This window comes from Thermobia domestica, chromosome 8 (assembly GCF_964235325.1).
Source record: "Thermobia domestica chromosome 8, izTheDome1.hap1.1, whole genome shotgun sequence".
Taxonomy (NCBI): domain Eukaryota; kingdom Metazoa; phylum Arthropoda; class Insecta; order Zygentoma; family Lepismatidae; genus Thermobia; species Thermobia domestica.
The window spans coordinates 86980885-87093324 of NC_137461.1; the positions used below are offsets into that span (position 1 = coordinate 86980885).

Below are 112440 nucleotides of genomic sequence, written 5' to 3' on the forward strand. Positions count from 1 at the left end.
AAAACAATAGGTTAATTACATGCTTCTCACAGCTGATAATCCATAATACCGTATTCATTGTTTCACGATTAAAAAAAAAAAAAGCTTCGCCCTCAGCTTCTACTCTTCTTTCACCTTGATAATGTTGCACTAGATGAGGAAGCTATTTTATATGAGCAAAGATTTCTGATTCAGGATGTAACCACAGCTAGGGCTGTTCCGATAATTGAGTAATCGATAACAATTCGATAAAATTTCAAAACCGTTTCATCGATAAAGAATTTTAATTTTATCGAATTATCGAACTTTCGAGACTCTCGAAATGATCGAGACTCCCGAAATGTTCCGGACTCTCGAAGTCTTCGAGGCACTCGAAATGTAAGAAACATTAGACAACTTCGAGACACTCGAAGTGTTCGAAAATCTCGAATTGTTTGAAAGCAGCAAATACAGAAATATATCAATATGATCGCATTTGTCGAGTCGCTTGAATATTTAGAAAGGTTCGCGATTATCGGTGTGTTCGAAAGAAACGATGTATTCGAGGTTATCATAGTTTTATATAATATGTATTACATATATGCAGAGTGTTAATTTTAAAACTTCTCTCCTTAGCAATGTAGTGAAGGAAAAGTCCCCCCCCCCCAGATCTGTACAAGGTTTCAGCAGTCTGTCCGAAGAGAGAAAGAGGAAAGGAAAACATACATCGCCCGAATGGAATTGGAATCCAAGACAGCATTAGTCTACTAATAGTCACTTTGCCCATTGCGCCAATAACGGGGGCAGGCAGAAAAATAATTTTACCTATGATTTCGACAAATACAACTTTGCAATAATTTATCAGATGAAAAAAGTTGTTTGACTAGTTAGGCTGCCCGAACTGTTCATCACTACTTTTGATAATACCCGAAACTTCGATAATACTCGAAATGTCGATAATACCCGAAACCTCGATAATACTCGAAATGTTGATAATACACGAAACTTCGATAATACTCGAAATGTCGATAATACCCGAAACTTCGATAATACTCGGAATGTCGATAATACCCGAAACTTCGATAATTTCAAATACTCGAACGGTTTCGAGTAACCGATGACAACTCGATAAATTTTCATTCCCGAAGTTCGATAGGTCTTCAGCCTTATCGAACACCCCTAACCACAGCATGCCTTTCATAAGACAATTAAGTTCTGTAAGTCTATGCCCAATTCAAGCAAAGTTTTATGGACAATCCGTATTATGTCTGTGTCTGTGATAAATCGTCTCGAGATTTTCACAGTATGATTGTGTCGACTGTGTTGATGAAACTGATTTTGGGATTTCCCACAGAACAAAAAAAAATCGAGTTCTATGCGAGTCGACTTTCATAACTTCAGTGTGTCCCAACTCTACAAAGTTGTGAGGTCATTATTGGCGCCATTAAATATAGTGAATTTTTTACAAATGCTTTTGTAGGCCATGACCACAATTTGGTTTCTCTTCTTTAAACTTATTGTAGATTTGAGTAAACACGCTCCTAGTCATACTTTTCTTTCGATATCGTCTTTGTCAGTTCTTAGTAGTTCAAGACGGTCAGTAATGCTCACGTCAGATGCTCTTCCAATATCCCATTACCTGCTTTGTAAAACATCAGATGCTGTCTTTAATTTCTCTGAAGATAATGTTATTCACAGTTGGAACAAGAAACAAATATTTTAATATCTTAATGTCAAGCAACCCTTTCGGCCCTTGTAATCGGATTTTTCTGTAAAGAGTAGATGTTAATTTGTTTCTATGACCACATACGCTACAATTGACAAATCCATCTTGTTTCATTTAAATCTTATTCACTGATCACTGGGAATAATTTACATATTAATCATAATTATTAAACTTTCGCAGCTGGTACAAAATTTTCACATACCATTTCTGTGATACTTTGTGCACGGGTGAAAGAAATTCAACATTGCAAAGTCTTATCTTGAATACTGCGAACTAGCATAATGTTGCTCAGCCGCATAACAATTTCAAATGTAGGAGGGGTAAGCCTTTTTTTTTGCCCGCAATTTCCACTAATGGTTACAGTATGACTGTGATGTATTATTTTTTACATGAGTGTGTGAAAATAGTCGTATTCTTGAAAAAAAAACTATATATCTGAAAAGTAAAAATATTACAGATTTAAGTGATGTAAAGACAGTTTTTTAATATGCCAGACTAGCAGCGTTCACCCCGCTTCGCTGCGGTCACCCCGGAACGCAATAAACTTTGTTACTTAGATAATTTTTACTTTTTCGCTTTCAAGTGATATGATAAAAACCATAGAAGATTGCACTAATGTTAACATTATATCGCCTGTCATTTATGTTAACCCGCCCCGCTTCGCTGCGGTCACCCCAACCCGCCCCGCTTCGCTGCGGTCATCCCGGAACGCAATAAACTTTGTTACTTAGATAATTTTTACTTTTTCGCTTTCAAGTGATTTATAGCGCCTGTCAGTTATGTTAACCCGCCGAGTCACAGGGTCATGCGGGTTGCATATAAATACGTTTATTTTTATACCTATGATGAACTAATAACAAAGGATTTGTACGTATGGACACCTGAATGGTCAATTATCTCAAGACACTGGTAATTGAAAATTAAAGTGATATGATAAAAACCATCTAGGGTCCACATCCTAACAACCCCCCAAAAATGAAAGAAATCGGTTCAGCCGTATTAGCGTGATGAGCGCACAAAGGATTTTTTGTACGTATTGACACCTGATTGGTCAATTATCTCAAGACACTGGTAATTGAAAATTAAAGTGATATGATAAAAACCATCTAGGGTCCAAATCCTAACAACCCCCCAAAAATGAAAGAAATCGGTTCAGCCGTATTAGCGTGATGAGCGGACAAAGGATTTTGTGCGTTCTCTTTTATATATATAGATGTATTTAACACAGAATTGTACATTAGCAAAACTAGTAGGCCCTATTTGAAATGCCACAAGTAACAACACTTAACTTCTTATACCTTCAGCATCAAAGCCACATTCTCATTCTTCAGAACTCATAAGCTGAAAATATCTCACATCCACTAAAGTTTTCTGTAGATGTTTCACAGATTCCCATACACGCACTCTTTTCTTAATCGTATTTTTATACCACATTAATCTTCAAGTAGTGATGCATAGACGGCACTGCACCGTGTACCCGTATTCGTATACCTGACATCTGACTTTAATATATTTAATAAAAACGGAATATTATAGTTTAGAATCGACAATCAGATGTGATTCCTCAGTTCACTTCAACACAGAAACTGTACATTTCCATTTTTCTAAAGGCAGTTGCATGCTAAAAGTTGTTTGTGAAACCTCTACACAGTTTCTTCACATTCGATGGGTCAAGCTTGTCTGGTAATGCATTAAAAATTGAAAAATGACTTCATCTTGCCAGGATCTTTGTGAATCTTAGGTACATTGTGAGACGCCTCAACATTGAGAAACGTCTCTCGGTAGTTGATACGTCGACTGGATGACAAGGTAGAAGCAAAGGACTTTCAGCACTTCAGGAAACAGCTCTGCTGTGTCTTTATTACAAGTTTCTTGAAGTTCTCAACCAGGACTTAAGGTTTTTTTAAAGTAGGAATGATAACATTTGTCTTATCGGTGAGTGTAGTCAGCCCGAGTGGACACGGTATTCTCTTAGAAAGTCGCTAATGTTTTCAGAGAAGTTACTTTCCAGAATTGAATCCTGTATTATACAATACTGATGGAATCTAGACTCAATTTCACGAATGATACTGTGCAAACATTCGTAAGAGGATGCATGTGTTTTATCTTCTATGGTCTTCAGTTTGTAGTTCCTGTGGGTGTCTGCGAGTGTTCCGTTCTTTCCGGGGTGTTTCCTGCGTAGTAGCTGAGAAGATGTAAGTCCAAATCTTGCACTTTAGTTTCCATATGCTCTGAAATTCTTCCTGGAACAATATATGGTTGGTGCTTTGTTTTCGTGAATGTAACAAAGAGAACGCATACACGAACAGAGGTTGAAACACCTTGTGAAAGTGATTGTACAGCGCTATATATGTCATGGAGTACTGCCTCTCGAACTGTTGCCTTCTGTACCATGTCTTGTTCAGAAACAATTGGTGACAATATTGCTGTTTCTACTGCTACTACTCGTAGGTGTTGATGCTTCAATATTTGTGTGTTGGGTGGAAAAGGTTCTACTTCTAGCATAGCGATCACAGTGGAGTCTTTCAATGATGGGTAATTGGTCTGTACTGTAACTACCAAAATCTGCCGTCTTTTACCATCAGGCTTATCACATTTTACCATCAGGTTTATCACGTTAATTCGAGAACTGCCAGAGCTACGGGACTGAAATTTGGTACACTGATTTACGTGTATGAGAAAATAGGACACCCGTTTGAAATAGGAACGGGGTTTGTTACCATCAGGCTTAGCAACTCGAGAACAAGGGCGGCTGACTTTTCAGAATTATTGGGGGGCGATCTCAGAAACCATTGAAAGGTTTAATCCACTGCATAAATCAAACACTTTCAATTGAAATTTTTAATCAGCTAATACATGCGTGGACTGTTGTGACACACAACTATTATAGTGTGTTCTCCAGGCTTTGCTATGTACACACATCGGGTTTGATCTTTCCGTGAAAGCATGCAGGAGTGTGCGGAACGTCACGCTCCTTTTATCCGTTTCGTATTGAGATGCTCAATAGTATGGTGGTTAGATGTGTAAGTGAATTGACTCCCGTCCGGGACACGCACTTGTCCGGCGTACGCCCAGCGTTATAGGGCAAATACAAAAAAGAAATGTAACACCACATAGTCATAAGCTCTTAAATACAGCGGTAGTATTCCTGTCAACTGTTTGTAATTGTTCCGGCAGTTGCTAACAAATGGCGTTGGGTAGGCTCTGGTTGACCTAAGGTTGGTGTATTTTAATATTTTTTGTTTTTTATTGTTTTGAAGATTAATTTACCTACATCGAGTAGCTAACACAAGTTTTATTTAATTATTTACATAAGTGTTAACACAAATCATAGTCAAATAATTGTACATGTTTTACTTTGAAGTAATGAGCGACGCCTATTAATCTCTGCCAGTAAGCACAACAAGCAGGAGCAAATTCCTTTTCTGTCACTCAACTGTGTCCGCCGTGCTATAGTAAAACTTCATTTGATCATTACAATTTCCCTCTTTCGCAATAAGGATTTTCTAATAATCTTTTGTTAGGTATTTTAGCCATCTAAACTTTAGTGCAAAAGTGATGTTTTGTAGCTATATTTGTAAAGAAACTTGCATGGTTTTACCGTGTTTGATTGCTATTCTGATATTGGATTTTACGGAAGTGTCTCCATGGGGACAAAATTCTTGTTCTTCCTGAAGATAACTGATTTTGCATCTATCGAAAAGACGAAGAAATCCCCAAAATTATTGCAGTTTAAGGTTATTCTCTCCTCCTCCCAAACCATGCCCTCTGGTCCCAGCCATGGTTCAGTTTGCTAACGTACAATACTTGTTCCTTCCTTCATCTTGCTATTTATTTTTCTTAAAGAATTTCAAGAGCGAAGTACCCAGCCTCTCATCTTCACGAAGCCACTATTGTTTCCACTTTCATCCCCCTCCAGAAAACAACTTCTTTCTCTTCGCCGTATCATACATACTAATGCTTCGGAAATCGTACTGCACACAATAACCAATATACACAGACAGAACCTCCCGTATGTTTTATACTTAAACAATAGGCACCTGTTCTGAAAGGAAAACTGTCGGGTTGTTCCTAGTGATAGACAACAATAAACTAAACCCAAGCTGTAATCAAATTGTTTCTATTTTAAGGCAGATATGGACGATTAAAAAAGGGAAAAGAAAGAAGCAAAAGGGGAAAAATGGAGAGTTAAAGGGATAGAAAAATAGAAAGAAGAAACGTAAACCGGCTTTGAAAGAAAGAAAAAATGCGAGTTAAGTAAACGTGGCAATGTTGAGGTCCTTATCTTTACGCCAACTTACTTTTTACACATGACCATTCTGGCCGATTTTCAGCTTAATCTTCCCCCTAGTGTTGCGGGTCATGTCCAATTTTTGGCAACTGAACAAAAACAACAACATCAGGCAACAATAGCTTTTCGCATTTCCTGTTAACTATTGACAAAAGTTGCATTCCTTTTCCAACGGCTATCAATGTTTCTTTACGTTCCGCTTTGTTGTGACAGTGTGATAAGGAGTCTTAAACCTTTGAAAAACAACGAAGTTAGTGAGAGCAATTTGTTACGTTTTTTGTAGCACCGTTATTTATTAATGAATTTGAAGAATCTATTGATACATATCACGAATAACGATATATCAACCTTATTCGTTTCTTCACACACAGACATGAGAGCGACACTTGTAACTGCAATATTCCCCTGTACTTTACCTGCACTGTTCAGTGGCTTCTGAGATCGTCCCCCATTAACTCTGAAAAGTCGGCCGACCTTGTTCTCGAGTTGCTGAGTCTGATGGTAACAAACCCCGTTCCTGTTTCAAATGGGTGTCATGTTTTCTTATATACATAAATCAGTACCAAATTTCAGTTTCATATCTTGTTTCCTGTCAGCAATCCATTGCTTCACCCAATGTCCTTTTTCTTTGCAATAATTACAATTATCACTCTTCTTTGACGTATTTTGCTTGAACTTCTGTTTCTTTTCCTGTTTTTGTGCTATTGCCACTAGTGCTTCTTGAAGGAGCTTACTGTTGCTTTCACTTTTTGTAAAGTTTCTTTGAAATATGCGTAGCTGACTTGTGAGTTTATCAAACGTTCTCTTATCCTTGCTTAACAACATCCAGCTAGACTGAAATGTTTCGAAGCTACTAGGCAAGATATGTAAAATTTTACAAATTAATAAGAGGTTTGGTAATGGATTTTGGCCTTACACTTTTAGTCCATTGTTTAATTCATTCCACAAACTTTTTAACTGGGCAATGCGAATGGAAACATCTTCACCTAATGTCCACTTGAATGCGAAGAAATCAATACAGCTCATCCTTGAATGTCGCTTCAAATTGTTGTTTTAACGCCTCCCAGGCACCGTACGCAGTTTCTTTATATCTATGATGTTCTGATAGTGAATCTAACAGCACTTACAATCATAGATTTGGCGTAACTGTTAGCTTTACGATATCTGTCACATTGTTCCTTGTATACTTTGATTTCTGATTGTTGCATTTTCACGCAGTGGTTCTGGCTTTACTAATTTACCAACAATAACAACCACTGCACCTTCGTGATAATCTAACAAACCATGAAATTTACTTTTGCAAATTGTCCAGTCCGTTTCACCAGTCGAGGTGTTATATGCTTCGCGAAATCCATTTTGCTTTTACAACTTTACGCACTTATATCAATTCTCATTGTTCGTGTTTCTTACAGGGAACTAATATCCAGAGTTGTAAACGCTCACTTTTGAAACGAGTTTAGCTCAGCTCAAACTCAAGCTTTTTATAAATGTGAAAAGTGAGTTAACTCACACTCAAACTCAAGTAAAAAGCGAGAGCGGGCTCACTCTTACACGTTTTTTGAGCTACGCTCAACATAAGGAAAACACGCTATCATGATTTAATAACTAAAAATATTTACTATGGTGCAGATTAAGAATTTTCCGAATTACATTTGGAAATATTAGGGTAAAATATATTACTTTACCCAGATAGAATAAGGTCTAAGCAATTCATTTATACAACTAGCAAATTTGTAATTACAGTAATAAGGTAGAAAATGACCTCCATATATGTCTCCGAAAGAGAAACACTTCACACATCTTATGTACGCTGACACCAGGGATGTAATGGAGGGTATACGGCGTATACCCACCTCTAATTTTTGGAAACTATCGTATAGCCATTTAAAATTTAGGAAGTACGCGGGCATACGCTACATTCGAACCATAGGATACTCAATTCATTACAAACAAACAACTGCTTTTCATTTACTGTATTTCAAAACAAAACATCTCACTAAACAGCTAGTTGTTAGGCTGTAGTCGCGAATGATGTCTAAATTCTTCCAAAATGCTTGAGTTTTTGAGGTGTTGGAATCGAGTTTCCCTTCTATAATGGAAAACAGCATTCTGAACCTGCAGTGGTATTTCCTCAAGATGTCCTGTTCCTACCTTCCGAAAGCTGATCTCTGGTACTATAATAAAATAAAGCCAAGCTGTTTCCAAATGTTTTTCTTGGAAACTCTTAGAAACTCTTTTGTTTCTAAAGATCGGTGGGTGAGAGTTGAGGTGAGGAGTATGGCCTACATTCATGTGATGACATTGAAATTTTTCTGTTTTGGCATAGGAGTGACCACAGTTTTCACGCCCTCATTAATCCAAATTCAATGTCTGCGAATGGGATACAATTTCCGAGGCAATATGGGATGGAACCAGTTTTTTTTCTAATCGCCGAAAGAGATTCTGAAAACTGTGGACTTTACTTTAGTTCAAAAATTAAGAGCAAATTAAATGAATACATTTGCGCCAAGAAATCGTTGACCTCCACAAAAATAAAACATGTGACCTATCATCGGTTTAGTTTGAAGCATCCACCGTCGTTCCCAATATCATCAACTACATCTGCGAAACTTGGATTAGTACTGTTCATTTATAGCCGGAATCGACATCAAAGAATGTGACAATTTATTTCTATAAATATTCAGCAACTAGTACTGAAGTAGTAGTTTTACCGCAACCTACTGGGCAAAAAGGAGGTGGTAAAAATAAACATTTTCTTTGTTGTTTCTGTTTCATTCAGATAAAAATATTTGAAGAAAATTTGTTAACAGGAGGGGGTAGAAATCAGAAGCCAGGAAAGATTTGTAGCGTATGAGCATGTCATAGCAATCTTTGATCATTTCAGTACAACCGTCACTTCGAAAATACTCTCTTAGTAGTGTTTAAACTGCCTTAGTGGATTGACGAATTAAGAGTTGCTTTGCTATTTGCAAGATGTCCAAGAAGGCACTAGAAAATTGATTAAAAAGGAATCGGTAATGCCCTTGTAAATTCCGTTGATGAAAATGTAAAAGCTAAGACATCGAGAAATAACAAAGAAAAATCCAAACATCATAATTTGCCAGTTACTACTTCAGAGAAAGACTTAAACATATTTATTTATTTATTTATTTCATATAACGTACATACGAAGCCGACACATACGGATCTTTACCTCATCGCAACCAGCTTCCATCACAAGTCAGAACGTCTTAGTGCTAAACGCCTTGATCTACACAGCAGTCTCCGTAAACGGCTAGGAAAGTTTACAAGAGGAATTCAATCATCTTCGTTCGATGCTACAAGAGAATGGCTACAGTCTTACATGTGATGTATCAACATAGCCATAAAAGGGCCGTTACATCCCAACACAAAGTGATGAAAAAAGTATAGAGTGAGGATTATTTCTCTACTACCGTATTACTGCACCTCTGGCAAATGTAGCAGAATACTTGCCTTGTCAGACATAGTATAAGAGCTGTTCATAAACTTCCAGCCAACATCAGATCATTACTCAAATCAATGAAAGACGACCTTCACTTGCGCACTCTTGATATACGGGCAGATCATATTTAGGACAAACTGGATGTAAAATAGAAAACCGATGCAAAGAACACAGAATTGATTTTACAAACACCACCATAGTAGTCGAGTGCAGCAATCTTTGGGACAAAATAATAAAGAAAGCTATAGCTATCTCACGTAAAAGAAACATTCTCAATAGAGAAAATAGGTTTCAACACAGCCCTATCTGGTCGGCTCTTTTCAGGAAGAAGAAAAGACATTTAACGAAGCCATTTCTCGTAGCCACAACAATAGCTAATCAGGAGTCAGTATCCCTTAGCCAACCAGAAGCCAGCATTTCCTTCAGCCAATCACAAGCTCCGCCCCCAAGTAGTCACCATATATACATGCCCACATGCAATTCACGAATTAAGAGAGGCAAGCATAGTCCGCGCGAAACTTGAACAGTGCACAGGACCAAAATTAGTTTTTGGAACAGGCTGTAAACGGATAGTTCGCGCTAAGTACAGTGTCAATTACCAACGTCCGATTAGGCTACTAATAACCATTGTTAATTTCCAAAGATCTGTTAGGTCATGTGGCTAAGACCACAGGCTTTTCAGTCTGTATTATGACCAGACTTAGACTCGTACAAAGGATCGTTTTGTTCTTCTAAGAACAGTACTTATCCGGCTCTTTTTAGAGCCAAGAACTAACGTATTTCTTCCCTCATCGACAGTGTTGATGTTTGACAAACCAAAAGGAGGAGTTGAAACTATTTGCACTCCTGTCCTTCTTGAGTGACCGAGCACAGAGTAGGCATTCATGTATGTACGAAAGGATCTGGGGGACGCCTAGGACAAAGCAGTGCAATAGACCGACAACATTCGGAAGAAAGAAATGATAGAATTAGGAAACTCAGTCAGACAAGACATCGAGGAGGCACAACTCAAAGAAACCACACACACAACCAAAACTTCTAAACCTAGGATGCCGGAAGCAGACAAAATTCAATATGGAGAAAGCAGCAAAGACTCTCACAAACACGAACAAAAAGTCTACTCAATCGCCATATTTAATACAGATCCACAAAAAAATAACTAGACTATTGGCCCTGAAAAGGGAAATCAATACCATAATTCTAAGACCAAAGACCTTTTGTTTGACTTAAGCGGTGCATTTGATACCGTGTTGCGTGATGGATTAATTCACAAGCTGGCCAACCTCAATCTACCGACAGATATCATCAGGTGGATTTATTTCTTCTTACTGCAAGCCAAGCTGACAAATTAGACACATCCAGAAGAATCTCCAATAACACAAATAACGTGTTTTTCAGTTAAATACCAGAGCCGAGCTTCACGTTCTCCAGCGGATGGGCATGTAATGAATCAACTAACGAAAAATCATCATAGATTACTTCTAGTGAATCTCCTTCCCTCACACACTAACATAAATTTACATATACCATAAAAACAACTGTCCCCTCACACAACACCATAACAACACATTTAAATACACTGGAAAAAGTAGCCATTAAGGCTATAAGTCCTCTTTTCCCTTCAGGGGAAGAAACCCGACATTACTTGACTTTGGTCTCATCATAATGCATTACAGAACAACATCCTAACATGGGTGAGTAGCACTCTCACAATACTGCACAAATACGAACCACAGAATCTAATAAATATCCTAAGAACAACAACGGAGGACGTCTTCAATGAAAGAATCAATATTATGCTGTTGATATTATATCAATATCAACAAAAATGTTTCAGCCAAGTTAAATAGCAGGATATACAATACAGTAATAGTAGCAAACTTAACATCCCCACTCTTTAAACTTCAGGATATACAACAACTACAAAGCACAGAAAGTTTCTGGATCAGAATGACCAGAGAAGATACAAAAATGGAGGAAGCGTATCGTATATGCAACATTATATAACTAGAAGATTTCATAAGATACCTTAACAGAACGTTCGCAAACAGATTAGTGGAATCAAATTTCTACAAGGAGAATTTCGATGAAGCAAAAATCACATAGCTCGGGAACAATAACCAACCTAGCAAAACATTAAAATAGTAATAATAATAAGTTTTTCAATTGAATTCCATGTTGTGGGCTTTGCCTATTCTTCACGTGTATAGGCGTTCAATCTGGATGAACTTAAAGAATATCATTCAGAAGTACCTAAGATGATTAATCCTGCTTCCAGTATAAAATCCTATCTGCACAAAATATACCTTAACTTCCATAGCATTCTGTTCACAATAAACACATCAACAGAAAATATACACAATGGACAAAGCAGCAGTTTAAAGGCTACACGTGCCTCCCCCGTTTGGATGGAAAACAGACTTCACTTAACTTGGCACAACTCCGGTCTCTTCACCACAATCCTTGTAGATGAATGGAATGATTGCATTGAAAACGTCGGATGTCAATACATTCAGCTGGCTGATAGCCCGAGAAGACACGCCTAAGTTTATAAAGGTTGTTATGCCATTTCCGGCTTGATGACGAAGATGTCAGAGGAATAACTTCCTTCATTCAAGGCATTGGAAAAGAGACTACTTGGGGTCTAAGAGTTAGATACCATTTCGACATTTGCCTGGTGCGAATGAAGAAAAACCTCTCTTAGGATGACTGATCTGCAAAGATTTTTCCACAACTTCTTGACCGATTTATTATTATTGGAATTTACGTCTGTGTGAACGGTCCCAGTTTCACAGAATTTTACAAATTAAGTCAAGGTCTCAGATAATTGTGGGTTGAATAAGGCGAAGTTTAATGAAATCTTGCGTAATTTCGTGAACATTTTGAATGTGGCATTTTTCGAAAATACAGATAAGGTTTCCTCTGAAATTCACCATATTGCTTCTTCTAACACTATTAGTCTTTGCACCATTAATGCTCAAAGTTCAATTTTCAGCACTTTCCCGCGCGCATAGCTCGAAAAGGACGCCGCTTCCGACTTCGGTTTTGCATGTTTTCCTGTCTACTTTCAACCCCGAAGCGCTGAAATAGTAATTATGAAACACCTAATATATATATATATATATATATATATATATATATATATATATATATATATATATATATATATATATATATATATAATATACAGGGGCGGATCCAGGATATGATCAAGGGAGGGACTAAACCATATTTTGCCGTTTTATCCAGTGTAAAGCAGGATTGAAGCCCATTCTATCCAGTGTATACCCGAGCGTCAAGGGGGGCTGTAGCCTCTATAGCCCCCTTGGATCCGCCACTGTATATATATTGGACAAAAAAATCTAAAACGTTTGCAAAAGTGTAAAAATCAAACCTAGTATGTTGTGGGGCCTCCTTTTGCGTCCAAAACAGTTTGGATCCGACGTGGAATGGACGTATACAACTCCAGAATCGTGGCGTGTGGAATTTTGTACCACTGTTCCTCCAAAACATGCTCTAGTTCCTTAAGGGATGCTGGTGGAGGGTAATGAGACCAAAGACGCCTTTCTGACTCAGACAACAATGGCTCAATGATGTTCAGATCTGGTGATTATGGGACCCAGGGGATGTGTGATAGCTCCTGGTCATGCTCCTCAAACCATGATTTCACCGTTTTTGCAGCGTGACAGGGTGCCAAATCATCTTGGTAGATGCCATCACCACCAGGGAACAATATTTGGGCCATGGGTAGAACCTGGTCCTCCAAAATGGTCTTATACGCGTTAGCATTCATCATTCCATGTAGGGCTATGATGGGACCTGCAGAAAACCACAATATCACTGTCCATTAGGGCGTGTCATTTTTTAGGGTGAAATATACTTTTTGCAATTTTTCATGATGAGGGGTCTTAAAAGTATGTTTTTAGGTATGAGAAATTCAAATCCGTAATTAGTTTTGTGATTAAAGAAATTCTAGCTAGGTAAATCAAGATTTGAATATAACACAAGAGCAGTTTTCGGAATTTCTTACTGAAATACTTTCGAAAATGCCATGCAATGCTATAAAATAAATTATTTTTCCGTTTGAAGCATTGCATTAATCATCAAACATATTAATAAAGCTAGAGGTACAATAAGAAAGAGTATATATCCAATACTTTGAGAAAACACTTAATAAAATTTCTGCATACATAAACATACATATTTTTTTCTACTGAAATACTGTATTTAGACTTTATATTATTGCATTGCAGTTATTAAGAACAGAAAGCATTATTTTGATTACGTACTATTATACTTTATAATTGTTTTAGTAAAAAATATGTAACATTCCCCATGTTTGAAGTGTGTAGCTTCTGTTACAAATCATGAGAAACACATTTTTCATTGATTTTAAAAATACCTTACTCAACCACATTGACAAACTACTAATTTTCATTATAATAAATTATTTTGTTAACTGCTGCACCATACAGTTCATACACTTCTTATTATTATAGTATTACTGTTTACATGCTACATTTGTGTTACATTTTGTGATAAAGCTGTCCTTGTTTTACTACAAATGTATTCAAGAAACAGCATACAAGTAAGCATTACTATTAACTCACAAGTTATTCACAAAACAATTTTCATTATGTCCTGTTTTGATTCATTTTCGGACTTGCGTCTTGAACTATCATTTACCCCTCACGTTTCTCATGCGTATAGGCTTTTGCTGCTGCCTCTGTGACTTGTTTCATACACCTTTCTATAGATTGAGCGTGATTTGGCCGATGAAAGTACCAATCGGAACGTTTGAAAGTTTGCATATCAAGGGAGGTTCATAAACACCTTTAGACCAGTCGATCATCTCTAGCACGAACGAGGCATTGGGGTCGATAGCAGGTGTTTTTCTCGGACGTACAGAGAGATTTCCTTGTACTGCCTCACTTCTCTTGTTAAGTATCTTTTGAAATACAGCATCCACAACAATTTTCTTCTGCATATTAAGTCACTGCAGTTGAAACAAGATGTGGCGTGGCACTTTTTCCCAGCAATGCTTGACTTTGATGTTGAACCAGCAGGGCAATAGACACTAACAATGTATTTCACTATCCGCCTAAGATTTATGAGATATTTGACGTTAAGTATATGTTTAAAAACCCACAAACGACGCAGTCTATTTGCTGTAGTCTACCATCTTGAATGACTGACTGGACAAATTTCAAAAAGCGCCAGATCCCATGGAGGTTTTCCAGTGAAATGATCTGTGTAATCTGATATTCGTATGCTTGATCTGTAGATAAATCTGTTACGATATTTTCACTCAGCGCAATAAGAAGGTCTTCAATTGGGAGTTTTTGCTATGAAGCATCGATTTCAAGTCCAGTAACTGCGTCTAGCATACCTCCAATAGTACCTTTCCACTGATTGCTAGACAAAATTGGGCCATCCAGAGTTGTGATTAAGTGTCGTAAAGGTAACCCTCTGGTGTGAAGAGCACATACTAACCAATTTAGCTTACGACCGAGTTTGACTTCTACCCAATGGATAGTACGACCTTTCCAACCAGTGTTGATGTTGATAGAATCACCTCCAATTGCTTGTAAGATTTTATAAATGTACTTCTAAAATCTTCAAGATTATCAGCAAAAATTTCAGCTTGCTTTTTATTGTCACAATATTTCTGAGGAGTGAAATGATAAAGATAGCGTCCACCTGGCTCGCTGTACACAGAATAGTGTTGTTCTCATATAATTCCAGGGAACTGGTGATTTGAATTTTCTGCTACCAACATAACGTTCGTCATATGTTCACAGCCGTCAAAGAAGATGCAGTTGATTATACCTTGCTGACAGAACTCATCAAATCTTGGTCCACGAACTTCATTATTTTTTTCTTGTGCTCTCTTCACTTTATTGTGATCAATCACAAGCCTATGGTCGTTGTCGGGCATCAAGCCAACATCCATAAGGTCATCAGTAGATATGGGAGCTGTGGCACGTAAACCGACACCATACCAAATGCTCTGCATGACAACATAGCTTAACGAGGGGAAGTTCAGTGGGTAACAATTCTCTGCCGGTTCCAATCAAATTAATTCTATGTGTAAATGTATTACGTTTGTTTTTTGTCTTAGAATTCATTGTAAAGAAACATCAAGAAACCACGATGTTAATGTAAAAACTAGTTGAAAACGTTTACACACTCAAATTTGAAGCTCTTAATCTTATACCCTTGGAGTTATTAAATAATAAATGTGAATAATTTAGCACCCGTTTAAAATTGAAAATGTATCTAATTTGATGATTGTAGAATATACATTTGACATAATACTGTAAGTGAAATTCAGCAATGTGCAAATAGATAAAACTAACAAGCATGTATTTTTGCTCAATAAATGAAATACAACGCTGGCGCCATCTATGAACAACAAAATTAAATTTATAAAAAAAAGATCGAAAATGACAAAACTTTGGACTAATATTTACCTAGCAAAACAACATTATATCGAATTTGTAAATATATGCTTCGAAATACAATGTAAGGTCTCAACTTTTTAGCACCCCTCATTTTAGGATTTTGAAAATTGAAAAAATCGACACGCCCTAGTCCATACTGTAACAGAACCACCCTCATGCTTTACAGTTGGGAGCAGACAGTCTCTATCATAGGCCTGCGACGGTGTTCTCCATACGTAAACACGACCGGTTGTTGGGAACAAGGTGAAGGTCGATTCATCGGACCACATTACGTGTTTCCACTGCTCATGAGTCTACACCTTGTGGTTCTTGCACCTTTGGATACGCCTCTTCGGATTTACTGCTGTGACCAGGGGTTTGGCGATAGCGGCCCTGTCATGAATTTTCATTTTATGAAGTTCTCGTCTCATTGTTTTCGATGAAACCGGGTTCTGTAGGCCGGAATTGAGTTCAGACGTAATTTTCATTGCAGTGATCTTCTTTTTATCTGCTACAATCCGTTTTAATGCCCTCCGGTCCCTGTCTGACAGGATTGTCTTTCGACCACTGTTGTGCTTTGCAGACGTCGTTTGCCCATGAGTTGTGTATGTCCTCGTGACATTGGACACAGTACCTTTCGATAACCCCACAATCTTCGCAACTGTTGCCACTGAAGTTTCAACCAGACAGGCACCAACGATCATGCCTCCTTGGAAGTCTGTCAAGTCGCCCATTTTACCGCACCACTTTCACACCACGGCACTCACAGGTGAACTGGTTACTGCTGATGGAAGAGGAAGGTCCACATAACACATTAAAAACAAACAAACAAAAAAAAAGATCGGCAACCTCAACACGTGTTGTACAGTGGAGGGCCAAACTTACGTGTCCTGTATGGAGTGTTTTTAGATGTTTTGTCCCTCCCTTGTATATAATATGTGTGTGTGAGAGCGTGTGTAACACGGAATGGAGCTGGAGCGTATACCCAATTAAAAAATTAGCATTACATCACTGGCTGACACTTAATAAACACTTGTCTGAAGTTTTGTAAATGTGTGTGACTTCGAATAGTGCCCGCACCGGCACATTCATTTCTTTTACATTATGCCATTCGCTTGCTTTTGTCCCCTCAGCCCTTGCACCTACATGTGTCTTATGAAGCAAATATCCTTGCCCAGCATGTTTAACGAAATGACAGTTAACAGAATAAATGTATGTAAAACATCAAGAGATTTGTTTGGCCTAAAATAAATACTATTATGCAGCCATGTGTTGTATGCTGGGCAGTTCTTAACCTGTACGAAATGATGTATTATACATCTCCGTTTGTATTATACAAGGTTTCAACTTGATTTTGACCTTGAACCCAGCCGTGGGTTATTATCTATTATTATGAGGTAGCCTTATTAAGCTAAAATCCTCTATTACTCTTTGGTTGTTATAAGTTGAAATAGATAATTATACATTATTAAATGATGATTTTTATTATGTCCAGTAAAAATCCCTAGAAAAAAAATAGTTGAATTGCTAGGTCTTAATTTGACGTCTCTAAATGGTTACCTTAATATTTATGCTATTACTTTTGCTGCTGATTTTTTAAAATAATTTTCATATATGGATTTACGGATTCGTCTGAGAAAAATATTTGATTCTATGTATTTTTGAAGATTATGTCTCTGATGCTTGGTTTCATGAGCGCTTTCGATAAATACTTTATCGTATTTTTTTATAATTGAATTTCGTTTACTTCTAAGACAGGGTGTCCACATTCTGAAAAACCAGTGAAAGTCAATAAAAGGTCAGGGAAATAAAAATGTGTCAGGGAAATGGCAGATTGGTGAGGGAAAGTCAGGGAAAAATCGATTTAGGTCCATTGTTGAATTATTGAATTTATGAAATAATGGTAATTTCTTTACTGTTACTGGATTACTGGATGCAAAATGTGGTGTTCCCAATGCTGATATTGAGGGAGACAGTGTTGTCTGAAATAATTGTTGAAACTAATTTTCTGCGAGAAACACATAGATCTATCTGCGCCCTGGCATATTTACTCAAAAGAGTAGACGCTCTTCTAGAATAATTGCATGGTGCCAAGAGGATATCTGGACAAGTGGCTGAGAACGCGAAGAAACAGTAACTCCAGCTCACAGTGAAAGCTGAGATTGAAGGATTTAAGGAACACTTGAATGATTTCATAGCCAAGGACGGAGATGGTATTGGACTCGATGATTTATTTATTTATTTATTTTACTTACTCTTAGGAACTGAGAAGAACTTTGTTGATTTATGATCTGTTATGAAGGTGTGTTTTATCGTCTCACGGAAACGCATTTGTTGAAAGTGTTTTTATTCAATAAACAACAGGGTTTGAAAAAGCCCAACCCACCTGGGACCATATGGGTTTTTACGGGTAGTTTCTGGTTTAATTGTTTTTTTTTTTCGAAATATTTCAATGTCTTTGGGGTAAAAGTGTTAAAATGTGATTTATATTTCAAGATTGTCATTGTCACAACTTGCAACAATTTTCTACTCGCTGCTGTTTTGAAAAAACTGGCCGCCATGTTGAAATTTTACATTCGATCGCTGAGAAAATCTATAGAGCAAATTTAGCATATCTCGTGCTTCCACCGTACTGACAATTGCGCTTCGTAGCGTGGATATTCGCTGGTTTGAAAAAATGGCCGCCATTTTGATATTTTACATTGGTATGCCGCCAAAATCTATACAAGAACTTTACAGTGTCTCATGCATGTACTCTGAAAATTTTAACTTAAAAGGACGAAACTTGTACCATGTAGTGTGTGTGGTAGAGACAGACAAACGAGTTTAATTGATTTTGTGTTTAACGTCCTTTCAGCAGCGAGGCTATATGAGACAGGACCTACTGATTAACGTGGAATCCGAACCACATGAGCTCCCTCCGGGAAGCAAATCCGGGTCCCACGCTGAAGACGCGTACACTAACCGCATAGCCATGAAGAAGCTCGGCAGACAAACGAACAAATGTAGATCAAGTCATCCAGAAGCCTGACTGACCTTCGCCAAATATAAATACCAAAAGGGGTCTATTAATTTAAAACAAAGATACAATTCATATTGTATGAAATACCGGTAAATAAATGTTTTAAAATGTCTTATATGAAATTAACATCTTCCAGCGTAAATAAACCTGCCATATTTTCTCCATGAGAATACGGGACACCGCAGATCCCCCCCTCAATTTTCCAACACAATGCAATGAACTGCAGTCTGATTATGAACAAAACTATAATAGGCCGCGGTGGCTCAGTGGTAGAGCGTTCACCTCTAGTGCATGGGGTTCTTAGTTCGATCCCAGCTCGCGCCAAGTGAGCTGTGGTGGACAAACACCTTATGCGTGGGTTTTCTCGGGATTCTCACGTTTCCTCCCACTTTCTTCATTCCGTCATTTCATTCATTTCTCATCATCACCGTCACCTTGAGCATAGCAGGCATAACCGTGAGACTAAAACTAAAAGATTTCATTTTATTTAATTTTTTTTCAATAATATAATAGGCGAAAATTCACTAAGCAGCAGCTGCTTTTCACTGTTCGTACCCTGCAATTAATTGTACAGACCGAAGATGCCTAAAAACTTAAGATGTGCTATAAAAATGCTTTACAGGAAAACAATATGCAAATTATTTAAATCAGTAGTACAATCTACCTTCCATATTCTTCGCGCGTTTAGCAATATTTATTTACATGGCTGTATTTGCCAAAATTGCGTTCGTCAGTTTAATCTGATGAAAAGCTTATTTTTCTCCTTGTGTCGTGTGTAATTGTCAGGACCAGATTTACATTTTTCTAAGACCTGGACCAAAGCACAATTCTGTGCCCCTAGTCTCTGAAAAAGATTATAATTCTTGTTAACATATTTAATGTTTTGCTGGAGAAAAGGTCAGTCATCTTCCTTGTGTTTGTAAATGTAGAAACACTCAATGCCATTATTATTATTATTATTATTATTATTATTATTATTATTATTATTATTATTATTATTATTATTATTATTATTATTATTATTATTATGTTTTATTTTGTTCCGGAGAGTATCCGAGTTTCCATCAAGTGCAATGGAAAAAGTAGCATTGCAAATTTCGCTCGCTATCAAGTCGAACAGGGTGGTGTAATAACTTCCTCGAAACTGTTACATGCAACAGCGTACTGTTCATTCACTAATTACAGTATTCCCAGCCAATGTCAATTTTTTGTTTTTCACTTTTCGAATAAGCTGATATTGATAGCAGAAATGAAACGGAGTTAAAATACGGGACTTTTCCCTCTCCCGACTAAATTTACGGGGACGCGGGACACTCGGGCCCAAAAACGGGACTGTCCCGTTTTATACGGGACGTATGGCAGGCTTAAGCGTAAAATAAATACTTTTATTGTTGAAGTATTCATTTCCGATCCTTCAGCGTTTAATTCGGGAACTTCCCGAGCACTTCTTTCACGGCGTGTACATCAAAATTTCCACTAGTACGGAAATTTGAACTCTGCACTTGAAATAGTAAGCGTTACATAGTCTTCGGAACCCCGAGCAATTAAGCTTCTTAAATTTGACAAGAATTTTTACGCTGTTGCTGGTGTTGCTTCTACAGAATGCTTATGTGAAGAGTAGCAACAAATGACTGAACTAAACTGTTATTGTTGGAAAACCAAATTTTAGTTGAAGAAACTTCTGTTTTACATCAAAGGTAAGAAATAATACTAATAGTTTTACTAATGTATTTACATATGTACTATTAGTACCGGCACCTATGACCTTAAACCCATCAAACGTATGAGTGATAATGCCCCTCGGTATCGCCAAGTCGACGATCACACTATTCACGGAAAATATTTTCTAAAGTACAAAACAGCGGCGGATCTGTTTAAGGGGCACCCGGTCACGTGCCCTGCCATTCATGATCTAAATAAAACTGCAATTATTAAATCAGTACTAATACATTAACAGAAGCTTTTTTCTTTTTTTTTTTTTTTTTTTTTTTTGTAATGTTTGTGTCTGTTCTGCCCCAACCGTGTTTGCGAGTGAAGGAGGCTGTAGTTATGCGCTCTAGTAGGATAGACGAAACTTGGCAACACAGCGACGGTTGTTTTTTGGCTGCGGACTTAAAATCTCTATGCTTTCACAGTATGCCAATCATCAGAGGTGGCAGGGGATGTTATGGCTATGTCCATTGAAAATGGGCACAGTAATGTTGAGACCTGTCGCATGAAGCGCCGTGCTCTGTCTTATGGAACATACAGCGGTAAGAAGGTCGCGACAAGGAAACTCTGTACAGAGGGGAACGGAAGGAGGGGGAAGGGGGAAGGAGGGTCAAGCAATTTTCAGAATTTGGGGATGGAAAAGGTTTATGCTTGGCCTTTCAGGGTATAGCGAATGACATATTAAGAGTTGCCACCATGGCGCAGTTAATTTACAATACATTGACCTTCTAAAATTTATACGCATAAGTTAGCAATAAGCATCTACAATCGTATTTTCAAATAGGAGCTACACTTTACGTATAAAATGTTTCCCAGAAAAGTAATAAAGAAATCACACATAATTAAAGTAATGGACATATAGTAGTTGAAACAAATTGTTGTTGAAAACAAACAAATAATTTGTCACACAATATCAATCAGGGGCGTTTTTACACATGGGCCAACATGGGTCATGGCCTGGGACGGCGTGTTTTCTGAGACCATTTTTTTAAATACCAACTTTCGAAATTTCAGGTATTTATTTATTATGCATAGTTATGGCGATATGACACGGGATTATTGCATTTGTAAATATCAAAAAGAAGAAGAAGAAGAATCTACTTGGCAAGAAGTAAGTAATTAACAATCCAGTTATTAATTTACATCAATTATTCCCCTCTCGTATTGTTGATACCTTATTCTTTTATCGTAATTTTAAAACCTTTCCATTGTTGACAAGGGCGCCCATATTGTGGTTTCCAAGGGGGACAAGTATACGCGATTTCAAATATGGGTTGGGGCCGCGGTGGCTCAGTGGTAGAGCGTTCACCTCTGGTGCTTGGGGTCCCGGGGTCGATCCCAGCACCCCGCCAGGTGAACTTTGTGGCGGACCGTGTGCGTGGGTTTTCTCGGGGTTCTCCCGTTTCCTCCCACTTTCTTTATTCCACCATTTCATTCATTTCTCATAATCACCGTCTCCTTTAGCCTAACCGGCATAACCGTGGGTCGTAAAACTCAAAGATTTCATTTCATTTTTCAAATATGGGTTCAAATTTTGCTGTAACTAATGTAAAAATTCTATTGGGTTTTCGATATTCCGAAATACAATTTCCTCTAGGGGCGATCGCCCCACCTTGCCCCCCCTGCTGGGCGCCCTTGATTGTTGATAAACTTCCAGAATTACCTACAGTTTTCAAACATATCAACCGCGCCGCCAACGCAAGAAATTTGAATGTTTCAATGTTGTATTATTATTCTTGAACTTGTCTGATCTCACCAACTTGGTTTCATAATCAGCAACTGTCTCAGAATTTCTATAAGGTATTTAATTTATTGTTATTGACGGGGCGTCATTTTTATAATGACTCGAAGGCGGCAGAAATGTTAAATACGTCACTGAATATCACGCTACTGATCTTCAACGATGACAGGATTCAAGAGAATGGTCACTCTGTTTCCTGTTAGAAATTTAGTAGTCGTTCACTGTTGCAATATTTTTTCTTCCCCCGCCCCCCATCTTAGCAATTGTTCATAACATGGCAACCCTTTAACCTGCCTTGAAATGTGTTCGCGATGGCTTGCACCCAACCGAATGAAACTGCTACCCCCTTAACAATGAAATAACAGCGCGGAAACTGGTGAGCGGGCCTTTTTTTTTTTAACTATGGTCTTATTAGCGCTTATTCCGGCCTAGTCAGTGTCAGTGTAGTGTGCTTATTTTGTGTAGTGTCATTATTCATGTGAGATGAATCAGGTAAGATATTTACGAACTAAAAACCTGGATTATCAAGATCGTCTTTTAGCAAAAGAATAAGGCCCACCAAGACCAGAGCTATCCATAAACCAAGTATTCAAAGATGAAAATAGACGTTTCAGTAAAAGCAAGCGTGTATGAAAATTATATATATATATATATATATATATATATATATATATATATATATATATATATATATATATAATATGACGCCCTAGTGTGTAGGTATTTTGGATGTGCCCCACCACTTTTAAATTCCACGAGCCGCCACTGGTACAAAATTGCTTATTTTACTTCAAATAGGCTATAAGCATAATCCATACATTAATTTGTTCTATAACTATCGCAAGCTAAGGTAACTTTTTATTTTTTAATTCATTTAATGTATTCAGAACTTTATAAAGGTCTTATGTTGAATGTTGTATACCTTAACGTGAAAGCCTCTAATTCGCCCAAGGAAAGTCTAAAATCTGATAAAAATCACTTACAATGTGATCACCTTAGTTGTACCAATAATATACTAATAAATAGGTTAAAAACCCAGGTGGGTTTTAAAGTGTTTTTTTTTAGGTGGGTCCAACCCGAAAAAAAATTTTTTTTTCGGGCTGGGCCCACTTGGTCAAACCCTAATAAACAATAATATCATTGTTGAGAACTTACAATAAGAATCTCTGGTGGTTCAACGGATCATATATGATTCTGTGATGAAAATGGTTGGATCGTCAAGATTAACAATTACAAGAGATATGATAAATTCAGTGAGAAGTTCAAGGAGACAATATAAGGTGTGTTTGAAAAAGAAAAGAGAAATGAATGCTGGAGAGTAGAAGAGGAAAGAGAAACGGAAGATTCAGTAACAACTAAAGGAGCTAGAGGAAGAAGAGAAGAAAGTTAAACTACGGAGACGACAAGAAGTATATTCAGATCAATGAGAAGAAAAGTATGCGAAAAAGGATAAAAACAAGTTGTTATATAGGTTGCATTTAACAAGTCAACCGGCAAAGGTATGTCTCATAATGTTTTCCTTTGTGATTAATAAAATCATGTATGAATTGTTTATTACTATATGCAATATTATAATGCTGTATAATTGGTATTATAATGTATAATTTTTTTCATACTTTTAGTACTCTGTATACTGCACACTTTCGTTTGTAACTTTACATTTTGTGTAATATGTAATCAATATCGGCTTAATGCATATATTTGTAAATTTACATTCTTTTGGATTGAAGAAAATTTAAAAAAAAAAATAGAAACAGAAGCGGAGAGAGAACAAGGCCAGCTATGGGAAAGGTGAAAGCTAGGGTTTCTTTCTTTTTTCTTATTTTTAAATTATTCAATGGTCAGGCAAATCTGGAACTTTCGTCATGGAAAGTCAGGGATTTTTTTTTCGGCAAATTCCCGAACCCTGTAAGCCCCTGTAAGAATTATATTATTGATTGAAGTAAATAAAATTTCAAGTACCACACTAATTGATTTAAAAATGAGTCAAACCAAGGGAAGTTGCTTGGTATCAATGAGGGTTGTTTCACCATTTTTACTGTTTTTTTTTATACTATTACCATTTATATTGGCAGGACAAAACTGTTTTTAAAATTTTTAATCTCAGCCAATTTGTGTGTCGGTCATTTTTGTTGAGCACTGTGTGCCAATAAGTGACTTTGCAAATATTAGGATGAAATTGTATATCTTAGAACTGGGCTATTGAAAAACGACGCAACAAACATAATTTTCTTCAGCACTTTCTCTTTTTTTTTTTATCTCTTAACATGAAAGACCGTAATAGCTGAAAATTTCTCCCTAAGTTTAGTATCGAAATTTAATAAATCCTACTTTTTAGAGCTGAGTTTGTAATGAAGGAGTAAATTATCAAAGTAGATTTATTATAACTTAATGTGATACTATATTTACTATAGCTAGAGTAATAACACTGATACAATTTTTCATGCAATTGTTATCATTAAAAAAAATAAAAAATAAAATTCTGTAATTTTTGCAATGTGTGATACATGATGACTGGTAGGTCATCGAATAAACAGGTGTATAGATAAGAGAAAACTATAGTTGAAACTTTAAGTTTGATATTTGATTACGAGCGAAGTTGTGAATTTCCATAAATTGCACGGAAAACGCATGAGTATGCTACCCTCAAGCATTTATGTCTGAACAAAATTCTTAACCAACCTGAATCATAGAACACATTGTTTTAATTTATTATTTTTATTTTAATGTTGAATTACTTACAACTTAAAATAAGCTTACAACATTCAAATGAGAAAAAAAAGGTAATTTTGAAAATTAAATCAAATTGATTACTAATAACTAATTAAAAATAAAATGCAGTATTAAAATAGTAAGAAATTAATATAGCATTGGAAGACATGAAATTGTTTATTATAATTGAATTAAGAATAAGTACAGTAGGTATGACCATGTTTTTCCACGCTCATTATTTTCTTTTCGGTTAGAATTGGCAGCCAATGTAAGAAAATAAGAAAATTGAAACCACAAAATATATTTTGGACTACAAACTGAGTGCCTTTTTTCCTCTCCTCTTTCCATGGGAAGAATGTCTGCGATGAAGTAGGAAGGACAATAAAGTAAGTAAAAACCAGTTTGTAAAGAACAAAAAAAAAAAAAATCAAATCTTCAGCGTAGAGCTGTTCGATTTCTGCTAATAAAACACTAAATTGTTATCTATTTTCCCGTCGCACAAGAATAAATTGTTACTTATATCATATCGACTTTAAAACCTGCGAAAATACAATCTACTGCTTTTAAAAACATAACATAATGATATGATTACACATTAAGTGTTAATTTATACAAATTGTTGGTTAGAATTTCACGAACCTTATGCAGTGTGTTGAGTTAAAAGAACTACAAGCAAAGGGCTTTGTAAAACGACCAGCAAGCAAATACATTAAAAATCAGGAAACAAAAAGTAAAAGGTTTTGTTTAACCTACCACACTAAACTTGCTCGCTCCAATTTCTTAAACTAAACCAAGTTATGCTGCAGTAATTACTTAGACGTCCGAAGAAAAATCACCCCAAAAATAAACTACCACTTCTAGATTTTTTTGAGTTATTACTTATGCCTTCATAAGGATTTGAAACGAAGTATTTGTAAACTATCAACAACATTGAATAAGTTATATTTTAGGAAATGTCTTTAAAAAAAATAAAATAAAATAAATTCCCAAGAGTAAACTACCAATTGTGAATATTTTCATGACAAGTGATTTATGCATTTTTATAGGGTTATAATGAAATTATATATATATATATATATATATATATATATATATATATATATATATATATATATATATATATATATATATATATATATGTATGTATATATATGTATGTATATATATTTTAAATATGAACAAAATTTCCTGATTCGTTTTGAAAAAATTCGTCGGAAAATTTCTATTCTCAAGAGTATTCCTTGTGACTTTTTTTAAAAAGAAAATAGTTATGCCATATTGTCAGGTTAGTAAAATAGCACACAAAGAGCATGTGTGTCATCGTTAGGACAAGATAACAATGTCCTAATTAACACACTATTTTGTTACATATACAATATACAAATAGGTCTATATAACAACTTCTTTTAGCAAAATAAAATCTCTTAATCGTTATCGGAAACTAATGCCACTGTTTAGAGGTATAAAATTTACTGTTTCTTTTTTCTCGAAAACTACACATTAGAATTTACCCTCAAACATGTTATCGTATTCAGTCGGTGTGGTATATCGACTGTATAATGCTTTATATGTGGGCAATACTTTAGTTCAACAGAAATTAAACTTTCAGATTTCATGATAATATTGGGCTCGATCTCATTAACCATATTGTGCTGTGCCGTCATCTTCCTAATATCATAATGAATATGATAATGAGAGTATGTTTTAGTATCAGATTCGCTTCAATAAGTGGAATGGTTTTTGGTACAGCATCAATTTTTAGTTTACAAATAAATTGGTTTTTCTTCATTTTCTCGGAAACTACCTATGCATATTATTTTATTCAGTTCAATAGAATATATCGATTAATATATACAGTGGTGTATTTACGATTTTGTTTCGGGGTGGGCGTTGCTAACTTTATTCCTGGAAATGTGAAAATTCCGCACGATATTTCACTTACTTTAGTATATCATAGTATAAAATTTTGGGGGCCTTAAGCCCTCTTAAATACGCCACTGGATATTAAATCACGCAATTGGACGTGTCGTTTTGATCGAATTCTAATAATATAGAATTTATAAAATATGAACAAAATTGCCTCAGTCATTTCTGGGGAACTTGTCTTGGAAAAACTCAGCCCGAAATAAGCTACTACGTGTGCATTTTTAAAGGACAAACGAGTTAGCCGTAGTGACACATTCTTAGTGAAATATTTATTTATAATGAATAAAAGTCACCTGAATCGTTTTGAGAAAATCGTCTGGAAAACTCATCCCAAGATTAAACTACCGCTTATGGATTTTTGAGAACAAATATGTTGTCAGATTATTAATTTTAATTTATATTTATTTATCAGATATGAACAAAATAGCCTTAATCGTTCTTGAGAAAATCGACCGAAAATAACACCACAAAAAGTAACTACCATTTTTTATTTTTTTATTTTCTTCAGAAAAATGGCTTATACTGCAGCATAGGGTTGTTAATGAAGTTTGAAAAAAAAAACTATTGTGTTTTTCAGATGTAAAGCATCACGGGCAGTAGCCAATGCTGTGCGATATTCCGCGCGGTGTTGCCGGATTTCGGACTCCCCTTTCCCTTCTCGCTCTTCCTCTAGTTGAGATTATTACACATACATTGGCAACATTATTCACAATGTAAATATACTATTTCAGCAAACTCAAAGATTTTGGCTGTGTATCCTAGAAGTATATATAGCAACATACCTGAATAACATACCTATTAACTTATTCCAGTGGAACTGCTAAACGTTCGTCTTCAACACTACTTCCACTATCGTCTATGTCAATTAATATTTCGCCATTGTCTGAATCTGACTCTTGTAAATTTTTTATTATGAGTTCCAAAAGTTGTAAACACAAAAAATAATTCTTCGAGCTTCACTTCGTAGCTTTTTTTCTTTTTTTTTTTTTTAAAAAAAAAAGAAAATTCCGCACTTGTACTGGGTTTCCTTAAAGATATTGTCAACTATAATTTTGGAAAACAAATGAACTACCACGAAAGAAAGCAACCCAGACACTGATGAATTCTGTTTATGCTAGAAGAGAAGATGCGTTCCTACACACACAATCAGCTCCTTTGCTTCCATGTCTGTTCCTATAATAACATACTCTTGTACTTGATGTAGGTCTCACAACAATCCATCTGATTCGTAAGCAACACGATATGGTCGAGTTTGTTTTGGGTTACAATAATTTATGACACCACTCAGACGCCTGGTGCTTTTGCATCCCTGCTAGAGGAGTAAACAAGGAGTACGTAATTGGCCACACATACGTAAGGTATTGAAACGAAGAAAAAAATCATACTGCGTTTCTTATGTCGAATAAGGAAGAATCTTCCATGAAGGCAATTTCAAAACAATATTACGAATGTCCCATACCTTCTGTTCTTCCACATGAGCTCCCGCCGGGAATCGAATATATATATATATATATATATATATATATATATATATATATGGATCAAATTGCAGAGGCTTGTTATTTAATTCGATCGCTTACTATTCTCAAGGGTGTAGAAACGGGGGAAAAGAGGGCCTTGACTTTCCAAACTATTTCCAGCCCCGAAATGAGGTTCATCTGGTATATGTTTAGCAAACTTATTTAATAGTTAATGCAAATTAGGAACGTTTATAATAAAATACGATTTTTAAAAAAAAGAAAAAAGAAAACATCATCAATACAGTTTCTGTACCTAATTACAAGGACGCTGATTTCTCTGTAAATTGGGGGGGGGGGGTGCATTCAGATGCAGAAAGCATATATGATGATTTTAAGACAAATTGCATTCAAATTATGCCTAATATTGCACATTTACAAATAAAATGAGGGGCCCTGGCTCCCTCAGTCCCCCCAGGATCGGCGCCCTTGCCTAATTAAAACAACTAACATTAATTATATGCTTTATATTCTCATTTTCCTAACTGGATGCTCACTGTGATCTCACTACTATATTATTGCATAATAATATCTGAGTTGATATTTTTTCGAGTTTTTTTCCCTTTAGTATTTTAACCTACATAAACACAAAGTCGGATAAACAGACTGCTAGAAACAGCATTTGTTTTCTTATGAATAGCTTATTGATTTATCTCTTACAATCCGGTTTTCAACTTCAGTACTGTCAAGATCCGTCTTTTGTTAAGGTAGCATCGAGAAAACATAATATGTGTATAGTATACATGGTGTGTTAAAATGCTTTCATATTCTGAAAGAGGTCATTTGTTCTGTTTTTAATGTGTGAAAAGCTTTCCTCCCCCTGAAAGTAATGTTCCCCTAGAACAACCTGTTGGTTACACCCCTGATTATCCTTTAATAAAAGTTGAGTTCCATTTCCAAATCAAGAAAAATCCACTGGAAATTAGACGGGACTCAACGCTCGTTTTACTAATTGTTTTATATGGAAATCTTTCAAAGCGTGTATCATGACAACCAGTTGTCATAAAAAGATGTAGTTTTCACGTATGTGTTAGTAATTCTTTTCTCTACTTCGTAAAGTGAGCAGTTAATGTGCTAATACAATATTTCTAATAAGCGCCTCTGCTATTGTCAAGATTCGCAGTAGCGCGAGAAGTCAGCGTGCAGAACTGCTTGCCGCGAATTGTCAACACCGTTCAAAGCCAATTGGACGCCGCGTGAAGCCAACTCAAGGCCATGCCGCTTATCATCTGAAATCCAGTTTAACTCTATGGCCTATGGAGCCCGGAGGTTCAATGCCGTGCTCACAAAAGCTCTCCACTGACTTCTATCCTTAGCCAGTTGGATCCAGTTTCTATTTTGTATTTCTATCTCTGCGAGATCCATCTTAATATTGTCCTCCCATCTGCTCCTAGGTCTTCCTAATGGTCGTTTTCCGATTGATCTTCCAGGCATGACTTTGAAAGCGTTTCTACTTTTTTCCATTCAAGCTACATGACCTGCCCACCTAAGCCTCCTAGACTTGACTCTAACAATATTGAGTAAACCGTATAAATTATGTAGTTCCTCGTTATGAAGTTTCTGCCATTCCCGTTAATCTTTAGTCCGAATATTCGTCTCTGGATCTTCTCAAATACTTTCAGTCTATGTTCTTCGCTCAGAGTAAGCCACCATGTTTCGCAACTATACAGAACAACAGGCATGATTATCGTTTTATATATTTTTAGCTTCAAATTCCTCGACATAATTCGCTACGACAAGAGATTTTGAACCAAATAGTAACACGAATTCGCTGCTTTTAGTCGACATTTAATTTCTTCGTGAATATGATTTTCATCTGTTAATATTGATCCGAAATATTTGGAAGTATCCACTTTATCAAAAGTATTATTTAATATTTTAACGCATCCATAATATTCCGTATTACGATCCCGACGCGCTTCCATGTATTTAGTTTTCTCTGCAATTACTTCTAAACCCATGTCCCTGCAAGCGCTTAATAAGATCTCTGCATTTCTTTCTATTGTTCTCCTATCATCCCCTATTAAATTTACATCATCAGCATATGCCGTAACTTGGTAAATACTGTTCAACTCTAGGCCCTGGTTGCTATCTTTGATTTTCCTTATGGCGTATTCCAGCACAAAGTTAAATAATAATGGCGACAATGCATCTCCTTGTTTCAGGCCATTTTCGACGTGAAAGCTCGTGGACAAAAATTCTCCTACACGGACTTTACTTTGGGATTCATTTAAACATATCTTCATTTATCTAATTAGCTGTCTCGGTATTCCAAGTTCTGTAAGAACGTTGTATAATATTTCTCTCCTAACCGAGTCGTACGCCTTTCTAAAATCAATAAATAGTTGATGTACCGGGGTATTGTATTCCCACTTTTTTAGAGTATTTGGCGAATGGTAAATATTTGGTCGATAGTTGATCGATTTCTTCTAAATCTGCACTGATAATCTCCTATATCATCATCTGCGTATGGGGTCAATTTTGCTAATAGAATATTTGAAAGGATTTTATAGGTTGTTGACAGAAGAGAAATGCCTCGATAATTATTACAGTCAGTTTTGTCGCCTTGTGAGTAGGAACAATGATTCTTTCCACTCTTGTGGCAATTCTTCCTTGTTCCAGATAAGGAGGATGAGTTTGTGTATCTTGTTCCACCATTTTTCGCCTCCAGCCAAAATTAACTCAGCCGGAATTTCATCTACACCCGGAGATTTGTGTTTCTTTAATTTCTTTATAGCGGTTTCTACTTCTATTCGGTTGGGTTCTGGAATACACGATTCTGCGGTGTGTATCTCCTTTTCTTCACGAACATTAGTTTTTGGCTGGGTGTTCAGCAAATCATCAAAGAAATCTTTCCATCTATTTAAGATGCTATCTTTATGAGTAAGAACTGTTCCGTCGGCTTTCTTTAATATATAAGCACGAGGTTGATAGACTTTCTTAAATTCGCTGATCTCCTTATATGTGTCCCGAATATTTTTATTTTTACTATTATCTTCGAGTTCCTTAATTTTAGCTTTCAAAAATTCGCGTTTCTTTGATCTAAAAGTTTTGGAAGTTTCCCGCCTGATATCTGCAAAATTTTGTGTAGTTTTTTCATTCGGATTTTGTAGCCAGCGTAATTTTGTCTGTTTTCTCTTCTCTGCTAGTTTAATGCATTCCTGGTCGAACCATAGTTTGTTCCTACGTATTTCCGCGTGTCCCAATTTTTCTTTTGCTGAAATTTTAATGATATCTCTAATTTCAATCCAGGTATCCTCAACACTAGTGCACTCCGAATCTTCTAAAGCCGAGAATTTATTCGAAACTTCAATCTGGTATTTCTCTCTTACCTGGCTCTCTTCTAATTTCTTTAAATCGAATCTCTCCGTTTTCGGACAATGAATATTACCTTTATTCAACAATAATATTTCTCGTATATTATCGCTACTACCAGGTGGTGATCAGTGTCACAATCAGCCCCTCTAAACGACCGGACATCAATTATGCTAGACTGCCTTCCTCTATCTACTAAAACGTGATTAATTTGATTTTCTGTTTTTCCGTTTGGTGATGTCCAAGTGTATTTATGAATGTCACGATGTGGAAATGTTATACTCTTCACGATTAGGTTTTTGGAAAGTTCACGAGTCTAACACCGTTGTCATTACTCTCCTTATGCAGACTTTCGTTCCAAATAATCGGTTTGAAAATATCCTCTCGTCCTACCTTCGCATTGAAATCCCCTAATAGAATTTTCATATGGTATCGCGGGAGTTGGTCAAATATCCGTTCCACTTCTTCGTAAAAACTGTCTTTTATATCGTCATCCTTATTTTCAGTTGGAGCATTACATTTAAAACAATAATAACACACCACCGTCCCTTAAGAGTAATAAAAGAAAGTCTGTCTAACAAATTCAACCCATTTAATTGCTGGTAATATTCGTTTGTGAGCGAAAAACCCTGTTCCTAACTGGTGATTTTTATTTCCTTCTCCGTAAAAGAACTTAAAATTTCCGGAATTCACAGATCCATTTCCTTCCCACCTAACTTTCTGAACTCCTACTAGGTCCATCCTGTATTTCTCTAACTCATTCGTTACGGATTTTAACGCGCCTGCCCTATAAAGACTTCTAATATTCCATTTCCAAATCTCATGTCCATTTTCTTTTGCTGAGGTCGTGCCAAGTTATCAGTCCTTGTCCGAGGCTGTTGTGAATGTTTCTGAACAAGTGCCCTTTTTTACAGGATGAGTTTGTTAGCCTTACCCAAACCTCCAAGCTGGAGGACCACTCCTTGTCGTCTGTCCGCGACTGCTTATTCAGTATATTCGCAGCTAACCTCTATATCTAGAGGCCTTCTCCTCGATCCGCAACCTGAGGACGCGTCATGCCGTGGTGACAGGAACCCACGTTACACGGGTTAATGAAGTATTTGTGTATGAAATATAAACAAAATAGTTAGAGCGGTTTTTAAGAAAATGACATTTCTTTTTACAGTCTTCAGTAAACTACCATTATTTAGGGATGTAGGAAGAAAATTCGAAAGATCCTCCTCGGAAATCTTATAAAAGCATAGGTTTTTAATTTGGTGCTGATACATTGAACAATTTGGCCTTTGTACCTGTATCGGAATGAACAAATAGACATTTTAAAAGCAATTTATCGGTAGGAACGTACGCAGGAATTTATTTAGGGAGGGGTCTAAAGCGTTTCGGGGGAGTCAAATACAATTTGAGGCTGAATTATATGAAAATTTCTAAAATTGCCCCTAAAAGTAGACTACATTTACAAAAAATCGGGATTTCGAGGGGAGGACCCCCAGGACCCACCCTCTGCGTACGCCCCTGTTTATCGGCATGTAGAGGTCATAAAACGTGTAAGTCCGATGAAGTCTCGAATTCGTTTTTTCCACGATCGCCATATTTATTTTTCTCCTATCGTTCATCGAAAGTAGAAAACGGAAACCTGACTAATGAAGAATTTATTTCTTACAATAATAATAATCCCTACTGTTGTCTGGCCCTACTACTTACCTTTCGTTATTACATAAGGCATTTAAGAAATAATTGTTTTTTAAAATACCGAGATAAATTTTTCGATACGGTGGTGATTTTTGCTGCAAAATTTGTAGGTTACAACAATCTTTATTTCTCTTGATTTCTTTAAAAGTTAAATAACTACCAATTATAAGTAAGCCGTGCAGTTAGCATTGATATTCGTGTTGGGCATTGGCTGTAGAGACCCATATCTAACAGTATACGGTAAACTGTGTGCTCAGACACATTCGTGCTTTGCCTATTGTTAATTGTGACAGAATGTGTGTCCTATCCTGTTTTACTAACCTCGACAGTCTATGACGTCAATATCTTTAATGAGGTTTGTCTTCTCCGAGAATCACAAACAGGCAATTAATGTGAAGAAAAAATTAAAGAAGATGCCTCCTTCCCCCCTCAAAGCAGGAATTCTGAAAAACTCTGGGATACATGTTCTTTTATTTCTAATAAAAAGTTTATATACCAAGTGTCATTTTACTAAGTTAAAAGGATCGTGAGAAAATCAATTTTCCGGATAAAATTTGACTCTCTACTCCTTTAGGATATGCATTTTAATCAAAGTACATAACATGATTTAAAAAAACAGTTCGAGGTATAGCTGATAACTATATCTAAAGAAATTCGCTTTAAACGGTTCGGACATTTTCTCGTGGTGCTATCACAAACAAGACCTTTGTCATTTTTGGATGGCATTTAGTATCTCCCCCAACTCGTTTCATGGTTCCAGAACCGAGTACCTTGTTTTTGTCTAAATTGTGATAAAGGTAGAAGTACAAGGGCCCTGGGAGCTTCTAACTCCCTTCGTTAGCTGTCCCTAGCTCAGCTATATTTTGTAAAGTAAGTAACACACTGTAAATCTTACATGTGCAAGATTGGGGGAGATACTAAATATCAGCCTCATTTTTATATAATAGCTATAGTAATTTTTTATTGCTAAAGGGGAGGGGTTAAACCCCGAGAAACCTCCTTGTGTAATAGGAAAATCCATCTGCACTTCGAAGATGGTCTATATGTGGACCAAAGGTTGCGCGACTTGTATCAGAGTTCCAAGAAATGATTAATCATTCATCGTCCAGTTCTCATCTTTACCACGATAAAAATTTTGCTGTTCAGCAGCATTTCATGGAAGACATGTAAGAGGTTCTAAATACGTTTCAGGACCTGGGGAACCCTTACAACGATGAATCAGAAGATTTAACATTGTCACGAAGCAAATCGTCCATGACCAAGCAAAGAAGACTGTTATCCAAATTGAAGATGTTGCTCTAGCTTACTTTCAACAGTATATGAATAATAGAATAAAGGAGTCAGTTCTAAAGCCCTTTGAAAAAGCTCAAACTCTCTTTAATGAGCACACCACCAACAAAGCCATCAAAACTGAAGAGTACTTTATCTTCAATACGCTATGACGCGAAATTCTTTTCACGCCTGTACGTAGGGGGCGAAGTTCGAGGCGGTGATTTGGAAGAGTTCTTTCGACATGAAAACCATGCACGGCCCTCTTCTCTTGGAGAGTATGGTCAACTTTGTTACACAGAGAAGAACGTCATAATAGGATGTGTACAGCAACTTGTTTCAGGCCTGATGAAATAAATATAGTATTACTTGATGGAGCTGTCATTGTTCATTTCATACGATCAAAGGATGGAATGTAAAACTTTCAAGATTATGCGGATAGAGATGTAATTCCATATGTCAAGGCACATTTTCGTACAGCTGGTAGGGTAAATATTATTTGGGACAGCTACCGAATGGATTTAAGACAACGAAAGGGTATTGGCATTTGCACAAGAGTTATGTCAAGTATTCCTTTACCTAGAAAGTGGGACGAGTTTGTACGGTCGTCTCACAACAATGAAAAGTTATTCTCTTTTCTCAGTTCATGTAGCAAGTATATCACATGACAATGGAACAGTAATAACAACAGTGGGAGATAGTGTTGTTAGCAACGCAGATATCTCCGTTGCATCTCTCTGTCCATGTAATCATGAAGAGGCTTATACTAGACTCATACTGCATGCCCATTCTGCTTTTCAGTGTGGACTATCCAAAATTATTATAAAAACTGGACATTCTCTTGGGGTAGTGTTGAACTTTGCTTTTGCAGCACGACATCCGGCAGTACAAATTTGGGTTGAGCTGGGAATGGGAAAAAGTCACCGAATCATCTCAGTGCGTGATGTGAGTGCTGCTTTACAGTATGAGCATTAACAATATTCCATTCCAGAACAAAATGTGATACTGTTTCTAGATTTGGCGCTCGAAGGAAGAAATCAGCCTGAAAAGCATGTCTAAGATACCGAGATGTGACAGCAGCCTTCCTTTGTCTATCACGTGCTGAAGTGAGCATATCCAGCGTTTTGTGATAGTTACGTATGACAGTGCGTCTTCAGATACAGATGTAGATGTCGCCGGATGTCGTCTCATCACTCAGAAAATGAAAATTCTGGAGAATATTCCACCGACAAAGAATACTACAGCATGTTAAAAAAAAAGCTGCTTATCAATCAGAACATATTTAGGGACAAGCGTTTGTTAAAATGCAGGATTTACCCTCACCAGTAAATTGGGGATGGATGAAAGGAGAAAGTGGATGGGAAACTAAATGGATAATTTTGCCTGAAATATCAGAAGCTTAAATACAAAATTATTTTGTCGATGCTAAAATAAGAAATGTCCCAATTACTGTAAGCGCGTGTTATATGAAATTCAGTACACCGCATTATGTAAATGTGAAGGAAGTTGTGAAAATGAAGATTTAATTTAACAGTAACTTTGCTAACAAACACAACATTTATCAACAGTGCTCACTGAAACAAAGTAAGCTCATTTTCTTGATATGCGATATTTTAAAAAATATCCATTACAGTACAGAACAATAACAAAAGGCACTATATTATTCTATCATTATTTTTTCTTTGTAATACACATTCTAGCATCATGATCTTTTTTCTCAGTTGCTTATTTTTCAAGTAGGTTTCTAATTTTCTGACAATATCTCGAGAACCACTAATCATACAGGAATAAAATATACACCTCTTGTTTTCTTATATAATGAAAGTCATCACGCTAAAACCAGAAGTCAAAAAGGTATTGCTGAATTTGTATCTTCTTTCATGTTTATTTCTCATATTGTTTCAAAGTTTTCCGACAATATCTCGGTAAGTAATAATCGAGGAACAACAAAATGCACATCCTTGTAATCATCAGAATATTCTGTACATTTTTATTATAGAAGCCATTATGCTAAAACCAAAAAGAAGAGAGCTACTATCGGTTTTCTAAACGTATATGCATGACATAGGGCGACCATTTTAAGATGGCCACCAGAGGTCGTTATTGGGCATATATTTTTGGCTCCCTGTCATATTAGTACTTAGTTTTATGTAAGCTACATTTCCACCTAATGTCATGCTTTCTTAACTAAAAGCACAATTCTTGCATTTATTTACCGAAATCTGCTGTACTATGAGGTGCATGTGCACGGCACAAATTCTCGAGGGAAAACATCATTATCTCAACAATGTTCAAATGGCACTTAGATCTTAATTTACTTCAGGTCTTCAGTTACTTCTTCTATTGCGATCGGTGTCTCCTTTTGATATTAACATTATGAATAACCACTTGATTAGGTCAGGTTTTATTACTGTTATTTTGTATCATTAATTGATTTTCATAATTCTGTACAATTAGAAGTAAATGGTTTAAGTTAACACATTGCGATGAAATTAATATTTGTTGTAACCTGAAAGGTAATAACATTCTTATAGATACGTACTATTATTCGGGATTCCAGCTAAAAAGGATTTAGAATTTTAAATCATTATATGCTGAGACTGTCTAATTTTGAGTCGAAACGTCTATTTCTGACTTGCGCGTCAAAATTTGCTAGCATACAATCATTTTCAAAGTTAGAGATTTCAGCAACTTGGAAATCTGCCTAGCCATGTAATTTATTTTTTATAGCTTTGTATCACGCAGAACAAGGTGGCAACAAAATATGTGGAATTACTATTTTAAGAAAGTGTTATTTAGGCATACCAAGGTTATTTAGTCGCATTCTTGAAATTTTTCCAAGAAAATAGTACCCGGTATATCATCTGATCTGCTACTAAATCTGGTCATGGATCGTACCTCAATAAATTTAAAATGAATCTTGGAATACCTTGCTCTACTATGTTTTATATGAGTTGGATATCCTTTTGTACATGAAGACGAGAACTCGTATTTCGTACAAATGTTCTTTCATCTTCCTCACTTTCAGAGTTAGAAATTGATTTCTCAGTCTGTCACTTGCCAAATCATGTGTTCAATCCGAGCATCCACTCGTTTTGTCACTTGTTGAATTATTTATTCAATCCTGGCTAGGTATGCACACGAGACGAGTCGAGACAGGATTTTGCTGACAAAATTCGAGTCGAGACACGACTCTTCCAATAGAGAAATATGCATTTTTCGAGTCGAGACATCACTTTTACAGCACATTTTCGAGATGAGACAGCCACAAATCTTGTTTCGTGCGCATCCCTAATACTGGCATTCACTCGTTCTATCACTTGATGAATTATTTGTTCAATCTGGGCATCATTTTATTCTTTTACCTGCTGAATCAAATGTTCAATCCTGGTACCCACTCGTTCTGTCATTTGATTAGTTACTTGTTCAATTCGGTTATCATTTTATTCTAATTTTTGTGTCATCGAATTAAATTGTTGTTCTAGGGATCGAATCATATCAGCCACACTAGACATTGAATTCGTTGAAGACGTGCTGTTTTGTTCTGCTCTATCACTAGAATTATTTATCACTAGAGGTTTGGCTGTATCACTAGAGGTTTGGCACCATAAAATGTGTAATATCATTTATATTACTAACTTCAATGATTCTGGATAGTTAGTTACATATATGCCCTAAGTTCGTCAAAATAGGATTATTGACCTGCTTAAGACGTAATTTACTTGTTGAATGTTCAGTGATAACTCACAGAATAAAATAGATTTAAACTTATATATTTTCGCATATTTTTCAACATTGACCTTATATTTTCACAAAGTTTCTTCTTTATTCATAATGGCGTCCTTTCGTATTATATCTTACGTGCATTAAAAAAATATATATGTCTGGTTACAAAACTTAACATCGTAAATGTGCAGATCTGACCATAAAAAGAAAATATCTTCGGTACCGGACCATTGCCCATAACAACATTTTTAACAGATTATATCGTTACAAGGCAAAAGCCATGGTGATAGTGATAATATGAAGTGCGAATGTGAAATAAAAGCAATGTTGTCAATGGCAGAAGTAGCCTTTAGGAGGAAGAAAAAAATATTTTGTGGGGCCTTGAACAAAGAGCTGAGAAAAAGACTTATAAAATGTTCGTCTGGATGTTGTACTGTATGGAGCAGAAACATGGACGTTACACAAATGTGATGAAAAACGACACAAAGCTTTCGAAATGCTGATGGGAGACAAATGAAAACACGAAATAAAATTTTTCAGTTTAACGTTCCATGTTTATGCCTGTTAGGCTGAGGGAGAGTATGGTAGAGCAAGTGAATGATGATGGATTAATTAGTGGAATGAGAACGTGAAAGGAAACGGAAGTACCCCGAGTAAACCCACGGACACGCCTCTGTTTACCACAAACTAACTTGGCCGGGGATCGAACCAGGGACCTCATGCACGAGATGTAAGCGCTCTACCACTGAGCGATCGTGCATCCGTGGAGAAGATTGGATTAGATTAGCTTGGTCGAGTGAGAAACGAATGAGAGGATGTTAAAAAATGGTGGAAGAGAAAAGAACAGTTCTAGATATTATTTATCATATTGACTGCCACCATATCTGTTGACCGTTATCACCTATCCTCCTGAGACCCAAGTAGTTATGGTAGGGAAAAAAATGTGGAACTCATATCACCTTTCATTCATTAGTGCCTCAAAACAATAATCAGTCGCCATTTTTCCGCTCCGTCGTCGGCAAAACACAAAGGTGGGACGTACTGCATGCAATACATTGGGCTTATAGTATCATGTGTTGCATGCAATACAAATACTATATTTAATAATAAAAATGCCTGTTTATTTTTTTAAAAAATCTATATTTCTCCGTATTTTTGATTTCAAAAAATAGATTACAATTCATTTTAGGATTTTGTAAAAAGCCACTCTTTTTTTAACATTTCTATTATAAATTATAAACGGAACAATTGTTTCCTTAGATAAATGTTGAAAAGTAAAATTCTCAAGATATCTTCTTTTGAATGTCATTAAAATTTATACCTGTATTTTTTAAAAAATTGCAATAGCTATATTTTTTAACGTCGTTAATACTGGTAATTCTTGAACGTTAAGTTTATATTTTAAATACAACAATATATTCCGTATACAAATGTTGCAAATAAAAGTTGTACAAATATTTTATATTGAAATTGAAAAGTTTGATATACACACACTATAGTCCTAAAATTGATGAATGCGTTAACATTGATGACTATTCCTGGACATATTGTTCTTCAGCTAAGAACTTTTCAACGGCGATAGTACTCCCGAAACAATCTCTGTCTGCCGAAGTACATAAGAAGACACTGCAGGTTGTGCATCGGAATCGCGAGTTATAAGGGCAACCAACGTTTCTACATCATGGAATAGCTTTACCTCTTTCGAATTTGACAGCTTCGGGCATATGCAACACATTTCTTGTTATGATTTCTGGGCTTGGAGAGGAAGTGTTTATTATTATTATTATTATTATTATTATTATTATTATTATTATTATTATTATTATTATTATTATTATTATTTTCGCTGGGGTCTCTTCTTCATGGCTGCTGTCCAGCATATTTTTGTCTTCAGAGCAACGGATTAGCTTTCTGCCCAAGTATCATTTGACATACAACAACTGAACATTCTTTGCTTGAAAGTTTAATACTTCTGCCGTGTCCTTATATTGGATCCAAACATTAGAGCATATTAAGTCCCCCATGTGAAGTATTGTTCTGATCGTCCATTTTTTAGTACGAGCCTTGGAAGGGAAAAAGCTGATCATTCTGTCACCTAGATCAACTCCTCACATGTTAATATTGTATTTACGAACTACATTTGGCTTTTATTTCCTCTTTCGTGAAATTTGGGGACTTTCCATAATCCAAAACGCATCTCTGGTTTGTACAGAAAGCAATGGTTTCATACAATGAATCTGGAAAGTATTCCTCATACATTTGAATGTGTCTTTCAAATCACATATATTGTCACATACATTTTGAATGTGTCTTTTAAGTCACATATATTGTCAATCTCCGATGATGGATACGTTGGGCTCTGTGGAAGATTTGGAGTAAACCTGAAAATGAAAAGAAAAAATTTCGGTTAAATGAATTAATGTTACTATACATAACGTATTTAAAAATTGAGATGGTTTAGCAAAAATATACTCATGAGTCAAAAGGTTCTTTACCAGCACGGGTATTTCAGGTAGGGTTTCAGAAATCTGGAACAGTGTATCCAAGTTTTGGGAAATGTTCTTTTAGCCGTCTGAAGTTGTTACTGAATGTGTATTAAATTATACCCAAATAATAATTTTAAAAAAATATTGTTTACTCTTTCTTTTGGATCACTCGTAAATCAGTTTGATGAATTATTAAACACTATATCCTGTAGTTATTGCAAATACTACGAGAGATACTATTTGTAGAAAGTATATTCATAGCAAATGAAAACCCTTTCCGCAATCTCATCTTCTGCGAAACACTTGGCTGAATTGCGTCTAAGAAAATTAACAAAGCACTCTGGTATAATTATTGCCAATATTCCTGTGAAACTGTAGAGTCTCCGAATTTAAGATATCTTATCGGAAATATTAGTTATTTTTCAAGAATGTCTAGAGCTATATTTTCCCCTAGAAAGTACAGCCAAAAGATTATTTATTACCTTGTGTTGGCACTCCACTTCGATGTAGCTACCGGAACCGAAAAGACAGCTATTGCCTCTGAACGTTCCTCTGTGTCAGAAAATCGTGATTCGTCAGAAGAGTCATCTAAATTTGGATCGTATTCATCGTCGCTTCCGCTGCTTAAGCCAATATCTGAATCGTCTAATTCATCGTAAAGCACACTGAGTATTTCGTCAGCAGAAAGAGGCCGTCGTGCGCAGCGGCAAGGATGCCCTGTAAAACAAAACACAGTATAAGTTCAACAATGATATGAAATCAATGAATGTACAGTGAATATTTTAAGAACAAAAAAGCAACATGTAGTATGACTCCAGGAGAATGATATTTCTTTATATAAATGAGATTTTTTAAACAAATAAGTTAGTATAATCGAAAACTTACAATTATCAAAGTACTTCTCGCATTAAAATTAGTATGCAATACAACGTGGAGAAGTCCGAAAGTAATGCAGACAATACAAACATGCATACGATACAAGTGCGAGAAGTCCCAAAGTAATGCAGGCAACACATACATACTGGCAGTACAAGTGTGCGAAGTCCTAACGTATTGCAGGTAGTACATTGTAATTTGGCAAACAATAACTAAAATTTGAAAACAACAATAGCAGAATAAATTCTCTAACAATAAACTATATACTTTTAAGAGTTTATATACATAAAATAAAGAGATTTGGAAAAAATGTGAAATAATAATTTGTAATTTACCTGATGAAGTTATTGCTTCGTTCCTATCCATCGCGACGTCACATTTCATACAAGCGGGAAAAAGCAGGAAGTTCGTCATTTACACAAACAACAGTTGCGAGATATAAAACGGCATCTGGTGGCATGCTGCAACAAAAATTAACAAATTCTACGAAACGAATGAGTTGTGGTATCGCTTTATATAAAATGATGTTTCTGTATTGCATGCAGTACGCCGGGTTCCAGGAGGCTATGCGCCACGGGCAACAGTCCGCCATTTAATATTTTGTTTTCCCCCTTGCTTTAGCCCCTTAAATGTATAATTTTCTTCGCGTATAATTTTATATATACACGGCATGGACATTAAATTTTGACTTCTATGTCATATGTAATTGCATACACACCTATAGGACGAACGCGACAAAAATGCAATTTATTGTTTGTGCATAGAAAACCATACACATGGTGGTGCACGAGAAAGCCGTGTGTATGAAATTACATACACATGGCAGTCAATGTGTTAAAAGAGGAAGGAAACTGCTTGGGACATTGGCTAAAGAAGGCGCTGTATCATGAGGGACACCCTATAGAATATGGTGGTAGGAAAGAGAGGGAGGGGCAAAGGAAACTACAATTGATGAACGGTATCAAAACAGAAAAGTCGTGCGTGAAGATGAAAAGGTTTGCTGAAGACCGGGAGACATAGAAGCTTCTCAGCTGTAGCAAGTAACCTGCCAATAATCGCAGAATACTGATTATTATTATATTATTGATGTTTCAACAATATTTAAGAACTAGTACAAAAACTAACATTGCTGTTACGCGTGGATTCCTGAGAAACTTACCATGATGGAATTCTATTTATTAAAGTAAGTTGTAGTTCAGCATATTAGAAGCGTAATGAAATTATCTATTAATTGTCTGTATCACACTTATTTTATTGTAATATTTTTCAACAATATCTTTCGCCCTAAAAAACAATGAACTGTTTTATCCTTAATCTGATTAAGGTAAACGTGGGGGCTCTCTAGTAATGTAGGTCCTCAAGTTAAAATTCTCCTCAGGAATGCTCAAAAATTCCCTTTTTAAGATAAAAATTTCCCTAACACATACACACACATAGACGGGTTGGACAAAAAACTCTAAAACGTTTGCAAAAGTGTGAAAATCATACCTAGTATGGTGTGGGGCCTCCTTTTGTGTCTAAAACAGCTTGTATCCGACGTAGAAGGATGTATACAGCTCCAGAATCGTGGCGTGTGGAATTTTGTACCACTGTTCCTCCAAAACATGCTCTAGTTCCTTAAGGGATACTGGTGAAGGGTAATGAGACCGAACATGCTTTTCTAACTCACACCACAATGGCTCAATAACGTTCAGATCTGGTGATTGTGGGACCCAGGGGAGGTGTGATAGCTCCTGGTCATGCTCCTCAAACCATGATTTCACCGTTTTTGTAGCGTGACAGGGTGCCAAATCATCTTGATATATGCCATCACCATCAGGGAACAATATTTGGACCATGGGTAAAACCTGGTCCCCCAAAATGGCCTCATACGCCTTAGCATTCATCATTCCATGCAGGGCTATGATGGGACCTGTGGAAAACCACATATCACTGCCCATACTGTAACAGAACCACCCCCATGCTTTACAGTTGGGAGCAGACAGTCTGTATCACAGGCCTGCGACGGTGTTCATACGTAAACACGATCGGTTGTTGGAAACAAGGTGAAGGTCGACTCATCGGACATTACGTGTATCCACTGCTCATGAATCCACGCCTTGTGGTCCTTGCACCTCTGGATACGCCTCTTCGCATTTACTGCTGTGACCAGGGGTTTGGCGATAGCGGCCCTGCCATGAATTTTCATTTTATGAAGTTCCCGTCGCATTGTTTTCGATGAAACCGGGTTCTGTAGACCGAAATTGAGTTCAGACGTAACTTTCATTGCAGTGGTCTTCTTTTTTAGCTGCGACAATGTTTTAACGCCCTCCGGTCCCTATCTGACAGGATTGTCTTTCGACCACTGTTGTGCTTTGCAGACGTCGTTTGCCCATGAATTGTGTATGCTCTCGTGACATTTGATATAGTGCCTTTCGATACCCTCACGATGTTCGCCACTGATGCCACTGAAGCTCCAACCAGACAGGCACCAACGATCATGCCTCTTTGGAAGTCTGTCATGTCGCCCATTTTACCGCACCACTTTCACACCACGACACTGACAGATGAACGGATTACTGCTGACGTAAGAGGAAGGTCCACATGACACATTGAAAACAAAAAACGATCGGCAACCGCAACACGCGTTGTACAGTGGAGGGCCAAACTTACTTGTCCTGTATGAAATGTCTTTAGTATATATATATATATATATATATATATATATATATATATATATATATATATATATATATATGGTGTTTCAAAAATTGTCAATAGGTATAGAGAGTATTCCCTACAGGGTGTAATTCTCACATATGCTCTCAATATATTTTTCAGATATACCCTAATTTCAAGAAGGGTCCAAAGTAGGCAGGAGGTAAACCTTGACAACAATGGACATCCAATGCTTCGGAGGGAAGGGGGAAGTGTTAGAAACTCGCAGCTCCATGTTTGTGTTCGGAATAACGTGTGATGATATGTATTTCGTCACGGCATATTTCACGTTTTCTTTACTTAAAAGCGTGAAAGAAAACATCGCACCATGCGTTTTCCCGAGTACGAGAGACCGTGATGTTGATGATCCTTAACACTTCCGACATCGCGCCAAAGGATTCCGTGTGCACTGCTATCAAGACTTATCGTTTGCCGGCTTTGGACCAATTAGAAAGTTAGAGCATATCTCAAAATTCGGTTGATGGCATGTCTGGGAATTTCACCCTGCAGGGAATAATGTGTACACCCAGTGGCGTAGCACACTTTTGTGGCCCCCCCTCCCCGCAAAGTATAGAGAAGGAACTTTAGTTGTAAAGCCGATAGAAGTAAGGTTGAAGTTCTACTTCTTTAAATCTTTATTCATCTCAAGACTTCGGGGCCCCCTATACCTCGCCCCCCCCCGCACTGCGGGGGTTGCGGAGGCAGCTGCTACGCCACTGTGTACACCCATTGAACATCAATTAAATATGCATTTTTGGATTGCGTTTGTGTGACTTCCATTACGTTGAGAAGGGCAACCATTCATAGTCTCTCGAATTCGAAATAGGATCTCTTGAAATTTTTCTTTTTCGCGATTTTGGACAGTCCTAGCTCTGAAACTATGCACTTTTCGCCATAGGTCCATATGAACTTTTTCTCTTATTTTGATATGAAGAATCACTTCATAAAGTTTGTCGGTATAGTCCATTAACACCCTATTGCAATGGATTATTATGCTGTGTTCATATCTCCACAACATACATTTGTGCTTTTGATGCTCTGTTCTTACTTCAATGTTATGTTGTAGAATGACATCCTTAAGTCAGGCCGCGGAAGACTTATGGAGAAAAAAAAGTTTGTCACTTTATGTCTGAGATTCTGAAAAGATTGCCACCGTCTTCTGCCATACCACCGCAGTGCTTAGTTGAAAAGCTAAATTTCCCTACATTTTATTTCATGTTCGAAAAACCTTCCTTTTTCCCTCCTTAGAAAATTATTTACTAAATCTCCCTACGCCGCGGCAAATTTCCCTCAAACTAGCATCACTGCTTAATACTACTATTACTACTTTCATGATTGTAAAATCAAGATAGATTTGGTTAGACTGAGTAAGCGTAATACTCTACTATTTAAAACTATTTAAATAACAATATTTAAAAAATCTATGCAAAATGCATATTTAAAGAAGAATGAAATAATAGATACGGATCACTGTACTAAACTTCTCTCTTTCCATTTATTAAATTATGAGGGGAGGGGTGAAAAGTTCTCGGCCTGACAATGAAAGACTGCGAATTTCAGTTCAAAAATGATTTTATTTTTTGGACATAATCTCCCTTAACTTCAATACACTTGGTCCAGCGTTTCTCCAACATCAGTATTCCTTCCCGGAAGTGAGAGTCCGGAAGGTTGTGAAAATAGTCATCGACGACCCTCTCAATTTCTTCATTCGATGTGAAGCGCTTCCCAGAAAGAAATGTCTTCAAGTTTGGGAACAGATAGAAGTCCTATGGTGCCAAATCAGGAGAATATAGGGACTGGCCGAGCAAATCGTACCCAAAATCCTGCAGTTTTCCCATCGCCAACGCACCCTTGTGCGCAGGTGCGTTGTCCTGGTGAAAGATGATTTTCTTCTTCTTCAAGCCAGGCCTCTCCTCGCGAATTTTGGCATCCAGCTGGTCAAGAAGGTTGGAGTAATATTCGCCTGTAATTGTTCTCCCTTTTGCAAGGTAACCAATTAACAGGACACCTTTCGCACCCCAAAACACTATCTTCGACGCTGAACCACCGGCTTCCACCCATTGCTTGGACTGCTGTTTCATTTCTGGCATGTAGTGGTAAACCCATGTCTCATCCATTGTCACAAATCGACGCACAAAATCGGTCCAAAGATTGCTGCGAAAATAGTTTTCGCATTTGCTTTTGATCGGCAGTCAGCAAATGCGGCATCTATCTTGCGCAGAGCTTTCGCATCCCTAGTTCTTTGTGCAAGATATTTCGCACCAGTTCCTCCGATATCCCCACACTCTCAGCTATCTCACTCACCTTCACTCGCCTGTCGTCCAACACGATATCATGCACTTTTTCGATTGTTTCCGGTGTGGTTGCAGTTTTCGACCTTCCTTCACGTGGGTCATCTTCGAGGGATGTGCGACCACGTTTAAATTCAGCTGCCCATTTTTTAACGGTTGACATGGAAGGAGCAGAGTCCCCGTAAACTTTTGTTAACTTCGGATGAATTTTCGTAGGGGTTAATCCACCCAAAACGAAAAATTTTATTATCGCACGATATTCAAGTTTATCCATTTTCACAACACGCAAGACGTCTAATTGCAACAATGCCTGCACACAAACTACTTGAGAGAACAAGTTGACAGTTGTTATACGAACAACTGAAAAGCGCCCCCAGGCAAGAACAGTAAAATTTTGCTGATTGGCGTGCCATCTCTGGGTCAGGCCGAGAACTTTTCACCTCGCCCTTAAATCGAGTTATATTGCAATTATTACTGAAACATTTATTTGTGAAATAGCAAAATTATAAAAGGCGTTTCCAGAAAACTTACTCTCTAATATTACAATATTGTATGGTTTTTAAATTAAAATGACATGAGCCATATTGTAAGATTGTTATTATGTTTATTTATAAAATAGCAAAATTGCCTTTTCTGTAGAAAGTTGTCGGAAAAGCACCCCAAAAATAAACTAATTCTTGTCGATATTTTCAGAAGAAACGACTCTCACTACATTACAAGGTTATTTATGAAATATGAACAAAGTCGGCTGAGAAGTTTTTGAGGAAACCGTCTGAAAACGACATTTAGATTTACATTTCTGAGTTTAGCAGCGAGGCTATATGAGACATGGACCTAAAGCTTAAGGTGGGATGCGAACTGCATGAAGTCCCGCCTGGATTTAAACCCTTTCTCTCACGCTAAAGATACCTATGAAGGTTACTAAACCTTTGGCGTTGAAGTCCCGGGTTAGTCCCGATTCTCGATAAGAGCTCATGTGACAAAAGTTACCTAAAAAATAAACTATCTGTTTGTGGATATCTTCAGAAGAAACTGCTTACACCAGATTATTGGGACTAACAAAATCGTGACGATTTTCTAAATCGTCAGATATTTTTTTTAGAAAATCGTTCGAAAAAATTTCACTCTCAAAGATTTTTCAAATCCTTTAGGACTTTTTTTTGTCGTTGTTTGTGAAAAAACTCATTAGAAAAAACACCCAGAAGTAAAATAACAGTTGTTGACTTGTTTGGAAGGAGAACTGACCTATACCATATGTCTGCTAATGAAATATCCTAACTACCGGTATATAACTATAAAATTACATGAACTGACAAAAAATAAAGGGGTACTTCCGATTGACATGGAAAGTTGAAATTTGGCGCAATTGTAGTTTCCCGGTACTAACCCACAGGAATTTTCAAAATTAAATATTTTTACGGGTCTAAAGGAGATATGGAGAAATTCTCCTTGTTATTTAATTTTTTTAACCTATAATCTCATATTTTAGGTACTTGGAATTAGAATAAAAACTTGAAATTCGGTATGCTTGTACGTTTTCGTTAGTGTTCCAACTTTGGAGTGTTTTTATGGGGAACTAAAAAATCTTTCCCCCTACATCTTTTACACTACAAAATTATTGGGCACTTCCTGTAGGGCTACAATGATTAAATTTGACATGATTGTAGCTTTTCAGGACTAACCAACAGGAAAATTGCCGAAAGTGAATATTTTAAAGTTTTATGGGGTCTAAAGGGGCAATGAAGAAATTCCCCATGTTATTTAAGTGGGCCATTTTGTGAACCTATAACCTCATATTTTAGGTACTTGGAATTGGAATAAAATCTTGAAATACGGTATGCTTATACGATTTTGCTAGCGTTAACTATGTGAATCGCCAAAAATAAAAATTTCCATCTGTAGAGTGGTTTTATGGGGAATTAAAAAAATGTTTCCTATGTTATTTATATGGGGCATTTTCTACACCCCAGAATGTTTAGACACTTCCGGTAGAATTAGAATGATGAAATTATGCATGATTGTAGCCTTCCTGGGCTAACCCACATGAAAATTGCCAAAAGTTAATATTTTTAGTTTTTAAGGGGTCCATAGAGAAGATTAAGAAATTCCCATTTATCGTTATTTAATGAACGTTTTCTTGGGATGTAAAATCTTCTCTTTTACATAGTTGAGAAAGGAAAAGAAACTTAAAATTCGGTAGAATTGTGGGTTTAAGAGGTGCGAGGCCGTAGGCCCAGTAAACGCGGGGGTCAAGGGACAAAGCTCCCAGCTGGGTCAAATTCAGGAAATGTAATTAAAAAGCAAATGCTCGAAATTCACTCTTGAAGCAAAGGCTGATACGTAAGAGATGCGACACCGTAGGCCGAGCGAACGCGCGGATCTGGGGGGCGAAGCACCAGCTACCCAAAGGCTAATTTGTTATAAAATTGAACGAAATTAATTCAGCCGCATTTTAGACAATCATAAAAACTACCCTTTTGGATACTTTCTTATGTATTAAGGGTTGTTAGTGGTATATTGATTTATGAAATATCAACAAAATTGTTACAACTCTTCTAGAGAAAATAAAATTTTGATTTCTAGCATCCAGGAAACTACCCCTATTTTTAGGGGTTGGGAGGGAAATTCGAAAAGCGTGCTTGTACAAGCTCTAGAAATGTATCTTAGAAAATCCTTAAGTTTAAAATTCGGTCTCGATACGTTGAACAGTATGGCATTCAGGCGAGTGTATATACATGAGGGAAAACAAATGAACGGGTGAACAGACATACATATCTATATAGAACACTTTTTCGGCCATCAAACATGCAGATTCGTTGGTACCTCGAACTCGATTATTTCATGAATCCCATACTTTCTTCTAATCTACCGACACTAGAATGTAAAAATACTGGGAAATAAATTAGCATATAAAAGAATAGGATCGGATGTTCGGTGTATATACTCCGCTGAAATTGATTTTGTACAAAGTAAGGGAAGCACAGTATTCAACAACTTTATAGAAATTATGCACTCTTAGTTATATCAACCTGCATAACTTCAGTACCCTAGCGTAAATTTTTTTGATAAAGTAACCAATTTCTTCCAAAATTTTGCAAATTTGGGACTGGTATTCGACATTAGCATCGATTAAATCTGAAACTCAATTATACCCATTTTCCTAGTCTCTAGCAATTAAACAAAAAAGAAGAAGAAAAGAAGAATGGTATTTTGAAAAATTATATCTTCCCTGCTACTTATCATTGACTTCTCAATTTCTTCTTTCTTGCTAGCTCCTAGATGTCTACTCAAATACACAAAGAAGATCCCAACTTCAGTCAGAATTCGCGGGTTTTGCAACTTGTTTTGTATCCTTCCTTTTTCTAAATCCATATAGCCTGTGTTTAGCGCCATTCCGCTTAATACAATTACCGTCATTTGATTCATTACATTGTATTTACAGTGTCATTGAGGAATTACCAACAAACTTATCTATAATTAAAATTTTCCTAAAAAAATCAATGTATCTCTATCTGTTCATCATTCATTCCTAGCTGTTATCTAAATTTCTTTATCTCGTATTTTCTTTAAAGGAATTAAATAAAATTTATGAAGCCTGGCCAACCTAGCTCCTGCCTGGTTGCGGGCCTGATCCCAGTACTTCCACCTTAATGTTCATCATTTCCTTTACTTCCCCCTAATAAAGAAGTTATAGTTCAGATCGTCTAAAAAAGAAATTGAACAGAACATGGCCTTTACTTTTAGAGCTTGCCACAAATTCTTTTTCAACTCGTTCAAGGCATAGCGAGAAACCGTACGTGATTATAGTGTTTTATTTGTAATTGCAATTAAGTACCTAAGCCAGATTTGTTGTTTACATGTTATCGTGAAATGACAGTGACTAGTATTTCTTAAACTTTCTTATCACCAATTCACGTGAAGATAGCATAGTAACTAAACTGATTTAAAAAGTACACATGGCTAAAGATGGCATTGCGCCAACAACTGCGTTCCTCCACACACTCTCATTCTTGACGTCACTCACTTCATCTTTTCTCCTTTCGTTGTGAAGACTTGATGAGAACAAAGTGAAAGCAATGGCAGCGACATGCTATCAGCATATAGTAGTTGGTGCTGGTGTGGAAGGTTCCTGGACCGCTTACAATCTTGCTAGACGTGGGCGTCGTGTTTTACTTTTAGAACAGGTAACTATTCATCTATAATTGGAATTCATGTAAAGGCGCTATACAAGTAGCACCGGTGCGGCAATAGCCGACATTTGACATGCCACAGACGACGCAATGTATACCATGCGGATGTCACAGATGTTGCTGTGTGTGGCCAGGGGCGGATCCAGGACCAACTTCTGGGGGGGCGGTGAGTTATCATACTGCTACTTAGAACTACTTTTAACAGTTTCAAACTCTGGGAGAGTTTTATTTTTATATATAAAATAAAAAAAAGTTTCCTCTTCCTTGGGGGCAATCGTCCCGATCGCCCCCCCCCCCCTGGATCCGCCACTGTGTGTGACATTTGGCTTGTTGGCAAGGGGACAAAGAGCATGTGGCATGCTACACGTGTTGCTGTGTTTAGTATGCTCTTTTGTGAGACTTTTGGCAAACTAAAGAACTTAATTCCACTAAGGCAACATTTTTGTGGCTAAGTCCAAGGAGCTATTGACGAATAAAATGTACCAAGATATATGCCTCGTTCCTAGTTTACAAATTACCACTAAACAATAAAAATAAAAAGGGACACTGTGGCTCAGTGATATAGCGTTTACCTCTGATGTTTGGGGTCCCTGGTTCGGTTCCAGCCAAGAAGTTTGTGGTGGACTACAATTTGTTCGTGGGTTTTCTCGGAGTACTCCCGTTTCCACCCACATTCTGACTCCACCAATTACTCCATCATCATTTACTTGCCTTAATCATCCGTTTCCCTTTAACCACGGGACGTCAAACTGAAAGACGGGACGGGAAATTGACAAATTTGAAGCTTGACACGTGTTTTTCTCCTCTCCCAAAGTCTTAGGGTTCATGTGGTAGATATGGTCCTTCATGTGAACCCTAAAATTAAATCTAAGGTTTTAAGATCAGTTGAACACAGGAGCCAGCACATCTACAAAGACTTGGATCATCGAATGTGATTACTCTTCTTCAAAATATTTGCGCAAAAGTTTGAAAATGGTGGTTGTGTGATGGAAAAGTGCACCATCTGGCATAAACCAATGATTTTTGAACGCAAGCCTGCATAACTCTTGAATAAAATAACTGAACTCGGTCTCAAGCACTTGTTGTAGCTCGTCTTGGCATATTTGCTCTCAATAACATTACCTCACAATCCAACCGTGGACAGGACACACAACATACTTACACGTTTCGAGTGAAAATTTGATTTTTCTGATCCCATATCTACCAGTTCTCCCAGTATACAAAAAACGCTCAGCCAAAAATATGCCTTGTCCGAACACCAGATGTCACACGATTTTCCTAAATAGCTTGGTGAGCATTGTCCGCACAAATTGTAGTCATTGTGCCAGTATTCCTCTGTTAGTAGCTGTAAAGTGTGACTTTGTAGAAAAACAAATAAAAATCTGTGTTCAAAATGTGCGCAGTGCTGCATGCAATTCCTAACGCCTAAGATGCAAATCTCGTGGGCTTCTTGCAAAAGCTTCACGGACTTCATTGAATTTTTATTAGCATCAACATGTGGACACACTTTCTTCCTGTGAACAAGTGTAAAAGAGAGAGGGAACGCTGGTGAACACCGTTACACCACTTCCAAAAAATATTTACGGCGTCTTCCACTTCCTAAAAAAATTACAATGGGCAAAGATATGCAAGGGGCGTGATGTCATGCGTCCCCTACTTTTTCAGATCCACTTTTATCCCCGCCTGTAGGTAATGATCTTGAATGGAAACTGTCGTTCTCAATTTGTTCACAGATTTATTATTATTATTATTATTATTATTATTATTATTACTACTATTGTGTTAGGAGTAGAATAGAGGCTAGATAGACGGCCGAGTCAGCGAAATTTGATCTTGTTTTCCTAGAAATCGATATCATTTCCTGGAATTGGGAGGCAAGTTTCGACAAACCTTTAGTTGTTATGTTCATAGCCTTTTATGGCTACCACAGAAGCTCGTGGGAAAATGTTTGTTTGTTAGAACCCGCTGTTGCTATACTCATAGTCTTGGATGCTCATACTCTTGGACGGCTATCGGATCTTGATGAGAGTCCTATCAGTTAACACGATCGAAGCTTCCCAATTGATTGATTATCACGATCGAAGCTTCCCAATTCATTGATTGATTTTCGTCTTTTCGTTATGTATTGAATAGCTATTTTGCATAGCATAGGGTAGCTATTTTAGACCTTTATCCCCCAATCCTTTGATATTCAGTGATCGAAGCACTCCAATTTGATTGGTCTTCGTCTTTCCCCGACCCGTTCCTCCTGGGAAACCGAAGAGCATACTTAATGTCTTAAAATATTCAATGCTTTCTCATCGAGAATCGAACCTGAACCATAAATATGCTTTCATTTGATAGCTCTCTCATTGGAATCGAACGCAAGACCAGACTTTACGATTTAGAGTTGATTATTATTATTATTTGGGAGTGAAAGTGAAACAGATAACTAACCTTGATTGTAGCTTCGCTAACTTACGATATAGACTCTGTACACAAAAATCCACTTTGGTAGGGAGGTGCGATCGAATTTGGTACTTCATGATTTTAAAGTTGAACTAGTCCTTGTATGAAAAAAAAAAATTCATGTATATAGCACTTAGTTTCACGACAGAAAGGAACGAATTAACTTAATGTCTAAAAATATTCAATGCTTTCTCACCGAGAATCGAACCTGGATTCTATTATTATTATTATTATTATTATTATTATTATTATTATTATTATTATTATTATTATTATTATTATTATTATTATGGAGGTGAAAGTGAAACAGATAACTAACCTTGATTGTAGCTTCGCTAACTGACGATATAAATGTTGTGTACACAAAAATCCACTTTGGTAGGGAACTGGGATCGAATTTTGTACTTCATGATTTTAAAGTAGACTAGTCGTTGCATGAAAAAAAAATTCACATTTATAGAACTTCGTTTCACGACAGAAAGGAACGAATTCACTTAATATCTTAAAATATTCAATGCTCAAAAATCCACTTCGGTAGGGAGCTGGGATCGAATTTGGTACTTCATGATTTTAGAGTTGAACTAGCTCTTGTATGAAAAAAGAGAATTTCACTTTGTTTCACGATAGAAAGGAACGAATTAACTTAAAGTCTAAAAATATTCAATGCTTTCTCACCGAGAGTCGAACCTGAACCCTAAATACGCTTTTATTTTGAAAGTTCTCGCACCGGAATCGAACGCAAGACCAGTACTTCACGATTTAGAGTTGAATTAATCCTTGCACGATGTTAAACTGATTAACTAATGTTAAACTGATTTGAACGTACCTCTAAATTGAGTTTTCGTATTTGCTACGGAATAAGAACATCATATTGTGTTAAGTGATAGTTTTCGCAATCATTGAGACATCATGTCCGTAAGAGAGAGAGGAAGAGAGAGAGAGATGAAATATTTTAGTTTAACGTTCCACCTAACAGAATTTCTTCGTATTTCCACTCTTCAGTGAAAATAAACGTTGCCATTTTCTTTTAGCATAACATGTTTGCAGGTACATTAGTGACAACACTACGAGTCTCGGATGTTTCTGTTTCATTTCGAATTTGAAAAAATGTACTTGTCGATTTGCGACTTATCTCTTTTCGTACCGAAAAGTTTCTCGATTCGTTGGCAAATGAATCTAAAAGTAATATTTTTTTCTTCACGAAGTATGAGAATTGTCTGAAACAAAGAGAGATGTGTTTATGCCCTTATTATTATTATACTGATCACCTAACATTACCATCATCATCATCATCAGCCTTGGAGAAACATGAATCTAGCAAATTCCGAACTCGTTATCTTTCTTTTTTAGAGTAATTAACTGAAGGTGTGATGATTGACAAATCTGAGAGGCACGGATCGCCATTAAGTTCCAGTACTTGCTTTGTACAGGATGCATACCAAGAAGCTTCAGCATTTGAAAAACGAAGTACTGGTTGTAAATCCTTTACCACTGAGCCACCACACTCCTCAAATCTAAAATGTAATAGGTTTGTACATCATGTAAAGACCCCTCGGAGAAATAAAGATACGTCCCACAAATATGCCCTTTCTCGGTAAAAGGACATATGATTAAGACAAATGAATGACGAAAAAATAATAGTTGATGACAATGACAATGTGAATAAACGTTATATCACTGAGTAATCATGCATCCTGAAATCCATTGAATTTGTGAGTAGAAGAACAATACACGTACTAAAAAGAAAAGATACATGTTCTTCTAACCTGACATAATTGCTTTAGAAAAATAACAAACATAAAAATAAAAAATACAGGAATGAACAAAGTAGCAGTAAACAGGAGAACTAATGCTCACAGTTTTTTTTGTTTACCACAATTACCTATTAACATGAACTCGGATTGAGGAAGGAACCACAAGCACCAGAAGTAATCACTCTACCCATGCCCTTATCCATAGGGATGACGAGCGCGTGTAAAATTTTCACGGTAGGCTTGCAAATGAACTAAAATATGATTGAATAGGGTCTCTCCTAAATTCTACTCCCCCTCTCCCTACATGTTGGGACTGGTTGTTGCCAATCTACCATTGGGACTCAACCATTGATCCATCATGACCGTTAAAAAATTAAATTGTGATTACTCATCACTCTTTTACAAAAAGTTACGAATATTGTCAGCGAACTTTCCATTGTGATAATACCAAGGAGACAGTAGACAGTATGGCTAATGAGGTAATGCTTAAAATTACTAATATTTGACGAACATGGGCCCATGATTAGCAACCAAAATTGGCATGTCCGTGCTCCCTTTTAGAAAATTTTGTCCCAAATGGACCTGATTCAAAATGTTAATGGGTTAGATTAGATAGTATTTGCAAAGATGTGATGTACACAAGAGTAACATGTAATCGTTTCTTAGAAAATTAATTACTTTCAAAACGAAAGTCTAACATTAAAAATGAATCGAATGACTCCATTAAAAGATTTAAATCTATTGTACACAGGACACGGGAATCAAACGCAAGACCTGTACTTCACGACCGTTGAGTTGAATTTATCCTTGCATGAAAAAAAAAAGAATTTCACGTATATAGCACTTCGTTTCACGACAGAATGGAACGAATTAATTTAATGTCTTGAAATATTTAATGCTCTTTCACAAGAATCGAACCAGAACCCTAAATATGCTTTTATTTTGAAAGTTTTCTCACCGGGATCGAACGCGAGACCAGTACTTCACGATTTAGAGTTGAATTAATCCTCGCATGAAAAAAAAATATTTCAGGTATATAGCACTCCGTTTTCACGAAAGAAAGGATCGAATTAACTTCATGCCTGAAAATATTTAATGCTTTCTCACCAAGAATCGAACCCGAACCCCCAAGGGTCGCGGTTCTTCTTAAGTGTATGGGACATATATAAACATTTTCAACTGCCTTGCACATCAGCGGAACCGATCTCCCCAGGCCTGTAGTTTTTTCTTCATTTAGTTATAAAGGTAGTTGAAAGAACAAATTATAAAATGTATTTATTCATAGCTCAGTTCGTATGAGTTCATTTTGTAACATTAAAACACACACACACAAACATACACACACACACACACACACAGACACATACATACATATATGTGAATGTCTGTTTGCTAGTATCTCTTTCTCTCTCTGTTTGTTAGCACATTGAATACCGTCTTAAAAGTGTTTAGTTTCAAGAGCAACAGATAAGATAACATTTTCAAATGTTTTCATGATTCGTTTTGCAACTAGGCAACAGACAGTCCTCCTAAACGAATGATAACAACTGCCTTGAGAAACGTTAGTAAACATCGGACGTTAAAAGATAGAGTACTTTTAATTGTGTGTTAAATAATATTATGTGTCATAAAATTTTATAACATCATGTCTACCTGTCTGTATGTAGTATGTACTTGGGAGAGCCCTGGAACATCGAGACACTTTACCTTTAAGTAATGGTAATAGAATAAAAAAAATGTGGAACAAGAGAAAAAAGAAATGAAATCTTTGAGTTTTACGTCCCACGTTTATGCCTACGAGGATAATGGAGGAAGGGAGCCGAAAAGCCATCAAACAAAATGGGTTTTACGTCCCACGATTATGCCTACTATGCTAATGGATGGAAGGTGATGATGAGAAATGAGTGAAAGGATGAAGTGAAGAAAGTGGGGGGAAATGGAAGAAATCCGAAGGAATACGGTGTTTGTTCACCACAAAGTTCACTTGTCGGGAGCAGAACTTGAACACGGGGCCTCATGCATCACAGGTAAATGCTCTACCACTGAACCTCCGAGGACTCCCCCCATAGGTCAAAACACAGCACTCATGCAATGATTTTATCCAACATTAAGTTCACTTTTCGGGGGTCAGGATTTGAACACGGGGGACCCTCATGCATCAGAGATGAACGCTCTACCACTGAACCACCGAGGCCCCTAGGTCAAAGCACAACACTCATGCAATGATTTTATCCAACATAAAGTTCACTTTTTGGGGGCCATGATTTGAACACGGGGACCTCATGCATCATAGGTGAACGTTCTATCATTGAGCATCCGTGGCTCCCCTGGAACGAAAGATTAAACTATATTACTCATGCAATGATTGTTTGACACCCTCATGAACATTCGTCCCTATACGTGTGAAATATAAATGTAAATATATTTAAGTATATATCTTTCTGTCTGTCTATCTGTATGTCTGTATGTATGTGGTCTTGGGGGGATCAGAGAAGTGAACCGAAAAGATAAAAAATAATAAAAAATGTCCGAAATCAGTAAATATCATTTAAGGGGTTGAAGTAAAGGCCCTCGCAGGAGTGCCCAAGTAACATTTTCGTTGTCAACCGTTGTCTATTTGTAGACATCGATGGCAAAGCCACTATCAAAATGTCAACGGCAAATTCGATAATCCAACAACCATCGATGCCAACAAACGAAAACAAAACAGTGGTTCAACGTTGCACACTGTTGTCTAATGGTTGATTGGCCCACTGTACACAATCTACTGTTGACCCAACGTTGCAATTTAAAATGTTTGATATCTTCCCATACCATACCCAACTTGATAAGGGATCCAACATAAACGTCACAATGGAACATAAGGGTTTTTCATTTGATACTTCGTTAATAAAATAAAAAGTTTGTTTATGGTCTTTCTTCGTTCTCTTTGAGCTTCAAGTTTTTCTATGACTTCATTAAAATCTGAAATGCTACTCGTCAAGTTTTTCTGAATAGAAAGCATCGCTACTGCAAACATTTTCCGCTTTATTGTTTTAAGGTACAGAAACGCCTCTCTCTTCCGATGCGTGACAGGTAAAATTAGCAATTTGAAATGCCTGTAACTTTTGTGAATCCCAAAGTAAAATCCGGGTAGGAAAATTTTTGTCCACGAGCTTTCACGTCGAAAATGGCCTGAATGACCAATAATCTCAACAATATATATATATATATATATATATATATATATATATATATATATATATATTGAAGTTGTATGAAAGCTCAGTTTCGTAGAACTCATCTTCTTCTGTCTTCTTCTCTTCCTCATTATGTATCTCCTATTATTTGGGAGAACGTTAGATTTAGCAACTCTTCTTCTTCTTGGAGACATATTGCCAGAATGAAGAAACACAGTTTAAAACTACCAAGAGGACACTTCTAGTCACCATCCTTCGTAGAAAGGCCAAGTGGTTTGGACACCTTCACACAGCCATAGAAGGAAAGATGGAAGTGAAGCGAGGAATAGGAAGAAGAAGAACACAGCTGATCGTTGATTTGAAAGATAGGAAAAATATTAGGAGTTAAAAGAGGAAGTTGAAGATCGACAAAAGTGGAAGAAACATTTCCAGTCCCAAATCTAAAATTTAAAAAAAATCCTCATTAGTCCCAGGGCAGAAAGGCAGAATAATAATAATAATAATAATAATAATAATAATAATAATAATAATAATAATAATAATAATAGAGAGATGATGCTCACATAAATAATTTTAGAACATTGGTCAGATAATGTTTTTAACGTGAATCTCGCTACGGACTTGTTCTTTTCACAATGATACGAACTACCGAACATGGAAATAATGTACGATTCATTTTTTAGTTTTTAGTTACTCCTATTGTTTTTAGTTACTCCTATTTTTTAGTTTGTAAAATTCTGGTAAATCCTCTTCATGGAATTTTTGTTTCGAGTTATATCGGGCTGAATTTATGTTAATTCCATGTGGAAACGAGTTCCTCATTCCTTAATGTCAGTTCAGAAAGAAGCAGAATACAGGGAGAGCTAATCTTTGATATCGCGGAATCTTTCTTTGAATTCATTTTTCAAATGCTGAAGCTTCTTGGTATGCATCCTGTACAAAGCAAGTGCCTTGTACTTGTTCCATACTTAACACAAATTGGTAAATGTATCAAGCCTTCGTTTTGTAACAGTTTCTCCCAGAGCTGCAACTTGTGTTCTAACGTTTTTATTTACGCAACGTTTGCAGTAATTATGCTTTTTTTAAAAGTTTCAAATTAAAATGTGTCAAATATTTCGTAATATCACCTACCATGAAAGAAACATATTCTAATCACAAAGAATCTGTCAGTAAGTTTGTGCTTTGTTCTTTGATTTGAAGAAAATTGCTAATTTCATCTTTCACGTTCCAGGAACTTTTCAGACCCGTGGAGCACAGGATACCCAGCACACTTCTCTGCGATAGGGAAACCTAGAATATTTATGCAAAATTTTCCAAGAAAACAGCAAATTGTCGGTGGTTTAAGCCATATGAAGTTGATTTAAGAACATTGTCTATGTGAACTATCTTTGAACGTATCACAGAGTGACCCAAAGTAGGTATACATACCTACATTGATCAAGTATGACATTTTAATTTATTAAGATAATGAATTTATATGCTTCGGGCTATTCCGAGTTTAGGCATAAGTGAAAAGGAATTAAGAGCAAATAATGAAGAAACTAAGTCAATATACTGTATGTATGGATTGCAATAAGTAAATGAAAATTCCATGAGCTGATCAGTACGGGGCTGTATACCTACTTTAGGACCACTATATATACGAGTACTTCTTTGTTGTTTTCTGGAGGTGAACCGTTGGGTCGCAAACAAATGATTCAAGGGCCAAAGGCAGTTCGCAAGTTTGAAATACTTGTTCTACAGTTACGGTCTAATTCTGTTACCGGAAAAATGGCAGGTCATTTGTATTTGAAGTTTCATTGCGTTATTTTCAAATTACAAGTGTAGTCATCTTTAATAGTGTAATTCAAATTGTGGACCTGTTGTCAACAAGTGCAGAGCTATGTAAAAATGCATCATGTATTATATCACAGAATACTACATTTCTAGATCTATCCACTTTCTCAGATTTGTTCAAAAAACGTAACACAAGACTATTGTAATTCGTCATCTGAATTACCTTTTCTTGTTTGTCTTAAAAAGCAATACATCTTCGCGGATAATCATTTAGCGCCCATACAGCCAGTTGAGAAAATTCTTTAGTTGAGAAAATTTATTTTCCTATTACAGTACCGACTTGACAAGTTATCAAATTATAACTATTCCAAAGATAACGTGAAAAACAGATTAATTCATTTGTTCACGAATTAATGCGAAAAGGGAAATTTGTCAACTGTAGAATACTTTCTTTTTCGTGTGTACAGGAAGATTATATGACTATACGTAATAATGATGCTACTGTATCTCCAACAAATATAGATCAAAACTTATTGGCCATTACGTGATGCAACCTTTTTTCACTAGTGTAATTGAAAATTGCGGACCTGATGTCGACATGTGCAGAGTTATATAAAAATGCATCATGTATTATATCGCAGAATATTACATTGCTACTCCTTCTGTATATAGGATAGGTTAGTGTTTCTTTCTTTAGATATATGATATCTATTGTTGTTCAGCATTACGTCTGAACATCAAGTTAACACTTCTCACTTTTGTTGATGAACGTCTTGGTTTAATATTTATCTTCACACGGTATGTAGTTCATTCATTTAAACAAAAGTAAACTTGCGATGTTTAAAGATGATGATAATGAACGTGTACAATAGATTTAAATCTTTTAATGGAGTCATTCGATTCATTTTTAATGTTAGACTTTCGTTTTGAAAGTAATTAATTTTCTAAGAAACGATTACATGTTACTCTTGTGCACATCATATCTTTGCAAATACTATCTAATGTAACCCATTAACATTTTGAATCAGGTCCAGTTGGGACAAAATTTCTAAAAGGGAGCACGGACATGCCAATTTTGGTTGCTAATCATGGGCCCATGTTCATCAAATATTAGTAATTTTAAGCATTACCTCATTAGCCATACTGTCTACTGTCTCCTTGGTATTATCACAATGGAAAGTTCGCTGACAGTATTCGTAACTTTTTGTAAAAGAGTGATGAGTAATCACAATTTAATTTTTTAACGGTCATGATGGATCAATGGTTGAGTCCCAATGGTAGATTGGCAACAACCAGTCCCAACATGTAGGGAGAGGGGGAGTAGAATTTAGGAGAGACCCAATTCAATCATATTTTAGTTCATTTGCAAGCCTACCGTGAAAATTTTAGGGGCGCTCGTCAGCCCTATAAATAAGGGCATGGGTAGAGTGATTACTCCTGGTGCTTGTGGTTCCTGCCTCAATCCGAGTTCATGTTAATAGGTAATTGTGGTAAACAAAAAAAACTGTGAGCATTAGTTCTCCTGTTTACTTCTACTTTGTTCATTCCTGTATTTTTTATTTTTATTTTTTTTATTTTTCTAAAGCAATTATGTCAGGTTAGAAGAATATGTATCTTTTCTTTTTAGTACGTGTATTGTTCTTCTACTCACAAATTCAATGGATTTCAGGATGCATGATGACTCAGTGATATAACGTTTATTCACAATGTCATTTTATCAACTATTATTTTTTCGTCATTCATTTGTCTTAATTATATGTCCTTTTACCGAGAAAGGGCATATTTGTGGGACGTATCTTTATTTCTCCGAGGGGTCTTTACATGATGTACAAACCTATTACATTTTAGGTTTGAGGAGTGTGGTGACTCAGTGGTAAAGGATTTACAACCAGTACTTCGTTTTTCAAATGCTGAAGCTTCTTGGTATGCATCCTGTACAAAGCAAGTGCTGGAACTTAATGGCGATCCGTGTCTCAGATTTGTCAATCATCACACCTTCAGTTAATTACTCTAAAAAAGAAAGATAACGAGTTCGGAATTTGCTAGATTCATGTTTCTCCAAGGCTGATGATGATGATGATGGTAATGTTAGGTGATCAGTATAATGATAATAAGGGCATAAACACATCTCTCTTTGTTTCAGACAATTCTCATAGTTCGTGAAGAAAAAAATATTACTTTTAGATTCATTTGCCAACGAATCGAGAAACTTTTCGGTACGAAAAGAGATAAGTCGCAAATCGACAAGTACATTTTTTCAAATTCGAAATGAAACAGAAACATCCGATACTCGTAGTGTTGTCACTAATGTTCCTGCAAACATGTTATGCTAAAAGAAAATGGCAACGTTGATTTTCACTGAAGAGTGGAAATACGAAGAAATTCTGTTAGGTGGAACGTTAAACTAAAAATATTTCATCTCTCTCTCTCTTCCCATCTCTCTCTCTCTCTCTCTCTTACAAAGGACCTGATGTCTCAATGATTGCGAAAACTCACTTAACACAATATGATGTTCTTATTCCGTAGTAAATACGAAAACTCAATTTAGAGGTACGTTCAAATCAGTTTAACGTACCACGACTATGTCTATTATGCTGAGGGAGACGGGTGATTAAGACAAATGAATGAATGAATACTTAGTAGAATGAGAATGAATGAGTAGACCATGAAAACTCACGGACACGATGTTCGGAGGTCGAACTAGGGACTGCATGTACATTGCCCCAGTGCACGACAATTAGTAATAAAAATTATAAGCTTACTTGATCGGAGATCGAACTAGGGACCACATGCACTGGATTACGGAACAATGATCTACTACACTAAGTATTCATCTGAAAGAATAAGTCGTTGCTTTATCACTGAGCCACACACAAACTTTCACATATTTCTTACGTTCGAAACGTAAGAAAATATTTCAGTTTAACTCAACGGTCGTGAAGTACAGGTCTTGCGTTTGATTCCCGTGTCCTGGTTCGATCCTCGATGAGAAAGCATTACATATTTTAAGGCATTAAGTTAATTCGATCCTTTCTGTCGTGAAAACGAAGTGCTATATACGTAAAAATCTTTTTTTTTCATGCAAGGATTAATTCAACACTAAATCGTGAAGTACTGGTCTTGTGTTCGATTCCGGTGAGAGAACTTTCAAAGTAAAAGCGTATTTAGGGTTCAGGTTCGACTCGGTGAGAAAGCATTATATATTTTTAGACATTAAGTTAATTCGTTCCTTTCTGTCGTGAAACGAAGTGAAATTCTTTTTTTTCATACAAGAACTAGTTCAACTCTAAAATCATGAAGTACCAAATTCGATCCCAGCTCCCTCCCAAAGTGGATTTTCGAGCATTGAATATTTTAAGACGTTAAGTTAATTCGTTCCATTGTGTCGTGAAACGAAGTGCTATAAATGTGAAAATCTTTTTTTTTTCATGCAAGGACTAGTTCTACTCTAAAATCATGAAGTACAAAATTCGATCCCAGTTCCCTACCAAAGTGGATTTTTGTGTACAGAACATTTATATCGTCAGTTAACGAAGCTACAATCAATGTTAGTTATCTGTTTCACTTCCCCCTCTAAAATAATAATAATAATAATAATAATAATAATAATAGAATCCAGGTTCGATTCTCGGTGAGAAAGCATTGAATATTTTTACAGCATAAGTTAATTCGTTCCTTTCTATCGTGAAACGAAATTCTATAAATGTGAAAATCTTTTTTTTCATGCAAGGACTAGTTCTACTTTAAAATCATGAAGTACAAAATTCGATCCCAGTTCCCTACCAAAGTGGATTTTTGTGTACAGAACATTTATATCGTCAGTTAGCGAAGCTACAATCAAGGTTAGTTATCTGTTTCACTTTCACCTCAATAATAATAATAATAATAATAATAATAATAATAATAGAATCCAGGTTCGATTCTCGGTGAGAAAGCATTGAATATTTTTAGACATTAAGTTAATTCGTTAGGTGGAACGTTAAACTAAAAATATTTCATCTCTCTCTCTCTTCCCATCTCTCTCTCTCTCTCTCTCTTACAAAGGACCTGATGTCTCAATGATTGCGAAAACTCACTTAACACAATATGATGTTCTTATTCCGTAGTAAATACGAAAACTCAATTTAGAGGTACGTTCAAATCAGTTTAACGTACCACGACTATGTCTATTATGCTGAGGGAGACCCGTTTCCCAGGAGGAACGGGTCGGGGAAAGACGAAGACCAATCAAATTGGAGTGCTTCGATCACTGAATATCAAAGGATTGGGGGATAAAGGTCTAAAATAGCTACCCTATGCTATGCAAAATAGCTATTCAATACACAACGAAAAGACAAAAATCAATCAATCAATTGGAAAGCTTCGATCGTGATAACTGAAAGGACTCTGATGAAGATCCGATAGCCGTCCAAGAGTATGAGCATCCAAGGGGGGCTAAATCGCTTTTGCTCTTCGACTTCCCAGAAGGAACGGGGCAGGGAAAGATCAATGCTATACAAAATTAGCTATTCAATACATAACGAAAAGACAAAAATCAATCAATCAATTGGGAAGCTTCGATCGTGATAACTAATAGGACTCTGATGAAGATCCGATAGCCGTCCAAGATTATGAGCATCCAAGACTATGAGCATAGCAACACCCGGTTCCCACAACAAACATAACGCAAAGGCGAAAATCAATCAATCAATTGGGAAGCTTCGATCGTGATAATCAATCAATTGGGAAGCTTCGATCGTGATAACTGATAGGACTCTCATCAAGATCCGATAGCCGTCCAAGATTATGAGCATCCAAGACTATGAGCATAGCAACACCCGGTTCCCACAACAAACATAACGAAAAGACGAAAATCAATCAATCAATTGGGAAGCTTCGATCGTGATAACTGATAAGGACTCTGATGAAGATCCGATAGCCGTCCAAGAGTATGAGCATCCAAGACTATGAGCATAGCAACAGCGGGTTCTAACAAACAAACATTTTCCCACGAGCTTCTGTGGTAGCCGTAAAAGGCTATGAACATAACAACTAAAGGTTTGTCTAAACTTGCCTCCCAATTCCAGGAAATGATATCGATTTCTAGGAAAACAAGATCAAATTTCGCTGACTCGGCCGTCTATCCAGCCTCAATTCTACTTTAGGACCAACTTTGACTCTAAATGAAGTTCTTTCAAAGGAAATATGTAATAATGAAAAATTTAAATCTACATTCCACCCTTCAGAGTGAAATTTTTCAAAACTCTATCTTATTTATAGTTTAAGAATAATTTTTTTATACAATTTACTGTTGAAAAGAAATGCTATGTGTTACAGTTAGCAGTGAAATTATGAAGTAGCATTTATGTCGAAACTTAATTTTATAAATTCTTGAAATCCATTTTTTTCAGTTTCCACTACCTCATACTAGGGGAAGCTCACATGGACAGAGCCGTATCATCCGATATGCTTACCCAGAAGAGTGCCACGCCTTGCTTATGGAATATGCTTACCAAGAATGGAAACAATTGGAAAAAGACACTGGTGTCAACCTTCTTGTGTAAGTATTCGCCATAATGAGCTACAATACAACCTGCTGGTTTTCTGAAAATTGTATATTGTCAACAATTCTTTGGAAATAAATTGGCAGATAACCCTAGTTTACTCAATGGAAGTCCGTGATTTGTAACTGAGAAATTTTGAGTTAAAAAATAACTGACATTCGTCTTCATAAAAACATGTTTCGTGTATCGTTTAATTCTACTAAAAGTCAAATACTTTCCTGTCAAAAGGACCAGCTGTGTTTGGTGTGTAGTCTAAATATTAGTAATAATAATAATTTACAGGCTATTTATAGTACAGAAGAGTAAATCCAGCTCGTCTTTATATTTATTATTATTAACAAGGGACCATTCCGATTTGGTGAATTCAATTGCTGAAAATGATTCCTAGCACTGGATTTAGCACCAGAACTAACGGAAAAAAAGAGCGTGTTTAGTGGCAGACCATGTGCAAGGTGGAGATAAATGAGGGTAATGTGCAAAGATAGAACTTACAAGGGAGAGTCACGAAGTTGCTCCGCTGAGATCCGAACGAGACAATTGTGTTTGCATTTGATATATATTAACTAGACGAATACCAAAGTTATATGTGCCACCGAGCGGGATTTCGTGAGTTACAACATATTTAGTAATATAAAAACTACAAAAAATTACCTGGCACAATAGTTTGAATTTGGTCATTTATTCGGAAACGGCTGGATAAATAGAAAGCTCGGCGAACACATTACATCATTTTCAAGGACACCGTTTTTGAGATTAAAAAAAAAAGTTTGCCCCAAGGTCTACTGCAGGGTCCCAAACGAGCTCCAACTCAAAATTTTCAAATGGCAAGGGGGTTAAGTAGCACATCATTTGAAAGCTGTTATAAAATGAAAGACAATGGAACAAATCTCAACTCTCTACGACAACCTGTGCAAAATGGTGGCGGCTCAAAATATAAACAGAAACTTAATTGAAAAGTCCATGGTCACCCCTATAAATCGGAAACGATGAGACAAATGTGAAAAGAGGAAAGGAAGTGAGATATTATTTTCAAAGGACAACGTTGAAACGTCTTGTCCCAGGGCCCCCACAAGTGTTGTCCAACTAAAAAGTTTCAAATGGCAAGAGGGGTTAAGTAGTACATCTTTTGAAAGCTGTTGTTAAATGAAAGAAGACGGAGCAAGACGTGTCTCGACTTTCCACGACAATCCTGTGCAAAATGGCGGCGGGTCAAAATGTAAACTAAAGCTTAATTGAAAATCTATGGCCACCTTGAATCCAAGATGGCCGCTTAAAACATGTATCAAAAGGATAGGCATACTAAACTCTTGAAGCTAAGAAAACCAAATTTGGCATGAATTTCACCAAAATGAAATTCAGTGGGTGACGAAAAGATGCGAAATGTTAAAAAAAAAAAAACGCGACATCTTGAGTTCAAAATGCCGCAGTATGTATCGAACGCATGTCCAGCTCAAACACTGGTGTTGCAAAAGCAAAATGTGGTATTTAGGTTTATGGTTAGTAGCAGATATCCACAAAATATCAAAGAGTGTCATCTGTAATCCAATATTACTGCCAACGTGAAAAGTGAGTATGGTATTTCTTGGAATATTGTGACAAACCAACGAAGTTTGCGCAGCTTGATGCACTGAAATGATTTACACGTGGTTTGGTACTGCTCGCTAATCTTGTAAATGAATGTTTTGTGTATATTTGATATTGCTTAAAATATTGCGATCAAACCAACGAATGGCATACAAATCTAACCATCACGAATACATTACAATAGAGTCCCCAACCTGACTGGTGAAGCAAGGCCTTTATGTATGAACTATATATGACAAACTTTAAAAAATACCGAAAGTATTCAACTTTAATTTCGCAGTAGGAAGTCAGAGTTGTGTTCATCGCATACTCGTATATAATATCGAGAGAACCGTGACGAACGTGCATTAGGAACAAAACGGAATGAAACGGAACAAAACGGAATTAATGAATGAATGTCATAATGTGTTGTTACGGAATGAAATAATAGTTGAAGCAAATAGAAATTCAATTGTTCTTTAATCTTCCTATTGTTTCTAAATGCATAATAGAGAAAAGTAGAGATTTAGATTTGTATTGGTATGAATGACATAGTTTTTAAGCAGCCATTTTGGATTCAAGGTGGCCATAAATTTTCAATTAAGCTTTTGTTTACATTTTGACCCGCCGCCATTTTGCATAGGGTTGTCGTAAAAAGTCGAGACTTGCTCCATCTTCTTTCATTCAACAACAGCTTTCAAACGATGTACTACTTAATCCCTCTTGCCATTTGATACATTTTGTTGGATCCCACTTGGGACACTGTGGGGGCCCTGGGACAAGACGTTTTAATTTAAATCGTTGTACTTTGAAAATAATGCCACAGTTTCTTTTCTGTTTTCACATTTGTCTCATCGTTTCCGATTTATAGGGGTGACCATGGACTTTTCAATTAAGTTTTTGTTTACATTTCGAGACACCGCGTTTTTGCACAGGGTTGTAGAAAGTCGAGACTTGTTCCATTTTCTTTCATTTTATAACAGCTTTCAAATGATGTGCTACTTAACCCCCCCTTACCATTTGAAAATTTTGAGTTGGAACCCGTTTGGGACCCTGCGGTGGACTTTGGGGCAAACCTTTATATCCCAAAATTGTGTCCTTGAAAATGGTGTAATACGCGTTTGCCGAGCTTTCCATTTACCCAACCGTTTCCGAACAAATGACCGATTCAAACTATTATCCCAACTTTGTAGCTTTTACATTACAAAATATGTTGTAACTCACGACATTCCGCCTGGTGGCATGTATAACTTTGGTATTAGTCTAGTTATAATATGTCAAATGCAAACACAATTGTCTCGTTCGGATCTCAGCGGGGCAACTTCGTGACCCTTCCTTGTTAGAAAATGTCTAGAAATGCCATCTTAATTTTGAAACGAATAGAGGGATTGAGAAAGCTTGTTCAGATCAGGTAGCTGAATACTACTAGCTTGACCTATTCAGGTGTCATCCGACGTAAGACAAGCGCTATTCCTTGTGGTGTGTATCATGTTTATGTGTACAGTCAGGTGTTACCTTCATCCTTGATTCGTGATATAAGTGCGATATAATTATCTTAAAGATTATTCCGTGCTATGTTACCTCCAGAACTATCTCACAAGACTATTTTGTACTTAATACATTGTCTCCGAACTCTCTCATTGATTTGTTGAGCTGAACAGCGAGACGATTTGTCACTCATTGCGAGAACTCGAACTCTGACGAACATCTGCTCGCGGAGAAGGTGAAAATGAAAAGAGATAGTGGGCAGTATGAAACATCCAAACCCGGCCCTGGGCAGATGATTCACACTCTAGTCCCTAGGTCCTGCATGCAGCTTAGTCTACTAAGGATCATGCAGTGGTCAGAGTGTGTTAGCGAGAAGCTAACTACCAGGGTTATGGAAGAAAAAGATGAAGAAACGGCGACTAATAGCATTAGTACTGGAGTAAAGTTAGAAAGGTTTAGATGGTAAAACTCAACAAGCTAAGAAAACAACCCCACATCTAGATTCTAACATCTGGAAAATCTGCGATTACTCAGCTAGACGAACGATGAAGGACAGTCATAAGGTGGGTTCACGAGGAAAAACTGAGTGTTGGGTTACTGAACTCTGAAGCGGATGAGAGTCAGAATTCAGTTGCCATGGGTTTATTCTTATGTTACGGGTGGTAAGGTAAATCATGCAATTAGTAGAACCTACTTTGCCATGCCTTAAACCTAGCGATGATTATTATTTTTTAATGTTCACCTGAGCGCGTCTTTGCTCCTTCAAGCGCGCGTTCGCGCTTGCTTTTATACAATAACTAATGATTATGAGTATGAGCATGAGATTATAATTGTGAGAGGTGTTAGTGTTGGTGTCTACTAAAAATTATTTGCATTTTATAATTATATATATAAATCACCGTTAGTTTTAGATTTTGCTTCTTGCGTAGCAATTTCCAAATCCAATTTTAATGTTCATCACAATTTATAATTTTTGTAGGGTAGTTACGGGACATTTCGACATTCGGGAGATTCCGGCATTTGTAAGAAGTTGGCAACCCTGGTACAATGTGACTGTAGTGGAAACGCTACAAAGTAGATGTTTGTCTTCCGGCTACATTGGTGAGCTACTGTATAAAGAGGGAAGAAATTATTGTCGAATTATGAGGAGTTAGGAATCTATAACTAATGTAAGTTGCAGATTTTGTGCGTAAAGACGTGTGTGTTATAAGATTAATAAAGCCGAAATTAAGGGATAGCTGGCAGGTATGTTTCCCGAAGAATGAAACGGGTTGTGAGTGAAACACAGCACGCCTCGTGAATGCAGTAATGGCACGAGAATGGACAATCCACTCCAGAGTGATAGCTGCTGCCATCTGTTGTATGTGAAGACAATTGGGGGATGTTTCGACAGAAGTTCCTGGTAAAAGCATCCTGAAAGACAACGTTGGAGCGCTACTGCGTTTTGCGTGGATGAAGTCAGTAAATGTTGATACGTTTGCAAGTGGTTTCAAAAAGTGTAGCTTTTACCCCTATAACCCTGGTATCTTAGCTGAGGAAGTGTTCGCATATGACCTGGAAGAGTAACACATTCCGAGTATTCAAACACAGCAAATGCACTACAAGCTTAACCAGCAACCACGTCATCTACGTCGTCTTTCCCATCCTTTTAAGAGCTGTCTCCTGTACCACAGGTAACTCCATCGGTTTGTCGGCTACATAAGAAACAAGAATCCTACATTGAAACATACAGAGAATACATAATGTCACTAAGATTATCAAAGGTAGAAATTGTTCGAGAGAAGCTGAGCAATCGTCGTGTCAGCAACACAAACTCTGAAGCTTCTACCACCAGTGCAGTAACGGATACCAGCAATTATTGTGGCACATGCAATGGGTTTTTCTTTCACGACATGGATGGCCAGTCGTGGGTACAATGTATGGGGAAGTGTAAGAAGTGGTTCCATGAGCAATGTGTAGAAAATGAGTCTGACATACATTTCACGTATGGCTCTTGTGATTAAGAGCGTATTCCGCAGAGTGTGACAGTTTTCTCTTAAATATCTATGAAGCATTTCCCACTGTCGAAATCTCCCATCGTTAGTGTTCAATTCTCCCCCCACATTTTTCCAACTGGTTTCAATTGCAGTAATATGTGTTTCTGTACACAAGTTGTGTGCTCATGAATATTACAGATCGCGGAAGGATTCATGTATACATTTTGCCCTTTTTTCCCGTTAAATTGCACTTTTCAGTTCATATTATTACCAGTTTTTCCTTAGCGTGTCGAAATGTCCCGTAACTACTATATGCCATTTTCGAAAGCGAAGGAAATTATTATTTATGTATTTTACTGTTTTATGTGGACATGGAATAACAAATGTGAACAAATTTAAAGATTGACTAAGATTTAGAATCTGCTAATTTACAATGTGTTCATATTGAGATTTTTTAAAATCCGTAATATCGTCATGAAACGGAGAGTTGACATTACATGACCCACAGAATGAAACTCAGTTTTTTTATGGTGAAAAGACAATAACTTAATCTGCACAAGTGTTAAGTTCTTACTTCATATCGTCCCTTTGTTTGCAAAGTGTCGTATATCAGTATTTTTTTAGGAGAGCGATTTGAAATTTTGCACGTATTTCACTTTCCTGTTACGCTCGTGTTTACCAACAAATATTTACGAATTTTGGACACAATGAAGCCAAAAGTACATTCGTTAATACCACATGCTCAAATTATATAATATTGTGACATTAACCCATAAAAAGTATGTTATTTGAGATATGTCACTTTGCAAATAAAAAAAATGTTTGTTTTAAAAATGAGTTACGTCACTAGGCATAGTTCTTGGAATATAAGAATAATGCGAAATTGAAGTTGAAAAACTGTAACTTTGTCCATTTAAGTACATCTAAATTGCTGTATTCGTCTTTGATAGACTAAGTTATAAAAAAAATAGTAAACAAACGATAGAACCAAAAGTCTTATTTCTTTCATTAATTAATTAAACATGTTTATGAAATTAAAAGTAAAAGAATAAACTAATATCGCTTATGACCTTTCACTAAAAAAGGAAACAATGTGGTATGAAATTAATACTACGAAGTAACACTATTAAGTGAATATGAAGTTGTATGAAAGAAAGATAAAATTCAAGACACCTTCTAAGGTAAATAATGAAATTAAAAGTAGGTTATCCTAACTAAACTAGAGTACAATAGTATTCGTTTAAGTAAACATGAGTATAACTTAAATGAGTATAGTTAATAACATATCCATACAATAATGAAAATTACTGAACCATGTCCATAAAATAATTGGCAAAAAACAGTCCTGAAGTTAACAAAACTACAAAAAGAAAGGAACTCGTTTGAAACCGTCCTAATGGTCGAGGTTCAAGTAAAATTGCTGGTACCCAGACATTTCTATAATAAGGGTAGATCCGTTGCACAGAGATGTTCAGTCTGCATATTTGTCTTGGACGACTTTCAGCTTTCGTAGGTTAAGCTTTCCGACTTTAAAATATTTTACGTTCTTCTTGAAGTGCTTAAGTTGAAGTTCCTTGTAGTGTAATTGTAGGCGGCTGGTCTTGTAGAAAATAGTTGTCGACAGAGACGTAACTAAGGAAGGTGGCAAACGGGGCTTGTGCCATGGGCGGCGGGTTGGGAGAGCACAAAACTGGGCAAATATATATTTTTACTATAAGGCAAGGGAAGAAGTTTTAGCAAACTAAAGATCATAAAAATATACTTCAGAAACTTAATTGAACAACAACGACCCGCCAACCTTAGGATCATATGCATGGAGCATAAGTTAGCTTCAAAGCTATCTTTCGAGGGCATTATAGAAACCTTTGCAGCCAAAAGAACCCGTAAAGTTAAATTTTTGTTCCGCTTTTTGTGTTTGCATTCAACTTTCATCGATTTAAGAGATTTTCAAAATGTCCTAATACAATACTTGAGACAACAGCTTGACTATTTGTCATAATTAAATATTCTATTCTAAAGCAACAGACTGTTAATTCATTCTCCACATATGCACATCCCGGTTTGATTCCAAAACGATTGTGGATTCCAGTTATTATGATAAGAATATAAGAATATGTCAAGCATTCTACTCTAAGATTATTTGCAATCAAACATTAATTAGTGTGGTGTTTTACTGCAATTAGTACTGCAATTTAAAATCAAGTTTTACCACTTCAAGAAAAACTTGAATAGGAGAATTAGTGTTGTTGGGGAGCGTTTTGGTTTGGTTGGTCAGAAAGGGGGGGGATAAGACGAGTTCTTGCCCCGGCCAATAACCAGCCTAGTTGCGTCGCTGGTTGTCAGTGATATCTTCAAATCTCTTCTTTTGCATTACTTACCTCTGCTTCTCGAATTTGTATAATTGTAAGTTTTTTGGAGAGCTGCTTTAAGTTGAGGAAATCACTATGCTATAGTTCCACTACCCCAAAAGGCTGCTTTCTACGAGCCAGCTTAATCACAGGGACCAGTTGTAAATGCACATAAATATTTCCTGCTTGCTTAAACAACATAATAAAATAAATCACGCATTAAGGTGAACACACACACACACACACAAACAGAAAGTCGTTTGAGATACGACTCTACGTGGACAATAGAAGCTTACCTTAATTTTTCTTGCAAACTGTCGCATCTTGAGTTACGGCAGTTCGAGAGAAATTTAATTTTCTACAATTGAGATGCGACGAACATTAAACTGCTTATTCCACAGTCATGTTTAGGAATTTAGATACGGCTATTGAAGAGAATTATAGAGCTCCTAAAGTTGAATTCGGGACTGGTCTTAACTCAAAAATCGATGTTTTTTATTTTTATTTTGTTATTATTATTATTATTATTATTATTATTATTATTATTATTATTATTATTATTATTATTATTATTATTATTATTATTATTATTATTATTATTATTATTATTATTATTTGGTACGACACTTTGCAAACAAAGGGACGATATTGCACCTAAATGTTACCCGGGTCTAGTTCATTCTTAGATTTATTAAAAGTTGTAAACCGAATACAACTTTTCTTTCGTTATTTCAATGACAAAAGTGGTTGAAGTATCAAAACATTTCTGGGTCGACACTATGAAATACGTACTTATGTTGATGTGACTCGTACGAATTACCAGACTTTTAAACAACAGAAAACAGAAAAGAATTATTCTGCTAAAGTAATCTGTTTTCGCTAAATATCTATAAAAGTAAGCTGAGATCTTGGATTTCGAAAGACCGTTGAGGAGCTTTATTTTCACTACGTTGTAAAATGTCGAAATGCACACTGTTTCTTTGTCGTCGATTCTACAGCCGGTCTCAAGTAATACAGTCTTTAATCCATAGTGCATTTGTATGTGTTAGTGGGAACCAAAGAGGGACCTAAAGTAAAATCTCGTATTTTCGAGAGAGAAAAACCATAACGATATGTGGTATCAAAAAACAACTCTTTTCTCATGGAAGAAAGGCTGTCTTTGTCGTAAAAGTACTTCAATTCGTTAGTAAATTATGATTCACTTTCATCATATTCTGTTCCTATTTTGTTCAGTACCATCTCTGCCAACATATCTTTATTTCGTTCTGAACTTCAGGTAGCTTATATTGAGCGTATATTGAGGAATATGTGTAACTATGGATTTCAGTTTCGATTTTTTCCCCTATTGTGTACTTGAACAGTGTTGTAAAGAGTACAGTAGAACTTAAATGATTTCATTCTTGCAAATCTTTGAGACTACAACCTCAATCCCCACGATATAAATGGTACATTTACTGCGAAAAACTGCACTCCCTCAGCTACATAGTTAACATAGTACCTGTTCCTTGCTATTTGTTCCGCATCTATATTAACATCTTCTCGCCAGTCTTAATTTAAGTCCTTCCTAAATGAATTCCTTTTGTGTGGCTTTCAGAGGAAGTATACTTATCAATTCTTTCCCCTGCTCCAATGCTGACTTCCAATTCCAAAATCCTGTCACAGTATATGTTCGGTCCCGTAGACTGCTCCTTGAAAACTTACTACAAGGATACCAGAATGCTTGGTCCCGTAAGCCAGAATATTTTAACCAAGGTCTTGTGTGATGCCACGTACTTTGGAAGCTTCATCGAACTTTATTTTGAGAATCATCGAACGTAGATTGGGCTGAGGAGGCCTTTCATCCCCACGATCCATTGCTTGTGCAATGCAATTCGAAGCTGTAATTTTGTACTTGACAACTTACCCTGAATATTATCAACTAAATAATCAAAGTCAGATATTTCACTGTGACTGTTCATGTTGGTCTTTTGTTGATCATTGGGTTGAGTATTTGGTTTTCTCGGCCAGCAAGTAAACTTTCAATATTATCTGGAAAATATGTCTACATTAAACTCCATCATTTAAAACCCACAATAGTTTCTTTACTCGTTATGGCACTCAGTTTTTTTTTTTTTTTTTTAAGTGGAGTTTCAATCCCATCTGGGAATGAGCGGATCGCAGAAGGTAACGCTTTCTCTGGGACCATGAGCATCAATTTACTTGTAGGTCTATTTAGAGATGGGTATCAATATTTTATTTATTTATTGCATTTTCATTTATACACACATAAGTAGGTTTTAGCATGAAATATAAATGCTGAAGTGAAGTGAGGCAACAGAACACAAGGACATAGGGTGTTAGTTGCGACGAGAATGTTAATCTTCTGCTCTCTCTGGGACTATTCAAAGCGGATTTAGATACTTAACGACAAAAGGTACATTGACAATAGCGTAGCTAGAATTTTTTCCAGGGGGGCGCAATGAAGGACCCAAGAAAATTTTGAGGGGGCCATCTCCAATGAATGAAAAATTTTATTCACATAAACACACACACACGCACACACACATACGTATATATATATATATGTGTGTGTGTTTCCAAGGTGAATGATTTAATCTTTGTTGTTCATGATTTTACTCTTTTACAATGAAAATGTAAGAATTTACTACCTCAAACAACTAGGATACATTAATATAATTGGTTTCTAATATAAGTAAGTAATTATTTAATCGTTGCGTTTAAAATATATGTGGCTGGTTAATTTAAGTGGAAGCAGAGAAATACACTTTTACAGGTAAATAAAATAACTTATAGCATCATGCCTCTACTTAAAAGAGTATCTTTCTATTCTTGTGGGCAGCAGCAAACTTATCAGCAACCTCAAGATCTAACGATTTAGCACTTTTCTTCTCAATATAAAGTAATCCTAATTTTTCCAACCTATCATCAGCCATTGAATTGCGTATATGTATTTAATCTTTTCAAACATGAGAGTGGCCTTTCACATGTAGCATTAGAAACTGATATAGTCACAGAGATGATATCTAGCTTATAGGTTTCTACGAATGCGTTTTTGTAGACGAAAAGAACAACGAAATTTACCAAGGAATCAACTTTGGTTTTCTCTCATCTTCATACAATTTATTTGTGTTTGGGGGGATTTTGAGCTCACATTTGAATATTTCCAGATCACTTCCATAATACTGGGCCATAGGCTCCACAATGTTGTAATTTAGAAAGTTTTTACGTTTTGGATATAGCGTAGTGATTGATCTAATGATGTTGCAACATGATCCAAAGTGTTTTTCGTCAGTGATTGTCTTATCAATAGTAGGTAGAAAAATGTCTCTTAGCATATTATCTTTAGAAAATTCGTTTTCTGCCTTCAATGAAGGAAGAGATTCATCCAAAATGAATTTGTGATATTTCGATGGCGAATGTCTAGTTCGTTTCCACGAGGAACCCCTATATTCTATCTTGTTTCCGGTTTTGGAATTTCAAAACCATTTTCTTTGTATATCTCCAAACATCTTGATAAATTTGTTCAAATGTTTTTCGTTGAGAGTCATATTCTCCAGACCTCATCTTTGAAAGCGTTTGAACTAGTGAATTTACAAGAATCAAACCTTCCGACATGTCTGCATGTACTTGAGATAGGGCGAAGCTCAAAATTATAGTATACACTGGTCATCTCAAATTTTAGCAGCCCGAAAACATTCCCTCTCTTACAGATCACACTAAATTGCCGGATGGAATGATGGAAGTAAATAAATATCACAAGTTCATTCTCATTTTTACAATTGGTTGGCAACACTGACAAACTGGAGTACTTGGGAGAGGAATACGTCCACAGTATATTTTCTCCAATGACTAACGATGTTTATGCCACGTTTCATGGATATACATCCAGCGGTACAGAAACCATCTTCCACATTGTATTTACAGTTCGTTAGCAACACTGACCAAATGGGTGCGTCAATGTGCAAAATATTATCAAACCCTTACCCAAGTCACGTTTTAGCAATGAGTCAAAAAGAACATGATGGGCTCAGGCACTTTTGCGTGATACATCTAAACATTCATTTTTATTCTGTCGAATATGCCTTATATAGGGTCACAAAACCAACAAAATGGATCATTATAGGGTCAAGTTGCGGGTTTGCCCGTGATTTAAAAACGGTTTCGTACTTTTCATGGCAAAAGCTTTCAGATGATATATAGGTTTCCTTCAGGTACCTGGTCCCGGTGGTGAATCATCCTTAGTGAGTAATGAATTTGCCTTTACTTCATTAAAATGATGAAGTGAACACTCTTCGAAGCAAAATCAGGAAACTTGTTTTTCTTTCCCTAATATCAAACAGTGTTAAAACAGACGTTTCAATCGGGACTCCTTACAGCAAAAGAAGTAGACATGGCCTTTTTCTTTCTTTCGTTTGTTTACCTTCACTAGTTTTTAGAATTTAACGTGAATTCAAATACTTCACACCCACACCGAATGGCCAAAGCTCAGCAGCAGAACATCGACTTAAGATTCGGAAAATGGTGTGGATCGATCTCTCGTGGATAAATATTTCGACTGAGGAGTTTACCAAGGGTTTCCTCGGTGTCACTAGGGAATTTTTTATAGCCCTATTGACTCATTTCCCTCATTTCTATACTCTGAGTCTCGAATGTTTCAATGCCTTAAAAGAAATTCAAATATTGTTGAAATACCTTAACGCTACTATCCTGTAGTCGATGCTAAATTAATATTGTTAATTTTGATATTAGATTTGAAGGAGGGACATTAATTAGTATATCCTGTTGAAAATTTATGTCACCACTGATTTACTATTCTGCATAATTCCTACAATATAATTTTCTCAGAAATACTTAGTGCTTAATTTTCTCAGAAATGCATATTTTGACAAAGGACAAATATAAATCTATATTACAAATGGGTATTCTTTGACTGAATACTGAATGGAATATCTGTGGACCAGTCCCACAAACTCCTGATATATCTCTGATTACTAAACATCAGATAACTTGATGATACAACCTGGTCACGGGAGTAATTACTACTTTTACACAAAATAGCATTACTGCCGCGACCAAGTTGTATTATCTCGGTATCTTACCTGATAGTTAGTAATCAGGAGATTGTAGCACTGGCTCTGTGATAAACTTCGGAATTTCTCTAGTAGTGGCAGTTTTGGGATTAAGCTAGTTAAAACCGTTTAAAAGAAAATAATTCTGAACGATTTATTTATAAAGGATCATTGATTTTTGATAGCCTCAGTTCCCTACGCTTTAGTTAGTAGTATAGGTCCACCAAGCCCTGACTTTTTTCCTTAGAAATCGCTAATATCGCTTGTTAACATCGCAGCAGAAGATTTCTACAGAGTTGCCAATGGTCAAGAGCGTTAGAATACTAGATGTACTAGAGACAAGACCAGAAGATAGTCAAGAAGGAGAACCAGTATAAGTAGCAAATAGTAGGTGTTGGTAGTATTTAGAATCTTGATTTTCTCGAACGATTGGGATACGAATAACAGAGAGAATGACAGAAATAATAAAAACTTCTGCTCTCATCTTTTACTGTACATTAAACAAGACGGCTCGATATTATTTGTTAATAATAATACCAAATTATTTAATGGATGTTATGCATTTGTTTTATGTTGGCATAATGCATGGGAATTAACTACTTACTGTACGAAGACTTCTTTCGTCCAACACAAGTGTAATGTTCTACCGCAGTGTATGCTATTTATAAGTAAGCATCTCTTATTTTAGTATGACTTTCAACATCGAAGCGAATGATAATGTCGATTGATTTTTTTCCTGGTTTTTTTTGTCGAAAACAAAGAAGATAAACAGATAAAGGACAGAGATTAAAAGGAACGTTCAGATGGTGAGGTCAATGCTTACACATTATAGATTTCGATGAAACAAAAACGAGACTGTAGTTTTTTACTCGGAATGCAGACTATTGCAATAAACGATATTCTGCAGTTGGTGACTGTTATTGAGAGACGTTTCGGTAGTAGTTTCACTTGTGGCCACTATCAACTCACCGTATGTCGACCTAGCAGTATCACTCTGTGTGGGTGCCAAGAATTTCAACAAAGGGGCCTGGCCCCCCAGGCCCTTCCTTGGCTCCGCCACTGTGCATTGATGAAGTTACATGAAATGGATGAAGGGATGGCGACAATAAATGCGACGACGGGGTTATAGAGAACAGTGGTCTGATCACGTTCGTGGATAGCAAGATGATCTGTTGATGAATAAACATAACGTTGTAAAGCTAGTGTCTGGTCTAAGAGTTCACGAAGAATCATATGAGCATCGATATGCGGTGTTGAATGTAGCGAGAGTGGAGGCTGTACAGACGACGTAAGAGTCTGTTGTGCAACGGTAGATCTCGGGAGTCGGAGTGTGTGGCTACAATGAACAAGCAAGATGTAAGACATAACGTTCCAGAACTTATAGCTTGTCATAAAACTTTTATGGAGCTGACACTCACACATTAGATAAGTAATATCTACACCGATATAAAATAATATACCTTAAGAAGTTGAAAGAATTATTCTTCAAATAACGTTAGTTTATTTCAAATTAGGAAATTTCCACACTGACTCACTAGCCTATTGTGAATAATATTTATTGATTCTAACATATGAATTTTAAAAGTTTTATAACACTTGTACATCTGAATCTTAAGTTTAAATTGTTTGCGCCATCTAAGATTCTCTAATAAAAAACTATTTAAGGATCTATTTATAATATAATGTTAATCATATTACCTATATGCAGGAACAAATGTCGAATATTAATTTTAAAATGAAAGAAGAAAAGACCCTAGTCAGAGCGTGAATCCAAGTTTTTTTTTTTAGGAGTGGTTGTGAAAGTCCGTATTTTGTTTATTAATATGATCGCTCTTACCACAAATATGTTTTGCATGTTCAGGGTAACCTACTGAGATTCAATAGGAAACATGAACAAGGTGAAAATGTATAATGAGTCAATTTAGAATATATACTTTAATGATGTAATACATGTAGAACTTATTCTACAAGCTTAGTCAAACTACACCTAGTGTAAATATCAGTGAATAATGTTGAGATTAGGTTAAAAGTCCTTATTTAGGTTTTGGTATTTTGAAGCCCCTCACTTCCCTCGTTACCGCAACCTTTGCTGTATTTGAGGCCCGAAATGAAAACTACCACCAATCAATGAACGATATTTCTAAACTAATAAATTTTACAAGCAATTTGTATTAATCTTTCACTTGGAAACCACTATATTTTGGGAAAGGCCTGGCGCCCTGTGCCTCCCATAGCTATGAGCTTGCCCCAGACATGTTATATTGTAATATACTATAAGTAACATAAAACTATTATTTTTGTATACAAAAGAAAAATAGCTGCCTGTCAAGAAATGTGTTTGTCCCTCCGCTTTCCCCCGAAAGAAATTAACGTTGGTGTTGTCACTGCCAAAAAATATCGTCTTCTGGATTTACTATTGAACTTAACCTTCTGACTTAATTATTTTTCATTGTTTCATTACATATTTACGCTTAATTGATGTTACCTAAAAGGTATCCTTAATTCAATTTACTGATAGACGCTTACATTTAAACACATTACATGGATAGCTTTTCGATCTCTGGTTTCTTCCTTTTCCTTTCAGTCCAACTGGTTTACTATGTGTTGCTGGACCTCAGGGCTACAAGGCGTTTGACAATGTTATTAATTCTTTCCAAAAAATATCTAATGCCAAGTATAAAGTTCTGAACAGAAAGGAACTACAAGAAAAATTTCCTCAAGTGCGATATGGTGAGGAATATCGCGCATGCATAGATTATGAAGGTGGAATATTAAGAGCTGATATATGCCTTCAAACAGTACGAGTAAGTTATTCTTGTCTTTATCGACATTAAATGTTCGGTTGTTTGTAGATTATGATCATTTTCGTACCTTAAGGAAAAAGTATTTGAGTTCTTAGGATAGAGTTGAGTTGATTTTGAATTTAGCATCCCTTTCAGCAAGCATATACATTGTTTATGGTTTGCCTGTGTGTAACGGTGTAGTACACTAAAATCTTCAGTGTAAAGGGAGCCAAATATTGTTTGTAAAGTAATAGGAGAAAGTAGCAAATACTTACAAGATACATTCGTGAAGTGTCCCCTCAGGATTTGTGTAAAATTGATTCAAATGCAAAGTTCTCCGCGGCCCAATGTGTGTTGTTCTAATTTTACCGGCCCATACCCGTAATTTCCATATTTATGAGCCTTCATATATTAATTATAAATAATTCATTATAAACTACTATAACGCTTGAACACAAAATTACTTTTAGTTTCTTTAAATGTAACTAACGACATGAATGTGGGGACATGCAAAACAAATTGGATCAAGTACTACTCTGACACATGTTACACACCCCATCCGCCATATTGAATTCACCTTTCGGTTTTCAAATGGGAAGAGGTTCAAGTGATACATCAAATACATGTACAATTTTCTTGGAAATTCACTGGTGTAGTGAGTTTTAGCGTATCTTGAACCGTTTACAAGGTATTGCATGTTAAATATCAAGCACTTCACGAATATTGAACCAAAAAGAAAGTTGTGCATGGTCTCGTGTGTATTATGCTGATTCTTGCAGCCCATACAGGGGAATTATACATGCTTATGAAACTTCATGAACGAATCCTGTAAGCATAAATATACACGACAGTAAGCACACTGGATGAATGAGTCATTTGTGCAGTTGGGAGATGAGCAACTCGAATTTTTAGTTCGCCAAAGAACATTGTCGAGAGCTTCAAAGAAATCACAAGTAATGGGAAATGCACGTTCTTTCCAGGCATGCCTAATCCATGTTATTGGGTATTGGAGTACTGAACTGATTATGGATAAGTGCGTCAACATTGATAATAGCATTACGGGTCTGCAGGTCTATATCAATATGACCGATCACAACTCGCTTGGCAAACCTTTTCCATTGAAGGAAAAAGTATACATCTAAAGGCTGTACTACCGATGTGTACAACTTGACGGTCTGTATACATTAGATCAATTAACTCCCTCCAGACACTTTGCGAACAGATATTGGAGAGTAACATCAGTTACGTTTACGTTTTTTATGTTGACAAATGAAAACAGTTTCTAACTGGAAAAATTCTGTAGATATAAACAAACACTTTACAACAACATAATTCCTATTACATTTGTGTGAGTGATTGTTATTACTTCCATGTTATACTATAACATGGAAGTATTGTATTACGGTCAAAATGTCTAACGTAAATCCAGATACGACCAGATTTGAGTGAAGACCTGCCATTTCCGTGTCTGTACGTACGTTTGTTCAGAAAGTATTTCGTCAACGATAAATCACGTAAAAGAGTACATATAAACACTGAGCACAACTTTTTATTTGGTTCAATTTTCGCGAAGTACCTGACATTTAGCATGCAATATCTTGCATACATTACAAGAAACGGTAAAACTTGCTACACTAGTGAATTTCCGAGAAAATTGTACATGAATTTGATGTATTTGAGAAACCGAACGTTGAATCCAATATGGTGGACCCAAAGTGGCGGCCGGGTGTGTAACGTGTGAGAGAAGCAGTATTTGATCCAATTTGTTGTGTATATGCCTACATTTATGTCCAGTTTCATCTAAAAGAAACTAAAAGTAATTTTGTATCTGAACGTTATACTAGTTTATAATTGAATTCCGTATCTATGAAGGCTCATAAATATGGAAATTACCGGTATGGGACGCTAAAATGAATACAACACACATTGGGCCTCGGAGAACTTTGCATTTTACTCAATTTTACACGAATCCCGAGGGGACACTTCACAAATGTACCTTGTTAGGAAAGATGATCAGAAATTTTAAAAGTGAACAAGGTTATTAGAATGAAATGAAACAGAAACTCGCCGATTTTCTTCTCGAAATGGTCATGTACAATATTGTTCATAAAGAAGCTGACCATTCATCTTTTAAAATCTCACGATCGTAAATAGAAAATATTGGGTTTAAAAAATCTCAGTTGACCCAAAAGCCCATATTTGTTCGATTTAATCCCATCTATTGATAAAAAACAGATTTTTGAAAGAAATTTGACTTGTCAGTTATAGAATTATTGAGTTATTCCCAAATTGTGCAAACCACTTTTTTTTTTGTTTACTCTATAATAGTGACCCTTCCAGGCCTAATGGCTAACATTGCTGTTTTTGCTCGTTCGAGTTCCATTCTAGGGTAGGTACTATTAGTTATTATTTAAATTAATTTGAGGTTTTAAACTTGCATTCTTTTTAGTTTTGTTGATTCATTATTTAATAGATTCCTTATTAATTCTTGTACGTTTTTCTGTTCACTATGCATATTTCAATCTATTACACGTAAGGTGTTCATAAAAATATTAATTGTATTTATTGTTCTTGATTTCGACAGAAAAGATTTTGTGAAATTGGTGGTGTTATCCGAGACGGTGTTAAAGTTAAAAAAGTGGAACCAGGACAACCAGTCATCGTGCATGGGGAAAACGAATTATTTAGAGCAGAAAACGTAATACTTTGTCCCGGACCGTGGGCAAAGTCTCTCACAGCACAATTAGGTCTTGATCTCCCATTAACACCACTACGAGTAAACGTCTTCTATTGGCCACTCAAGGAGAAGAACGGATTCATTTCAACAGATTTTATGGATTTAGGATCAGTTGGTGGCTTCTGGGGTATACCTGAACTTGAGTATCCAAACTTGATCAAGGTAATAAGTGGTTGTTAATTTTGAAACAAGTGAAATACACATAGTAATACAAAGGAATAGTTCTTTATTTGATTTTTTAATGCGTAAAAGTCGCCTTTAATTGCTATTTAAACAGTATTTATTATGTTACTTATACGTGTATTACATCCAATTAATTGATCAGAACTTTGATTATGCACACTTAAAAACCAGAAGCTTGCACACAATAATATTTCACACGTTTGTGTAACAGGCAATGTCTATCATTACATCAAGCTTGATCCTGATCGGACGATTCCCGTTGGTTTTCTTTTCTTTGTAACCTTCGAAAATATTACTCAAAATTTGACCACTCGTATCCTGCGAATCAAAAGCTTGTACAATCAAAGCCAAAGCGATCTTGACAGGTTTCTGTAGTTGAATACCGGACTCATTGGAGCTCTTGCCTCGTGTGTATTTTATTGGCATGTGAAGTTGGTGGCATCTGTTTTGATTGTTGAGACGCAACTGCCGCAGCCTCTCGGTGAAAGATGAAGTAAACAGTCCATAATATTTACAGGCAGGCAATATTCTGCAGAAGAACGCCATTGGCCACTGAAATTGAAGTGATGAATCCTGATTGGTTCTCGAAGTTACCAATGAAAGTTGTCTGGAGTGGCCCTCATAAGGGTTTAGTCCTGGATGTAGGATTTCAAGTACTGTTAATGCTGATCTGTGTTATTTCGTCTAAAATTTCACAAAGAATGGGTAATTTCGTAAAAATGTCTTCTGCTGATTGGAGACGAGAAAGTCTTCGTCTAATTACGTGAAGAGCTATAAATCACGAAAAATGTTGAGTATTTCTCGCAAACTTGCGTTAGTGTCTTCTGAACTATCTTCTTTAATAAAAGGAATTTTTGGTAATTGGTCTTTTAAACTAATCTTCCTAGCGTAAATATCTTGAGAACTTGATTGTGTGGACACTATTGTAGGTGAACCAGGTTTAGAAATGGAAAGTCTTTAGCTTGAGGCACTTGTGTTGGGAAGTACGTCTTGACAGGATCTTGTGGATTACCAGACATCCTTTATAGTTGGCTGGATGGCCTCGTCCACAAATCGGACATTTCACTTCAGCGTCTTGGAATTTGTATATTGGAGCACACTTGTATATGACATGGCTACTTGCACACTTAACGCATTTGGGACTAGCATAACAGAAAGTTTGTGTGTGTCCTAGTCTTTGGCAGCGATAACACTCCAAAAATGGCTTTGCTTTGTAGGGTTCTATTTTAATGCGATGAAACTCTAGAAATTGTAGGTCATAAATGTTCTTCGCAGCCGAAGTCTTCTTTAGAGTCACTAAGAATAGGGGCATCGGCAGTCCTCCTCTTCCCTTCATTTGTTGTACTGAAATAACAGGGTAATCCGTGTTGATCAGGATATTCCCCAATGAAGCATCAATCGGGAGTTGTCGAATGACACTTTGAGCACTTTCTTTGTCATTTCTAATTCATATTTAAATTTGGATTGTTTGCAGAATTTAATTAATTTTGTATAATCATCTTGAGAGACTTTTAAACTTGATCGTATCCGGGTATACTGCACAGTATGGAATTTCTTTGCAAATTGTGGATGCACCATGGGTTAATTTGTATCCTTTGCTATCTGGATATATATATATATATATATATATATATATATATATATATATATATATATATATATATACTAAGAGATTTTATGTATCTCGGAATAACATTTTGTTCAGGGTTGTCATTACGTGTTTTAGGAATAGTTTCTTTTTCGGTATTGGTGATGATTTCCAACTTCCCACTCTTGATCTTCCTGAGGAACCTCAGTCATAGCGATGGCTGCAAAACTATTTGTCGTAGGTACAGGTGCAGCAAGCTCTGATTTTCGTTTGAATGTATGTTTTGCCAACTTGAGAGGACGTTCGGCTTGAAGTTTCTTATTGGAGTCTGAAGAAGAAAGGATGTCGTCCATAATGTACGTCATATACATTCTATGTTCAAGACAAGAGCACGGAGTTTCTCCATTATGATGATCTCGTTTTTCTTCTTGGCGTTAACGAAGACAAGGCGGAGCCCTTCATTTGTGTACTGTGAAGCTTGCATTTCAAACATTTTGGGAGCGCGAGTAAAACGTGACTTCTCACTGAAATCTCCATGATGAATGTTACCTGTGAAACGGTACCTGACGAGTTTCAATATTGAGTACCGAACTAGTAGTCCTTGCCTCACATGTGTATTAAGAAGCATATGAAATGAGTGCATATAATATAACGAGAAGAGACATAACTGTCGCAGCCCCAGTTTAAAATTAAAAGTTAGTATTCTCCGGATTTAAAAGACAAGAGTAGGTAGAATGAGGCCATTGGTAGCTTTGAACGAGAGTACAGGATCCTAAGTGACCAATCATAGTTCTGGTAATGGCCCTCATAAGGGATTGGTCCAGAATGTAATTGAACTACACTTAAGGCTGTTTCGGTGGTATGTCATCCAAAATCTCACGTAGAATAGATAATTTGGTGATGTCTTCAGCCGTTTTAAGACTAGGAAGTCGGCGTCTAACTGCAGCAAGAAGTTTCGTGAGTTGCAGATCACGAAATAGATGAAGTAATTCCTTCAGAGTTACACTGGTGGCATCTGAGCAAGCTTCGTAAGTTGACGGAGTGGTCGACGTATGGGTAGTAGCACTTGTCTACTGAGCGTATCTTGAATAGTGGATGAAGCTGGTTTTGTGAAAGGCAATTCAGGCGTCAGAGGTGGAAAATCTTGAGAGGGAGGCACTTTTTGTTGAGTTGCTCTACGAGATAGAATTCTTATAATTTACTGGACATCTCTTGTAATTGGCGAGATGGCCTCCTCCACAATTATTACACTTCACTGCATTGTCCGTAGTCTAATGTGTATGCTCATAGGTAGCATGACTGCCTGCACAATTAACACATCTGGGAGTGGAATAGAAAGACGTTTGCATGTGTCCTAAGCGTTGGCATCAATAACATTGAATGAACGGCTGCACCCCCTATGAGTCAACTTTGATACGATAAAATTCCAGATACTGGAGATCATAAATAATCTTAGCTTCTTGTGTCTTTTTGAGAGTCACGAGGAATAAAGGCAACTGGCCTCCTTTCCCTTTCATTTGCTGCACAGATAGAACATTCCACACGCTTATATAGTAGGTCAAGATCTATTACCACGTCAAGTGTGCTCCCGATCGCATGAGTTCGTTTAAATTCATACGATATAGTCTTCTTGCTTTTTAAGGGAAAAATGAAATAAAACACAGAAAAAAATATTAACAATGTGCTGAAAAACATTAAATTATGTAGTCAAATATTATAATGCTTTCTTTCTTTCTTCTATAACTGATTTGTTCAAATTAATACACTATTCAACGTAATAACTGTATGCAAATCACTGTAACTACTTCGAACCAAAGCGTGAACAAATACGCTAACTAATGATCTGTGACGACTAGAACAGCTACAAGAGTGCATTAGTGTTGTCACTACATTTCCCTGTTATCAGGCCTGATAGAATATATAAGGGGTATGTGACATCGTCAGATGATTAGTATGCGCTGTAAAGGACCACGAAGAATTCCGCGTGCTTGTCTGAAACGTTACCATTAATTGACAGGTTTTGAAAGGTGTATCATTGTGGGTTTGCATGTGACCGGCTGGTCGAATTGTACAATATCCAGGCATGTAGAGCATTCGGATATGAGAGCGGGCCAACGTTGGACTGAATGAGCACGCGAGAGAAATCACATGCGTTGGCAAGACTCTGGTCGACCAAGTCTAACCACACCAAGAGACGATCGCAGTGTTGTGCGCCAGGCACATCGTAATCCCTTCACATCTACACCTGATATTCCGGCATAATTAATGGAGTCACTACAACACCCTGTGTCATCCCGCACGATTGGCCGGAGACTAGCAGCAGGCAGACTATGAATCGACGGCTGCATTTGGAATCGTACCGTACCCAGGAAGTATGGACTGCTGATAAGTGTCGTTGCATCATTTTCAGCAATGAATCTTGGTTCGGCACTACCTCGGTTGACCATCGTTTGCAAGTATGGTGACGCCGAGGGAAGAGGGCACATTCTGCCAATGCTTTGGAAAAACGCACGGTATTACTCCTGGGATCAGTGTATAGGTAGCCATCGGGTTTGACTTTAGGTTACTTCTGGTACTGATTCAGGGACTCTGATGGCACAATAGTACGTCATGGACATCCAGCGTCTTCGTTAACTCTCATGAGAGAGTAGCCTAGTTTCATCTTTCAGTATTAAAAATGGTCCACATACAGGACATATATCTACGAATTTCCTACATGATTTTAGGTACTTTCTTGGCCAGTAAGTTTCTCCGATCTATGCTTAGTAAGACACGTGTGAGAACAGCTCATATGTCAAGTTCGTCCCAGTACGAAGATCCAGATATTGAATTCAGTTACAACAGTAGTGTATCAATTTGCCTCAGGAGAGGATACAACAGCTGTATGAGAGCCTTTCCATCATATCCATGCATGCACCAAAGCCCGAGACCTGGTAACATTGTCACTTGGTGAATTCTAATGCACTCTTGACCGTTCTAACCGTACAAAAGTATGTGGACACTTAACCACTCCTTCCACGTGTTTATTTTTTCGTGCTAGTCAATGCATTTTCATTACCAGACAATGCAGAGAGGACTTAAGTTCCCACAAACATATTTCAAGCTAATCACTTGACACTTAACATAATTTACTAAATTAAACAGAATACACAGAAAATGGGGGATTTATTTTCCAATTGTAATTTCAAGACAGTTATTTAGCGCGTAGGGTTTTTTCTCGTTAGGGGAAACTTGTTTTTAATGCATTATTGTAATTATTCTGGATTATTCTTAAATTATGATTGTATTATTTATATTAATGTATTATTCTGTTTACTCAGGGGAAAGTGGCGCTTCTACAGTTTCTATGGGCTGTTTGACCCTGGTCTTAATATATATTTCGAATAAATACATTTATTTCGATTTACCTAACAAATGTAAAAGGAAGTTAAATATTTGACAAATATTTCATCTTTCTTTGTAAAACTGTATAAAAGTAATAATAATAATAATAATAATAATAATAATAATAATAATAATAATAATAATAATAATAATAATAATAATAATAATAATTTAGGAATGTCATTGTGTAAATCATGCCCAAAGCTGAATTACCCGTGATGCGTTTTTTTTTAATTAATGTAAAGCTGTTATAATACTATAATTAAGAATACTTTCAGACCAGAAAGTAATAAATTCTTAATGCACTGTAAGTGCTAACGATTTAAATAGGCGCGAAAATCTATATCTATGAGGAAGAGCGCCGATCCTGAGGGGGGCGGGGGGCCCGGGCCTTTCAAACCTCATGTGAGCCCCCATGTATTTTTATGAAGATATAATTTTATATGTATTTTTATTGTTATAAGCATTTTTTATGAATGGATACCCCCAAAGTTAAAGGAAAATAGGCGCCCTTGTCTATGAAGATTGTTCCACACAACACACTATTAACCTGGATTTCATTTAATGTATCGATATAACCCTCTGACCTTAATGAGTGTTTTGACAAAATACTGTCAACACATAGGCTGTTTATATTCTTATGTTGCACTTTCTTTTATTTTTTCTTTTCCTGGATAACATCTGAATGAATTAACCAATTAAAGTACACAGTAAATTCTGTCCTTTATATTGCGTAATCTTGTCATTCCGAATGTTCTGCCGGGAGGAAGGTAATGACGGGTATGTTTACCTAACTCGTTAGACAGGATCATTAAATTAGCAAAGAGCGACATAGTGGCCAGTTCTTTTTCCATGTTTTCTATAGTAGTGGTCTTTCATTTACATTTAGAGTACAAACGTGTATTCCATTGTCTACATATGAATGTTCTAAACATGTAATCAGACATTAATAGATTAGCTGAGATATTGCTGTTTAAATAAGCCTTATTAATTAAGAATATAGGCCTTATTCACAATATGTATGTTTGTGTAGGTGCACGAGTTGATATATATCTAGTTACGTATTATTGTCTATGGAAGAAAGAGATGTGTTCATGATAAACCATTACATATATATATATATATATATATATATATATATATATATATATATATATATATATATATATATATAGAGAGAGAGAGAGAGAGAGAGAGAGAGAGAGAGAGAGAGAGAGCAGTAGAGAAATTGTACGTTCATACGTTAAGAAAATAAAGAATCCTTCTTATTGTACAGTTTTACTTGTAATCGTGGCAGTATATTTTTGGACTTTTTTTTCTTTTTAAGTATTATTCATTGTTCCATTTTGTTAATGATTCATTTCTATAGATGTATACAAAGTAGAAGCTCATTAGTGCAACATATTCATACTAAATACTAAAAGAAAGAAAGAAATACATTGCCAGATTTTATTAAAACAATTAAATTCTGTAGTAATAATTAAAAAATTATTTATTTTTAATTTTAATGCGTAATTATCATATCAAACTTTATAGCAGTCGAATTGAGACAACAGAATATTTTTTCGTAGGAAAGCATACTGCCTGGAAGAAATGAAAAGTTTTAGCCATTTCAAACATTATTATCGGAATAGAACGATTAGCTGAGTAAAGTTATTAATGAAATGGATAAAAAAACAAGGTTTATTTACGCAGAAACAAATCATTGCTATTAAATTAAATTCAATTCAAATCAATCCAGACAGAACTAGGTCCAGTTTTCTATTACCCTTCCTTTTTCGTCTTGATCTACGCAAGTGTGTCTCCGTTACGCACCTCGCGCTGCATGTATTTCGCTCATCTTAAATGTCTCAATTTTAATTATTATTCATTTGATATTCGGCCACACGTAACTTTCAATACATGTTAGTTTCACCTACAGAAATGTTGTTAAATACATTCAGTGGATCAAAGTATCTACGTCTCTTATTTTAAAACTTACGTATAATAAAGTAGCGGGTCTGCTTTCTTATAATGTAATGAACGATACTATCTCTTTATAACTATAATAGTTGCTGATTTAATGTATGGGAAGCGTATACTTCCTGAACATTCTTTGCAAGAAAGTAAGAACAACAACAAACTGCATATCTAATTGGTTTTACTTGTGTTTTATTTTATTTCAGATCTGTGCTGGGGCTCATATTCGGCCTGCGAACCCCGATAAGCGTGATATTAACTCCTGTGAAAGTGTAGATGCTGAGTGTGAGTTGATTTCTGAGTACATTAAACAGTACTTTCCCGGTGTTGAGCCCGTGCCATCAGTAATTGAAACGTGTATGGTTACGGTAAGTTTTGATCTTGTACATATTTGTAGATAATTAGAACTAGATAGAGAAAAAATTTAGTTTCAAGTGATATTTTGGACTTTATTATTGTATAAACATCCTTGAATTTGTCAAGAAGAATTGTAACGTAATACTACTACTACTACTACTAATAATAATAATAATAATAATAATATGAATGTTAAGAATTCTAATAAAATATTGCTAAAATTTAAACTAAAAGTAAACTCAAAGGAAACAAAAAACTAGTTGTAGAGAAACAAAAAGATGGAAAGAAAATTAACATTATAATTATGATACATGAAGTAAAAGATTGATCCATCTCTGTGTGTCCGATGTTGACGTCTCAACTACCTTAGGAAAGACCACGGGACCACCATCAGTTGCCTTCGATGTGAATACCATGTGCTTTGGCTATAGTCCTGCATCATAACTTCCATTGTTTGGAGGCTTCGTTGAAGTACAGAAAGCGAATCTTGAGCCACTCCTCGTGGCCGGCTTTCCAGATACTACGGACAGTAGTGACGTGACGAGATGCAAGTGCTCTTTTCACTATGCCAGACCCACAAAAAATCATGGACTGGCATCAGGTGACTTCACTGTTATGCCCTAAAAGGGAATAGCCTGGATGTCAGTGTGTTTCCATCTGTTGCAGAAATGCCTGTGTAGAGCTTGATGTATGTGATGAAGCCTTACCTGTGTGCGCACGGACTTGATTTATTGCATTTTCATACATTCGAGACAGTTATTCCGCGTAAATTGGTGTGAGGGTATGTTGCTGATAAAATGTTGAGTTAATTTTCCGATTAGACACCTCCCAAATCGTTAACTTGCCTTGGGAACAATATCCACCGGCAACTAGAAATTCCTTCGAGAAACTTGCTGTGCACTGAAGGATGAAGTCTGGATGGATTTTTGCGTCTCGTGGAGTGTACTTTACGGCTCAATTTTTGTCATAATCTGATAGATAAGTCTTCCACTTTCTCCCGGATAGATGGCATTCGTAGAGGCGCCAGCAGTGAGTCTTTCTATCACTCCGATAAGCCAGACTAAAGGCATGTCCACAACTTTTAAACACCATCTGGACCCTTAATTTTCTGAAGGATTGGCAACAGGATAAGTACACTGTTTGACAGTTGGTACATATTGATCCTTAACTTCTGCGCACACTGCTCCGTGTCTGTGAATTGTTATCAATATACCAGTAGAGGATACTAGTGAGCCATTACGTCCAACATTAGAGGCAAGCGAGCTCTTTCAACTGAGAGAGAAAATTGTACTTACGAAACACAAATAAATATGGTAAAGGCCGTTGTCCGTGCAACACTGTAATGCTAAATGAATTCTCTGTTAGAAGATGGTGGAAGGAGTTCATATAAGTGATTATAATCCTGGAAGATCAGTTGGTCGGCTTGAGACAGATCAAAGTTTCACAGAGGTTGCACATGTAATGGTCGTATCAAACAGTGTCATTCCCGACTTCAGAAAGCCGCTGTTACAAAAGGAATAACTATACGTGTGCATAGTGGAGGTCTTGGAATGTATAGAATAGGCCAGTTAACGAAAAGAAATCTACCTTCTACTCCATCCCAAATTGCTCACGCGTTTGCTGGTGCTTCTTGTGTCCATATATCCTCTAGAACCATTTCACAACCACTGAATAGTATTGGGTTGTGCCCGGAAGGCAAGGAAGTGTGCTTCATTAACCCCCCTATACCATTGTGCCAGATCAGAGTTCTGTAGGGAACGTCGTAATTGAGGTCATATGAGATGATCTAATGAGATTCTGTACAATAATTGATTCTGGACATCATACTATGGGAGAACAGGTAGCAGGATACAATCCACAGTACCGTGTAACAGGTCCTAGAGATATGGTGTGGACGAGCTATAATGAATAATGGAAGAACACCATTACACATCTTCGACGCAGGATCTATTACTGAATACCTGATTTCGTTTACATGTATGTATGACAATGCACGCCCATACAGATCTGACCAAGTTACAGAAAGACTGGAATTGAGTTGATTAGAGTTGAATTTGGGGTTTTACGTCCCTTTCAGCAGCGAGACAATATCAGAGGGGGCCTACTGATTAACGTGGATTCCGAACCAGATGAGCTCCCGCTGGAAATCAAACCCGGGTCTCCCACGCCAAAGGCCAACCGACAGAAACACTGGAGAATGAGGACATCCACCTTATTGGCCACTATATTCTCCATATCTTAATCTCATCGAACATGCCTGGAATGCCAGTTATACAAAGAAATGTACCAGCTCGAATGCTCAGGCTCTCAAAACTTCCCTTCTAGTCGACAGTGTGCCAAATAGATATGCAAGTTGCTGTGCTGTCTGAAGTGACTCTGTATCGATGTGATTAGGTCCTTTGTACCCAAGACATCTTGCATTTCATCTGTTGTTTCCATATTGATTTGCATCTTTATCATTATTATTATTATTTTCATTATCACGTCCTGTTTCTTTACATGGCGGGGAATCTCAGCCCATCTTTTGACAATAAACCTGGACTAATATGCCATTTGTTGGTCACTTGTACCTGGATTATGTTTTCAAAAGTTACGGGTTAATATATGTTTGTTAATATATATGTGTAGCAATTGTCGAGCAGTGCATTTGAGTACATATTTTTAAAATGCAGGATTTGTAACTTTGCCTTCGGTGAAGGTTTCGATTTTTAAGAGAAGTAATCTCGGAACAAAATATAACACGTGAAAGTTTCGAAGAGAGAAGATTCTCAATTTAATCGGTTTATCTTAATGAATTCCAACTTAAGCGTAGGAGAACACTACTTAGAATTGGTATTACTTAAAATAAAGAATACATTTCGTGTGGTAATTTATAATAATTATTTTCTTTCTAGATGACACCGGATGAGTTGAGCATAATGGATTACCATCCACAATATAAAAATATCATCATTGGCTGCGGGTTTTCTGGTAAGTTACTGATAGATTCACTTGTTCCGTATCAAAGAACTATCGGTCGTGCAATTGTTAAAAATGGCAATTCTTGGATAAGTTTCTAATTGAGTTTTTTTTTAATGCTAATATGAGAATGCTGAATTCAAATGTACTCCTTTAAAATATATCCGTCCATGGGATCACTAGAAAAAATGACCTCAAAGTTGGGCTATTTCAACTGCGGCCTTGTCAATAGTAAAAGTGCCCATGTTTGTATAAACTTGTAACAGGACACGCTGCCCCATCAGCTTTTGTGTACTTTTTTTTTTTTGCGAGTTTTGCATTTTGCTCACTTCGAGCAGTGTGACTGAGCGCTCCGCTCAGTAACCTTCTGAACTCCACCAATGTCTAAACTTCACTGGCAACACTGTCAACACATGATCAGGAAGCAGCAGGTTGAATCGAGAGCAGGAGGAGCAGGTGGCAGGCAGCTGGAAAAGAACAGAAGAGAAATGCAGCTGAAAAATAATTTTAAGTGATGTAATAGTAAAGTGAGAAGCATAAGAGGTACGATGAAATGTAAATACGTGCTTCAACCTGCCGGTGAAGGTAAGAAAACCGAATGTGCTCGAAAAATAACAAGTAAGCCATATTCGTTAAGAAGCCAGCCACTGCAAGTAAACATCGCATGTCACGTACTAATGTCAACGAAAAGAATTAAAACAAGTGATATGTGTATACGGTATACGACACATTAAAGCATGCTTTGCACTCGTAACCTTATAGAATTCTTTTGATGTGACTGTAAAAAACATATGCGCATATAAAAAGTAAATCTAAAATAGTGATATATTATTTATATAAGCCAATATTATAATATTAATTTAAATACCTCACTCATAACCTAATCTATTTTATTGGATATTGCATATCAGTGGTACAAAAAGTAAATATAAAGTTTCTTGCGACAGTCAATATTAGTAGAAGTTAATAATTTGTAGACACTCTAAAGGATCAGTAAATATAGAACGTCGTGCATATAATGAGCGCACAATATGAACGCATTCCTTTGTATTGAATTCTTTTAGTCGTAAGCTCAAGTTTGAAACATATATACATAAAAAGCGCTTAAAACAAAATCAATCTATATTTGATATAGGCCTATATAATAGCGGAATATTACTTCAAATTATAGCTATAAAAATATCTAACAACCACAGTAGTGATATAACATCGTTCAATAACTGCATTATTTCTGAAAACTGTGCTAGCTAACATATTTATCTGTGAAGAATGTTTGAAATATCAGTAATAAGTTGAATTCAATTTAAATAAAAGTTCGCCAGTCGCGACTATCAAGTGTCAATCAGTTAGTCACTTTGCATTCAAATTAGTATTTCACTAGTGAATCATCTGTTCAGGCAAAGACAGAACTGAAGATAGAAACAATTATACCAAGCGGCAAGTATAATATAATAGTTTAGTGCATCCGTAAAAAGGAAATAATTAAAAATAATAAATATAAAAATAAATAAGAGATCAAGTTTCTCTAAAACAATTCTTTATAGACATTTGAAATAACATAATTTGCTACTGTCGTCTGGACTTTCATTTATTCTGAAAAGACTTAGAAATATAGTAGAGAATTCTTATTGCATGTATTATTATTATTTTTGTTGTATATAGCATTTTGTGTGTTTCATTGTTCTAAATATCATGCTTCTTTTAATTACTTGTCAATCTCAGTTTTATGTTGAACGGTATCAATAATTAAAGTAAGTGACGTTACCAAGTCATTATTGAAGCGACTATTTACGTCAAAATATTGTTTATTTGTGGCGAGCATTATCTGTTGTGTATATGAATACTATTTTGTGATAGAATGTGGTATTATAGAAACAAATATAGTAAATAAACACATATGGTTTTTAATAGCAAGTTTATGCAACTGTATTCTGAGAATTCTGAGTCTAGATTGCATCATCTCTCTACGTCCACGCTACGTCTTACGACTTCGTGAATAACATCAGTGTGGAGATTTATATTGAAGGCTCGAATGGTAAGTTGTCGATTACGACCCAAGAGTGTTGTAGTATTAATATTGGTATTCTTATTTGAGTTCACTATTTCTTGATACACTGTTTTCGGAGCGTGCGCTCCTGCTACCGAGATTCCGGATAACGGGAGGTTATTAAAATTTTGTTTCATATTTTAACCATTATTATCCTCCACCGTTACCGTCACCGTACCGCCATTGCACATTTTTTTATACTAGTTTGAAGATGTTGAATTGAATGAAATTGTTTTAAAATGTATTCGACCATGGAGTTACGATGAAAATGACCTCTCAAATGGGATATATATTTATTTATATATTCGAAATTTGTACGGATATGTTTTAAAATTGAAAGTGTCCTCAAATGTCTATATAAAGGTAGTTAGAAATTGATTCAAGCGTTGGCACTTTACCCATTGGTATGAGCCGTAGTTCTTTATCTAAATTGACTGTAGAATACAATATTGTGGAAAATTTTCCAATTAAATATTATTTGTTAGTGTAGAAGGTCAAATGACTGTCATTAATTCATACCATTATCTAAAAAGTAAATCATTATCATAGATATTCTGCCATTATTGGTAGATCACTTGGCACAAGCAAGAAGCTTCCATGTTCCATAGTCTTTAGTTAACCTCTTCGTCTTTTCTGTTTTGATACCGTCCATCAACTATAGCCTCCTTCTCCTCTCCCTCTCTTTTCTGCCACTATACCCTCTTCTTGCACGTCCCTCATGATACAACTCCTTCTTAGCCAATGTCCCAACCAATTTCTATTCCTCTTTTCAATTACATCAAAAATTGTTCTTTTATTCTTCACTATTTACATTATCCTCATTCGTCTTCCACTCTACACATCTAATTCTCTCCATTCTTCTTCACGCCTTCATTTCGAAAGCTTCCAGTCTTTCGAAACCTTCCAGTCGAACTTAAAATTAGAAGTGGCATTGATAAATGGAATGCACGCATAAATAAGAAACTTTGGGGGCCAGGGTGGCTTAGTGGTAGAGAACAGTCGTTCTTTCAGGAAGAGTGTTCCGGGGGCACACGTAGTATTCCGGGGTGCACTGCTGGTACAATTGTATTTATTATTACTGTATATTATAGACGTATTATTTTGGTTTCGTTCGAAGAGCACTCTCAGAGCTCCGAGGGAGCAGTGACCCCCTAAAAAACATGTCTGGAGGAAACACTGGTTGAGAGCTCACTTTTCAGGTGTCGATTTTCTCGGGGTTCTGTTTTTCCCCCACTTTCTTCATTCCACTATTATAATCCATCTCATCATCACCGTCTTCTTAGCCTCGGTACATAACCATGAGATGGTTAACCTTTTTAAAGACTTGTAAATGTTTTATCTGTCCTAAAAATTAGATTGAAATGTAATTTTAAAAAATTAAGCTTAATACATAGGCATGTGATTGGCTTAAATAGTGGTCGTTCATAGAGATTTCACTCATATTTTTGTCCATTTAAAGTATCTTCCTATGAAAAGCCTGGTATGGATTAACGGTCTTGCCCTTTGTATCAAATTGTAAATACCAAGTTATATAATTTTTAACCAATGTGAACTGTCGTCCTTTCATGCATATATTTTGTTCGGCGCAGAAAAAAAAAACAACTCTTATAAAAGAACGAACCTTTTCTGCAGTTCACAGAAATCAGTTAATAATCTCGAATTTCCCCTACCCGATGGTCTAGTGGTTAATTCACATGTCTTCGGTACATGGGCTTCTCTGTTCGGTTTCCGGGAAGAAGCCTTGAAATCTGAACGTGTCGCTTATCGGACTCCATCTTAAACTGTAGGTCCACGTCTTACATAACCTTGGTGCAGAAGAGAGACGCTAAAGTCTAACCAACCAATAATTTAGAACGTGTTTCTTAATTTACGTGGCATTATTATAGAAAAAAAACATTAACACTGCATTCAACCATCTTATTGATTAGCTATTATGTTATTCATATTCTGATATTTAATTTTCTTTCTAAGAATTATTCTGATTATTTTATTCTTATACTTTCTATATTACTGTATCCTTAAAATTTATTTACTTGTATTTTGTTCGTATTTGCAGGTACTGGATTTAAAATTGGTCCAACAGTTGGTCAAATGTTGGGTGATTTAGCTTGTGAAGAAGAACCAAAATTCAACATCAAGCCTTTTAGTATAAAGCGATTTATTAAACCTTAATATTCAATGCAAAATATGGAAGGTGTTGTTTTTGTAAAAGAAAATAAAATGGTTATAAACCACAATGTTTCGAATTCCTTTATTTAAATCGATTAATGTCAAGAAAAACTGTTCAGAGAATTTAATAAAATAAATGGATCATATTTATTTGAAATCAGAGTATATCATAGCCAATCAAGTCTTTTTTCATAGACAATGGCCGCCATTATGTTGAATTTCAATGTCATTTAATTTAAAATATGAACCTGATTTCCAATTAAACATTCTATATATGTATTACACATGATGTAAATTACGAACATTTTAAGTTATATTTTTGGGGGACTGCTTCATACGGACAAAGAAGGCAAATGTCCCTCTTACATTTTTCCCCTCAAATTAAGAATTTTATTTGGACGTCTTATCATCTCTAGGGAAAAAAACTTGTTCGAGCATTTTACGTTGTTTCACTGCAATCGCTCGTACAAGTAATGATACCAACTTCTTTGAAGCTAAAAAGAAAACATTTCGATTTGAATTGCATTGAAAGAGAAATTTCAGAATACGGTAGGTCAAGAGAATAGAAAGATTTGGAGCATCAGATTAAAGAATGAGAATATGAAAACGTTTCATATTTATCAAGATATCGATATTTTACATGTAAATGATTATGGCACTTTACCTTAAAATGTGTAACAAACTATTTATTAATATTCCTTCCCAATCAGGACAAACAGTAATGGAAATGATATGCCTATTAACGTTGGTCCAATGTTGTAGTTGGTAAATATGTCTTGCAATAGCTAAGCAACTCATTTGCCAACGTAGAGCCAAGAAACATTTCGAGTAACTCGGATTTTCAATCTTTAACTTATGCTGCGCGAACGTGTTTATGGGTGTGGGATCAACACCATTATAGTATAAAGGTTGGCAAATATCTAGTTGAGCAAATTACGCTTTAAACTACGTTGGGGCAACATATTTTTCAAGTTTATTTTTACAATGACTCATTCCGAATCATATCGATATTTACTCTATGTAAGACCAATTCTACTGCTAAACTGAAACTCTTTTTAACCAATGTTCGGTAGAGTCTTGTTCTAAACATCCTGGAGTTATTTGTGGGAAATGTCAAACATTTTGTATAGGATTCATATCCGGGGATTATCCAAGTGACTGCACAATTTCAAAAATATCTTGCTCTATTGAGAACGTGGTTTGCTTGTTCATAAATTGTGTGGTGTCTTGAGACGGTTCTTCTATTTGAAAGAAAGGTAGCGGTCCATCTTTCAACACCTGGATCAAGCACTGACTAGCTCATCTCAAAAAAGTTAAGTAAGTACGAACATCGTTGTAAATTGCACCCCTACCATGACACTTACACCACCATATTGCACTACCTAATAATGGACTTGTAGTGCATTGCGATCTGGCTATCGTTTCCACATTTAGGCCAACTGTCGACCGCTGTCTGGGAATTGACCAAATCGATTTTTTTGGAGAATACACTATGTTTAAAAAAAAATTGCAGTTGTATACAATGGTAGTTGAACTGTGTTTGTGTGATATATACATGCTTATCTGGCAACGTAGGCTGCGATAACATTGGCAGACTTAAATGGCTAAGTACTTGCGCTTTGTACGATAGAATATTTCAAGTTTAGCGTTCGTCCCGATCGACCCCACTTCGGGTACACATATGTCTTTTCGGCTCATTTAAACTGTACTACAGTATAATCCTTTGACAGTTGGTACAGTGGTGTCGCCTTGTGCAGTTCGCAAGAGCACGTGTACCACCAGGTATCGTGGGCTGTATGTTGCTTCTTAACATATTTAATAATATTTAGAATATTATTATATTATCTTTTCGTTTCTATTCTTCGCTTGCTTTACCCCTTGCGTATATGCATTCCATTATCACACCACGTTCGTAACAGAGCAGCGAGCGTGATAGGCTGCTCTGTGTGTAGTACAAAGAGATGGTCTCCTGACGTTTAAGTCAAGATTTGCACAAGCAGCGTTGTCAGCACTGTTCTTGACTAATTTCCAATAATGTGGCGCTTTAAACAGAATCAAACAATGAACTGCAACTTAAAATATATAGAATACTAGCAGCGTTCACCCCGCTTCGCTGCGGTCACCCCGGAACGCAATAAACTTTGTTACTTAGATAATTTTTACTTTTTCGCTTTCAAGTGATATGATAAAAACCATAGAAGATTGCAGTAAATCTTAACATTATATCGCCTGTCATTTATGTTAACCCGCCCCGCTTCGCTGCGGTCATCCCGGTGCTGGCATATTGTAAAAGTGTCTGTAAAAATAAGCAAATCAATTAAAAAATTTTAAACAGAAGATTCAAGCTATTTTCCGCTGTATATCGCCTGTCATTTATGTTAACCCGCCGAGTGACACGGTCATGCGGGTTGCATATAAATACGTTTATTTTTACCTATGATGAACTAATAACAAAGGATTTGTACGTTATGGACACTTGAATGGTCAATTATCTCAAGACACTGGTAATTAAAAATTAAAGTGATATGATAAAAACCATCTAGGGTCCAAATCCTAATAACCCCCCAAAAATGAAAGAAATTGGTTCAGCCGTATTAGCGTGATGAGCGGACAAAATATTGTACGTTCTCTTTTATATATATAGATAGTAGTAGTATATAATTTATTCTTTCAATCAGTTATCTATATTTCTTTTTATCTCAATTTCTCGTAATGAAAATATGCTAATGGAACAAAGAAAACTACGGCTTTCCGAGGTCTATCAAGGGGAATGGGAGGTATAAAACCCTTCCCCAGAGATTTTTAAGTTAATGCAGAATAAAATTAAATTTTAATTTATTTTAAAGACTTTTTTTAAATATATATATAATATCTGATTTTTCTTTAGGCTAGTTTTTTCTACCTAAATAAACTAAATGTTTGTAAGAAAAGCGAATAGCTTATCAAAACATGCTGTACTTGGTAATATTGCTACAATGGTAAAATCTTACCTTCTGTATTGTGGGAACCTGAAGGAAATTTTGAAATTGATTTTTTTTTTTTCAACATTCATCTTTAACACACATAAAATAGAAAAAGACGAGTATTGACATTTGCAGTAACGTACGTTCAGCTGTAACCGGAAAGGGTTTTTCTTTGGAGGGGGGAGGAACAGTAATGAAGTGTTTTGAGATAACAATGCAAAAGTACATGGACAAAGCGTTTCTAATTAAAGGTGCCTCTGCAACTATCATAAAAATTTGATATTGCGTGTTTCGAAAATCATAGCAAATAATCCGAAGTTGACTTCAGAAACTGAAAGTTGTGTTACCATATTAAAGAATATGAAATCATTTAATGGAGCACTGTAGCTCAAAATAGTCTCAGTGCATTAGCTATAGTATCAACAGAGAATAAAAAAGAAAAAAGACTAAACTTCAAAAGAAGTTGATTGCCCAGAAGAACATGAGAAATAATTTCATTTACGAGTGAAATGGAGCATTTGCTTATAAATTCGTACTTTTCATTATGTGTAAATATATGTGGTTATTTTCATTGATTATTTATAGTTTGTCTTATTTAGAATACTGAAAGAATTCTAGAATAGAATTTGGAAACGACTGTGAACTACCGAAAAATTGTCACGAGACGCCACAATATGCTCATAATATTCAATTACGCGACATCAGTTGAACTCCGACATCTACTGACAGCCACATTCGTACGCCATGATGTCGCTTGTACTTTATCCTCACACCACCGGCTATATGATGCTTATCGGTAGTTTGTATTCGTTTGATATTGCCCTGAAGGCGTCGTTTTACTTATATCAGGATAGTGTATATAGTTGAAACGCACTTGGGAACATCCAGTAGAAGTTGATGCACAAGCTTGTATATCATTTTATCAGATGGTTATCAAAATAAGGGAAACACCTGAAGAAAATGGAAAGACCTCTGATTCGTCGTGGAATTGAGGCACATAAGCCATAAATTATTTCCAGACATGTTGCGTTCCTCATGCAGCACAGCACTCACTTTCGGTCAGCGGAGATGAAGTAAGATATTTGCTCTGGATTGTAAATAGTATTGTCGAGACGAGACGACAAATAAGGTATTCTCATCTCGTAATTTTTTTGTAGAAATTTCGTCTCGTCTTAATTTCTCGAAGAGTTATTTCTATTCTCCTGTAGATTCTCGGCAAGCTTCTTCTCGTCTCGGAAATTTCTTGTCTCGTCTCGTCTCGTAAATGTGTGTATATAGTAGGCTCCCGATAATTATGTGTAATAAGGCGGAAGGCCAGGCTGCATCACACACAAAAAAAGCCGGATAGTCAGGAGTTCTATAATCACTCACTTCTTGTCCCATTCATATTATTAACCCTTGGTACAATTTGTATCATGGATCCCCAAAGGGTTAAAAACACACTTTTTGGATAAGATCCCGCTCTTATTAATACTTTCTCTCCTCTTAGTACAAACCAGTACTTCATAAATATTTGTTATATTGTATTGTACGTTTAAAAAAAACATATAGGAAAATGAACTCCAAGAATAAAAATATTGTACACATTTTAAGATAATTTTAATAATGTCTCGTAATTGCTAGAAACATGAAATAATGTAAATCAACGACTCTCAAGTTTTCCATTGGCATACTATCATAAGTCGCACGCATCACCTAGCAGCGGCTCGTGTACTACAGGTTAAGAAAATATATGTGCACTACACATACATACAATTTTAAAATGAAGAAAACATTACGTTGATAAATGATTATATAAATGTGGAAAGGTAGATGTGAAAGAGTTAAAACTTTCAGTTTTTAGCATATCGCGTTTCAGAAGTCGAATAGATCGTTTTAAAAAATATATTTCTAATTTGATTACGGTTTCTCTCTTTCTCTCTCTCTCTGTCTTTTTAATTAGGCCGGATGGTTTCAAGCTGATACTTGTGAGTCTACTGTACTTGACTTTTAGAAATAGTGCTAACAGTGCTCTTGATAGATTAACTTAACAACAGGAACCGCATCGCCGTGTCCTATTTGGTAGGGTATGCTAGATCAGTGTAGGAACTCGGGTCCTTTTACTTTGACACATACCAATGACCATTAAACATGCTGGCTGTATACCTTGTTAATATTACTCGAAAGGTTACGTTTAGCACTTTGTAGATATATTCGTTGTAGGGAATATATCTGTGCATTCGTCTATTTTTATGCCTAAGAAGACAGGAAGCCAAAACACGATTTACACAAAACCTACTCCAAGCGTAACTATTGAAATTTGGTCGCAGAGGAATTCAAACAATTCGAAACATTACTGAAAGTGAGGTTTAAATTAAGTCAATGTGAGTGAACTGCACTATGGAAGTTTGGTTTCGAAAATTCTATCGTGGTGACTTACACATGGAGGTCAAGAAAGACTACTAATATCGCTTGATTGTTGAAGACTACGAATTGAAGTTGATTCCCGAAAGATCTGTGGGAAACAATATGAAGACGGACAAATTGACCGATAAAGAAATCGACGCTTTGAATCTGTGGCTAGTCAGTGCTACGAAAGCAATCCATTTTACCAACATATTTACAGGGCAATAGTGTTGTACGCGAACGATATATCCTATCAATGTTTGGATGAAGTAATACATGACCAGTAGATCTTCATGTAGGATTACTATACTTTCAAGTATGAAAAACGAGAGAATTCTGAAAAAAAAAAATGATTTTGATGCATATTTTCCACAGTCTTTAATTTTCTTTTTCGTCTTAGATATGATACTACGTTTAAAGTTACAGAAACATATTTATATTAATTTTACAAATCTATTATTCAAGTCTCTAATCTCATCTGTCCACTGAACATATTATAACACAATTCTATAAGTACTTTTAAACCTGTATTTACAATTCGGCTATAATTACAATCGATTTTCGAAAAACTTTCTCCTGACCTAGGCGGCATTTCTGAAAACCAAGCGCCATAATAATACAAATCCAATTTGATACATTGATATACATGTTTTGGCCGCAAATTAGCAAGGCTCCAGATTCGTATCTCCGATCACAATGGCGATCTGGCACCCGTGCTCTGCTTATAACATTAATATTCCAATACAAACACTAAGAACATGTTAATACACAAGTCACGAAATGTTATTCTACTTCTTTACTAAAAACTCATATGTACTCGTCGTATAGATGTAGTGTAGCACACGTAACGACTATAACCATATTGCAGAACTAAAGAAGCGACTATTTATATCAGGCAGTAAACTGCAAATTAATTAGTACATTCAATCATACTAGGGAGGAGAACTAAAATTACTTCAATCCCAGCATCAGCTATGGTTCCCTGTGCACTGGCACATAGCATTTGACAGGCTTATTTCTTCAAATTTTTATTTACTTATGCCCATCCGGGGATATTTTTGCTGATCAATTTAACGAAAAGGCCTGAAAAAAGTGCAGCTTATCACATTAATTTGCCGAGGGGCCACATTTTTGCCCGCAGACAGGCTCTGATGCTACATGCAATGGAGTAATAGAGGTTACATATGAATTGTATCAAGTGGAATATTACACTGTTTCGAGTACAGTGCATCACTCAGTTTCGTGAGAGAGGATAGAGGCGCAACTCTGAGCTAGATTACATTCAATTATGTTCAGTTCGGAGATCAGGAGTGAAAAGGTAGGTTTCAACTTCATCCCAATACCTCAATATTCAAAGGGAAGTCTCAAACCATACTGCAACAATCCAGTTGTGAAAATGCATGGGCGCTTTATCTTCCTGGAATAAAATGTCATTGCCCGGAAACAACATCTGGAAGATAGGATGAATATGATGTAAAATAATGACATGGTCATGTGGTAGTGATGGGACCGGTAAGCGTCATCACAGGACACTCTGAAAGTCAGGATATTGCGACCCATAGCGTCGTACTGTCGCCTCCAGTTTCACGGTTGGATAGACACACTGCGGATGTCTCTTTGGGTGTCTTCTACACATAAACACGGCCTGTGATTTGAAATATTTTCTAAGGTGAATTATAATTCATCTGACTATATCACAAACATTCTGTTTTCTTAATTTAATGTGTCATTTTTTATTTATAAAAATAAATTCTAAATCAAAACAAAAAATGAAAGGCTTATTTTAAAGTTTTCAACACAGACAGAACCTAAATGTGAAAATAAACAGTGTAAATTTACACACAGAGAGATAGAGTTTACTAAAGAGAATAGAGGTGGTTTTCGTATATTAGCGATATCTTTACAGACATAGAAAAAGTTAAAAAAAAAAACTTGAAAAGTATATAAATTCAATATTTAAAACATGTTTGCATTTAGTATTTTGCTTTCATTTCTGTTTTTTATTTATATTGTCTAAGGTTCTTGAACGACGTTGTTCTAAATTTTTGACTAGAGAACAAAGTTTTGTTAGTTAATTTAGAGTCGAAAACGTTGAGACATGACAATTTTCTTATCACGCAAGTCTATTAACGTCTTTTACAAGAACATCATTTTGTAAACTTTTGCTTCGTTAAGCCACGACCTATTGGAAATGATCTCCCATTTAATTTCTATACATTTCTATGACATGCATATAAACTATTGGTAATAAACAGCCTTTTGTTTAGTTGTGGGATTTTCCATTATATAAAATAAATAAAAAGGGCTTAAAGTCAATAAATTCAAATTATTGCCATTGATTATAAAATTTTCACATACTTTTGCTTATATTTGCATCTCTTAGTTTTAGATATTTTCATTTGAGGTGCTTGCTTGCTCGCTATTCTCCTCACTTTCCTCTCAAAGGACTCTCGATTCATCCTTTCTGCTCTCATTTTCCCGGGATACTTTGCGGTAGGTGACGTCACGTGGAGGTATCGCCAAGGATGTTATAAAATAGGGAAGTTCTTAAGTTGACATAACCAGAGCAACAGGATGACGTCACTTAATGTCGTCACTACCCTGGAGCACTTCATGCGCAGTGTATCCATAAGCAAGGCAGCTCTGTTGACAGCATTACGGCTGAGGTAATGTGCCAACGTGAAATGTTATTTAAGATATACCTGGAATTTGTTGCCTTTGGTGCCGGGCTCGATTTCTGGCAGGGTCAGTCGTTCGGAAAGGTGTAACAGCTTTTTCAGGCCAGCTATCCTGAATGAGTTTTTTTCTGCGATTTCTTCATTCGCACAGGGGGAATGCCGGGATGGTATCTAAATTACATGCCTCAGGCCGCTTCTTACCTTACCCCAGGGCATTTTTTAAGCTACCTTTTTGTATCCAAATGGATACCCAGGCCCAGCGCTTGGATACCCAGACCCAGCCGTTTGGATACCCAGTGCACTTAATAAATCTTTAAATTACTGGAAGAGAACTTGAACAATAAATTGCTTGAGAAAAAGCGATCACAGATGATTTTTCGTTTAAAGTCAGATTGCCTTTTATTCTTTACCACCACATGATTGTTTCACACACCCTGCCCTCACATGGATTGTAAATTTTAAATTATTTCAACATACCTTGGTTTTGTGATTATATGTATTAGCTCGTATTCTGTGGATAGGTATAAAATTTGAGAATTTCATTATTGAAATTTCAGATATTCCTCTTTCCTGCGTTTTGTGTACTCATTTATCTACCTCGAGATGTTAGCAGTTTCATTTACTCTAATACAGAGGAAGTTAATAGACCGACTAAAGAGGTAGAAAGGTTGAAGCTGAACTCTCACATGTAACGGTCCAAATTACATTTGGCTTATATACCTTTTGAATAACCTCTGAGAGAAAATCACAGAAGAAAATAACTTGCTATTTGGATATCTAATTTTTATGAAATAATGGAAATTTTTCTTATCTTTTGCTTACAATACTGTTTTCGTTTGTTATAATTAAGACTCATTATTCTGATAAAATATTGTGAAGAAAATGAAAAGTAAACAATCTCCTGCTTTTTCCTTACTTCGAGAAGTTAAAGAAATATATTAGTAATATTGAATTTTCATTTTTCTCCTCATTTAAAAAGAGGAAATTTCTCTGTATGCATACACAAAGCTATGTAGAGAATGTAGTTATAGAGTTTTGCTGTATAAAATATGAATACAAAAATACAACTGTACGCCATCTTCTATATGTATGATGGTTGGCAATCTTTATGATAAGATTTACGAGTACGTGTTGTTTAGATTGGGATTTGGGTTGGAAGAGTAGCGTAGATCACCTCTCCACGTTCGTCAGCAAGAAATTGTTTTACGACAAGATCACGTGTGATTGTATCATATACCTAGGTAGCTATGTAATCGCTACGTGCATGATAAGACATTTTCTCACCCCACTTCATACACGTGTATATCAAACATTAGGTCTATTAGTGTAAATCGGGACTTTCCCCTTTCATTTGCTCAGCGTGGTTCAGCAGAAAATCCGTTCACTCTATTGCCATTAGGGGATATGGACAGCAATTAGAGGACATGGAGGTCTTTCTACTTCCAAATGATTACCTAATCATAGGAAAACATTTTCTTTATGAAACTTATTTTGAAGCAATTAAAATTCAAATTTATGTTTTGTATGTATTGCTTTATTTTGAAATGAAAGTAACAATGAATTCTAGACTGCTTGTTTTGACCACTGCCACCTTAATAATGGCAATGTTTTGCCCTTCCCCTGGATTTACGCTCAAACGCCGCCACTGTATGTGTCTACTGCTTTTTTTTTTTTTTAATTTTCGAGTCTTCTGCTTTTCCAACTGATCGGTCTGGCAACACTGCTTTCGGGGAAAACAATGCGTTGCGACGATAGCCAGTTGTGTTTCGGATCTGAAAACCTTAGATTGAAAACGGCGAGCGTAGAGCAAGAAGAAGCTGCTAATACAGAGTGTCGACGCCAATGGATTTTTATTGAAATTCTCCCACGCTGAATGGTTAATGTAGCTACGTGAAGTCAAAGCAAGGATTGTCGTCTGTCATCTACCTAGGTATAAGGTAGGCCAACGTCTTAGAACATAGTTGTCAATATAACTTGTCTATTGGAGAGGAGTTTATTATGATATATAGGAAGGAACTAGAGCGACAGAAATAATTAGGCTTGCCATATTTGCTTTGTTTTGCTGCTTGCATGTTTTCTACAGACAACTGAATATCGATTTCCTAGAATCCACTTCCGTTTTATTGAGAAAAAGCGATCACAGATGATTTTTCGTTTGAAGTCAGATTGCCTTTTATTCTTTACCACCACATGATTGTTTCACACACCCTGCCCTCACATGGATCTACTATGCATTATATTGTTGACATTTTTTTGATGCGACGCATATTGTCATAAACACGATAAATCAACTTTTGAGTTTTTTGCTAGGTTGGATTATATTGAGTGCATTGATTATTAAATATACATGATTTTGGAGTCGTTAGACTTTGGAGTCTATTTTATTAGGGATGTGCACGAGACGAGTCGAGACGGCTCTTCCAATAGAGAAATATACATTTTTCGAGTCGAGACATCACTTTTACAGCACATTTTCGAGACGAGACTGCCACAAATCTTGTCTCGTGCGCATCCCTATATTTTATCACATCTTGCCAGCGACTCCATTATAATCTCTGGTTTGTAATAAGCTTGTGTGGGATTTTTAATATACTTATTGCAGAGATCTCACGATATCCATCTATTTCTATAATAGCAGAATCCATTTCTTGTATATAGTGCATACAGTAATTTTCCTAAAAGCGAATGGATTAAATCAAATTTGGTCAGTTCACTCAAACCTATATCGAACCCTATCCGTCATACTGTTTCAAAATAGAGGTCGTTTGAAAATTTTAAAACTTCATAACTCCCTTAATTTTGGGTCATATAATAAAAAATTAAGTAATTTCAAATTTTGATTTTAAAAACTTGGACAGTTGTTAAAAAAGTTATTGAGTATTTTAAATGACTTGATAATGTGTGTCACGAAGAATGAACCGGACATTGCCGCACTAATGAAATCATACCGTGCTCAGGTATCTCATTAGCTTTCAATTTTAATTGTATTTCAATATTCAGGTTTTCTTGCATTTGTATTTTTTCTGGTATTTCAATATGCAGTTCTCATTAGTTTCATATCGTACCTTTTTCATTTAAATTGATTTTTAAACAACTCTACACCTGTTGAAAATGTTTAGTACATCTTTTTTTTTTAACAATGCGTATAAAAAATGAAATGAAATCTTTGAGTTTTACGTCCCACGATTATGCCGGCTAGGCTAAAGGACATGGTGATAATGAGAAGTGAAAGAAATGGTAGAATGAAGAAAGTAGGAGGAAACGGGAGAATCCCGAGAAAACTTACGCACATGGTAGTATGTATAAAAATAAAAATACGCCTTTCAGAACAAAATTCAGTTTTTCGATATTAGATTCTAATTACCTCTTTCGCTTATCTTCGCGATCCCCAGGTTGAGAAATTCTTAAATTAACTGTTTTATCCTGGCCTAACATTTCCTGGCAACCAAACATTTCGTGTCTCTTATGGACAATATCGGTAATTGAGATTTGTTCAGGAAAATTTTGACATAATTAATAAATGGCACACACTTGTAAGAAGGTACGGAATTGTCCATTAAGTACAAAGCGCTATTTTTAAACAATGTTTGACCTTTGTAGCAGAGTTACCTTCAGTGGCGGATTTACGCCGGCGGGGAAGGGGCTGAGCTCCTCCAAAATTTTAAGATTTCTATAAAAACGAATCAAGTGTTGCTCATAACTTTCAAGTCCCTCTCTCTAAAATTTTTGGGATTTGTAAACATGAAGTATTCCTAAGAGAAGACCCTATCAAAATATTTTTTCTAAATCTTTCGCTGGTTACCTTTGTTCTCATCTCCTTTTTTCCTCCTACTCAGATTTTAGAATCTGTAGCCTAATACTCAGATTATGGTCACTATCTATTTTCCCGTTTTTTTTCCTTCAGCGCGAGTTTTCTTAAATATTGCCAGAATTTTTTCCTTTTTTTGGTAATTTTACGATCAGTAAGATGCTACAAAATGACTGAAAGTTTGCGACAGTTAAATTGTAAAAAAGAATCCTTTGAGTCACGAAGCGTAACAAATTGTAAACCTTTCTCATCTTCTGTAGCGTTATATAATTAATGGACTGATAGTATTTAATGCCGAAATCTCTAATACACCATGAGGTCCTTGTTTCGATTCCAGCTCGGACCAAGAGACTTTGTGGTGGACAAACACTGTGTGCGTGGGTTTTCTCGGGTTTCTCCCGTTTCCTTCCACTTTCTTCATTTCACCATTTAATCCATTTCTCATCATCACCGTCTTATTTAGCCTAGCCGGTATAATAGTGGGACGTAAACTACAATTTTATTTCAATTCATTTTTCTAATACACCGCATGCATTGTACTTTTATAGGGCTACATGCAAAATGAAACGTGCCTCAAGTGGAAGCGAAAAGAGGAAAGAGAAGGAGCGAAAGCTGCGTCAACAAACAGGAAGTGTCAAGGGTCAGCAAAAGTTGATAAGTTATTTCTCTGCTGCTACACAAGATGAACCAGGGTCACTTTATGGAACTCGTGTCCATCAGGATCAATCTTATGCGAGGCGTGGAAGTAGTAGAATTGGAACAGAGACCATAACTGAGACTGTTAATGTCTTACAGAGTGTGCAGAGTGTCAATGTGCGAAGTACAACTTCGAGTGAAGTTCAGAATGAGAAGGACAATGGATTAATTAGTAACGAGATTGTGTGTACACACACTCAAACAACTGAAACAGAAACCGATAGTACCAGCAGTCAAAGACATTCTAGTCATGATAAGGAACCAGCCAGCATAACTTCAGATTTATCGTACAAAAAGGAAGTAGCGGCCACTCCTGAATGTGATATGTATAAGGGAAGAAAGTTATCTTTGACTTGGCTTGTGACAACCTACTGTTTTCTTGAAACGTATAAGGAAGGGGTTGGAAAGAGGAGGAGGCCTTTTGTTAGGTGCACTATATGCAATGAGTTTGAGGATGAAGCAGTGAAGCGTTCGCGTAATGGAACTGTTCCGATGGCAAGAGGAATTCAGGCTGAAAATAAGTTGAAGCTGGAGAGGATCATTGATCATATAGACTCGAAAGCGCACAAAGCTGCTGCAGAAGCGAAGAAGCTGCAAGAATCCTGGGCAACATTTTCTGACAGACATCCTTGGGCCAGAATACTAAAGAAAGCAAAGGTGCAGACTGTGAACAACCTAATTGCCATGTGCATTGATGTGTACAACGATTCCCTGTATGAGACACCCACAGCTCACTCCTGGCCAGCCAGATCTCTAGCTCACTTGAAATCATTGTCCATGCAGAGCAGCGAGGCACTGCAAGACTGGGATTCCTCATTCATACCTTTTGATCCTGCAGTTTCTGATCTTTACTACAGAGATCCTGTAGTATATCAAGAAATGCTGGCAATAATTGCGAAGTTGGAAAAAGAAAAGTTGTGCGAAAAACTGAAGAGTGCGATTTGCTATTGTTTACAAGTGGATGGCAGTTGTGACCGCCAGCAGAGAGACAATAAATTTGTTTCTGCAAGATACGTCTCAAGTAACGATTTTTGTGTTAAAAATGTATTTTTGTCTGTTGTCGAACCTGATGAATGCGATGCACAAGGTTTGTTGCACTGTGCAACAAAGACTATTGAGGAATTCCAGTTGCATACAGAAAATCTTCTAGGGCTAACTACAGATGGTGAATCTGCGAACACAGGGAAGGACGGAGGATTATGGCAACTTGTAAGAAATTACGTGGGGCACGACATCCTTACTGTTTGGTGTGTTTGCCACAGATCCGATCTTGCAATGGAGGACATGTTGGACTGTGTCCCTGAAATGACACATTGGCTGTCAAGTTTGAAAAGTGTTGCAACGTATTTCAGAACATCGAAAATAAAAACAAAAATGCTGCACAAAACAATGCCTAATTTCCATACTTTTCCTGCTTACTTCGAGGTACGATTTGCTGAACACTTGCATACATTGATTGCCGCCGTACTCCACAACTTACCTGGATGCAAGATGGTTTGGGAGGCAATTGTCAGGGAAGGGGAGAAGAAGGATCGAGCTGCTGCCAAAGGATT

The 112440-nt window shown here is 36.3% G+C and overlaps 1 protein-coding gene across 1 annotated transcript; it reads left to right on the forward strand.

Annotated features, from left to right (window-relative positions):
- Window positions 1-50855: 50855 nt before the first annotated feature.
- On the forward strand, window positions 50856-98425 carry LOC145693023 (peroxisomal sarcosine oxidase-like). Its single transcript, XM_081768687.1, has 7 exons — window positions 50856-51042; window positions 65596-65744; window positions 80777-80996; window positions 83560-83874; window positions 91033-91194; window positions 94078-94153; window positions 98245-98425. The coding sequence occupies exons 1-7, from the start codon at window positions 50935-50937 to the stop codon at window positions 98358-98360; spliced, it is 1146 nt and encodes a 381-aa protein (XP_081624813.1). The 5' UTR covers window positions 50856-50934; the 3' UTR covers window positions 98361-98425.
- Window positions 98426-112440: the final 14015 nt, after the last annotated feature.

Bases quoted from the DNA above. Each gene is read 5' to 3' on its own strand.
- LOC145693023 (XM_081768687.1), top strand. From the start codon at position 50,935: ATGGCAGCGACATGCTATCAGCATATAGTAGTTGGTGCTGGTGTGGAA. The intron at 65,745-80,776 runs GTAAGTATTCGC...TTTTCCTTTCAG, and splicing joins ACTGGTGTCAACCTTCTTGT to TCCAACTGGTTTACTATGTG. The intron at 83,875-91,032 runs GTAATAAGTGGT...ATTTTATTTCAG, and splicing joins AGTATCCAAACTTGATCAAG to ATCTGTGCTGGGGCTCATAT.